At 42.0% G+C, this 121896-nt stretch overlaps 4 protein-coding genes across 16 annotated transcripts in view; 1 reads left to right on the forward strand and 3 right to left on the reverse strand.

Annotated features, from left to right (window-relative positions):
• Window positions 1-35632, reverse strand: part of ZNF407 (zinc finger protein 407) — a 449103-nt gene extending 413471 nt beyond the window's left edge. For 2 of the 4 annotated variants that reach the window (XM_065582014.1, XM_065582012.1), the window contains exons 1-2: window positions 34674-35632; window positions 1-140 (exon numbers count right to left, since the gene is read on the reverse strand). The exon at window positions 1-140 is cut by the window's left edge and continues 4747 nt beyond it. In XM_065582014.1, the coding sequence (XP_065438086.1) occupies window positions 1-81 (81 nt within the window). In that variant the 5' untranslated portion in view covers window positions 82-140; window positions 34674-35632. Of the gene's footprint in view, window positions 141-4162; window positions 4308-34673 lie in introns of all 4 variants that reach the window. The other 2 variants (XM_065582013.1, XM_065582015.1) reach the window with 2 other exon arrangements.
• A 1742-nt stretch (window positions 35633-37374) lies between these two features.
• On the reverse strand, window positions 37375-69822 carry LOC101946620 (beta-Ala-His dipeptidase-like). 6 transcript variants are annotated; one of them, XM_065582022.1, is made up of 13 exons: window positions 69777-69822; window positions 63765-63787; window positions 63203-63310; window positions 59995-60138; window positions 58945-59107; window positions 57422-57504; window positions 57132-57329; window positions 55644-55728; window positions 53009-53169; window positions 51465-51629; window positions 49562-49703; window positions 48367-48514; window positions 37375-46355 (listed from the first exon to the last, which is right to left on the reverse strand). In XM_065582022.1, exons 1-13 carry the CDS (start codon window positions 69805-69807, stop codon window positions 46292-46294), a joined length of 1515 nt encoding a protein of 504 aa, XP_065438094.1. In that variant the 5' UTR covers window positions 69808-69822; the 3' UTR covers window positions 37375-46291. The 6 variants fall into 6 exon arrangements, with proteins under 6 accessions (XP_065438094.1, XP_023957890.2, XP_065438092.1 ...); XM_065582020.1 differs by lacking the exon at window positions 37375-46355 and adding an exon at window positions 47163-47400; XM_065582021.1 differs by lacking the exons at window positions 37375-46355; window positions 69777-69822 and adding exons at window positions 47163-47400; window positions 64947-64986.
• A 4928-nt stretch (window positions 69823-74750) lies between these two features.
• Window positions 74751-85136, forward strand: LOC135981034 (uncharacterized). 2 transcript variants are annotated; one of them, XM_065582027.1, is made up of 3 exons: window positions 74751-77025; window positions 80381-80761; window positions 82886-85136. In XM_065582027.1, the coding sequence occupies exon 3, from the start codon at window positions 83009-83011 to the stop codon at window positions 84002-84004; it is 996 nt and encodes a 331-aa protein (XP_065438099.1). In that variant the 5' UTR covers window positions 74751-77025; window positions 80381-80761; window positions 82886-83008; the 3' UTR covers window positions 84005-85136. The 2 variants fall into 2 exon arrangements, with proteins under 2 accessions (XP_065438099.1, XP_065438098.1); XM_065582026.1 differs by having other exon boundaries at window positions 75319-80761.
• Window positions 82422-121445, reverse strand: CNDP1 (carnosine dipeptidase 1). 4 transcript variants are annotated; one of them, XM_065582017.1, is made up of 12 exons: window positions 121280-121445; window positions 102969-103085; window positions 101472-101615; window positions 96266-96428; window positions 94429-94517; window positions 92628-92828; window positions 90706-90790; window positions 89533-89693; window positions 87325-87489; window positions 86946-87087; window positions 85002-85149; window positions 82422-82640 (listed from the first exon to the last, which is right to left on the reverse strand). In XM_065582017.1, the coding sequence occupies exons 1-12, from the start codon at window positions 121280-121282 to the stop codon at window positions 82535-82537; spliced, it is 1524 nt and encodes a 507-aa protein (XP_065438089.1). In that variant the 5' UTR covers window positions 121283-121445; the 3' UTR covers window positions 82422-82534. The 4 variants fall into 4 exon arrangements, with proteins under 4 accessions (XP_065438089.1, XP_065438090.1, XP_065438088.1 ...); XM_065582018.1 differs by lacking the exon at window positions 121280-121445 and adding an exon at window positions 103671-103852; XM_065582016.1 differs by lacking the exon at window positions 121280-121445 and having other exon boundaries at window positions 102969-103166.
• Window positions 121446-121896: the final 451 nt, after the last annotated feature.

Genomic DNA, 121896 nt, shown 5'->3' on the forward strand with positions numbered 1-121896 from the left:
ATTTTTCATTGAATCTTCTGTCAGATCAGTTTGTAAACTCCCATCAACTTCATCACTCTTCTGATTTTCCTCTGCATCCATTTTTCATGAAGGCAGCACAGTTCTAGTATCAGGAGTAGCTCATTTGGCTGTACTAGTACCTATAAAATAAAAGAGTTTTGTTATTAGTCTTTTGTACACACATAAAACAAACATAATTTGCTAATACCCCAGGTATAGGCTAACAACAACAATCTGATCTAAAGTGTCATGGGGACAGCCATAATTAAAGGTATTGGCCAGCATTTTCAAAAGGACTGTCTAAAACTAGAGATAAGGTGGGTGAGGTAATATCTTTTACTGGATCACTTTCTTTTGGTGAGAGAGACAATCCTAAAGTTATGGCACTTAAATCAAATTCACATATAGGCATCTAAATAATGGCCATGCTTTAAAGCCAGACTGTGGAGCCATTACTCATTCTGGTGAGCACTTATTTGAGTAAAATCACTGGCTTCAATAGGACTATTTGTGTGAGCAAGTGCTCGAATGTGAGAAGGGGTTACACAATTTAGCCATAAGTCGTATTGTGCAATGAGAGCTGCAAGCTTCACCCCTGAAAATTAGGCTACTTTTACTTAGGTGTCTAAATAAAGATTTAGTTGTCCATACTTGGGCACTCAAGTTTGAAGTCTGACCTTTATTTCTGGCAGCCTTGACATAGCACTCTAAGTTACTATGGCCTTCAGCAAAGAGGACAACAGATAATCCATCTTTTCCAGAACTAGAGATTTCAGAATAAAAAAGCTGACTAACCCCAAATTAAAAAGCTCTAAAGACAGAATTGACCGTGATTAAGACCTGTTGGATAAACTGAAGAATCAAGAAGGATTTGGCTAAATATCATCTTTTAAGCTTTACCAGTATAAGCCCCTCCTTCCTTCCTCTGCCCACATCCCATGCCACAGCATGAGAGGAAGAGAATGTGACCACTACTGATGGAGGAAATGAAGCCATGTGATTGCCAAAATGCTACCACTAAAACCACCTGCCATTTCCAAGGGGAAAAGTTAACAATAGGACACACTTTCCAGTGGGAGAAAGACAAGTAACAGAAGTGCCAGAGAGTAAAGAAAGAAAAAACATGTGCTTTCTCTCAAAAAAACCCAAACCCCTCCACCACTACAGAAGCCGAAAACCTCCTTTCCACTAACAACTGTCAATACAACTCTTCCCCAACAGCCCAGTGTGATCCTCCTCTCCATGTCAAAAGAAGGCAGATCCATTCCAGATACAGAATCCTCCAACTGCCCCCTGAACAAATTCTGTGGAAATCTGTCATTTTTGTGTGTGTAATAAAAAGAAAAAACATTCCAAACCTAAAGTATATATTAAAATAAAAATTAAAGTAATAAAGTTAATATGATTTGATTGAATACTCCATTTTAAATATATAATTCGATACAAATCTATGTTTTTCTATTTACCTTATGCTACCATAGAAACATCAATTTGCCACTGAACCTAGAGTTAGTGAGCTGCCAAATTTTGGTTCCGTTTCCACTGAATGCATGAGCCCCTGACCATAACTGTATGTGCATTCTGATAGCAATAAATAATTCAAAAGCTGAACCAGACAATAGTGTACAGCAGTTTTCCCAAACTTGGGATGCCGCTTGTGTAGGGAAAGCCCCTGGCAGGCCGGGCCAGTTTGTTTACCTGCCACGTCTGCAGGTCCGGCCAATCGCAGCTGCCACTGGCCACAGTTCGCTGCTCCAGGCCAATGGAAGCTGCTGGAAGCGGCGCGGGCCAAGGGATATAATCTTCAAAAAGAGCTGCATCAATTTTTACCAGCTGAGAACTGAGCCCTTAAAGTGATGTTAACTCTGAAAAGTGACTCTGTACAGCACTCAGTGACTACATTTCAAATGTAATCAGATTGCAAGGTATATATATAAACTGTCACCAGAGCAAATTCAACCTGAGATTTGAAAGGCAAGCTGCACCCTCTCTGGCTCATGCCTCATCAACAGTAGCAAAGATTCTGGAACTTGATGATTAATCAAAGCATGTGCATAACTTAACAAGTAGTTCTGTTGAGGTCAATGAGATTTAAACACATACTTAAAATTAGGATATATTGAAGAGTTTGGACTGAATCAGGGTCTTAAAACATTTTTAATGTTCACTGTCCTATCGCAGCATTGGCTCTGTAGCACTGACAAAAGTAAACTTATTTTTATCAATAAAAATTAGCAAGTAATACTTGGAATATATGCAGGGTGCATATCTACAGAGCAACAAGGTCCCATTTTTAAAGAGCCATTTTTCTGACCATTTTCACATTGTAAGAAGGATCATTACTGTAGATCAGGAGAGGGCAAAATTTTTGCCCTGAGGGCCGCATTGGGTTTCGTAAATTGTATGGAGGGCTGGTTAGGGGAAAGGGGTCGTGGCCCGGCCTCCACCTCCTATCGGCCCCCCCTCCCCAGAACTCCTGCCCCATCCAACCCCCCCCATTCCTTAATGGCCCCTCTGGAACCCCTGCCCCTTCCACACACCCCTGCTCCCTGTCCCCTGATTGTTCCCGGAACCCCTGCCCCCCCATCCAACCCCCACTCCTTCCTGACTGCCTCCCCCCGGGATCCCTGCCCCCATTCAACCCCCTGTTACCCCCCTGACCCCTATCCACACCCCTACCCCCTGACCACCACTCGAACTCCCCTGCCCTCAATCCAACACCCCCACCCCCCACTCCCTTACGGCACTTCCTGGAGCACCGGTGGCTAGCGGTGCTACAGCCGCGCCACCCGCAGCACAGAGCACTGGGTCAGGCCAGTCTCTGCAGCTGCGCTGCCCCAGGAGCTGACAGCCCCGCCGCCCAGAGCATTGCGCTGGCGGCGGAGCGAGCGAGCTGAGGCTGCGGGGGAGAGGGACAGCAGGAGAGGAGCCAGGGGCTAGCTTCCCAGGTCAGGAGCTCGGGGGCCGGGCAGGACGGTCCCACGGGCCAGATGTGGCCCACGGGCCGCAGTTTGCCCATCCTTGCTGTAGGTAGAGGTCGCTGCGCAATATCATCAAAGTTCCAAGTTCTTCAGAGTGTATAGAAACTAACTGTATAATTCAGAGATCTGTAGGTCTAAAGGATGCCCAGTTCAAGCTTCGGTGGCTCTCACCCCACTCTCTTCACCTTCGTCTAAAGTCCTCTGGAATCACTTGAAGTTATGAGAATGAACAAATATCTAAAGTGCAACATTACAAAAGACCTTAATTTGGTGTTAAATTAGTAAGGAAACTATCCTATTCTGTTAGTATGCATACAAATCCTAATACTGCACCACGGTCGTCAATGAAAGCTTTGCCATGATTAAGCACATACTCAATACACGATTGTCAAACTTTCAACATTTGTTACTTTAAAACCAAATTCTATCAAACAGCAACTGCTCCTCATGTCATGTTTAATGTTCAAAATGAAGCTGTTCTAATCGAAGAAAGTTATTTTTTTAAAAACATACAACATACAACTTTTTAAATGCTCATATAACTCAAGAATGTTTGATTAGATTCTTAAGGAAATGTCCAAGAAATTAATCTACCACATTAACTTCAGATTAACAAATTCTTTTGTTTGGGAATTTCCTTTGATTAATTAAAAAGGCATGTTAAGGTTACTTGTGACACTTTGTTATCAATTATGGGATTCTAAAAGGAGTATGTACTGCTCTGAACATTGGTGCAGGGAATCAGTAAGCTCAGTAACTCTGGTAGTAATAATAACCTAGCTTTTACATAGTGATTTCATCCATAGAGCTCAACGTACTTTACAAAGGAGGCAAAGTACTTTTCTTGAATCTGCAAATGGCACACCTGCACATATCACATCATTATTGCACAGATACATATATACACACAAAAACCCAGGAAATATGTGTGTGTTTGTGTGTGTGTATACACATATATACATATTATATATACATTTTCCAATTGTATATTTCATATTTGTAATTTAATAAATTTGACTAGTGTACAATGGTGAATAACATTAGTCTTGCAAAAGTTCTGTAGGATCTTTAACAACAGATGATCAGGATCTTGGTTTAAAAGTCTCATTTGAAAGAGCTCATCCAGCAGCCATACTTAAGCACTGGCTCAGTACATACTCAGAAGAAAAAGAGCCACTTACTGAACCTCCATCACCACTTCCGACAGGCTAATCACACAAATTCTTGCACTCTTCCTGCAATACTTTTCATATATCTATTGCTATGGATGTTGTGTCTGCTGAAGTTCAGTAAACAGTCAGTTATTTGGGGTTAGGAAGTCTTGCCCTGATGAAAAAAGAGAAAATATTTCACCTCATAGTTCTCTTTTTTCAAATTTTTCTATGCCAGTCCAAATAGTAAGATATAGTTCCTCTCTGCCAGTAGATGGAGACAGTACAGCCGAGATTTCCAATAGTGTAATTAAAAGAGACATGCCATTTCCCAATCCTCAAATGAAATTTAGAAAGCAATAATTTTAAGTTAAGATCAAAGGGACAAGCAATTAACTTAATAATTAACTTTAAATCTGTAATAAACGACAAAGTTCCTTAATTCGATGCTCAATACATTTTTATTTACTTTTCGGGGAGGCATATGCCAACTTTTAAGGGAAGGAATCTGTACTTATACAGAAGAACCTGAAGAAAGTATAGTTACAGGTATTAAATTTCTCCTTGCCTTTTCATTTTTCTGTACTAAATCCCGATGCTCAGGTCTTTCAAAAACACCCAAGGAGCAAATTAGCGTCTCACAGTATCAGATGAGGCCTGAATGTTCAATGTATAGTATGTGGCAAAGGTGTGTATTGACATCCAGGAGATGCTTTGCATATTTCCAATAAAAATACATCAGTTCTTTCTAACCAATCATTCCTTTCCATGGAATCATGTATCCAACAGAATGGGATTCAAAGGAATCTGGAACCTCTTTGCCACTGAAATAAGATTCTCTTAACTAGCTCCTTAACCTGGACAAAGTTGATCTGGATGACATTTGTCTCAGCATAAAACCATCATGCCAAATGAGCACCCTCTAAACTCCTGAGGTACTTCATCCTAAGTAAATTTAGAGGTCTCTCCTGATGTCCCTACTGTAACATGACTTCCTTACTATTCCTTACAGTGATGAATAGTGAAGACGTGATTTCTTGGTTCAAATGGAATGAAGACAGGCATTGTTCTCAGCACATCTCGTATTATCTGACACACATATACATCTTTATTTGCAACACATCAACCCTTACAATGGAGCTTGTATTAGAAGAACCACATAAGGATCAGTCTCACCATCCATATTTGGGCAATATTTTGACAATTTTGTTTATGCCAGTGACCCTTATCACTGAGGCACTACCTCTCCAAGTAAACCACAAGCCTAGTATTAGTGATTAGACCCTACCACTCCGATGCATCAAAGGTGCAGTCCTTAGTGTTAAAAAACAATAACTTTACAAATAAGGAGGGAGGGATAGCTCAGTGGTTTGAGCATTGGCCTGCTAAACCCAGGGTTGTGAGTTCAATCCTTGGGGGGGCCACTTAGGGATCTGCAGCAAAATCAGTACTTGGTCCTGCTAGTGAAGGCAGGGGGCTGGACTCAATGACCTTTCAAGGTCCCTTCCAGTTCTAGGAGATGGGATATCTCCATTAATTATTATTATAATCATCATCTGAGAAACAATATGAGTCACACTGACAACTTTAGCAGTCTCTGTTTACCAATTCCACCTACCAGTAGGCAGCAGAAACAGCTATAGTGGCTTCATATGGAGTGCACTGAAGAGACCACTTATTTGCTCAATGCCTTTAATCCCAGCACCTGAAGGTACCTTCAAATAACAACAGTTGAGATGGGGTTCCTGAAGTATTCTTTTTATCCATAAACAAAAATACTCTCCCTTAATTTGAGATGAAGTGGGCCCCTGAGGAAACTAAACACTATGTGGGGTGGAGGAAAGTCTTCTTCCTGTTCATAATCAATCCATATTATATTAGGCAGATTCAAATGCTGATACATGTAGTACTAGCTACTGACTGATTTGACTTTGAAAAGACTGTTTTTGAAGTACAGATGAACATATAGTCCCTACTCCTCCAAGTGCTGCTCTGAGGATCATCGTTATGTTGGTAAAGGGCCTCAGGGCCCTATCTAAACTTAACAGAAGACTTTGGTATTGGAGGTGATGCTCCAAAATGGAGAATTGGAGAACATAGAGCTGGTCCCCATCCCAAAAGAGGAAAAGAATTGTTGAAAACATTTTACTCCAATCATTTTTTAATTTGGAAGTTTTCACTGGCTCAATAGCTGGCTGAAAAACAGCGAAAACATTTTAAGAAGATTTTTCCCTTTCTAAATTGTGAAATTTTGAAGAATTTTGACCAGCTCTAGGACATACTGATGAGCTGAAAATGGAAATGGGAGTGTGCAAGTATGCCTGTTGCAGATGCAAGAAACATAGTCTTACCTTCCTTCTAAAGTATTTTGAGATCTATGGATGAAAAGCACTATATAAGAACTAGGTATTATTATCACCTGAATTCAATGGTCTTACTGATTCCATGCAGAAGATTTTAACAGCTCAGGGAAGAAGTTTACACTTTTCAATTCTAGTAGTGAGCAAAGAGATATGTTCTTTTGTGAACTCTCTGAATACCATGCCTTCTTTGTTCTTGTGGCACTGCTCTAAAAATCTTGATTCATCCAATGGTCCAAAATTGTTCAAGGCTCTGACCATTTTGGCCTGATTAACAGAGGAGGAACAAAGAAATTGATTAAAGCATCTGGGATAAGTCTTAATGTCCCTTTCTGCTATAGTTTTTAGAATCCATTAATCTATATTGGTATTGGACCATGCACACTATGAAGTTCTCTCTTCATCCTATGCTTGTGATCTGAGCATGAGTGCACCATATATCAGGCTGACTGCTTGAAAAATATAGTGTGGCTCTAGACTATGTCCTGTTTTTTGACAGTGAAAAGTAAAAAGTATGTTAAAATTGCTGTTCCTGGCAAACTATCATTTAGATTATTTTTCTAGATGATCTGTCCTTGAGTCCCCAACTCTGTTCCTCTTTAATTGAGAGGAATATAACTTTCCTAGAAGACTGTCCTGAAGTTGTCATTCTTGCCAAGGATTCCTGGATTTTTTTCACTTTTTCCCAAAATGAAGCCTGAAAGGAAGAGTGAACAATCTTGTGTTGGTTTGGTTTGCAAACAGTTGGTTTAAAGCATAAGCAGCTCTTTGATGATACAGAAGTCATCAGGAACAAGAAGTCTCCTTGATGCTGTCCTAGGTTGCACCTGCCCATTAACACTTCTTAAACAGATACAGAAAGCTAACACCTCCAGCAGAGGGGGAAGGGCTAAAACATGTCTTCTCTGAGCTTAGTGCCCAGCTCCATCTTTGATGTAGACAACTATGCACTTACTTTCTGGATGAGCCAATCAAAGGTATACCAGGGGAGCAGCAGTTGGAACCACGTAAATTGCAAAGGGAAAAAAAGGCATAAACTTTTTTGCTTCTTTATGAAGTATAAAGATTTTCTTTGTTTAAAAAAATTTTCTGCTTGTAACATTACAAATATCAGGCTTAGTCTAGCCACTCATTGCTCAGTAAATATTGTAAAGAGAGCTATATATGTGCGCAGATAAGTTCCAAGTCAAAATTACACTAGGATGGAGTTAAGGTTGAGAATTACATTATAGTAATTTAGGGTAAAATGCATTATAGAAATGTTGTAATTATCCCAAATTATCCCAGGAAATTCAGAGATAAGGTTAAACGTAAAAAGAATCCAAGCTCGTAAAAGTTTGGAAATGTACAGTTAGGACACCCAAATAATCTTAACTCTGCCCTGTAGGGATGTCATAAAGGGGCAAAAATAAAATATCTCACATGTCTTTAAAAATCAGTTTTATCTAGTCTGGGAATACAAACACCAAAAGTGACATGATGACAATCGTATGTTTGTTATATGGAGTTACTACAAAGCAGCTTTTCTAATGTAGACTAGGCCTATATCACTTAACTCTCTATTTCCATCTTTTAAATAGACATTTGAGGAAAAGAATAACATTTAACATATGTATGAGTATACACCAACACGTAGTTTTATTATGTTTTCTGTATTTCTTTTGCCACTAACCTATTCAAATATTTCAGTTGAAAGAGAGCTGTATGAGATTTTCACTGAAGCAGGTAACACATTCCATTTAGAATACTTGTGTGGTAGCTTGAAAAAGTTTACAAGTAAAAAACCAAAATGTTCAAACACATTTAAAGAGCAATGGCAAATTAATAAAAATAAAAGCATTCTGATGACACCTGGTGGCCATTTTCACAGGAAGCCTAATACTCCATTGCACTTCATCTGTAAAGGAGCATTTCAAACAGTAATATATTGCAATTGTACATATTTATTGAGTAAATACTTTCACTAAAATAAAAGCTGATTAATTTCTTATACAGATCAACATATATATCAAAATATGTAAATACATATTTTATGCAACAATTGTGGCCATCTTATTCTAAATGGTCAAAATATTTTCAACAATGAATCCACTTGTATTTTATTGTTATTTAACATGTTTTAATTCAGCCCTATAAGTTATCTGAACCACAAAATTTGCTTTCATTCTTGATTTCTCAGTCCAACTCAAAAAATGGGAGGAACGTGATTGGAGGAAATGGCCACCTTACTTTTTAATTCACTTGGAAAATTTTAAATATGTGTTGCATCCTCTTTTATCCAATAGAAGAGATGCTGTTTCAAATCCTTGCCCAAAGAACACACATTAGTTCCTTAAAAGACTTCAGTAAAACAGAAGCAGCAGCCTTCAGTTCTCTGTCATCCTTATACTTCTTTCCAAACAGATCCTGCTTTAACGAACACAATTAGTACTACTCACTAGGATCCAGTAAAAAGAACAAGGATACACATTTGGGATACACATTTGATAGATCATTGGCATGTAGTGCAAGAGAAGCACACCAAGCCACAACATTTCTCATTGATGATTTCTCACAGTACATGCAAGAAGTCACTTTAATCCTCTCATCTCCCTTGCAGCAGAGAATTGCTTCCTTGTAATCTCAGACAATTGTGACCAAGATTTAAACTATTGATGGCTGTGTGCAAAGCTTGACTTGCGCCATAATGACCTGCTTACTTTCAAAGTTCCAGTGAACAAACCCTTGTTTCATTCCAAGTCACCAAACATCTGGTAAAGTTATCTGGTTTTGTACTGTAAAAAGTTCAAAATTTTACAATTGAAATCTGGTATGATCTTCACCAGGTTCTGTGTTGACAGGCAGGAAACAGTAACAGCCTTTCTTTCCCAGACAAAATTGTTTTCATGTGCCAATATTTGTGTCTTAGTCAGCCACTAAAACTTAGGTATTCCCCGTTTTTAGCAAAGTATTTCATACGCCTAAAGTTAAGCATGCTTGACTGCCTTGCTGAATCAGGGACTCAATCAGCAATTAAAACTCTCATTACCCCAGCGGGAAATATGCATGCAGTACAGTTGCAGGACCAGGTGTGTTAAGAACAAACACCATTCTTTATTAGCCAGAAAAAATATGAAATGAGGCGGCTTCATTTTGTTACCCAAAACCATCAATTTCTTTCTTACCACCTTTCTGTAAATAATTGGGAATTCAGTACTAAATCTTTTCATTATTTTTCAAGTGCACTAGGTAACAGCTACATAATATTACAGTATTTATATACCTCAACTAACAGCTTATCACCAAATTATCTCCTCAGTACATAACCAAAGAACCAAGCACAGATCAGGGCAAAAAGAATCCTCTGTCCCAAGTCACAGAGTGGCTATTTCAGCATAAGGATGGAGTGCCCACCACACAGGGAGAAAGAGCTGATGGATCCACGTATCTGTGAATCCACTAGCCTTGCCCCTGTCTCTCCCCTGATCTGTCCCTCACCCAGAATCCTCGCTATGCAGCAGTATGTAGGGAGTCCAGCGAACTGGGCACCCTGGAATATGAAAAATGCCCTCAGTAGTCATATATTAGTTTTTCTGTGTACAGAATCCTCGAAGGATGGGTCTGGATTTGCCTATTCCATGCATGGTGTATTTTTATTTCCACTACCTACCACTCTGTTTCTAGGGAAAATGTTACCAAAGCACTAATACTAAAAATGCTTCTTATACCATGGCAACCAATGGGTTAAAATGAACCCTGAACAATTCTACTTTCTTATTTACTTGGTGGGAGCAATATTTTCTGATGGGCAAGTAAAATATACAGTTTTTTCAATATCATCTCTAAAGTAATGGTGGTCAAGTAGATTGTATTCTGAGCAGGGTAGATAAAAATCAATGATTTTTTTAAAATAGAATAAAAAAATTGGATTTTTTTATTTAAATCGGATTTTTTGATAAAATTCTTTTTGAGGAAAAAACCTATCTAAAGATAGTTTTAATTAAGATACATTATAGCTAAAAGATATCTCATCATGGAATAGAGATTATGCATTCTAGTTATATAGCATAAGACAATATATTCATGTAACGTTTAAGAAAAGTTTTGTAAATGAGTTCCAATAGTTCATGGATTAGGGACCCAATCTTATGGTGTTCCAGGGGCTTCTGTGCAGATTATTAGGTTAATCTTTCTATCTACCCAATGGGACTCAGTGCTCAGTCTAGAAGATACCATCAGAGATGCATAGTTTTGTAGTTCTCAAACGGTGGATTTGTGTCTCCAGAGATAACATGCTTGTTAACAGCAAAAATGTTTTTATATAAATAAATAAATAATATATAGAGGTGAGAAATAACAGACCTCAACCCTATTGTCCCTTTGCAAATTTTAAGAGTCAATCTCTTACCTCTCTCTAAAAGTGCAAAGTTTCAAAAAGTTCAACGAATAGAAGTTTGTTGGGGGCAGAATAGATCTGGATAAGGAGAAGAAGTTGAGATAAATGTGAGACGGGAGGGACAGGCAGTAGAAAAAAAAGTGAAACGGTTTGAAAAGCATATTCCAGTCTTGAGGTCTTTCTGAGTGTAGCCTTCATTGATTTGAGATCTACCATACCATTCTCTCACTAGAAGGGCAAACCTATAATGGCAGCAGGCCGTAAAAGAGACCCAGTTTGGGAATAAGAACCATTCAAGAAATATATGTTTGCTGATGATGTTTTAAAGAAAGTCACACCAGTGAACTGGTGGAAGTCACTTAAGCACTTGGATTCAGAGACTGTTGAAATGATAATCTCAATTTTAACAGCAGTAGCTTCTTCTGCCAGTGTAGAAAGAATATTTTCTTCCTTTGGACTAATTAATTCCAAATTGAGAAATTGTTTTTGGACCTGAAAAAGCAGGAGAGCTTGTTTTTGTTTTCCAGATTATAAACAAACAGGAAAATGAAGGTGAAGACGACTGAGTTAGCTGCAGAAGCCAATATTTTAAGTTTCTCATGTTGACCTGGCTGACATAGTCAATTTAATTTTTGTTGTTTTTTTTTAAATATTTCATTTAACTATTTTAGTTAAAACCAATTTTAACAAAAACAAACCTATTTTAAAAAACTTGACTGTTTAACTACATTCAAAAATTCATATGTTTGTTTTGTTAAAATATTATATGTTTGCTGTTGAAAAAAAAATCCAGAATACATAACGTTGTTGTTTTAGTTAAATAAAGCAATTAAATGTCTGTCAGGTGATGTTCTCCTCCTAATACAGCATGGCAAGAAAATCCTCCAAATATTATAGGTTAACCTGTTGAATTGGAGATAATTTCCCTCCCAGTGACTTCATAAATATCTGCTTCAATTACCTTTGGTAAATGAAATAACCAATCATTCATTTTCTGATATAGCTGCAAAACTAATCTGAAAGGTTTTCAAAATAAATCATTTTAAAAATGTATAGTGTGTACCTTCTAAAAATAAAACCTACATCTATCTCTGAGTTGTGAAGAATATGTATTAAGGTTATAACAACCAACAAGAATGCACTTTTATGTAGAAATCCATGATTAAATTGAGTCTTCCTGACTAGTGATTTAAATCAATTTGATTTAAACCAAATCCACTCTGATTCTGAGCTACATAAGCGTAAGACGATATTTGCAAATCTGGATAAAATTGCTCCTACAGAAAACGAGTTGCATACATTACTGGTTAGATCACCACTAACCTCACACACCCATGCAAAGGGGCATAAACCCTCCTCCCCTTACTTTCTTGCATGCTACCCATATTACAAGTTGCAACATGGGAGAGCAAGCAAGTTCTGCAGAGTTCCTGCTTTCCTATCTGGCACAGGAAGGCAGGAAAGGATGGAGTCTTGGTTCTGCCCCCTTAGTATACCAGTCAGTATAGCTGCACCAGCACCCCAGATATAGAGCCAGAGCAGCTTCCTTCCTTCCTTGGAACACTGGGGAGACTGGGAGGCTGATTGTGACTCCGACTGTCACAACCTGCTTACTGAGGAAGAGCTATTACGCACTACCACTTGCTCAGCACACATCATAAAGTATCTAGCCTATGTTAGAGTCATTAACACAGGTATTTCCCTTCATTAAATTCTATGAAAATTACTGTACCACTGGGTAAAGTATCAAACTATAGACCACAAATTCTGGACTATCTTGGCTTCAAAAAGTTTTGTTTACAAAAGAGTTTAAAAGGGAAACCTAATATTGAGTTTAATGTGTGTATTTTCAAAGCCACTTAAATTTCCCCGTATCGTATATCTGTAAGTAGTATTTTCCTTAATACTATCACTCATATTTTCACTTTCTATTAAATCCAAATCTTCAACGGTTAATTCACTATTAAAATACTACCTCTGTTGTCATATCTACAGTGTTCTTCAATCTCAAATACCTAACAATCTCATTTTTAACCTATGTCAGAAAAGGAATATATTTTAAGTTAATGCACTGTACTTATATTGTACATTTTAAAATACAGTAAAATATTCTCTTGTAGCTTTTATACCAATTTTTCTAAGCATGATAACATCCGACACAAACATATATTTTCCTATCATACTAGAAAACATAAGATTACATCAGAGACTTTTGTAAAGCATTTGCTATCGTATAAATAGCTGACAATACAAATACGTACAGAATCTTATTAGATTAATCACTTCACTTTACTTGGCCAATTCACCAGTGAACTACTAGGTGCTCAAAATATTGTTAAAGGCATTTTTAAACTTAATTTAATAAAACAAGTTTAGCTATAAATACTGGCCATAATGTTTACAACTGGGTATCTAGCATTAGTGCCTAATTCCATATTTAGACAACCTAAACAAAAGTGGTCTGAATTTCAAAAGAGCTGAAAACCCACAAATCCCATTGAAGTCAATGGGTGCTGAATCTTTGAAAATCAGGCCACTTTTATTTAGGTCTTAAATATGGCTTCTGGAACCTAAATTGGAATATTTGGCCCCAGAATTTAGCATTCACAATTAACAAAATGATATAGGAAACAAAGGAGATATAGCCCTTTTTAATAAAAAATAAAAAAAAATCAAAAGTGAGCTGATTTAATTAGAAAAGCTCAACAACAAAGGCAATTAAAACTGGCCAGCTACATTAATAACTCTTTCTCCAAAGAAATGTATTATTTTTAAGAAAAAATTAATAGTTATAGTAGACTAACCATATTTTTAAATAACTTGCGGATTTAAAAAGTGTCCCATTGTAAAAGAAAAAAAAAAGGGTCCCTGAATAAAGGTAGCAAATGCACAAATTCAATGCCATTAAAAGGCAGACACATGAGATCCCATGTATCTTATGCCATTTGTAAAAAGGTTGTTTTATTATCAGTGTAACTAATCACAATGAAGCCATCTCTTACAACCAAAGACATTATAATGAATTTTCTTTACAGCTACAGAGAAATGGGATTTGCTGTTCCATATCAAACTAGAACAGGCTGTATAAATTCTGCTTCATATTTATTGTTAAATGTAATTTTTATCTATAAAATCAGCCATGAAATATTAAAAACTGAAACAACAGAATTTATATCCTTTACTTAATTTAGTTTAAACGGTCTATTCACTAAAAAGAGGGAAAAAAGGTTACATACGTATTATAGCACCACTGCCCCTTCTCCCCCCCCGGTATTTCCATTATAAACCCCCTAGTTTCAGGAATTTATAACTCAGCTGTAAAAATTCACTCCATACTGAGAGTTGGTATACTTTTCTTTTAACAAATTTTTAAAAAATAAATCTGTTTTAGAAGGAAGACAAGGAAGGAGTGCAGAGAGGGAGGGAAGAAGAAGGGCAATCAGAATAAAAACTTTAATGCTTATCCACTTAAGTCAGTAATTAAAGGCCATATACTGCCCTCACTCTGTTTGCACAACTGCTCTTGACATAAATGAGACTTGTACATGAGGACTGAAGAGAGCACAGTATTTTGCCCTAAATAACATAAAGGCAATAGAGAAGTCTAGTGTTAGTACCAATTATCTCTGGAGATTTAAGTCATCTGTTTATCCACAGAACAGATAAAATACAGGGAGCAGCAGTTCATAGTTCCCTACATAACTTCCCACCAACTGTGCCTCAGCCTTGTTCCCAGTGAGGTTTTACCTGTAGCGGTAAGGGGGTAATTCAGTTCCCATGTCCATTTAACCCTTGATCTCTATGCTAAGACTGTCAAGACAGGCACCATTACTATAAAACGGTTACTTACTTTTCATAACTGTTGTTCTTCAAGGTGTGTTGCTCATGTCCATTCCAATTAGGTGTGTGCGTGCCACGTGCACAGTAGCCGGAAGGTTTTTCCCCTAACAGTACCCATTGGGTACCCCATGACGCCGTACATAGGGCCCCGCCGCCACTTCAGTTCCTTTTTGCCACCTTTGTTCTGACAGGGGGTAGACAGATGAGTCTTGGAATGGACATGAGCAACACATCTCAAAGAACAACAGTTACGAAAGGTAGGTAACCGTTTTTTCTTCTTCGAGTGCTTGCTCATATCGATTCCAATTAGGTGATTACCAAGCAGGAACTTGGAGGTGGGGTCGGAGCTCTGCCAAAGGCTGCATCATCTCTAGCCTGCTGAGTTATGGCATAATGCGAGGTAAAGGTGTGGACTGAGGTCTACATCGCAGCCCTACAAACTTCCTGGGTCAGTACCTCGGCCAGGAACGCCACTGAAGACGCTTGTGCCCTCGTGGAGTGCGCCGTCAGTGCGGGGCAGGTATTTTCGCCAGATCGTAGTATGCCCAGATACATGATGTAATCCATGACAAAATTCTTTGAGACGAGACTGGGAGCCCCTTCATTCTGTTTGCTACTGCAATGAATAATTGAGTAGATTTCCAAACTAGCTTTGTATGTTTGATATAGAATGCTAGCATCCGGCGAACATCCAAAAAATAAAGTTTTTGTTCCCGGCTATTGGCGTGCAGCTTGGGGTAAAAAACTGGGAGAAAAATATTCTGATTAACATGAAACTGGGAGACAACTTTCAGGAGGAAGGTCTGATGTGGCCAAAGCTGAACCTTATCCTTACAGAACACTGTAAGGAGGCTCAGATGTTAGGACCTTAAGTTCGCATAACCTCTTGGCAGAGGTTATTGCTACCAGGAATGCCACTTTACATGAGAGTCAGAGCAGAGAGCATGTCGCAAGTGGTTCAAAGGGTGGTCACATTAGTTTGGAAAGGACCTGGTTAAAGTCCCAAGCCGGGATCGGCTGTCGTACCTAAGGGTATAACCTGTCAAGTCCCTTATGAAAGCATTGGACTATTGGGTTGGCGAAGACCGATCAGCCTCCCACACCTGGCTGAAAGGCAAAAATGGCAGCCAAGTGGACTTTTACTGATGACTTTAGGTGCAGGAAATAGTCCAACATAAAGGGTATAGCCGAATGGGTAGGAAGCTTGTGATTTTGCGATGACCGAATTGTGAATCTCTTCCATTTGGCTAGGTAGGTGGCGCTAGTTGATGATTTCCTACTGCTGAGGACCTCCCTAACTGGATCAGATCAAGCCAGCTCTGCTGGATTTAGCCATTGAGCTTCCAAGCCGTGAGGTGAAAAGATTTGAGGTTGGGGTGCTGAAGGTGGCTGTGATCTTGAGTTATCAGCTCCAGGAGCAGTAGTAAGGTGATCGGGATTTCCATTGACATCTCCAGAAGAGACGTGCATCAGTGCGGATGGGGCCAGGCTGGAGCTATCAATATCACCGAGGCTTTGTCCCTCAGAACCTTAAGTAGTACCTTGTGGATGAGTGGTACGGGTGGAAACGCGTAAGGAAGGTGGTCCTTAAGAAGAAATGCGTCCGCGATCAAGCCTGTGCTGTGATTCAGAAAGGAGCAGAACTGCGGGCACTTCCTGTTATGTCATATGGCAAACAAGTCTATCTGGGAAATTCCCCACTGTCAGAAGATGGTGTTCATGACATCCAGGCAGATGGACCGCTTGTGGTTGTGAAAAGACCTGCTGAGATAGTCCACCAATTTGTTCTGAACTCCAGGGAGATAAGACGCCTCCAGGGGTATTGAGCAAGTTATACAGAAGTCCCACATTTTGAAGGCTTCCTGGCTCAGGGGAGAGGAGCATGGTCACCCATCTGTTTATATAAAACATCCCTGTTTTATTGTCATGACAGATATACGCCTCCCCTCCAAGTGAACTTGGAAGATCTGGCATGCCAGATGGACTGCCCTCAGCTCTCTGATGTTGGTGTGAAGTGAGAGCTCCGCTTGGGACCACAGGCCCTGAGTCCCCCTAGGTGCACTCCCCAACCCATCGCTGATGCGTCCATAACCAGTGACAGGGATGGCTGAGGTCTGGAGAAGGGAACACCCGCACATACCACTTGCGGGTTGAGCCACCATAGGAGAGACTCGAGAACCGGCCAGGGAAGAATGACTACTTTGTCTAGACTGTCCCGGTTTGGTCGATACACCGAGGCTAGCCACACTTGAAGAGGTCAGAGTCTCAGTCTGGCATGCTGTACTACGCAATTACAAGCAGTCATGTGGCCAAGGAGCTTTAGGCAATTCCTGACTGTGGTGGTAGTGAATTGTCTGAGACCTTGTATGATGTCACAAGGGGTCTGAAAACACGACTGTGGCAGAAACGCTCTCTCCTATTTTGAGTCCAATACTGACCCTATGAACTCAATCCGCTGAACAGGGGACAGGGTTGACTTCTGCATATTCAATAGAAGGCCCAGGTCATCAAAAGTTGCTGTTATCAGGCTCACATGCCCGTCCACTTGCACTTTGGAGAGGCCCTTGATCAGCCAGTCATTGAGGCATGGGAACATCTGCATCTGGCACTTCCGCAAAGAAGTGGTCACGACTGCCATTCATTTGGTGAACACTCGAGGTGCCGCTGACAGGCCGAAAGGGAGGACTATGAACTGATAGTGATTGTGGTTCACTACGAAACTGAGGTACCTTCTGTGAGACACATGTTATCAAAATATTAAAATAAGCATCCTTCAAGTCGAGGGTGGCATACCAGTCCCCTGGATCCAGGGAAGGGATGATGGAGGCCAAAGAGACCATGCGGAACTCCAGTTTCTTCATGAACTTGTTGAGGTCTTGCAAGTCTAGGATGGGCCTGAGGCCGCCTTTGGCTTTCGGTATTAGGAAATACCAGGAATAAAAACCCCTGCCCTTCAATTCCTGAGGGAACTCTTCCACTGCCCCCACACTTAGGAGCATGTATCCCTCCTGCATTAGAAGCTACTCATGAGAGGGTCCCTGAAGAGGGATGGGGAAGGGGGCTGAAAGGGAGGGAGGGAAATAAATTGGAGAGAGTATCCCAGTTTTACCAGCCTGCTGACGTAATTTGGGCTCACGCAGGGTAGAAATGGGATAGCCCGAAAAGAAGGGAATGGTTGGATCCAGTGTTTGAACTGGTGTGTCACCCTCAGGCGCACCTTCAAAAGGTCTGCTTTTGACCTGAAACGATGAGGCAGGAGGCCACTTCCTATTGTTTCTATTGCACGTCCTAGAGTAGTTCTTCCTGTTCTGCGGGTAGTAAAATCGAGGCGGGGCTGGGGCTTAAAATGCCTCTGCTGCGTAGACAGAGTATGGAGACCCAGGGACTTGAGAGTGGCTCTAGAGTCCTTAAGGCTATGAAACTGAAAGTTTGTTTTTTCAGAGAAAAAGGTCAAGCCCTCGAACAGGAGGTCCTGGATGGTCAGTTGGACCTCATATGAGGGCCTTAATGCCTGCAGCCAGGAGCTCTTCCTCATGGCCACTACTGAAGCTGTGGTGTGTGCCACCGAATCAGAAATATCCAGGGCTGCCTGGAGTGACACCCTTGCCACAAGCCTGCCCTCCTCCAACAATGCATTAAATTCTGCCCTTGAGTCTTTTGGCAGAACCTCTGAATTTAGACATAGCCCCATAGGAATTAAAGATAATTTATATATTAGTGAGGATCGCCTGGTGGTTTGAAATTAGAAGCTGGAGCCTCCTGGTAGAGTAGATTTTCCTCCCAAAGAGGTCAAGCTTTTGTGCATCATGGGTTTTAGGCGACAGGCCTTGGTGCCCTTGGCGTTCCTGTTTGTTTGCCGCTGCCACCACTAGGAAGTCAGGCAGGGATGAGAATAAAAATGTTCAAACCCCTTAGAGGAAACAAAATATTTTCTTTCTGTCCTTTTCGCCATAGGTGGCAGGGAGGTGGGGGTCTGCCACAGCATTTTGGTGGTGTCTTGTATAGTTTTTATGAGCAGTAGGGAAACCTGAGAGGGACCTGAGGGGACCAGGATGTCCACCATGGAGTCCGATGTCTCAAAGACCTCCTCGACCTGGATCCTCAGGTTCTGGGCCCTGTTTAGGAGCTGCCGATGGACCCTATTGTCCTCTAGTCCAGGGGCTGTGGAGGTTCCAGCCACTGCCTCACCCGGTGAGGATGAAGATGAGGTTCTAACCGGGACCAGCCCTTGCTCTTGGGCCTCAGCACCGAGGGGATCACCCGGTGCTGGGTCTTCCGGTGCGGCGTGGGGCACCTGGTCCTGCACCGAGGGAGGTGGGGGAGGCACGTGGGATTCTGAGGCCACCAACACCAACCTCCTGGAATAGGACTCCTGGCTCTGGTGGAATGCCTAAGGGGTCCAAAATGGTCATTGGGCTGGAGCCTGCCATTGCGCGGGCCACAGCATCAGGGGGAATTGCTGCCTCTCCCTGCCAGACCTCGAGCATCTGCGCTCCAATCTGTGTTGGCTCCACTTGGATATGAAGGACTCTGCCTCCAACTCTGATTGGGAGGACTCGCTGTAGGAGGATCTTGGGGTACCAGTGCCGACCTGTGCCAGGAGCTTGGGGACCGGTGCAGCTCCCCTGCCTGTCCGCTGCCAGAAGGTATTGGTGACCAGTGCCAAGAGGATGGTGAACGGTGTGGTCCCATCACTGGCTTGCCTCAGGATGGCACCGAGGATTTCAGGGGTGCCGCTGCTTTCGAGCTCAGTGTCCTGTCACATCTAGGTTGAGAAGGTGGCTCCGTGAATGCGATGAGTTCTCTCGCCACCTCAAAGATGTCCGGCATGGACAGCAACTCCAACACCTCTGTGCAACCCTCCCAAGGGAGGGGAGTCTTGGGGAACTGGACTCGACTGACCCCTTGTCGGGGCAGGAGTCAACAGAGCCAGGCTAGGCATTGCCGCGCTTATGTGGCCCAACACAGATCTCACTGCGCCGGAATCTTTCCATGCCGATGAACGGCATAACCGGCTTCTTCTTCTTGCGGGGCACTGGAGACTGGGAACAGTGCCGCATGCTGCCTTGCATGGAGCCCCTGTGCAGGGAGTCCTGTTGGTGCTGAGGATCTCTGAGTGCTTTCTCAGCGATGAAGTTTCTCGTGTCGACGCCAGAACACTATGCACCATGCGAAGGTGCTCGGCGTCAGCTCAGCTGACCCCGTGTCTGAGTGGGAATGGAGGGCAGCCTCCATTTTGAACCGTTGATCCCTGTCTCTTTGAGTCCTGGGGCAAAATCCCCTACAGATCTTGCAATGGTCTTTTTGATGAGATTCCCCTGGACACTTTAAGCAGGAACTGTGGGGGTCACTCCTGGGCATAGGTTTGCCACAAGCTGTGCAGCGTTTAAACCCCAGGGACCGAGGCATGCCCCAGTAGGAGAGAGTAGGTGGGTACCCCAGAACAATTTCCTACTGGAATTCTAACTATATACTGACAAACTAACTACAACTACTAACTACTGATGTAACTATTTACAGGATAAAGTCTGAACACTACTAGGGCGAAAGGCTTGCCGAAGCAAGTGAGAACAAGCATTCCAGCTAACAGTCACAGGCGATAAGACGGATCTGAAGTGGCGGCGAGTCGGCAGGGCCCTATATACGGTGCCATGGAGGCACGACAGGTACTGCTAGGGGAAAAACCTTCCAGCTACTATGCACACGACACGCGCACACCTGATTGTAATCAACATGAGCAAGCACTTGAAGAAGAAAAAATATAATTGTGTTTTGTGTGATCTGAACACCAGCCGACTGAGAATTGGCCTGAGACCATCAACTCATTTCACACAGGTCACTGAACAGACAGATGTCAATTTTCAGTTACTGTTAACCTGGGCCAGATTCAGGCAAACTAGAGGTGAAAAGTTCTGTATCCCATTAGTCATCACCATAGCCATCTCCACCACTGAAAATTTAGAGGAATTAAACCTATTGAGTATATGGGAAGGAGATGAAGCATAAAAATCTGCAGGTATTGAAGACAATAGGGACTTTCTAAAATGCAAAAATAAGCAATAATCAAAATGGCTTCAAAGAGGGGAAAAATACGCTCCCAAATAGATGGTAAAAAGTAGGGCAAGATTCAGAGTCTGATAAAACTTACAAGAACAAGATAAAGGCAGACAAAAAGCCATATAAGTTAAAAGCAGCCAAAGAGTTAAAGGACATAAGGACTTTTATTTAATGTAGCAGGGTAAATAATCATAAATGAATAAATTAATACATATGAATGTAGATTCCAAAATGAACATTAGCATGCAAAGTAAGACAAAGACAGGCAAACAGTGGTAGACATTAAAGGCTAGGTGGTCAGAAATCCCACTCTCTGCACAGCCATGTGAGCTCTCCCCTGATTATAGATGTAAGTATGGAAGTGAGAGGGAGCAGGGGCTGCAAGCTCCGTACTCCCATCCGGAGCAATGTCTGCAGGGAGAGAGGTGAGCCTTGGTTCTACCCCATAATCCCAACATAGCTGACTACTAGCAGAATTGAGTTGGCAGGAGAAGGAAAGGAAACTGGACTCTGGAGCTGCACTAAGTCACTTATCTCCAGGAGCAAAAGGGAAGCAGGAATTGTGATTTAGAAAGGTTCAGGGCCAGGGGCGGCTCTATGTATTTTGCTGCCCCAAGCACGGCAGTGAGGCAGCCTTCGCAGCATGCCTGCGGGAGGTCCGCTGGTAACGCGGATTCGGCGGCATGCCTGCAGGAGGTCTGCCGGTCCCGTGCCTTCGGCGTACCCGCTGCCAAAGTGCTGCCGAAGCTGCGGGACCGGCAGACCTCCCGCAGGCATGCTGCCGAAGGCAGCCTGACTGCCGCCCTCATGGCGACCAGCAGGCCGCCCCCCGCAGCTTGCCGCTCCACGCACGCGCTTGGTGCGCTGGTGCCTGAAGCCGCCCCTGCTCAGGGCTCCTACTGGTGTGCTGTAGCTGCATACTGTCCTTTACATAAGGCTGCAGTTGACAAGACTTCTACTTTACAAGCATTTAAGACAATCATCTCATACAAATAGAAATGAGAAGGAGAAAATAAGGGTGGCATTTAATAACCAAAAGTCTATTTTATAAATTGAGTTTAGGCTGTCAGTCTTGACAACATTCCTTTAAATTATCATTAGGTGGAATGACCAGATAATTTTCTATATATTTCTTTGCCTTGCTTATTCAGTCTACTAAGTGATTTTTAAAAAATCCCAAACACATAGGACTCATCTTCAATTTGACCCTCAGTGACTCCCATATGTATTTTAAAAATTAACAGGACCACTGAACCCTACAACTTTTCAACCTGTAATAATTGATCAAATAATACCACACTGTAATTCACTATGAGCTGAAATCACAGAACTAAACAGTACACTTTCAAACAAATGGTTTATTGCTCTAGATTTAAAATGCAAAATTTCCATTATATTTAATAATTAAAATGCATGCTGTGTTATGGTTGCATTTGGTGACTGGATTAGTAATACCCCAACTGAGTTAAACAATACCTTTTTCCTATTAGGGCTCATATTACCATATCATCTATTTGTTTAAGTAAAGGAGGGGGGGTAGCACAGCAAGGAAGAAGGAATAAAAAAGAAATATGAACATCAAAACACACTGAAAGACAGTAAGAACCAAGACAGTGAAAAGACCTGGCCTCAGCAAAATGTAAGCTGGCGGAAAGTAGAACAGCTGAAGTATTTATGTATTTAAAGTTTTCATGTCTTAAGAAATAGAATATTCGCCATTTGTCAATGAGGAGTCTCTTCAAAGTAAATGGTTAGAATCTCGGTGTCTTTTAGATTCAGTCACCACAAGTTTAGGGAATATAGACATCATTGTCAAAGAATGGACTCTCACAGGCTGTCAACATCTTAATCAGGGTCTGACTTTATTGGAAAGTGTGAAATTATGTAATTACCTACGCTTGGCAATTCTGATGGTTTAGACAATTCCAACACTCAGAACATCTTCTTTCATAAAACAAAACTCCTAGTGCAGTTTTGTTCCAAAGAAGATACTTTATGTTCTTTCTTTTCCCTTTCCCTTCAGTTTTACTTATTAGAAACAGAATTGTAGTAGTATTATATAGGTACCACTTACTTAGGAAACAGAATTTATGAAGAGTGAAAAACAATTTTAAAAAAGGCGGAAAACATGGCCCCACTAAAGTCAACTACAATGGGGATAGTATTTCATCCAAAGCCTATAACTATACGTCTAATAAAATGTGATTAATCTATCTAGGTATTTATACCACACCATACCCATCATTATATTATCTGAGTCCCTAAGCAAATACAGATTCCTCACAAATAAGTTCTGCACCACTGTACAATATTTCAAACATACATTTTAGGGATTAATACTCTTTTATTTCCAGTATAACCTATCAAGACATGGTAGCACTAATTAACCCATTAATTAACCTTATATATGCACGATTTTCTATGTATATGTTTTGTAAGAGACCAGCTACATTTATACATTTCAAAAGGTACTCCAAAACGGAATGTATTTAGGGTAGCAACATCTAAGATAACAGTAACCTGAATGGAGGGGGATAAATAAACAAACAATTATTTTTCCCCCAACGGGGAAGTTCAGCATCTTTTTCACCTAGGAATGGGAAATTGTGAATAGCTGGCATTCCTATAATAGGTAGCTGCTGCTCTATGAGCTGTTTATTACTGAGGGGTAGAACAATGACTTCAGAGGTAAGTCAACCTACATTCCCCTTCTTCTCTCCTGCCTCTCCCTTCTCCTCTTTGTCATCCACCTACTCAATTGGTCATCCTATTGCAAGATTTGTTTTCACCCCACACTACCTAGCTAAATTCTTATAATGGTGACCATAGTCACAGTATGTCAAAGCCTACTTACTGTCCAAAATCAGAGAGAGAAGAGAGAAAAAAAGTAAGCTTTAGGCTTGTTAAGCAAATGCGCTCTGAGGAAGACTTAAGGAGACTATACTAGCTTCTAAAAAATGTTTATTCAGTAACCCAACACAATTTAGACATCAAGAGCACAACTTCATGGATTCCGGTACATAATGTGCTTGGGGCCAGAAGTGAAAACTCTATGTTGTACCTTCAAAATAGGTACAGTTGAATGGTTTGACATTAGGGCATTTATATTCCTATCACTGTAGATCAGCTGCAGGCTTTTTCTTCATTTCTTGTATTGTATTTCCATCTATACTATTACAAACTAACAACTGTAACCTGTTAAAAAGCACAGTTCTTTTAATTTAAACAAGAAAAATATCCGTTCACAGTTTAGGTAAAAGTTGTAAATAGGGCAACTCATAAATTTTAAAATAAGACATTCATTAGGGTTTGTGTTATGAATTCAAAACATGAAGCATAACATGCTTAAGGAAGGCCTTTATTTAAGCATTCATTCATGCATCCAACTTGTAAATAATTTAAAATTAAAATTTGAACAACAGAAAAAAAATAGAAACGCAATTCAAATTATCCCATTGTTATATTAATAACACTGAAAACAATAGAAAAGAAGCCTGGCAGATCTTGAAGACGACATCCATAAAACATTTTTATGTACCTTATCTTTGAACTAGGGCATTATGTTAGCACTGGATTCAATCCAAAAAAAATTAGCTCAGACTTGTAACAATCAGGCTGTGCACTGTAAAGAATATGTATGCTAGCCTAGCATTTTTAGTATTCAGTGCACTTTGCTTCTGACGGGGCTGAAACAACAAAGTATAAAAAACAATATGCTTCTTGGTGCCTTATCATTTTTTCCCATTTTGACTTCTCAGAAATATACAACCCATTTAACAATTTACCAGACATAGGGTGATATACTTTCTTTCCTTTCACACCTACAGAAAACCCAGATCTGGTGTATCTGGGATGGGGAATATGAAAAGAAAGAACTATCACCTCTGTGGCATCATCTTCCCCACATGGGTACACAACAAGAATTGGCCTCTGCAGGTGAAAAAGGCAGAGATGTAACAAAGTGGGGGAGGGAGGAGGGAAAGACAAACAGAGAGATTCACCTCTGCCTTCCTCTGCAAGTTCCCATCCCAATCCCCCCCATGCACACACAAACACACACACACAAAATAAGGAATTCATGGGAAGCAGCCAGTGAAGATATCCATGGGAGCATGACTCTTGTTAAGAATTTTTGGAGTTTCCTATCCCCTGACCAGGCTTTAACTTCACAGTGATCATCTGAACTAAGCTGTAATGCATCACTTCCAACCGAACAATAGGTGAAAGTGACACACACACAGTGTGCAACAGGTGCACACCAAACACCAAAATGCAGCTCATATTGTCACTGCAGAAAGTGTACAGTGTGCAGGTGTATGGTTATGTTATGAATGAGAGAAACATAGTTGGAAATACAGTTATTTTGAGAGGTATCTTACTTCTGCATTTCCATGTGTGTCAACTGCCTGCTATGAATCACCAAGAGAGAATAAATTGCTTGAGATAAAAGACTAAGCACCCTCATAGGTAGCGAGCAGTAGCTGGCTCATTAACGTCTTATGCAGATCAGCCACTAGAGAGGGACAAAGACCAACAATGTGGTAACATGCGTTACATCTGCTTTCAAAGGTTTGGACTAAAACATTAGGTTTTCCCTTAAGTCACAGATACAGATTTACAAGCTTAACTCCAATTTAACAGAGTTTAATGTACGGTAATTTCTTTTTACACTATTTTGTGAGAACTGATCAGAGATACTTGTACATTTCTGTAATAGAAATGTCAACTAGATGTGGGGACCTGAGGCTGCATTCCTTGCACACAACTGCAATGGGAGATTTGGGGGCACAAGGAAAGCCAGACCAGGCCTTTAGTATGTATCCTAAACCATGCCCACTTCAGATATCATAAATTCTGTATAATCTCCAAATTTAAGTGTGGACTTTAAAAGAGACCCAGGTGTGTGTTGTGCATCACATACTCATAGTCAATTTTATGAATTCTACCAAGTTACCCAAGATAAAAACAAAAAACAAAGACATTAAGGGTCTGATTCTACTCCCACTGACTTCAGTGGGAGCAGAAGCAGGCCACAAATACCTTCAAAATTAGCATCCTAAACTTCACAAATAGTAAAGGGCACGGATGCTCTATAAAAATAATATAACAACACAATTTGGGTGTTTCTAAGGCAAACCATTTGATATATGAAACGGTAAAAAAAAAAATTAGGAAATGTTTAAAGTGAAAACCTCCAAATTTTTCAAACTACAGTACAGACCCACTTAACGCGCGGTAGTGCCGTGCCCTGATGGTGCTACCTATTTAACACGCGAGACTCGTTAACATGCGGTACAGGAACTTGCTATGTAGTGCTACAGATTTGCTCACTAACATAGAAATCGACAGGAAGTGTGGGGCAGAAATGTGTTGTACATGTTTACCGCCGGTGGGGGGAGGGACAGCAACGTTAAAGCGCTGCCATGGCAGCGCTTTAAGGATGGTCCTTTGCTGCGGCAGCACTTTAAGGATCCTTGAAGTGCTTCCACGGCAAAGGGCCATCCTTAAAGTGCTGCCGCGACAGCGCTTTAACGTTGCTGCCCCTTTCCACACCGCCTTTGCCCCCCCGCCCCTCCCGATCAGCGGCCCTGCCAGTAGGGAACCTACCAGCAGGTCCGCCAAGGGGGGAGGCAAAAAGGGCAGGGACATTAAAGCGCTGCCGCGGCAAAGGACCCTGCAGCACTTTAAGGTCCCTGCCCCTTTTGCCCCCCCTTGGTTGCTGACTGGCGAGGGGGGGGGCAAAGGGAGCAGCTGCCAGGGGCGATTTAAAAGGGTCTGGGGCTCCGGACACCGCTACCGTAGCAGTGACAGCCGGAGCCCCACGGCCTTTAAATCGCCATGGGAACCCCTGGCGGCGCAGACCAGGCAGCCTGGAAGGGCTGGCTGGGGGATGCTGACTCCTAGCCCCCCTCCTTCCACCCGAGGCCCCGCCCTTTCCGGGGGCTAGAGCCACCCCTACCCGGTACCGGTAAGTATCCTGAGCTACTATCGCCCCTGTGTAGTAATAATAATGTTTTTATTAGATTACACATTTGAATTTATATTCTTGCAAAGCACCATAAACAGACAGGCCTGCAGTATTTGGGATGCTGTGAATACGTATGTAACCTTAGATAATTATACATGTATTTATAGGTATCTTAAGATATTTCAGCATGGCCCTCTTAACTCGCGGTCCGTTAACATGCAGTCATGATGGCTTGACTCCCGACATCTGCGCGTAAACGGGTCTGTACTGTATAACTTTTCATATATGCCTTGGCTGATTTTAGGAAACTTTCCTACAAAATGACAGGTTTCAGAGTAGCAGCCGTGTTAGTCTGTATCCGCAAAAAGAAGAACAGGAGTACTTGTGGCACCTTAGAGACTAACAAATTTATTAGAGCATAAGCCAAAGCTAATTTTTGTAGGAAAAAGAAGAACAGGAGTACTTGTGGCACCTTAGAGACTAACAAATTTATTAGAGCATAAGCCAAAGCTTATGCTCTAATAAATTTGTTAGTCTCTAAGGTGCCACAAGTACTCCTGTTCTTCTTTTTCCTACAAAAATTATCCTTTACCACAAGATCGTTCTTGAGAAATTGCAGAGGCATTTAGTATAAACTTTAGTAGGGTAGGAATAAAAAAAAAATCAGGCTTTACAAAAGAAAAGAAAAAAGTAATGACCTTTAAGGAGAGAGTAGTGTCTCGCCATTATGAAAGGCAGCTGTCAATCCATAAAAGAACTCGTCCTCCTCTTAGATACATGTCACACATCACTATCAAGCTTTTTTTTTAGTAAATCCTAAGTGTAAAAATGTCCTTAAGTTGCATGTATATCAAAATCTAAAGTATGTTAAAAAAAGTCTCATAAAACCTGAATATTGAAATTGATGTGAATGAATTATACCCTGGTTAAAATTTGATACAACTATTGCACAAAGCAAAAATATTATATTTATAGAGATTATAATGTTCTGATATTACAAAACCAAGAGTTATGGTAATAAAATCTTCCTTATTATTTATATTTTTAAAGATTCTTCTGCAAAACAGTCAAAGTGAAAGATCAGTGTAAAAACTACCATGAACCTGCCTCTTGAACATATTGAGGCAAGTGCATGTTAGACCTTGCAGTAGATATTTTTGGGATTAACAATAAGAAGTATCGTGATCTACATCCTTCAAACATGGAAACTAGGTTTACTTTACTACCCCCAAAAGGCAGAACATTCAGCAAACTATACCTCATGGGACCCAAGATACTGTGCATGATACATACACAAAATCAGGATAAGTACTTAAATTGTCTCAACAGCAGACATGTAATGAGGCTTTTCCTTTAACACCAAGAACCTGAGCAGTCCAAGAATGTTTGCAACCCTCCTTTGCTCTGTAAGGTCACAAATTCTAGCTAAGCAGTTAGACTAACTAGCCAGAGGAAAGGCTGGCTTCCTGTAGCACAAAACAAAAAGGTACTCAGCCCGGCAACCACACATGGCAGAGCTGTTGAAGAAAAGTCATACCTCTCCCAAAATAGTATTCCAAATTCTGAACTTCACTAATGCCCTTTTCAGGATTTCCCTAACCTTCGCGTCTATGTAAAAAGCAGGTGAGAGTAAAAATGAGCTCTCTGTTGCACTAGGGATTGGGGTTTAAATACCTACTAAGCATTGTGGAGGAGCTACATTTCTATAATTCAAGGGGCACTTTAGAAGGACTTCCCTCTAACCAAAAGCTACAGGAAAGTACATTTGTTTGTTTTTAAGTTTGGAACAAATATGACCCTGTTAGAAGACCTCACTGTTGGTGTTAAGATGTAGATAAGAACCTACATTAACATATAAGTATGTCCCAGACATCCTTGAGTATGCTCTGAATAATCTTCAATAATTTCAGAAGTTTAGTTGGCATTTGGAGAAACAGAGCTGGCCAGACTCAGAATCACTAGTCAATAATTCCACAGAAGAAAGAGGTAGGCCTTGTCTACACTGCCACTTTACAGCGCTGAAACTTTCTCACTCAGGGGTCTGAAAAAACATCCCCCTGAGCAATGCAAGTTTCAGTGCTGTAAAGTGGCAGTGTAGACAGTGCACCAGCTGGTAGCTACTCCCCTTGTGGAGGGTGGGGGTGGGAGTGCTGCGACTACACGGCCACGTTAAGAAGACATACCTGTAGTTTCCCACCTTAGCATTCTGATTTCTCTTTTGTGGAGCAAACGAGGCTTGTAGCGTTTTCATGGACAAGAGGTTACTGATGGCTATATCGGATCCTTAATGCTTTATAGTGCTGTGCTTCTCCACTGTTTTAATATGTAGGTAGCTAAATACTTTAAATCATATCTTAATTAAGACCAATTTTTTATTCCAATAACGTGTTCAATTTTTGTATTGGTAGTTTCATTTCTCCTTATCGGTAGAGGGAAAAAACACATTCACAGAAAATAGGGATCAGAGTAGCAGCCGTGTTAGTCTGTATCCGCAAAAAGAAGAACAGGAGGACTTGTGGCACCTTAGAGACTAACAAATTTATTAGAGCATAAGCTTTCGTGGACTACAGCCCACTTCTTCGGATGCATCCGAAGAAGTGGGCTGTAGTCCACGAAAGCTTATGCTCTAATAAATTTGTTAGTCTCTAAGGTGCCACAAGTCCTCCTGTTCTTCTTTTTTTAGAAAATAGGGAAAAGATCCAGAATGAGAAAAAAGGTAGGGCTTAGGGATTTATTTAAGATTTACAAAAACTTTGTGTAAAGCAACCACCTGTTGTTTCGTTGTCTTGGCAGAGATGCCAGAGTCTTAAAAAATGAACCACCTTTTTGCTGCTCCTGAAGAAATCCCACTAGCTCCAGTTACATTGGGCCAGACACACAAACAAATTTGTACTTCCACTGGCCATTCAGTACTTGTTCTATGGATAAATAAAGGACTTGATTTTCCAGGGCTGCCTATCCTAGGCTTTTCAGGATTAAACTTTATACAATGTAGATCTATATGTTGATCAAATATTTTTATACATGAAACATTGTCTTTTTTGTTCTGTTCATTTTCCTGTTTGCTTTGAGTCATTTCCTGTGGAAAGTGATATTATAAAATACGGTTCTGACAACAAAAATGTTTTTGATTTAGATGCAGCTTCTATCACACAGTAGCTCTCTCAGACTTTCCCTGGTCACACAGCAATAATGCCCTCAGCAACATATTAATGCTTTAGAACATTCCAAAACAAGTTAAAGTGCTTGTTTGGTTACCTGGTGACAAGAGAAAGGTATGTAAACTATCAAAATAATTATGTTCACCGCCCATCTCTTTACACAAATAATGTAAAGCCTAGAATTGATAGACACACAGCCCACCCCACCTTCCTTCTAAAGGTGGTACTGAAATGGGTCCAGTAGATCTAGTGGTCTAAATCTTGTTACAGTCTGTCTTTTCATACTGTGTGCGCGCTGCAGGATGCTCTGCACTCACTGATACACAATGTAATAGTGTACAAAATGTCATTTCATTTCTACATAAAATACGTATGTAAAAATGTATTTTTTAAATGAATAATGACTGGATCAAACACTGAGCTGTGGTATCTTTTATTAGACAAAAACTCCATTGAAACCAGAATGTGGGTTTTTTTCCTTCTTGTTCTCCAAAGGGTGACCACCCTGTGCAGACTCTTTTTTTTTTTTTTACAAAAGACGACAACAAACTTCAATGCTAGAAAATAAGTTTTTGCAACATAATAGCTCAGAATTTAAATACACAAATGCTAGAAAATGCAAAGTTATTGCCCCATAGCAACCACCATTCAACCACATTTCATATACTGTACCTATCTGGCCATAAATATGACAACATATACAGAAATACAAGACTGCCTACATGCAAAGGTTCACGTTATAATTATTAAGGAAAACAACTTTGTATTTCTGAATTTTTGGTGTTTATACTCTCAACCATAATATTTCATTAATGCGTTTTTATTTTTCAGTGAAGAGCTGCATTGACTATAAGACAATAAAGAAAGAGTCTAACTCATTCATTTCAGTCCATGTTGTATGCTGTTATAAAAATATGCAACTAAGCTTACATTTTAAAAGGTTTTAAACTAAGAAAACTTTAAGTAACTTAGAAGTGATTGAAGTTATTAATATACAGAAAAAACTCTGCAGGAGTGATAGTAAAGGTTTCTCTCAGCGTTTTACCTTAGGATTTCCCAAAATTCTAATAAAACTGACATGTTCGAACATACTGAAAAAGTCACAGTCCATCATTCTCATGTCATATCAGTGCATTTGACTTTTTTTTAAATGTATGGATTATACAATTACTGCTTGCCTCCATATATTATATGTAAGAGCTACAATCTGATTCTATGTCCATGTTGTAATAATTTATTAAATAAAGCTGGCATGACTATAATGTTACCTCTACAATGAACATAATTTGCTGTGAATAGTCTAGGGCAATAGTTCTCAACCTTTTTGGGCTCGGGACTCATTTGTAAATCTTGATGGCCTGTCCGACCCAGTAAATAGCTTTAGTGCAAAAAAAAATCTGGTTTAGTAAATATTTGTTATCCATAAGTAAGTATTAAATAAGTCCTAAATAACCACACTCTGGACCATAGCAGTGGCTACTGCCTAGGGTGATCAGATAGTAAATGTGAAAAATTAGGATGGAGGTAGGGAGTAATAGACCACTAAGACAAAGCCCTGAATATCAGGACTTTTCCTATAAAATTGGGACATCTGGTCATCCTACTCCTGCCCCACAGGACAGACTGGGCTGGTCGATGGGAACCAGCCAGGCCAAATTTGTGTAAGTACCATCATGACCCAATACATGGAGTTGCAGTGCCACTCATTTAAATTTAGTCCAGCCAGCCCCATCATCATGAGAGAGAGGCGGGTAGGCCAAACCCAAACAGTGGTGAGACCCCATGCACCAAGCAACACCATCCAGAGTGGGAAGCCAAGTCCAGCCAGCCCCTTCCTTGGTACTGGAGCTGCAGCTGTGGGGTCCTCAGGGCCTCCTACACAAACTCAGAGACAGAACCTAAACCTCCTCCTTGGGCCTCCCATGCAACCCTTTGACACATTCTGGGATCCTCGTTTTGGGTTACGACCCATATTAGGTTGAGAAACTCTGGTTTAGGGGACTGCAAAACAGACCAAACTGAAACTGGTAATTGTCTTCATCTTTCATACATCCGATGTTCCATCTTGATCCTAGTAGCCTTACCCCTTACATCATAATGGAGGATTGGGATGTTGGGATTCATATTGTCTTCAGGCCAAACCTCTATATTATTAGAATAAGAATAGCTGTAATTTGCTCTAATTATATACATTAGCTGAGCTGCTGGAGAGCTGCTAATGCAACCTTCAATGGGACAAAGTCCAGACAGCCCATGTCTAATGCTCTGCACCATCAGCAAATCATTCCTTCTACAAAAACTCCCAGCAATTTTGGATTCCAGTTATTATTATCCCATAGATACCACACATTTGCTTCATATATTACAGATAATAAAAAACGCTGATCTTGGCTCTTACAAACCTAAATTAAGACAAAACTCTAAGGTGGCATAAGGGAACAAGGGTTATAACAACCCTGTTTTAATGGGTTCACCAGGGCTGGTGCTAGACTTGCTGTGGCCCAGGGCCCCACCACCCAGGGCCAACGCCCAAGGGCTTTAGCTGGGGCAATGGGTCTTGGTCTTCGGCTCCCCACCCACCCAAGGGGATGGGGCTTTGGCTTTGCCTCCTTCCCAGGGCAACGGTGCTTGGGTAGGCTTGGGCTTCAGTCCCCCATCCTGAAGGGGGTTGCGGTGCAATGATGTTTGAGAATGCCTGGGTTAAAGCAACAAAATTATGGGGATGTTAAGACGCAGCATGGAAGTTCCACTTTGGAACTTTTCCCCCACGTTTTCTCCCCAACCAACCAACCCACCCGCCCCCACTTTGAACTGAAGATCAGGGTTTATAGGCCTCATGAAAAGTGTTTTAAGAGACTGAAGGAGTAGAGTGAAAGTATGTGAAGCTGGATCAGAAGGAGAACCTTAAAGGGCCGCTTAGAAGAAATTAGAGGTGAAGAGTGTTGCTAACTTGGGTCTTTACGCAGACTGTATATTTTTTCAATGTAATTTTATTGAAGTTCTTATAAAAATGAATTTCTTTTATGCACACTCACTCTCCCCTCTCCGCAAGTTAGGGATAAGTGACCCTTCGCATAGGGTTACCATACATCCTCTTTTTCCCGGACATGTCCGGCTTTTCGGCACTCAAACCCCCGTCCGGGGGGAATTGCCAAAAAACCGAACATGTCCGGGAAAATGGCAGCTCTGCTCCTCCCCTGACTCTTCAGCTCTGTTTAAGAGCCAGGCTGCCCGAGCACTACCGGCTTCGGGCAGCCCCCATGCCTCCAGACCCTGCGCCGCCAGAGCCCAGGAGGCGCAGGGTCCGGAGGCAAGGGGGCTGCCCGAAGCCCAAGCACTACCGACTTCCCGGTTTGCCGGGCAGCCTCCAGACCCTGTGCCCCAGCTGGGCGCTTCCCCTCCCAGGCTCCAGCTGCGCTGGGGAAGCGCCGGCCTGGGGCACAGGGTCTGGGGGCTGCCCGGCAAACCGGTAGCGCTCGGGCAGCCCTTTCCTCATTGCTGGGAGTGGGAGGGAGCAGAGTTAGGGCGGGGAAGGGGCGGAAATGGGCGAGGTCAGGGCCCGTGGAGGGTCCTCTTTTTTTATTTACTGGATATGGTAACCCCACCTTCGCACAATTCAAAACGTCCCCACACCAAGTGAGGTTGTTTGCATGACACAACTATCAGGCACAGGGCAGGAGGCAGCTTTTATTCAGGGCACAGACGCAGACAGGCTACAGCGCGGCACTGCGCTAACTGAGCATGGGGTTTGACTGAAACGAATTAAAACTGGAGCAATTTTGAAGGACGATCGCTACGTGGCGAGGTCACGAGTCACCCTGCGCAGCGCCAGGTCAGGAAGGGGCCAGGCTGCAACCACCGGGCAGCCATCTTATCGCGCCCAGGCCTCCAGCTCCCCTCGCCTGCCCTCACATCCCCCTGAGCACCGGGGCGCGGCAGTCGCCAGGCAGGGACCGGCCGGCCCGGGCGCCTGGTCGAGGTCGCGCCGCGCCCCAGCCCATTCAGGACACGGTCCAGGGTCGGGGCGGCTCGTGGGCCGCGGCCCTGGTGGAAGACTGGCTAGGCCTGCAAGCCGCAATGCACGCTGGGAAACAAAGCTGCCGGAGTCCGGCTCCAGACACGAGCCTGGGGCCGCGCATGCGCCGTTATCCCCGAAGCCAACATGGCAGCACAGCGCGCTGAGAATGCGCGCTCCTCTTTGAAATAGGGCGCTTCTCGCGCGTGCGTACTCCGCCGCCTTCGCCGTACGGCACAGAAAGCTCAGGGCATGGGCGCTTCCCTACTCCATCTTTCAACACGCTCCACGCATGTGCGGCCCCTTGTCACCACAACTCAAATCGCACGCGCAGTCCTAACGCGTAGGAACAGGGAGCCGCCCCGCATGCGCACTCCCTCGCTTCCTTGTTAAGTTTTTTTTTTTTTTTTCCATTTGACGGGGAGGGAGAAGCATCTCAGCCCCACGCGCGCCAGCCAATCACAGCTCGCTACGTTTTTCCAACCCTCAGCAGTCCCGCCATTCACACGCCCTTTCATGGCGTCGGAGGCGGGACATGCAAATAGATTGGCTAGTAAACGAGTTCCTGGCCACCCGCCCACAAAAGCAAGAAAACGACGGCAGCGCAGAGGCCCAAAAAGCCTGGGGGGAAGCGCAAGGCCGATTTCGGCCCAGCAGGTGCCCCATACACCCATAGGAGACGCCTACAACGGTTGCAAATGGCAACCTGCGGGACGGAGCCTCCCAAGAAGGCCAAACGGCCGCAGCCCGTTAGGTTTCACTTACCGCTCGGGGGAGCCGTCCGCCTCCGCTTGTGATGATCTTGGTCACAAGTGGCGCGCCGTAGATTCGCCGTTCTGCGTCACTCTCAGAACGAGGCCGCGTAGCGCTGGGGGGAGGGGAGGAGGAGAGAAAGAGAAAGGCGACGTGCGGTCACGTGACCCGCGGCCGGAACAGGAGCGCGAGGAGCTGGCGCGTGCAGGAGCTTGCAAGAGAACTCGCTCACCTCCCACCCCCCAAACTCCGCGCGGCCGGAGTTGCCGCCGCTTCGTGTTCCCTGAGATGCGCCGATGCAGAGGCTGGCCCCGAAGAGGCCTCGCGGGAGCGACGGGGATGCTGCAGTCTGGATGGACGGGGTGCGCAGACTCGGCGCCTACGGCCCATTGGAGCCCCCTGCGAGTCTTCGCTCACCATTGCTCAGTTGTTTCTAGGGCAAGTGGTTAGGGGAAAATAGCAAACAGGCAGAAAACAGACTCTGAAGTCCCAGCAGGACGCGGCTGGATGGAGGAGACGCTCCAACATTAGCATGTGCTGTCTACCTGGTCTCCACCTGAGTTGTTCTAAATCTGTGGTTCACAGCCCACTCAGCACACACCTGTGGTGCTCATGTGACATCCTCAGGGCCATACAGGCAGTATCTATATTGTGTGGATGTGGCCTAATAGAGAGCTGCATTTAGCCCAAAATGGTAAATCATTTGTGAACTAGTGGTCTAAATTACAGATTTTAAACCCTTTCTGGTAATGTTCAAATTGAAGGATAGCCAGTGGTTGATCCCTTAATTCTCACAAATGTCTCTGTACTAAAATGCAGTTGCTTTTGTTTTCAAGTTGAGAATATCGGTTGCTAGGTAAACCATATTAGGGCCTTGCAATCTGACCACACTGTAGTTTTTGAGTCAGTAATATTTAATTATCAGAGGGGTAGCCGTGTTAGTCTGAATCTGTAAAAAGCAACAGAGGGTCCTGTGGCACCTTTGAGACTAACAGAAGTATTGGGAGCATAAGCTTTTGTGGGTAAGAACCTCACTTCTTCACGAAAGCTTATGCTCCCAATACTTCTGTTAGTCTCAAAGGTGCCACAGGACCCTCTGTTGCTTTTTAATATTTAATTGTACAGCACTTCCCCGCCCCACGGCCCTTTGGAAAGGTAGGCTAGCGTTATCATCTTGCAAAACTGAGGTGTATGGCAATTAAGTGACTTGCTATAGTTGTGGCGCTCAGGAGCAGTACTTAAGCCTAAAGAAAGAACAGGAGTACTTGTGGCACCTTAGAGACTAACAAATTTATTAGAGCATAAGTTTTCGTGGACTACAGCCCACTTAAGCCTATTCACTCCCATTTCTACACTCTGTCCACTGGAGGATGCCAGAAGACTCATAAAAGTGTAGTAGTGGAAGGGACATTGAGAGGTCCTCTAGTCCAGTACCCTGCACTCAAGGCAAGAGTATGTAACAACTAGACCACTCCTAAAAGGTTTTTGTCTAACCTGTTCTTAAAAATTCCATGGAGAGTCCACAGTCTCCCTAGGCAGTGATTAACCACCCTGACAGGAAGTTTTTCCTAATGTCCAACCTAAACTGCCCTTGCTGCACTGTAAACTCTTTGCTTCTTGTCCTATTTTCTTTGTATCCTATTTTAAAACGTATCCTAATTATTTTCCATTCTTTTCAATTTCATCACATAGGTGGAGAGCCTGCAAACCCTTTTAAAAAACATACTTAGTTTTACTCTTTTAGTAAATAAAGTTGGGTATGTACTTAAGGGTTTGCAGAAGCAAGGCCTAATCCAGAAGTTCTTACGCAAGCAAAACATCAACTGAATTTTTTGGGAGTTTTATGTGCTTTAAGGACTTTAGGGTTGGGCGCTAAGTTTTCTTTAATATTCTGCAACTTGAAGAGGGAGACATTACTATTGTAGAAATGGCAATATTAACAAAAACAATATTTGTAAAGGAAGGGTGATATGTAACAAAAATCAGTTATTTTCTTTTTTTTATAAGCACATATAAAAACTCATTTTAAATTAACTGAAGTGTACTACACAAAGTGACCATTGAATTAAATTCTAACTTTATGTAAAGAATTTTAAAACAATTCTGAAAATTAAAATATGTTCATCAGTTGTTTTAAAACTGTCAGGATGTATTTGTTAAAATGTATCAAAATGAGACCTGCATGAACTTTTAATAGAATAAACAAAAGATTATAAAAATATTTGCTTTTATTTTTTTAAAAAGCTATTTAGAAAATACTATTATGAATTATTCTGCAATGCATATGCTTTCAAAACTGTCATTGATTTTACTGTGAATTTTGCTTACCTAAAGAATGTAAGATTACTTTTTTAAAATCCAGAGGAAGTGCTGTATTAATAATACTGTGCAGTTTAGCCAGCAGAGGGTATACTGTGCACAGAGAGTTTTAATATTCCCAATCCCATTTCTGTAAACCAAATGCCTGTAGCCAGAAGTTTCAAGTAAATTGCTTTCAGTACACCTATGCAGTGACTCTATTAAATGTCAGTCTATTTATTTTGAAATTATACCAATGTAACTGAAAGCAGAATTTGTCCCCATATCTGTATCTACATTTCAGTTTCATTTACAGATGGCCAAAGCTTACCTGCTCAAACAAACAAAACCCAAAACTTGTTAAATATTAGAAGTATGTAAAATTTTAAAATACACACATTACATTAGAAGTTACTGTCAGGCAGAAAGTGGAAAGATAATTTATTGGCTAATAAAGAAGGAAATTAGCAAACTTTTAAAATGCTAAAGGTAATTATTAAAAGACATTTAGAGAAAATAGAATTTAATGTTACAATGAATCACACTGATGGCTGGTTCAGCTCTTCTATAGCTGAATTTGGAGAATAGAATGGAGTGGTGTAAGGTCCATTGCCCTAAAGATTTCTTCTCCACTCCTACACAACAGACAAGAGCTTTGCTATGCAGTTACATTTGCTACTCTGATGTCTGCCAACGCAAATGAAAGAAAAGGAAACCAAGCACCTTTAATGTACAAAATTCACACTACTTTGTGCAATTTTGCTCATATGACGTTTCTGAAACAAATTCTCTAAATGTAATTTCTCCAGATGTCTACATCAGTTATAAAAGTAACAGTCTGAGCCTGAACAACAGCAAACAATCCAAAATATTCCCAGAATACTTGAACTAGAAAGTGTGATTAAATGGTTTGTGTGAACTTGGAAGCTTAATTATAGTGTCCTGCACTGCCATGCAAGAAAATGAGGTTTGACTCAAATCCTAGTCTCTTGCTTCTCCCTGTCAAAAAGGTCTGGGAGTGTTGTAGAGATGTAGTGTATTTTAACTCCTGGGATAGGAAGACTCATGCAGAACACGGATATGAACAATTCCCTGGAAATAGGCTCAATTGCCCATATTTATATATCAGTTTGTAGTGAGACCTACCATCTCCCCAACAGAAAATTCGGAGGACTAGTTCATAGGCTTGCTAATGGTTTAAGCAACTAGTGAGAAAGTATGTTCCATGTAGCTCTAACTCAAATGAGAAGCTGCATAAGGGAAAATTTGGTCCCATACCAGCCAAGTCTCTCAAAACTGGGTTACTGGGGAACAAAATGGCTGCTATAATTCAATGTTGATAAGTGCAAAGTAATGCACTTTGGAAAACATAATCCCAACTATACATATAAAATGACGGGGTCAAAATTTGCTGTTACCACTCAAGAAAGAGATCTTGGAGTCATAGTGGATAGTTCTCTGAAAACTCTGTGTGTAACGGCAGTCAAAAAAGCAAACAATATTGGGAATCATTAAGAAAGGGATAGATAAGACAAAAAATCATATTGCCTCTATATAAATCCATGGTACGCCCACATCTTGGAACACTGCATGCAGATGTGGTCGCCCCATCTCAGAAAAGATATTGGAATTGGAAAAGGTTCAGAAAATGGCAACAAAAATGATTATGGATATAGAACGGCTTCCCTATGAGGAGAGATTAATATGACTGACAATCCCCAGAATCTGTGTCGGCAGGGGCTTTTTGCTCCTGGTAGGTTGAACCATGCAGGATTGGTCTGTGGGGAAGGGGTCAGAGAAAACAGACACCCTGGTCCTCCGGTTTGGCACAGGGCTAACAATCCAGTCCCATAAAAAACAAAATATGTTACGGAAACAGTGATGGGGATAGACTAGAGGTCTGCAAAAGCAGGATTGGTTTGGAGAAATTAAATAAGGAAGTGTTATTTACTCCTCATAACACAAGAACTAGGGGTCACCAAATGAATTAATAGGCAGCAGGTTTAAAATAAACTAAAGGAAGTGTTTTTTCTCACAACGCAAAGTCAATTTGTGGGACTTTTTGCCAGAGGATGTTGTGGTTGTGAAGGCCAAGACTAACAGGATTCTAAAAAGAACTAGATAAGTTCATGGAGGATAGGTCCATCAATAGCTATTAGCCAGAATGGGTAGGGATGATATCCCTAGCCTCTGTTTGCCAAAAGCTGGGAATGGGTGACAGGGGATAGATCACTTCATGAATAGAACAGGTAATCATTCCCTCAGGAGCACCTGGCATTGGCCACTGTCAGAAGACACGATACTTAGATGGACCTTTGATCTGACCCGGTATGGCCATTCTGTCAGTCCTATCCGAATTGTCTCACAGGCAGGTGGTTTACAAAAGAAAATTGCATGTCTGTTCAAAATTTTGGCAAATACTAGTATCAGAAATCCAGTCACTTCTCCACTTAGTAACTCACTGCTGAACTGTCCCCAATTATACCCAGCACATAGGGTGGAAAACTGTGCAGGGATTCTCAAACTTCATTGCACCGTGACTCCCTTCTGACAACAAAAATTACTACGCAACCCCAGGAAGGGGGACCGAAGCCTGAGCCCCACCGCCCCCAGCTAAAGCCCTTGGGCTTTGGCCCTGGGTGGTGGGGCTCAGGCTTCAGTCCTGGGCGGTAGGGCTCGACCTTCAGCTTCAGCCCCAGGCCCCAGCAAATCTAACACTAGCCCTGGTGACCCCAATAAAACAGGGTCGTGACCCACTTTGGGGTCCTGACCTACTCTTTCAACTTCTGGCAACTAGCAGAAGTTGCTAGATCGCAGGGCCTGGTTCTCATGGGAGACTTTAATCACCCTGATATCTGCTGGGAGAGCAATACAGCGGTGCACAGACAATCCAGGAAATTTTTGGAAAGTGTAGGGGACAATTTCCTGGTTCAAGTGCTGGAGGAACCAACTAGGGGCAGAGCTTTTCTTGACCTGCTACTCACAAACAGGGAAGAATTAGTAGGGGAAGCAAAAGTGGATGGGAACCTGGGAGGCAGTGACCATGAGATGGTCGAGTTCAGGATCCTGACACAAGGAAGAAAGGAGAGCAGCAGAATACGGACCCTGGACTTCAGAAAAGCAGACTTTGACTCCCTCAGGGAACGAATGTGCAGGATCCCCTGGGAGAATAACATGAAGGGCAAAGGGGTCCAGGAGAGCTGGCTGTATTTTAAAGAATCCTTATTGAGGTTGCAGGAACAAACCATCCCGATGTGTAGAAAGAATAGTAAATATGGCAGGCGACCAGCTTGGCTAAACAGTGAAATCCTTGCTGATCTTAAACGCAAAAAAGAAGCTTACAAGAAGTGGAAGATTGGACAAATGACCAGGGAGGAGTATAAAAATATTGCTCAGGCACACAGGAGTGAAATCAGGAAGGCCAAATCACACTTGGAGTTGCAGTTAGCAAGAGATGTTAAGAGTAACAAGAAGGGTTTCTACAGGTATGTTAGCAAGAAGAAGAAAATCAAGGAAAATCAAGGCCCCTTACTGAATGAGGGAGGCAACCTAGTGACCGAGGATGTGGAAAAAGCTAATGCACTCAATGATTTTTTTGCCTCTGTCTTCACGCAAAAGGTCAGCTCCCAGATTGCTGCACTGGGCAGTACAGCATGGGGAGAAGGTGACCAGCCCTCTGTGGAGAAAGAAGTGGTTCGGGACTATTTAGAAAAACTGGACGTGCACAAGTCCATGGGGCCGGATGCGCTGCATCCGAGGGTGCTAAAGGAGTTGGCGGGTGAGATTGCAGAGCCATTAGCCATTATTTGTGAAAACTCATTGCGATCGGGGGAGGTCCCAGATGACAGGAAAAAGGCTAATGTAGTGCCCATCTTTAGAAAAGGGAAGAAGGAGGATCCGGGGAACTACAGGCCAGTCAGCCTCACCTTAGTCCCTGGAAAAGTCATGGAGCAGGTCCTCAAGGAATCAATTATGAAACATTTAGAGGAGAGGAAAGTGATCAGGAACAGTCAGCATGGATTCACGAAGGGAAGTCGTGCCTGACTAACCTAATTGCCTTCTATGATGAGATAACTGGCTCTGTGGATGAGGGGAAAGCAATGGATGTGTTATTCCTTGACTTTAGCAAAGCTTTTGATACGGTCTCCCACAGTATTCTTGCCGCCAAGTTAAAGAAATATGGGCTGGATGAATGGACTGTAAGGTGGATAGAAAGCTGGCTAGATCGTCGGGCTCAACGGGTAGTGATCAATGGCTCCATGTCTAGTTGGCAGCCGGTTTCAAGCGGAGTGCCCCAAGGGTCGGTCCTGGGGCCGGTTTTGTTTAATATCTTTATTAATGATCTGGAGGATGGTGTGGACTGCACTCTCAGCAAGTTTGCAGATGACACTAAACTAGGAGGCGTGGTAGATACACTAGAGGGTAGGGATCGGATACAGAGGGACTTAGACAAATTAGAGGATTGGGCCGAAAAAAACCTGATGGGGTTCAACAAGGACAAGTGCAGAGTCCTGCACTTAGGACGGAAGAATCCCATGCACTGCTACAGACTAGGGACTGAATGGCTAGGCAGCAGTTCTGCAGAAAAGGACCTAGGGGTCACAGTGGACGAGAAGCTGGATATGAGTCAACAGTGTGCTCTTGTTGCCAAGAAGGCTAACGGCATTTTGGGCTGTACAAGTAGGGGCATTGCCAGCAGATCGAGGAACGTGATCGTTCCCCTTTATTCGACATTGGTGAGGCCTCATCTGGAATACTGTGTCCAGTTTTGGTCCCCACACTACAAAAAGGATGTGGAAAAATTGGAAAGAGTCCAGCGGAGGGCAACAAAAATGATTAGGGGGTCTGGAGCACATGACTTATGAGGAGAGGCTGAGGGAACTGGGATTGTTTAGTCTCCAGAAGAGAAGAATGAGGGGGGGTTTGATAGCAGCCTTCAACTACCTGAAGGGGGGTTCCAAAGAGGATGGAGCTTGGCTGTTCTCAGTGGTGGCAGATGACAGAACAAGAGGCAATGGTCTCAAGTTGCAGTGGGGGAGGTCCAGGTTGGATATCAGGAAAAACTATTTCACTAGGAGGGTGGTGAAACACTGGAATGCATTACCTAGGGAGGTGGTGGAGTCTCCTTCCTTGGAGGTTTTTAGGGCCTGGCTTGACAAAGCCCTGGCTGGGAGGATTTAGCTGGGAATTGGTCCTGCTTTGAGCAGGGGGTTGGACTAGATGACCTCTTGAGGTCCCTTCCAACTCTGATATTCTATGATTCTATGATTCTTTGAGAACTGCTGGATTAGAGTGCTCCTTGTGTATTTCACATCTTGTACAATGCTTGCAGTATACTGTCCTCTGGTATCCGTTCTTTGTCATGGCGGGACAGCTTGTGTGCTCTAACAATCCCCAGAGTCTGTTTCGGCAGGGGCTTTTTGCTCCTGGTAGGTTGAACCATGCTGGATTGGTCTGTGGGGGAGAGGCCAGAGAAAACAGACACCCTGGTCCTCCAGTTTGGGGGTTTGGCACAGGGCTAACAACCCTGTCCCGTAAAAAACAAAATATGTTACGGAAACAGCGATGGAGAAATTGACCATTACTGTTTGTGATGGCCTTCAGGATTCAATGAGCCATATGATTGCCAGTGGCGAAAGCCAAAAGGAAGCCACTGGCATGAAGGCTGAAGTGCTCAACACCAAGACAAAAGCCAAACTTGGTTTTCGGGATGTACGGACAATGTACAAAACAGGGAAGCTAGCTCAGGTCACAGCAGAGATGAGACGCTACAGCTTACGCATCCTGGGTGTCAGCGAGAGCAGATGAATAGGATCAGGAAGATTAACAACAGCCTCGGGAGAAACTTTGCTGTATTCTGGACGGGATGATGGACAACACCATGAGGGTGTTGCCATCCTTTTGAAGAAGGGAGTGCTTTCCCATTCTTTGCTTGAATGGAAGTCCATCAGCAGCAGACTTATGAGAGCCAAACTAAAAGGGAAACATAATAATATCACTGATTCAGTGCTATGCTCCAACTTTCCACATTACTTTATAGTGCAGAATGCTTGGGAATGAGACAATATGACATGTCCAAACTGTCTTCATTCCATACAACCTGCCTCAGAAAAATCCTCCGTATTTTTTGGCCCAGAACAATCTCAAACGAAGATCTATTGACACAGTGCAGCCAAGAGGATATGAGCACCATCATTGCCAGGAAACTTTGGAAATGGATTGGTCATGTGCTTTAGATGGAAACTGATTCCATCACCAGAGGGGCAATAAGATGGGTACCTGAAAGCAACCAAAAACAACATGGCGAAGAGCTGTGGAAGCCGAGCTGAAAAACCTGGGGCACAGCTGGGGAAGTATTGAAAGACTTGCCAGAAACAGACAGGAGTGGAGGAGCTTCGTCAATGCCCTAAACGCCAGAGGCGTAATAGGAACATGATGATGATGATGACAATGCTTAGGTGTTTTGGTGATAGGCACTTAATAAACAGAAATAGATACCTGTGGGCCTGTTGGAGAAAGAGAAATGATATGGCAATTTAGGAGAGCCATTGTCATACCAAGAGAATGGGAGCCAAAGAAAAGAAAAACATGGTTTGTGCCATTTATGTTCTGAAGAATATAATTAAAAAAGGAGTCTCTGGAACTAGCCCAAGTAGTGCTTGCATGAGGTTCCTTTCAACATGAAGTGTTCCTTCAATAAAAGTATTTCTGAAGTTTTTCTTTATTGAAGTAAACTGAAACTCAAAATGCTACAGCAAGGAGAATTGGTCGTCGAAAGTTCTATAGAAATTCGTAGTGCTTCTCCCACCAACAACAAATATGAAAAATAAGCTTACTCATATTTATTTATATTATTATTTAAGGTAGGCAGATGGCATAACAAAGTCTGGCACAAGGACAAATCCATGTGTTGCCATCCACAAAGGGAGCTTTTCCCCACTAAAAAGAAGATTGAGGAAAATAATACAAAAACAAGGGTAGTAGACCTAAAAACAGTCAAAATAGTCTAAATGAAAAAATTGTCCTTTAGTATGCTCTGATGGGATATATAAAACCCACACTAAGAAGAAGCTAAGGAATAGTTCTGGGCCTAAATGGCACCACCTCATTGCACATGCCTGGCCTGCTCCAACTCGGAGAGGCGTCTGAAAGAAAGCCAGTCAGCTCAGAAGGGTGGGGGAGTAGAGACAGGCAAGGGGGATGGATCTGTCTGAGAGCCTGAGTAAGCGTACAGCGGGAGTCCTTACTGCAGGGAAGTGGGTGACCTGCAAGCTGCAGCTGCTCAAGGCCACCAGAAAAGGGACTAGCTTGTCTTTAGGGATTAAGGAATCCTTCACTCTATCTTTGCTTGGATCAGAACATAAGAATAATCATACTGCGTGAGACCAGTGGTCCATCTAGCCTTGTATTTTCTGTCTTCCAACAGTAGCCAATGCCAGGTGCTTCGAAGGGAATTAACAGGGCAATTATCAAGTAAACCCTCCCCTGTAATCCAGACCCAGTGTCTAGCATTCAAAGGCTTAGGGACACCCAGAGCATGCAGGGTTGCATCCCGGTCCATCTTTGCTAATAGCCATTGATGGTCCTATCCTCCATGAACTTATCAAAGTCTTTTTTGAACCCAGGTACAGTTTTAGTCTTCACAACATCCCCTGGCAATGAGTTCCACAGGTTGACTGTGCATTGCGTGAAGACGTACATCCTTTTGTTTATTTTAAATCTGCTACCTATTAATTTCATTGAGTGAACCATGGTTCTTGTGTTATGTGAAGGGGTAAATAACACTTCCTTGTTAACTTTCTCCACACCATTCCTGATTTTATAGACCTCTATCATGTCCCCCCCTTAATCATCTCCTTTCCAAGCTGAACAGTCAGTCTTTTTAATCTTTCCTCATATGGAAGCTGTTCTATACCTTTAATTATTGTTCTTGCCCTTCTCTGTACCTTTGTCATTTCTCTCTTTTTTTTAGATGTGGTGACCATGCCCTGGACTGGGAAAGTAGGTGGTAGGGAGTGGCCAGGGAGACACCATTGGAGCATTCCTAGATACTTGATATTGCTGCCACTTGGAGCCCTGGTTTATAGTCCCGCAGAGAGGATGGGCCCAGGCTCCCCTATCAGCCAGTTGTGAGATCTGCTTCTTCCCTTGAGATAAAGCAGATGAAGATATTGTAAGCCCTGAAGTAAGAGTGTGGGATCTTTGAGTCAAACCCACCCCACCATGGGGAGAGGTTGGACTTCCATTCCTTGTTGGACCCTTATTCTGTAAAAGTGTGGACTTCGGTGGTGACTTGGTGGAAAGCCAAGTTACTGTGTACTGGAAGAGAGTCTGCCTCTACACTGGAGCAATCACCAGCAGCAGATGCTAGAGATGAGAGGAGAGTTGTGACCCAGGGACCTAACCATTAGGCAGTCCGTCCAATTAATCCAGCCCCGTCACAGTGCCCTTAAGGCAAGATCCAACTTCACTGAAGTCAGTACTAGTCTTTTCATTGACTTCAATGGGAAATGGAGTGGGCCCCACAGCAATTGAGGAAGTGACACCAGTGAACATCATATGGGAGGACATTTCACAGCTGAGAAATCTCAACCAAAAAATGTTCTCCTTTGGTCCTTATTAAACAGAGAAAGTGATAGCAAACAAATTCATACTGACCAAAACTTCTGGGCAGATGTAGTACAGGATGAGAAGTTTTTTTGGCCTAGGTTTTCATGCTGAACATTATATACTAAATCAATAATCCCGAAGTGGATAGCTTGGTGTACTGCTGAATGAGTGTATATCCTTGAGGTCTGGCATAATCAACTCCCTTAATCCCATCCTAAGGTTATGTACGTAAATTTATCTTTTAGTCATGTTATAAAGTTAATGGTTTAAAATACATATTTGTTTAAGATACTTGGGCTAATCTCGTCAATCAAAGACAAATTCAGTAAGGGCTACCTTAAAAAAATCTCAGAAAACTGAAGGTTCTGTTCAGTTAGTAGATCAGCACCTGATATTAAGCATTCCATTTGAGTCCAATGCTATTTGTAAAAAAAAAAAAAATCATTGCTATTACTAAGAAAAGGTGAATTATTTTCTTATGTATAGTAATCTAATTTTGAAGCAATATAAAAGGGATAATAGTCATATCAGGTACTGTGTTCTTCATCAGATATTTTGTGTTTGTTTTTTCATGTTCAATTTCTTTTTTAAAACTAAGATTAAAATTTTGAAAAAAAAGAACTCAGGATAACTGTGAAATCCAATATGTTCTGTGATATGTGCTTATCAAACAAGCAAATACAGATAGTTATAAAGGTTTACTAAGCCGTATTCTTTTTTCTTTAGACAGTAGCAAGTTCTTGAAGAAAAGCTGCATATAGTTTTGTTCCCTCAATGAAATTGTACCTAAAAGAAAACAGAGCCAACAGTATAATTTCACTGTACACAACATAGGAGTTCTTCAGATATACTCACATACTGTCTCACATGGAAATAAATGATAATAAGAAACAAATTTTTAACAGTAAAGACAATCTTCGTACAAACTTATCAAGGAATATGTGATAGATTTTTCCATCACTTTTAATCAAGATTGAATGCTTTTCTAAAAGCTATGCTGAAGTTCAACAATGTGATTGGGCTTGTTGCAGGAATTACTATGTCCTGTGTTACACAGAAGGTCAGACGAGATGATCACTATCGTCCCTTCTGGCCTGAAAATCTATGAATCTTCATGCACACAATGTCATGACTCAGGTAGTCAGATAAATATATTGACGGCTTTGGCTTTAATTTTGATTGCTATTTAAGCTTGAATCATTAGCTGTCATGTCACACAAAATAACTAAGGACCAAGAGAAAATCAAAAATGCCTAAATGACTTAGAAGCCTTGGCCCACATTTTTAAAAGTATTTAGACATTGCTCTGCTCAGTGTTGCAAGGCCAAAGTGACTTAGATGTCTACGTCCTATTTTCAAAAATGACTTGGCACTATAAATCTCATTGAAAGTCAAGAAAATTAGAATTAGGCTCCTAAATCACTCAGGACCAGATGTTTAAAGGTATTTGGGCATCTAAAGACACCTATCTGCATCTATAGGTACCTAAAAAGCAACAAAGGGTCCTGTGGCACCTTATAGACTAACAGATGTATTGGAGCATTTTGTAAGTACCTTTTGAAAATTTTACCCTAAGAACCTCACCCTCTCTGATTGAACTAACCTCGTTATCTCCATACTGATTTATACCTGCCTCTGGAAATTTCCATTACTTGCATCTGAAGAAGTGAGGTTCTTACCCACAAAAGCTTATGCTCCCAATACTTCTGTTAGTCTTAAAGGTGCCACAGGACCCTCTGTTGCTTTTTACCCTAAGAACTTGATCCAAAGTCCTCTGAAGTCGATGGAAAGACTCTTATTGATTTCAGCTGGCTTTGGCTCACGCCCTATCCTGTGAAAATGTATACACGTTTAACTGAAATCATTGGTACTACTCACGTGAATACAATTATTCAAGTAATATGTTTGCAGAACTGAGCCCTAAATTATACCCTTGGCTATAGTCATGGAACTCCTAGGGAAGGTAATGGGAGTCACACACACACACAGTGATTTGAGGAAAGAATTTGGCCCTATATTTTACCTCAGCCACTTGAACAGAAGCTGCAGGTTGTGCTCAAATTCCAAATAAGATAGTTACATAAAAATGAAACACTTATTGTTCAGCATCAAGAATAAAACTTGCAGTAGATTCCTTTGAGGTAGATTTTTATTTAATTAAAGTGTGTTCCTCCTTTTTAGCTTCAAATTATTCACTATGTTTACCTTCCAGTAGCTGTATGTATGAAATTCAAGTATTAATTATAGTTTCACTAAAACAAAACATTCACAGGCTATCCCCTCGTGCATCTTTTATCAAACTGCTTCTCATTAGTTAATGCAAGAAATCATGCACAACCAAATGCACTGATATTGTGTTAAAAACTGTGCCAACTTCAGTTAATTTGACTACTGTCAGTCATTAGAACTGCAATACAAGTGTTGAAGTGAATCAAGGACATAGAAAAGTAGGAAAGAAAGCATCCGGGTGAAGGCACACACATTTTAACCAACTTGATTACTTTAAAGGAGCTCTTCAACTTGGATGTTTTCAAATGACTAATTCCTAAAAATCCAAATATGTTTTAGTTCATTATTTGACTACAGTTTTTTGAGAAGGGAAAATAGCAGCATTTGAGGTGAGGAGCCTGCATTTACATTACTTTTTCCAAATAACATCTAGGAGTTCTACATGTACATTTGAAAAAGTGATGTAAATTCAAGGTGGGGGGGCGTTATTTGTCACAGTATTGTATATTTTTTCTTCTGAAATTATATTAACACTTTAAAACTTTTTAAGAAAATGAGTAAAAAATACCTGCTGATCTTTTCATTTTGCCCATGTGGAGCATCGTCAGGTCCTCCTATTCCTAGTAACATTATACTCTTTCTAGTCACCTCCTGAAAATGTGTGGCAATTGGAATTGTTCCACCTGCACGGATCATGTCAGCCTCTTTTCCAAACACTAGGAGTGAAGATAACATAAGCTTTATAAAAAATTAATCTGAATTTCTACAAGCTTAATGAACTATCCTTCCCGCTTTTATATTTGAATAACTAAAGGCATTATTTGGATATAAACTTGTTTTCTACATTTTTTGTTGGAGGGGCTGGATTGGGAGACTTATGGGGACTTCTTAAAGATATTTCCTTTTTCCGCTAAAAAAGTTATGATCTGGTGTTGTTAAGCTTGGATTCAAAGTATTAGAATTCACCCACGCCCATACTTGTGTGTTCTGCCTGTGGGCAGTATTCATTAGCTAACTTAAGTTCCTGTTCCTACAAATGACTTTACAATGGAGCCAGGGGCGGCTCTATGTTTTTTGCCGCCCCAAGCACGGCAGTCGGGTGGCCTTCGGTGGCACACCTGCAGGTGGTCGGATTCGGCGGCGTTTCTGCAGGGGATCTGCTGGTCCCGCGGCTTCGGCGTACCTGCCGCCAAAACCGCAGGACTGGCGGACCTCCCGCAGGCACGTCACTGAAGGCCACCTGACTGCCGCCCTCCCAGCGACCGGCAGGCTGCCCCCCACAGCTTGCTGCCCCAGGCATGCGCTTGCTGCGCTGGTGTCTGGAGCCACCCCTGAATGGAGCCTTACACCCACTTGTAGTGCTGAAGCCAATGTTATTCTACACGGGCACAGGGATCTGTCCCCTAGCCACAAATAGTATTCATCTGAAGACAAGTTACAGCGGGAGCTGAAAAACGGTAAGAGCAATGAATGACACATCTGTGTGTAATATATGTGATCATCAGTGTAGTAAAATGTTAACAATGTACATTAATATTGCTTGCAAGTCAATATCAACAAACATATCAACAAACAATAAAAGCTGCTATGTATGAAAGTGCAATTCTATACAAATATGTCAAAATTAGAAAGCATTATGTGGACAATAAGAATATGTGCAGACAGAATAAGGGAAATACCCTGGTTTCATTTCTATGGATAATACTTTCAAAAGGTGACATAGTTGTGTACCAAATAATCCACATATTATAAAACAACCAAACCTCTTTTAATTGCTTTCCTTGCAGCAAAATACTGAGGTTCATTTATGTCAGATAGCCAGGGCTTTGTTCCTATGCTACTGGTTACTTTAATGCTGTTAGGACTGTTCAGTTCAGTGAATTTCTTGTTCAGATAGTCAGTCACCTAAAGAAAATAATTGTAGTGACATGAAAATATTTATTTAATTCAGTACATAGAGAAAAAAATCATCTGTGTGTGCATTTGTTTAAAACTCTGACTTGTCAGAGGCACAACTGCAATGTTCAAAATGTTACAGAAACAAGGTGGGTGAGGTAATATCTTCTACTGGACCAACAACAGAATTTGGTCCAATAAAAGATATTACCTCACCCACCTTGTCTCTCTAATACTCTGGGACCGACACAGCTACAACGACACTGCACATTCAAGATATGAAATAAGAATCCAGCTCAAGAATCTCACTGCTTGGACACATAATGAAAGTGAAATTTTGATAGCGTGGGAAGGGAGTTCCAGCTATGCTGGTTTTTTGTTGCTGTCAACCCTCTACTCCTATACCGGCTGATGCAGAGATCTTCATCTGTTGGTGCTGTCAATGGACCTATTCAGAAGTAAGTGGAGATTGATTAACCTAGGGTTACCATACGTCCGGTTTTTCCCGGACATGTCCGGCTTTTCGGCAATCAAACCCCCGTCCGGGGGGAATTGCCAAAAAGCCGAACATGTCCTGGAAAATGCCGGCCGGGCACTTCCCCTCCCGCAGCTGCTCTGCTCCTCCCCTGACTCTTCGGCTCTGTTTAAGAGCCAAGCTGCCCGAGCGCTATGGGCTTCAGGCAGCCCCCTTGCCTCCGGACCCCAGCCGCCGGCGGGCACTTCCCCTCCCGGGCTCCGGCGGCGCAGGGTCCGGAGGCATGGGGGCTGCCCGAAGCCGGTAGCACTCGGGCAGCCCGGCTCTTAAACAGAGCCGAAGAGTCAGGGGAGGAGCAGAGCCTCCGGCCGCGGCGGCTCTGCTCCTCCCCTGACTCTTCGGCTCTGTTTAAGAGCCGAGCGCTACGGGCTTTGGGCAGCCCCCATGCCTCCGGACTCTGCGCCGCCGGAGCCCGGGAGGGGAAGTGCCCGGCCAGGGGCGCAGGGTCCGGAGGCATGGGGGCTGCCCGAAGCCCGAGCGCTACTGGCTTCACAGTTTGCCGGGCAGCCTCCAGACCCTGCACCCCCGGCTGGGCGCTTCCCCTCCCGGGCTCCAGCTGCGCTGGGGAAGCGCCAGCTGGGGGCGCAGGGTCTGGGGGCTGCCCGGCAAACCGTGAAGCCGGTAGCGCTCGAGCAGCCCTTTTCGCGTGGCTGGGAGTGGGAGGGAGGAGGGGCGGAGTTAGGGCGGGGAAGGGGCGGAGTTGGGGCGGGCTGGGGTGGGAAACGGGCGGGGCCAGGGCCTCGTGGAGGGTCCACTTTTTTTATTTGTTAAATATGGTAACCCTAATTAACCCTGGGACCAAACCATAGTTTTGTCAGAATCTGATGGTTGTCATTTGTATTTGATCTTGGAAAATGATAGATGCTTTTGAATTTGCAGCCAAAGGGATATGGAGTGACCGCATATTATTTACATCTAGATTCTGTTGTTGGGATAGGTACATTATAGATAGTGAAACTGTAGTATGACATTTTTAACATGTTCTTTTTTATCATATTTCTTCTTGGAGACATACATGCCCCTATATTAGTTTCTTCTTATATAGCAGAAACTCAGATCCTCAGCTACAACCAAGCAGTACAAAGTGCAGCTCAGGAGGGGACAGAGTATCAAAAATGTAGCCAAGAAACAACTTGCTGCTAAGCTCACAGGTGCAGAACTCATTCATTTTGAAGTCGGTGAATGCAATAAACAGGTATAGGAGGAATTAAAAAAGGAAGGATCCACCATCCTACCTGTTTCTTTACTACAGAAGGCTCCATGTTCGGCACCACACGTATTGAAAACTTTCCAGTTACTTTTGCAGGGATTACAGTCTTAGTTCCAGGTGCAGAAAAAGCTCCTTCGATTCCATGGATGGAAAGAGATGGATAGCGTGATCTTTGCATTAATAATTCTTCCTGAAGATGTAAAAAATGTAAATATATTAAAGCAGAGGAGGCATTAAACAATAATCTGTAATTAGCTAGCACTTCATGTTACTTCACAATAACAGATTGCATGTATGATTCTTAGACAAGCAGTCTCAGTATTATTATTTCCACATAAAACCACTCTTTGTGTATGTAAGTGTGCTATATATAAATCTGCCTAGAGATTGACTGTGCCAAATCTTCCACGGCTTGTTTTTTCTTAAAGGTAACTCATTGTAACAAAATGAAAGAGATCCATTTATTACACCATAATATCTATTACATATAAAATATCCAGCTTTCAAACATTTATAGTATTGCCACTATAGAAGTGAATAGAATTCATCTTTCTCAAGCCCACAAAGCAAGTCAGTGAAAGTACAGTATCTCAAATATAAATATTAGGTTTGTAGGTATCTTAGCTTCAACATTTAAGGTGCTTTATATGATATCAGATCAGTCATGAGCATTCAGAACAAACCACACCACATGAAATACAGATTTTATACTAATTTTGCATCTTCAGAATGCCCAATCAGTGTATTTCCTTGTGATATGGGCCCACAACTTCCATGAATGATAATGGATGTTACATATGTCAACTGGAAGAAAAACATAAGTGGCATTAAAAATAGAACAGTGACCAATATTTTAGTTAATAAATGTATTTTTAAGGGGTCATATCCTTAGGTGAGTCACAGTCTTTAATAGTTTTATATATTAATTATTTTATATATAGTCCATAGTTTTATATATTGGGATACCCAAATCCTTACTCTATGTTAGTCACAGAGCATGACCATTTATCTCTTTGCTAACTAAGGTGTCACTTTTGCAGTGGGTACTATAAGGATTACGCAGGTTTTTCCAAGAGATAGGTGTATTAGCAAATAAAAGACTTATCGGTTGGGCCAAATTCTGCACTCAGTTATATGGGTGAAACCCCCACTGAAATAGCTGTTCAACCGAGAACAGAATTTTGTTGGTAGAATTCTGGCAATCTGTGATCCTATCACAAAGCAAAAGTTGTTCTTGACCACCGTCATTTAATATTTATATTGCCACGTTGTCCAAAGGGCCTAATCTTGATTGGGTCCCCTTGTGTTAGTGATACATATAGAAGTAGTTGTCCCTGCCCTGAAGAGCTTGCTAAAATCTAAGACAAGTAACACACATAGGGTCCCAGCACTGGTGAGATTGAGAGATTTGAGGGAACCCCTGATTTTAGGGCCTGATTCAAAGCCCATTGAAGTCAATGGAAAGAACCCCACTGACTTAGTAATGACTGATTTATTATTCCAACTGAGAAGCCTGAAACCAGTGAAGGAAAATTCTATTACCAATATAAAAATAAATGTGACATATACCTTAGTTTTGTTATGAAACTCTTCTATTCCATATTTGGCCATAATCTGGTCCAGGTCATATTCAATTCCTTCATAGAGTTTCTTTTCTTTTTCAGTGAGAGGAGCTACTGCTTCATAAATTCCAGGGATCAGGATATGACCAGAGGAATCTACCAGGGTGTCTAGAGAAAAATCCAAATGAATTTTAATTGGTCTAGAAAAAGAAGATTCATGTCTAATAAGCACTGCAGGGACAACAGAAATCTGCAACAAAAAATGTCTGTAAAAACTCTGCAGAGATGGTTTTCATGTTTAATATTGACCTTACTGTTATATTTTAATGTCACTTATAATTGCAGTTTTCAAGCTCTGTAGTTTTCTGAGCCTAATTTAAGTATATGTGTAACAATTAACCATTTATTTACAGCTGTGATTTAGTGGCAACTCAAGGCACTGTCATATGGGAGATATAAATTTGAGTCCTAAAATGAATTGTGGTCTTTGGGAGCAGCGGGGATTGGAAAGGCACCACACTTTTTCCTGAGACAGAAAGTAATTTGTGACCCCTCTTGTGATACATGGACTACACCTACACTGTGAGCCAGAGGTATGAATTCCCTGCTGTTGTACACATACTCACATTACCTCTCAGCGAGCACGCACAAGTATAAATAACAGTGGAGTCATGGAGGAACAGCTGAGTCGTCATGCTAAATATTTACTCACCTGAAACTACTGAGTAAGTACTCAGCACAGCTCAGCTATGCCTCCTCTGTGGCTACTTGTGCCTATGCTGCTGCTGCCACTACCCTGGCCACCACCTGTGCAACCCCAGGTACACTGCTATTTATACTCACGCTAGTTTAGAGCTTAGAGCTAGCGTGAGTATATATGCACACAAGCAGGGGAATAACACCCCTAGCTTGTAATGTAGACGCAGCCTATGAGCTGACAAGGTCCAGGTAAATCAAACTTCTGGAGGAAAAGTCCTCCTGAAGAGAGACTTATGCAGGAGAGGGAGTAGAAGAGGAGAAGGATCAGGGCAGTTAATCTCCATGAGGCTCTTAGAAACCCAATGGAGGAAAAAAAGATGCAAGGTGCTGTACATCAAACTTTGAAAACTTACATTGTATTGTTAATCAGTATTATAATTAAAATTTAATAACTACAGGTGGGTGTTTCTGTTTTGGCACAAATAAATTAACAGTGGGGACAATCTATGTATGTAGGAGAAAAACATGTAGATATGTAAATTTGCACACCTGGTGCACATATTGTTACCTTATATACTGTTGTGATAGACACATTAAAAACGTTCTACAGCTATCAGCCACAGAGATTAGATACATAAAATTAGGTGCTTTTACTCAGAATGAGCATTGCTCATCACCATTTTCTTACAACAAAATCCCTCCTTAACTTTTCAACTTTCACAGAACTTTAGAAAAAAACCTAAATAATGTACCCTGAGGTGAATAAATAATGGGAGTCAAAGTAGGTTGCAACTGAAAAAGCAGTGGCTGGATACATAAAGAGAAAGTCCATACCAATGCAAATAAACCTAATCTTCTTCCACATTTAAAGCTAACAGATTGCGGCCTGGTTAGTTCTTAGATGGGTGGATTCCCCACAATCTCTGGTGCAGTAGTCTTATTACTTTAATTGCTCAATGTCCTTTTACTGCACATTATCTCCTAGTCTGAGCGTCTCTTTGCTTTATTCATTTTCTACAAAATTCACCTAAAGCCTCTGTCTCTTTTTGTCTCCTCTCTTTGGAGATTAATGCTTTTATTTAAAAGCTATGACCTTTGGACTAAACCTAGGTTTACCTATTACTAAAAGGAGAGTTGCTTTCACACTTAGCTTGCGAGCTAGGCCTGCTGCTTTTGGATGGTGCAATTTCTTTCTGGGGTGAATTATTAACTGACAAAGATACTCTTCATCTGATTAAAATCTCAACCTTAAAACGGCATTAAAGTAGTTAAAACACCACATACTGTAAGAAACCTTGTAGCAACCCCCATGGGACTTGGAGGGAGGAGCTCAAGTTGCAGGAGGAAAGAGTTTGGAGGAGACACCAGGAAGTCTGTTTGTCTGCACACAGTTTGAATGCTAGCTGCAGTTGCAATACCTGTTTAAATAGTTGCTTTAACAATACAGAATCCTTTCATGTTATTATCCAATACATGGTACATGAAACAAACAGAATTGGGGTTGCAATGTTACAAACACATTAAAGTAAACACAGGTTGCTGGTGTTGCTTTAAAATAAATATGGGCCTAATTCTGCCATCCCTATTTCCACTGAGTTGTTCCTTTTTTTGTGAATTGCCCATTTAAATTAACTTGGTCCTATATAATTAAAGTAAATTATACCGTTGGATCAAATGCTGCAGCATTTGCAATTATGCATACTATGGATCGAAACCAGAAGTCTTCTTTACTTAGTCCTTACTAAGAAAAAGTCTTATGAGAATTAATAGGAGTTTTGTCTGAGTAACAATGTCAGTACCAGGCCCAGTACATGTAATTCATGTTTTTATATTCCTGTGCTTTTAGTTGGTGGGCATCAGAACAATACCTGATATGCTTTGAAATGGAACATGACAGACCTGGAACATGACATTTATTCATAGATAATTAAAGCAATACTTACTTAATAGAAATATTAAGTCATTCATTGCTTCATGTAATATTCCTCCAAAGCCCCCTGAGTGTAAGTCTCGTTTAGCACATTCTACCTGCAAAAATAGCATAGATGAACACACTTGATACTTCCTTTACAAGCCATGGAGAAGGCTGTGTAAGCTTTCAGTTTAATTCAACAGGAAAAGTCTATGGTCATTTTCATTTCAGGATTTCTAGGTATATTACCACAATTTATATGTTATTGTTTTTTGTTTTGCTTGCAGTTTTGTTCTCTTTTCCATCACTGTGGAAAAAAAACAAATGTGCTAATGCACCTTTCTTTAAATAATATTTATTTGACTTAATATTAAAGAATCTATTATCCATTTACTTCTTCTGATGCTGACAGACTAGTCTGACAATCTTGAGAGCCATATTTTTTAAAAACATGCTGGGCATTAAAAATGAGAACTGACATTTTCATTTTTTCTACTGTTCCACATGTACTGTAGAATAAATATTTTCTGGACAATCAGGATGAAACTTTCAGCACAAAAATGATGTGCCCAGTTCCATTTTTATTGTCCTGTCATTGGGGGCAGGCTTACTATGAAATGGCACAATATTTCTGGTTTTTTTAGTAAAACATTATGGTGTTTACATAGCTAGGAAGTGGACATGATGAGAGATGCCTGCACAACACTGGTGCCCTCGCTGCCTTTTGCAGAGGCAGAGGCAGGGAAGCAGTGCTGAAGAAGATAAAGCAGGAGCTATACTTCCAACTTCCTGCACTGCTGTTGAACCAAGAGGCACCAGAATAAGAGTTTTAAATCATTTTAAGCTAATAGATTATAGAGAATGAAGTAGTTTTTATAGAAAAAAAAATATATTTTGATTAAAATAGTGTGGCCTATTTTTTGTCATTTGTCATTATAAATTCATGACCTCTGCCTTTTTCTCTCTCCCTGCTATCAGACTATGACTTTCTGTTATAATTTATCAAGATAGACCACTAGCCCTACCAATGATAAATCTCTGCTTTATCCTTAACCTTAAATCCTATTTAACCTTAAATCCTATGTATTTCATGATTCCAGATAAATTCCTTGGAGACTGGCATGTACAGAAAATCCTTAATTCATTAGCTAATATTTTGTAAAGCCCTTTGAATATATAGAGGGACAAATTCTCCTCTTAGTTAATTTCAGTGAGGTTGCACTGGTACAACTGAAAGGATAATTTGACCCATAATGTGCTTATATGTGAACTTACTATTGTTATTTCTATATACCAGTACTAGAAAGTGGTGATTCCTTTAGTTCAGCCTTAAAATTACTACCATATATAACAGAGATGGAATCACTGTATAATCCTATATCTCCCTTTAACCCTGTGAGTTTATATATTCAGCAGGGCTATTAGTGTTTGGACCTGGATAAATATAAAGCCACTTGATAAATACTCAGGTAATATTCAGTTAATGAGAGTATAAGATCATGCTTCTTTTTGCACTAACCTCAACAAAGAAGTAGCAGTTTCCTCTTGTCCCATATGTAATACCAGGTTTGTTGCTGAGCCATGCGGAGTCAGTGACCACAATGTAATCAACGTCAGAAAAAAATGTACTATTTCTCTGTTCAACTAGCGTATTTAGCCCAATGGACCCTACTTCTTCCATACCTTCAAGCAGAATCTTTACATTAACAGGAAGTTCCTATAAGGAAATGTTTCAAAAAGTTTTATAAGCAATTGGTTACATAGTTGCAAATAGCAAACTGATTGATAAAGGAAGAAAAAGTCACATGCATGTTTTTGAAGTGCTTCAATTGCATTCAGCACAGCCAGAACTTGTCCTTTGTCATCAGATGCACCTCGTCCGTAGAGATTGCCTTCAAAACAAATAGAATGAGATTAGGATAACTAATAAAGTTAGTTCATTAGGCAAGTGCAGACATTGATGTTGCACAGGTGTAATAGAGGCATAGTTGATCTGTAGAAATTTTATTTCTCATCATTGTGCACTGAACAAGTAGGAAAGAAACCAGCTAGACTTTCAGAGCTCAGGATGAATTTGCGAGGATGGCCTTTAGAAAATTATCTTTTTACTTGTAAGCTGACCATATCTGATGTGGAAATCACTGGGACCCAATAAATATATAGCCCCAGGATGCAATATTTTACTGAATTCATTTTTAAAATAAAATTACTCTTTAAACTATTAATAAATATAAAATCTTTAAACTCCATAGTATTTCCTCCTTCTATTTATGATCTTGCATACAACTAAAATAGTGTTTTGACAGGTTGTATATGTAACACAGAGCTCTACGTGGTCTGTAGAAAAAGTAATCATATTTGAATAACAAGGTCTCCGGAAGCTAGGACTAGCTATCCCCCGATGTTCAAAATGTAGCTGGAGTACTCAACCTTTGCTATTCCAAATTCCATTATTGGATTTGTACTGTAATAAGTGCAACGTCCATATTTACTTGTAGTAAATGTTTATATTGGACACCCTTCCTTTTGTATGCTCATTTCTAATTAAAGTTCTTTGGTAGCTGATAGTTGAGTAGGAGAAATTTTAGAACAAGCTGAATGGAAGGGCTAAAGTGAGGTTGTCTTCAGCATTGCCTTCCAAAACTGGCAGAAAATAATAGTACAAAAGCAATATGATTTTGCACCCTTATTCTGATCAGACCAGGAATGCCCACAAATTCAGCACAGCCATCCATACAGAGTACTCAGCAGGAACATCAGCAGTCTGAATGGGGGAATATAATAGCTGATCAAGGGAGCTAAATGTCTCAACCATGCCTCCTGCCCCAGAATTCTCCTGCTTTTCTAGCCATGGAGGAACAGCAGAGCATGGATTCTGTGTGTTTGACAGGAACTGGTAGTGAGGCACAAAAGTTATACCCCATTTGGACACCTCAGGTGAAATCCTGGCTATACTGAAGTCAATAGCAAAACTCCTATGGCTTCTGTGGATTCAGAATTTCAGCTCAAATTTCTGCTGTCGGCATATGTGCAAGATACAATCTGAATTTGGCGCAAGATCTTCCATGCATCTGTATTTTTAAGACAAGTGCTTATTTTTGCATATAAGGGGGGAAAGTTCAAAGGATTTTAGTGGAACATCTATTCACAGACAAGGAAGGCATTTCCCAGAAGGTTTTCTATTTTACCTGAACAGAATTATTTGTTTCTATGTTATTTGAATGATCTTCCTCTTTTTCTTTCATGGTAGAGAAGCTGCTTTAGGATAAAGGGTCTGACTGTATACATGATAAGCCAGTTGCTGAAAGCTTTCAAGCAGCTCAAGCACTTACCATTTTTCTCTGTCAATATGTAAGGCTCTGTTGACCATCCATCCTCAATTTTTGCCGGCTGCACATCCATATGCCCATAAAAACAAACGGTAGGCTTTTTTGGATCTTTTACGATGTTTGCCAGAATAACTGGTGGCAAAGAGATTTTGTTTCCATTGGGTAGCTAAAATAAATCAGAGTTTCATTATATACATTGATAGAGGCTTCCAAAACATGCATTTATAGATGATGAAGTCACTGGAGTTTGCACCAGGGATGATTTTGATCCTACTTGTCTTGATTTTTGAATGTCTTCTGTTTAGTTCTGTCCTTGTAAAAATAATTTTAGAATGACTGCTATATAAAAGCAGACTAGAATCTACATCCTAAGGCTATTATGCAAGAATATATAATTTTCTGGAGCAGTGAATGGTTATATATGCAGCAAAAGAGTAACAATGCTAGCTGTAGCACAAAATAAGAAATGGTCTTTGGGACGTGCAAACCATTTTGTTGCAGGAGGTTGGTCCTAGTTCCAGTCACATAACATTAAAAACATCACTGGTGTGTGCAGTGCCTCGGATTTAAGAGGATAAGGAAAAGTTCTGGAAGCTGTAGTGCTAGGAGGCAGATGCTTCCACCGACACCCAGTTCTACTTCTTCTAAGCCTCGGGGGTCAGGAACAGAAATTATGTTTCCTGTTGTTTCCTGGCATCCCCTCTTCTGGGCCTCTGAAAAAGGGGAGGAAAGGATCTTCATAGCTCACTGGCTCCCCTGCCTCGTAAACGGGATTTTAAAGTTGATGATGGCCCTTTAAATTCTGGTCACTTAATACACCAGGATTACACTATTGGTCCTGTGTATATAAAATGAGGCCTTTTTTGTAGTCTGCATTTTATTTATTGATGCAAAAGCCAAAGAAAAACCATACTTACAGTTACAGTGGTAACCCATTTTATAGGTGTGCTTCTTAATTTGTACAGCACTTAGATAACACAGTTATATCACTAGACAAAAGCTGGTTATAGATATTTAGATTTGTATCCTGAAAACACAGTGAAAATGTATTACCTCTTGCATGTCCAGATCTACCATCTCAACTGTTCCACCTAACTTTCTTATCCTCTCTTCTGCCAAAAGCATCATGTTTATAACCAGATGTCTCTTTGCAGGGTCATTGGAGTCACTTTCTATGGCCACCCAATCTTTGAGTCTCTGCAGGATAAGAAAATTGAAGGTGATGGTCTACATGCAGTGTATCGCTCTAAACTGATGTTACAGCCCTCTGAAATGAAAGTTACCTGAAAACATCACTGTGACGCTGACAGACCAGGTGCCAGCTAATGCCAAGGCCCAGGGCCTCACTGAACACTGACAAATGCAGACCTGGAAACCAGTCTGGCTTACTGGTGTGTTAGTATAGATAAAGTAGATATTAGTGTTATAAGAATGTGTTTAGTGCTTAGACAAATTGTCTTAGACAATAGTGCTTAGACAATGCTTGGTATAAATTTATATTGAGTGTTTTCAGTGTAAACCTCTGTAATTATGTAACTCACCAAACAGGAAAAGAAGCATTAATTAGTGTAAAGTGCTGGTCCAGCAGACAAGAGGGCCTTTGAAACCGGATGAGCCATTGTAAGGCATCAAGAGGACAAAGACCTGGTTGATTGCCCTCCTCACCTACATGAAGAGGAGCCAGGCACCGACACTTGTTCTATCAGTTTGGATTCTGGGGTGAAGGGGATAAAAATCCTTGACAAGGAGATCTGGATCTTTATGCTGGTTAGACTCTGAGGGGCAAAGATTCCTAAACATAAGCAAGAGATCTCCATGCTGCCTTGCATGGGTCAGCCCTAAGGGACAAATAGAGCTGCTTATTATAGACGCTTATATTACCTTTTAAAATCTAAGACTGTAACTCATTTGTGTGTGTATGTTTCCTGTTTTAACCTCATAAATAACTCTCATTTCTTTTCTTACTTAATACATCTTTAGTTAGTTTATTACAGGACTGGCTACAGGCATTGTCCTTGGTTTGAGAGCTGAGTACAATTTACCTGGGGTAAGTGACTGGTCCTTTGGGACTAGGAGTAACCTGAATATTTTTTGATCTTTGATGTAAAACGGCCATCTATCACATACTCCAGCTTGCCTGGGTGTCAAGATAGACTGGAATGGCCAGGAGTCTGCCTGTGACTCCATGATATAACTGTTATAATGCTTTAGGAATTCACATTTGAGACTGGATTGGTTGAAATCAAATTGGAGGACATACAACTAATTTGGGGTTTCTGCCCTGCTTTCTGACAGTCTGCCCTGAGGCTGGCACTCATGGTCGTGAGCTACTCGAGACAGCTTCACAATCACATTCATTGTTCTATCCTCATTCACATAGCTTTTAAATATCAACTATGGCCTGAATCCTGCAATGAGCTCTTCATGGATACAGGATCCTCTCTCCTAGGCAGAACATTCCTGCATTGGGACCTAAGTGGGTTAAACAAATTAAGAAAGCTAAGAAATTGAAATGTGGTTCTACTCTGCAAATTGATTATGGATGAATGGCACATTCTTACTCCAGAAATCTGTTCCTTATGTGTATTTAGGGTCTTCTTTGTTGTTGTTAGTGGCAATAATAAGTTTCTATTGTTTTTCACTAATGATAGCACTGTAGAGCCAATGCAGTTGAGATAGAGCTGAATTCTACTGCTTCTTGTGCATCATCAGTAGAATTGTTTGTTTGTTAAATTCCAAACAGTTGCACCTATACAAATCCATTGAAGGAAATGGTTTTGCAAAGGTGTTCTTGGGGACATATTTCCTAAACAATGAGGTTGTATAGGGGTCAGTGATGGCCTAAATTTGTCATTAGAATCTTTATCACTGAAGATGATATGTTGAAGGAAAGAACTCAGTTTAAGTCATAGATTCCAGATAAAATTTGCAAAGCTGACATTTATTTAAAATGTATTAAGAATCTTTTTATTTGTAAACTGAACACATTTCATATGGAAATCAAGGAGGACCCAATTCTGGCCAATGTATTCATGTTGGGTTGTAACTCGCTCCACCAGTTGTCCTGTTGAAATAAATGCAAATTCCTATGTAGAAAGGTACTAACTCAGTGTGAATTAGGGTTTTAAAAGTGGGCTCTAAGAAGCTACAACCATGGAATCCTATGATGTCATATTTTAACATTTAGCCTGTAAATTTATGGCAGGTTCATTGAAATTTAGCTTTCTAATGCATTAAATATGAAAATGATTTATTAAATCAGTACAGTGTCCCTTGTGTTATTTATTTTGATGTTTAATTCCTTTATTTTAAACTGTCCCCACATTTCCAGTTACCAATATGGTATGCTTTTTTTGTATTCACAGTGCATAGCTGCATAGTAGAAGTTGTCAGGGGAGAAGCTAGAAGTTTTGGTAGCTGGGTAGGGACTAGATGAGGAACTTTAGCTGGATGTTTCTGCTAAAATAATGAGTAGCAGAATAGTTAATTTCAACATTTAAAATGTCATCTTTAGGCTTCCGTGTCAACAACTACTGGAAATGAACAGGTCAGTTCAGAGGTATTGTTTCAGGCTGGCTGCAGAGTGAGGAAGACAACATTGAATCATTTTACACAAAACTCAGGTTTTCAAGGTTATCTTCACAATCATGAGCACTACAGTATATAAACTTTATATTCCAGAACACAAACGTATAGTAACGGTTTGGCAAAGGGTGCATTCTGTGATAAATTCTGTTATTATAGATGCCCGGAACACTCTGGGTCCTAGGAAAAATGTTGCATATCTTACTTAGGTTAAAAACTCCAATGGTGAGGTTTTGGCCTTTTTTGATTCCTTATCCTATTTATTGTTAAAAAATACTTGCCCCGTATGTAGTACTTTTAGAAAGCTAAAGTTTATTAGCTGAAAGAAACAGAAAACTCATATAAGTCTGCTTACTCCTTTGTAAAACACTTTGAGATCTAAGGATGAAAAACTCTATACAAGAACTAGGTATTCATTATTATTGCTACTACTTTCTTATGAAAATCATATGAAATATTATCCAAAATAGTTCATTGCATATATACATATATCACTTTTCATCCAAAAAGAGCAAAGAATACGATGACCAGAAGTAAAATACCAAGTATGCTATGATCACTAATTGAACCATTTTAGGATTTATTTTTTATTTTTTAAAGTCTAACCTACTTTGAGAATTCATACGACTAGAAACTTACATTGCAAACATTTTTACTGTGCAGCAATGGTCTTTACCTGCACGTATTCATTTTGATGTTCTTCAATATACTGAAATATTTTATCTGAAGGCACAGATACTGCTGTAGTAAGTGACATGAACAATATGGCAAGCACCAGGGCAGTCTGTAAAATAAAATTGAAATGTTGTAAAACAAGTTTATTCTTTGATTCTCAGACTTTATACAATGCTCAGTCTGTGTGCTTCCAGGAAGATATATTGCCATTGCAAAGAATGACCTGGGTAACTTAGTTAATACCAGTGTCAGGTAGTGCTTAAAGACATTTATTTCATGTTATTCCAGTTCTAGCTACATTCTTGGTCCCTAATAATCAGAGCTCAGAGTGTGAAACAGGAGTGCTGAAGCCCCTGAAGGCAGAGTGGGACCCCTTGGAGGTCTGGCTACACTGAAGCTGTTCCTCCTGGAGACTGTTCAAAAGCTAGGAGTACAGCACCAATCCTGTGGATCCATGACACAGTGGTATCACCTGTTTTAGGTATTGAGTGTATTTCTTAGACTGGTGGGACAAAATGGGGAAACTTTTAAAGTGATCACTGTAGCATCACAGCTCCAGTCACCTGATGATAGCAGCTGACACATTCTGCAGAAAGAAGGAAAGATGTTGGGTTAATAGAGGGAGGGAATGGCCAGTATGACAACAATTAGTATCTCAGATTCCCACTCCACAATCTCAGATGCTGTATGTTTTTTTTTAAGTACATATTGTATTTATAGGTCTGTATTCAGCCTCAGAGGATAAAATATATTTATAGCACCTTTGTGGGGCTAATGTTCTGGGGATGCTTTAGAGGAGCACTGAGGACATTCTGAAAGCTGATGAATAAAGGTGCAGCCGGGTGTTTTACAAAGCCAGGGAGCTATGAATGGGGAGTGGTATAAGCACTACTATGGTAACCCTACCTCATTCAGGGATTTCCCCCATGCTCAAGGAATCCCTATACAATCAGACCTGCTATTTTTACAGATCCTTTGCACTGGCAGATTGGTAAAAGGGAGCCAGAGTATAGGCGAGAATCTGCCCCATAAAATCTACACACATTAGAGCCAGATTCTTCAGTAAGTGGCACAAAAGAGCCGTAATGCACCAGCGGTGGCCATCTGAGAATTCTCCTTGTGCCGGGGAAAACTCCACTTCCTTCTGTGCCTCCCATCTCCCACCTCCTCTCCCCAAACGCTCCCTTTATAAAGGAAAAGAGGGAGGCAGGGAGCATGTTGGGGGTGCACAACACAGGCCATAGAACTTCCCTGAAACAATTCCTGTGTAACCTAGAGCATATGTTTTAGAAAAATATCCAATTTTGATTTTAAAAAGGATGGGGAAGGGAGGGGGGATGGAAGAAGCCAGCTCTAGCTATGTCCTATCCCCCAATGAGGTGAGGTCCCTGAGGGAGCTCAGGAACAGCCCTGAGGGACCTTATGCCAGTTGCATAAATTAGGGCCACTCTTGTGCAGCCCTACCTTGCCCTGGTGCTGGGTGGCTGTGATGCAGGAAGGTACCATTATCGCCCTGTTGCCCCTTCCGCTCCACTCTACTTGAGTTCAGTTACTGACTTAGGCTCTCACCCAGTATTATTTATCTCATTAAGAAGCATTTCAGCTCAGCTCTAAGCATTTTGTTGCTGTTTTTAACTTTACAAAATGTGTAATTTGTGCCAAATCCCAAGAGTCAGCCTTTATTTATTGCAAAATGAAAAGCATAGAGAAGTATTGGACCTAAGCTATTGAGCTACCATTAGTACCTTGGAGTAAGTGGAAGGGACTCATTAGTTTGGCTTTTCTTTTCAAATGCTGTCTGCACACTTGGCGCTATTTACAAGATAAATAAGAGACAGAGAAGTTGAACGTCATTTGGCTTCTTCACTCTGTATCAAATTGTGTTCCCACTTCTCATGCGGGAAGGGCATAACGAGTGGAATCAGTTCTGGGTCCAGTTCTGTTCAATATCGTCAATGATTTAGATAATGGCATAGAGATTACACTTATAAAGTTTGCGGATGGTACCAAGATGGGAGGGGTTGCAAGTGCTTTGGAGGATAGGATTAAACTTCAAAATTATTTGGACAAACTGGAGAAATGGTCTCAAGTAAATAGGATGAAATTCAATAAGGACAAATGCAAAGTACTCCATATAAGAAGGAATAATCAGTTGCACACATACAAAATGGGAAATGACTGCCTGGGAAAGAGTACTGCAGAAAGGAATCTGGGGGTCATAGTGGACCATAAGCTAAATATTAGTCAACAGTGTAACATTGTTGCAAAAAAAACAAACATCATTCTTGGATGTATTAGCAGGAGTGTGGTAAGCAAGACACGAGAAGTAATTCTTCCGCTCTACCCCGCACTGATTAGGCCTCAACTGGAGTATTGTGTCCAGTTCTGAGTGCCACATTTCAGGAAAGATGTGGACGAATTGGAGAAAGTCCAGAGAAGAGCAACAAAAAATGATTAAAGGTCTAGAAAACATGATCTATGAGGGAAGATTGAAAAAAATTGGGTTTGTTTAGTCTGGAAAAGAGAAGACTGAGAGGGGACATGATAACTGTTTTCAAGTACATAAAAGGTTGTTACAAGGAGGAGGGAGAAGAATTGTTCTTCTTAACCTGTGAGGACAGGACAAGAAACAATGGTCTTAAATTGCAGCAAGGGAGGTTTGGGTTGGACATTCAGAAAAACTTCCTGTCAGGGTGGTTAAGCACTGGAATAAATTGCCTAGCGAGGTTGTTGAATCTCCATCATTTTTAAGAGCAGGTTAGACAAACACCTGTCTGGGATGGTCTAGATAATGCTTCATCCTGCCTTGAGTGCAGGGGACTGGATTAGATAACCTCTCAAGGTCCCTTCCAGTCCTATGATTCTGTGATTCAATAAGAGTTTTGCTAGTGACTTGGCTGGGATCAGGATTTGGCTTTTAAAAAAGTAAACAATCAAGACCTCTGAAAATTGTGAAGAGGGGGAATCAGAAGATATTCTTTAAGGTTAATACATGCTCAGCATGGTATGGCTTAGACTGGTCATTTACTTTCCTTTGTAAAGCACTTTGAAATCAATGGATGGAAAGTGTGATGTAAGCACTAGTATTATATAAATTACTATTACTTGTTAATTTTGTTTCAGTAGCTGCGCTCACGCTTTTTTTTCCTAGCAGAAAAAAAAGAGCTTTTCTTGTTGAAATTTCTATTACCGGTGCCAAATCCTGATGCCAGAAAATGACAAAATTTTCATTGATTCTTTAGTGGGAACAAGACTGGGTCCTTGAAGAGCTGAAGTTTCTCTAAGTTTATGATAAATTGCTTTTAACCTAGGAAGTCTGGAATTCTTTTAATTCTCTATAAAATTATTAAGTCAATTGAGCCTTTTAAAATTTGCTTTAATTCCTCCCTAAACTCCTTTGAAGTCATTTTGCTCTTTGCATGCTCAGTTCTCTCTTTTATTTTTCTCTGCTTTTAACGATAGTGCTTCTATGTTTGCCAAAACTGCAATGTTATCACACTCTTTACATATATTTATATAAGCACACATACCCACACAGGACATTTGTAACTAAATGCAAAATGTCTGACTCTCTCAAACATCCTCTTCCTGTGCCCTGGGGCTCCCCAAACAGAATACCCTCCTGGTGTCTAAATATTGTGATTTTTCAAAAATGCTCAAACTCTCTTTAGGCTGTAGCATAATTATCTCATGCAACATAACAACAACAAGAAAGTATAAAAATGAACCAGGAAATGTTTTACCATGGCTGTGAAATGGAGCAGCTTCCAAAATTGTCTCAATAGTGCATTGGTGGTAGGGGTGGTCGTAACAGGGTAACAGTCTGACCTGTGTTGACTTCCTTTTATCTCAGGTTCCAGCAGACTCTTGTCCAATAACCCATTCCCACCCCCTTTCTCTCTTGATTACCATTAGTTATTTAGTCTCTCCAAATATTTTGTTAACGATATCTGTAGAACAAACATCTGTCACATTTACTTAGTTTCAGAATACCTACGTTGCCATGATCAACTTGGAGATAACAGTATTAATTTTTTGCTTGACTAATACCAGTTTACCCAGGGAATAAATCTCTCCTCTAAACCCCAATTCTTATGGTTCATTTGAGACAGATTATGAAGAGGTATTTCCTTTCCTCAACTGTCTGGACTTACTATAAAGAGAACGTTTTTATTAAGATATGTAACCCTGTTATAATATTCTTACACAATTATTTCATGTGAGTCTTGTGGCAGGAGGTTCTTTCTCGCCACTAAGTTGGTCAAAAATAATCATGAGTAAATTCTCTCGTGTGAAATTATTGTTTAGGTTCTGGCCCTAGGTGGTTGCCAATGCAATTAGCCTAAACTCACAACAATGCAGCACAGAGCTCCCCAGATTGCAGAGGATGAAGAAAAACAAACAGCACAGGAAAAGTTGACATTGGAGAAATGCTGCAAACAGTGAATGCATCTCCAAGGGCTTTGCCAGTATAAACATATGAAATTAAAGGCTCTTTAACTGCTTTAAATTACTGATATGACAGAAACACATTGAAAAGCCTGAAAATGCCAGCTAAAGAGAAGAGCAGAAAACTCTGTTGCTCAAGGAGATTAAAGACTTGTAAAGATATGTAGAAGTTCTAATGAAATCAAAAGGGTTTGAGGAACCTAAGCTGCATTTTAGGCATGCACAGGGAGAGGAAAATATCAGCGGACTAAATGATTTTTACTGTCTTCTCCCAGCCCAAAATCCACTGGGTTAGAGAACTCAGTGATCTGCTAAATGGACTGGAGAGAGAATACACAGAGTTCCAAACTTCAGCAAGTCCTAAGGGAAAACTGAATGAGGAAGTGTGATTGGATGGTTAGAGCTCAGTACTAGTTAGAGTTCTATTCTTAGCTGTGCTACCAACTTACACTTGGGCATGTCACTTCACTAACAATTCTGTCCTTTCATTTACTCAGCTATGAAATGGGTATAATACTGTTGCCCCTCTGTTGAGCAGTAGCAGATGTTGGGGCCTTGCAGGTAAGTTTCCTGTTGGAAAAGAAAACAGTGACATAGTGTCTGCATATTTTCTTAGTGCAATTCTGTTTATTCACTCTGTACACTTCACTCCTAGACAGAGGGGGTCACAAACGGCATGCAAGCAAACACCTCTTTCAGGAATCTCAGCCCAAACATCAGTGCCTGGTTCCCAGGAAGCAACTCTGGCCTAAGAATTTATTCTAGATTGACAGGTTTCAGAGTAGCAGCCGCGTTAGTCTGTATCCGCAAAAAGAAGAACAGGAGTACTTGTGGCACCTTAGAGACTAACAAATTTATTAGAGCATAAGCTTTCGTGGACTACAGCCCACTTCTTCGGATGCATATAGAATGGAACATATATTGAGGAGATATATATACACACATACAGAGAGCATAAACAGGTGGGAGTTGTCTTACCAACTCTGAGAGGCCAATTAATTAAGAGAAAAAAAAACTTTTTTTAAAGTAAGCAACTAAAATCCAAACAAATTAAATAAAGTATTTAAACCAGTTATTTAGAAAAAGTCATCTACAGATCTGTCTTAAGCCAAAAATCTTAAATCCAGTTAAATCCCACTGTTTTTCTGTTTACTGATGTTTAGCCCCTGACTTCTCTCCAGGAATACATGATCTAACCCATTTATTCTAGATTGAAAGTTTAAGACAGAGAGCAAACGAGGGGAGGGGAGTGGGGAGGGAGGGAAAGGGAGAGGAATTGTTGAGTGCCAAGTAATTTTATCCCAAAAGTTACTAAAAATATTTAGTCTAGATAAACAAGAAATGGCAGGCCAGCTCTTACTAGTTATCTTTTACTGCCAAGACAGGCATGTGACTCTCACTATTTTAGGCAAAGGGTTTTTTTTACATACAGCACAATTTGTGAATTATTTAGGACAGCACAATTTGTGCTGAGCAAATGATCATAATTATTAACCTTGGCTATTTGATAGTTAAAGAAAGTAAAAGAAAACATTAATCAAAACACAAATGATAAACAAAGGTTACTTCTATTACCATCTCTTCTGGATGTCTCTCTGTGGAGAGTTTTTCTACAGAGATTACACTTTTGAGAGGAGACCTGGCTTGGGTGGGGCCCTTTTCTCTTGGTAAGTAGAGGCCAAGGTCTTATTTCCCAAAATGATTGAGGGTTCAATCTTAATATATCATTAGATAACTGAAAACTGTTTATAGATGGGCAAAATAATTTTGTTTAAGGTCAGGTGAGTCCTGCTTGGTTACCATTGATAAGCTAAAAGAGTTTTAAAATGGGAAAAGTAAGCAACTAAAATCCAAACAAATTAAATAAAGTATTTAAACCAGTTATTTAGAAAAAGTCATCTACAGATCTGTCTTAAGCCAAAAATCTTAAATCCAGTTAAATCCCACTGTTTTTCTGTTTACTGATGTTTAGCCCCTGACTTCTCTCCAGGAATACATGATCTAACCCATTTGGTAATTATCAGGAGAAACTGTTCAGTTACAATTGCATGTCAATATTCCAATAAAATCATTACAAGAGTTTTCAAATCTAATCCCGTGGTAATGGTTTAGTTATTTCATCTCACTACTCCATGTCGAAGTCTTGGTGATGTCCATTGGGGGTTGAAGGTTGCCTTTTCACTGCTGCTGCAAGGCTGTTCTCTTCTTAGCTGGCTGTGGCAGCTTGCTTGTATAGCTGGACAGGATTAATTGATGAGTGCTGTAAAGTTGTGGATGGAGGCACAGAGAGTGCAAATTCCAAATTAGCCGCTGTCATCTTTTCATTGGCTCAGTACCTTCCTGGATTGTTCTTAGGAGCCTCTTATACATCTTATAAATATGTAATTTGTTCATTCTTATATGTGTTAGAGTTGTAATTCTTTCTTGACAGTTATACTTCGTTTTTCTTTTTGCTGGGAGATTCTCCCACCATCTTTAAGTTTAGAGCTTTAACTCTTTTCACTCAGCCTATTTTCTGAGATATTTCTTCAGTTTCATTAGGGTTCAATAGGAATTGAAATTCTGTTCTGAAAGAGTCCAAACACTCCTGTTCTTTATAGAAAAGCTTTTTAGTTCTCAAAGCCTTTTAAAAATAAATAATTCTTAAAGAGAGTCTTCAAACTGGAATAGTTATTAAAGGATTGAGGAGAGATATGATTGCTCTCTATAAATACATCAGACGGATAAACACCAGGGAGGGACAGGAATTATTTAAGATCAGTACCAATGTGGACACAAGAACAAATGGATATAAACTGTTCTAACCATCAGAGGAGTGAAGTTCTGGAACAGTCAGCCAAGGGGAGTAGTGGAGGCAAAAGACATATCTGGCTTTAAGACTAAACTTGATAAGTTTATGGAAGGGATGGTATGATGGGATAGCCTAATTTTGGTAATTAATTGATCTTTGACTATTAGCGGTAAATATGCCCAATGGCTTGTGATGGGATGTTAGATGGGGTGGGATCTGAGTTCCTACAAAGAATTCTTTCCTGGGTGTCTGGCTGGTGAGTCTTGCCCACATGCTCAAGGTTTAGCTGATCACCATATCTGGGGTCGGGAAGGAATTTTCCCCCAGGGCAGATTGGCAGAGGCCCTGGGGTTTTTCGGCCTTCCTCTGTAGGGTGGGGCACGGGTCATTTGCTGGAGGAGTCTCTGCACCTTGAAGTCTATAAACCATGATTTGAGGACTTCAGTGGCTCAGACATAGGTTAGGAGGGTTGTTACAGGAGTGAGTGTGTGAGATTCTGTGATCTGCATTGTGCAGGCAGTTGGACTAGACGATCATAATGGTCCCTTCTGACCTTAAAGTCTATGATTGCTTTCTCTTCTCAACAAGTTTTGAAGAGGTGATCCTTGTTCTTCTGAGTTGGGTGAAGAGTTGCTTACATATTGCTAATTAATTCCCCATTAATAAATATTCTCTATCTAAATAGTTTCTCACATTATTAATTTAGTCAGCAAGATTTCAGGCTGGTACATAAAAGATTTTACCCTTCACATAGCAAGGATATGAGGAAATTACATTATAAGCTTTGCATTTTGACAAAATATTTCTGAACATACATCCTCAAAGCGTTTGCCATTTCAACATTTATGAAATAAACATTTTCTTCAAAACACTTCCCCATTATTAAAGTTTCAGAATAAAGATTTTAGAGTGTTAATAAAAGAATTATATTCCATAAGAATTTTGTGGGTTTTGAACTGTGGTTTCTCTTGGAAAAGAAGGGTTGACAAAGCCCATTTTTAGTGCTGTTTTTGGCTCTGATAACACATCCTTACATTCCAATTTGAGGTATCCTAAATAAGGATCATCCTTGCATTCCTTTACACAATGAGTGTTTTTTCCTAAAACAGGAATGTTTTTTACAAGGTTATTTTCTTGAGGTTAGATTTGCAGTTATACCAAAAAACTGGTATCTTAAACAAAGGGAGGTGTTCTGTTCTTTGAAAGATGCTCTTCTGGATTTGTTTGTCTTCTTAGAGTTATGACCTGTCTTTGTAGCATTTGTAGTTGGCAATTAAAACTTCTATTAAATATTTTGTGCAAAACACAAATCTCAATTAACATATTTTTAAAATATAGACTTAGAAAAATAGCAATTACAAAAGCAGCATTTAGAGTTTCTATTAACACTTTTTGGGGTAATAAACATGGTGTTATGGCTAAGGAGGTGTTATCTTGCTGACACTTGGCTTATCTCTAGGTGACAGAAAGCTTCCTGCAATTTCTTTTATTAGCCTGAAAAGCTTATTTAATAAACTAAGCAACGAAAAACATAAGCATGTGAGATATTTTTTTCTAAGGTTCATAAGAACATAAGAATGACCATACTGGGTCAGACCAAAGGTCCATCCAGCCCAGTATCCTGTCTACAGATAGTGGCCAATGTCAGGTGCCCCAGAGGGAGTGAACCTAACAGGTAATGATCAAGTGATCTCTCTCCTGCCATCCATCTCCACCCTCTGACAGACAGAGGCTAGGGACACCATTCTTTACCCATCCTGGCTAATAGCCATTAATGGACTTAACCTCCATGAATTTATCTAGTTCTCTTTTAAACCCTGTTATAGTCCTAGCCTTCACAACCGCCTCAAGCAAGGAGTTCCACAAGTTGATTGTGCGCTGTGTGAAGAACTTCCTTTTATTTGTTTTAAACCTGCTGCCCATTAATTTCATTTGGTGGCCCCCAGTTCTTATATTATGGGAACAATAAATAACTTTTCCTTATTCACTTTCTCCAAACCACTCATGATTTTATATACCTCTATCATATCCCCCCTTAGTCTCCTCTTGTCCAAGCTGAAAAGTCCTAGCCTCTTTAATCTCTCCTCATATGGGACTCGTTCCAAACCCCTAATCACTTTAGTTGCCCTTCTCTGAACCTTTTCTAATGCCAGTATATCTTTTTTGAGATAAGAAGACCATGTCCGTACGTAGTATTCACGATGTGGGCGTACCATGGATTCATATAAGGGCAATAAGATATTCTCCGTCTTATTCTCTATCCCCTTTTTAATGATTCCTAACATTCTGTTCACTTGTTGACTGCCACTGCACCCTGCATGGACATCTTCAGAGAACTATCCACGATGACTCCAAGATCTTTTTCCTGATTAGTTGTAGCTAAATTAGCCCCCATCATATTGTATGTATAGTTGGGGTTATTTTTTCCAATGTGCATTACTTTACATTTATCCAAATTTCATTTGCCATTTTGTTGCCCAATCACTTAGTTTTGTGAGATCTTTTTGAAGTTCTTTGCAGTCTGTTTTGGTCTTAACTATCTTGAGCAGTTTAGTATCATCTGCAAACTTTGCCATCTCACTTTTTACCCCTTTCTCCAGATCATTTATGAATAAGTTGAATAGGATTAGTCCTAGGACTGACCCTTGGGGAACACCACTAGTTACCTCTGAAAATTTACCATTTATTCCTACCCTTTGTTCCCTGTCTTTTAACCAGTTCTCAGTCCATGAAAGGATCTTCCCTCTTATCCCATGACAACTTAATTTACGTAAGAGCCTTTGCTGAGGGACCTTGTCAAACGCTTTCTGGAAATCTAAGTACAAGTCTCAAAGGTGCCACAGGACCCTCTGTTGCTTTTTACAGATTCAGACTAACACGGCTACCCCTCTGATACTATGTCCACTGGATCCCCCTTGTCCACATGTTTGTTGACCCCTTCAAAGAACTCTAATAGATTAGTAAGACATGATTTCCCTTTACAGAAACATGTTGACTTTTGCCCAACAATTTATGTTCTTCTATGTGTCTGACAATTTTATTCTTTACTATTGTTTCAACTAATTTGCCCGGTACTGATGTTAGACTTACCGGTCTGTAATTGCCGGGATCACCTCTAGAGCCCTTTTTAAATATTGGCGTTACATTAGCTATCTTCCAGTCATTGGGTACAGAAGCTGATTTAAAGGATAGGTTACAAACCATAATTAATAGTTCCGCAATTTCACATTTAAGTTCTTTCAGAACTCTTGGGTGAATGCCATCTGGTCCTGGTGACTTGTTACTGTTAAGTTTATCAATTAATTCCAAAACCTCCTCTAGTGACACCTCAATCTGTGACAATTCCTCAGATTTGTCACCTACAAAAGCCGGCTCAGGTTTGGGAATCTCCCTAACATCCTCAGCTGTGAAGACTGAAACAAAGAATTCATTTAGTTTCTCCACAATGACTTTATCGTCTTTAAGTGCTCCTTTTGTATCTCTTTTGTCCAGGGGCCCCACTGGTTGTTTAGCAGGCTTCCTGCTTCTGATGTACTTAAAAAACATTTTGTTATTACGTTTAGAGTTTTTGGCTAGTTGTTCTTCAAACTCCTTTTTGGCTTTTCTTATTAAATTTTTACACTTAATTTGGCAGTGTTTATGCTCCTTTCTATTTACCTCACTAGGATTTGACTTCCACTTTTTAAAAGGATAAAGTAACTGAAGGTATGTCTAATAGCTCCTTAAAGGCACAGGCAAGTTTGTAATGACCTAATATTATGAGACTAATGTATGATAAATTTTTTGTTGCCATTATTACATCAATATTGAAATCTCTTCCCCACAAAACCTTCTTGCTGTTAGTTTTGTTTTGGGGAAGCTATCACAATCACAAAACTAACAACACACCATTTCTTCAAAGATTGTGCCCACTGCAACCTTCATGCAGAGGGGTCTTTGGTTAGCTGGAAGAAAAGGGGTGCTGGCCCCTTTGAGGACTCCCTTGCAACAGGTTTTGATCTGGGGGAAAGTTTACACAGATAGACAGGAAGGGCAGGGAGCAGTAGGGGGCCAAGTCTGGAGAAGATCACTGCACGGCCCTTCTTGCTGGTCATAAGAGTGGAGGATATTTATATAGCCCATGCATCCCCGGAGAGGCCTTCTTTTACCAGTATTGAGCTGGGAGATACACTGCTCACAGGCTTAAAAAAAAAAAAAAAAAGAACGTAAACCTCTATGTGTAGCAGTGCTATATTGTGCCCCAACAACACTATTTATTAGATCTTATCCGGTATTTTCCATCCGAATATTTTTGGAGGTGGTAACACTTCTGCATTGCAGGTGGAGAACTTGCACAAAGTGTTCCCAGAAGCAGAGAGAAGTCTCTGGCATAACTACAAATGAGACTGATGGTTAGAAATTAGTTCAGCTTTTTAAAAAGTCCGCTGTAGCATTTATCCTGATGTACTCTTGCAGCAGCTGATTCCACAGGTTAACTATTACAAAAAATTTCCATTTATTGGCTCCAAACTTTCCCTTTCCTTGTTCTCTTTATTATGCAGGGTAAAAAAAAGAAGAGGTCAGTTTCCATTATTTATTAAATATTTAATCTTTTTAACAATAGGGATAATGTCACCAAGAATAACATCGTTGCAAAAAATAAAGTTCTTTTCTCTCACTATTTTTCAGTTGTTTCACACTGGATTGATCATTCTGTTTCTGTGTAAACTAACTATGTGGCCAAAATCATTCCCATTTTGATTTGACACAGATACAGATTTGTATTAGACACACAATCTTGTCTGTCTTCCTCATGTAAGTTGTTCCAGAGGTTTAACCAAAAAAAAAAAAAAATCAACAACAACAAAAGTAACTCTCTCATATATGTGTGTTGAAACTACATTTACATCACTTGTCATTTTTAATTTGTTCTTAACCTAAAATTCATGCTTTAAAAGTGATGACAATTTAGAGCCAGTTGATTGGGGAGTAAAACACCTATTAGGTGATATACTATCAGTCTGAAAAGATATTCATGAATGACTTTATGTTTGGTGCATAAAAAAAAAAGTCACATTAAGGAGGAGAATAATACACAGCAATCTTTAATGCCAAACAGCAAAATGGGAAGAGAATAGGATTAAACAGAGAAAGAGGCAGGATCCAAACCTGCAAATCTTTTTTCACCTGAGAGGCTCCATTGACTTCAGAGGGACTGTTCATGAGAATGAGAGATTGCAGGACTGGGCTATTCTTTGCAATGAGTTTGACAAACTGATCCTGATGGCATATTCATCTTATTTCCAGTTTTTTGCATAGGAAAAGTGACCAGGCAAGAGGTTAATATGATGAAATATATTTCAGCAAATCATCTGATAGAAATTCATACATATCCAACAGGAAAGAAGTGGTACTGCGAAGGAGCTTATGTCAGGAATTGGAATGTGAACAAAGCAATATGATCTTTGCCAAACTGCAAATAAGCAGCAGTAATATGGGGTGGGGGGGCAGGCGAGGTCACATGCTCCCCCACCCCCAGATTTGCTGCTTGGCTTGTACTGAGCATGCTTGCATGGACTGAGCGTGCTCAGTAACACTGCTGAAGCTAGCTGCCCTCACTCTACCCCCCAACTATCGGGTGACCTGGCTCATGTCTGGAAATAAGTAAACTTTAATAACAAACTGTGTTTCCTGCTCCCACACCCCCCTAGGCTAAAGTTACAAACTGAAACATTCCAGTCAATGAGCATGTTGGTGTCACTAGGCATAGCTACCAGGTAACTCGGGAGAGTGGAAGGCCAAAAGTGCCGATGAAGCTCTTCTGCTCTGGGCCTATCTGAGCCACAGTGACTCCATCTTGAGAACTTTCACCTACTTCTGTGCTAACTACTTACATGCTGAAGCAGAAATGTAAGGGTCAACTTTTCTAGCAGACAGCTGTAGTTCTGTTCACACTAGCAAAACTTGTAGTGATAATGCAGGGGAAAAGGGAGAGGGAAAGACGGGGGAAAACTGCTGTAAACAGACCTTGCAAGGCCAAGAGATAAGCAGGCGAAGGGAAAGTTTCTAACATGCACACTGTGTACCTTCTGTAACTGTTGTCTGGAAGGGAGGGGTAAGGGTGAAATAGACAAAGGCTTGCACAGAAACTGATTGGAATATAAAAGGGAAAATTTGTTTGTATTTGTTGCACTGGATTTGAGACATGCTGGTCCCCTAGTGCCATTTCAGAGCTCTGAAATAAACTTGGCTTGCTTTCTCCCCTCGGTGTCTTTATTGGTGCCAAGCACACCAGGCAATGAACCCCTGTTTGCCATCTCGGGGCCCAGTTCTGGGCAGGCAACAGTTTTGGCGCCCAACATGGGGCTCGAGGCTGAAATTTAGCCTTGCCCGGATCCCTCCTGGTGGCCGACGGCTTACAGCGACGACCAACGCCCAGCGCGCACCGGTGACTTTATCGGGGGCCTTGGCGGAGACGTGGTTTGCTCGACCCCAGAGGGCACAACGGTGCAACGCACACAGACAGTGGAGAAGCAGCTGCGGGCGACGGTGGGGAACCGGTCCCATGGATAGGGTGACGGTTCAGAACTAGACCCTTGGATAAGGTAGGAACAGTCCAGTGGGGACTTTATCTGTTGTGACCTGGGGACGCCCAGCATCTGCCTGTTTTGACCTGGGGACGCCCAGAGTCTCCCTGTGGAGCAGGAACAGAGTACAGCCGGCAGGGTACAGTGTACACCCTTCGAATGCATTCAGGGGAACTGGAAAGTGTCTGGATCTGACCAGTTGATTAAAAGTAAATTGAAAAGGTTCTGTACAGTTGATTGGCTTCAGTATCAGCTAGGGTGCCGAGAAAGGTGGCCACCGGAAGGATCACTCAATTACAACATGATCCTTCATTTGCTTTTGTTTTGTCAGAGAACAGGTAAATGGAGTGAACCTCTCTATGCGTATACATTTATGGTGTTAAGAAATAGGACTGATCTTTTGCATAAGTGCCATTTGACTCCGACAGGCTCGGTAGTAACGGCTGCTAAACCCCAGAACCCTCCACAGTTGTAATGGCAGAATCGGTGTCCCCTTCGGCTCCTCCACCCCCACAGAGAGTACCCTCCTCCACCCCACTCCAGAGAGTACCCCCTCGGTGGGATTGTATCCGTTGATTACTGAGAATGTGGTAGTCTGTCCAGGAACACAGGATCGTGCAGCCCAGATTGTGTCAGTGTATTCTCATGTTGCTTTTAATCCAGTACATCTAGCTGCTTTCAAGGCAGAGGCAGGGGAGTTCTCGACGAATCCAAGCAGGTTCATTTCAATCTTTGAAGGGTGTCTGGCTAGCCATGAGCCTGACTGGGATGATTGCAATATACTTATGAGAACCTTGTTGTCTGAAGTGGAGCGGAATCAGGTTAGAGCCAAGGCTAGGGAGGAGGCACAGAAGAGGTATAATGAAGACAGAGAAGGCATTTAAAGTTAAAAGGGAAAGCTATTGGATACCAGAGGTTGTACAGAGTGGAATCCTCAGAAGTGAGTGTGCTCGTCCTGGTTTGTTGCTTCAAAGCTCTGTACAGAAGTTATGTTACTGAAAGGATGTATAATGGCAATGTGTATGTGTTAATGGTTGGAGAAAAGGTGTATGAGTGAAGAGTGGAAGGTCGTTTTGGAAGTTAGAAGAAGCCGAGAAAGGGAGAAGTAAGAGAACAGAATGAATTAACTGAGAGGAAAATACCGCTAGCAGGCTCAGTCCAAGGACATTGTTCACAGCCAAGACTTGGCTGACAACCAAGAGAAAGGGGGGCCTGAATGTGTCCAAGCAACTATGAGATCTGCAAAATACTGCAAGGCATAAGGAGGACAACAGAAGGGTTAACAAGCAGCTTTGCTGGACAGTATTGGCCCAGGGATTTAAAATTCCCCCACTCTGTTCCGACAGGCTCTGGCCAGAGACTTGGAGGAGTGGGACAATGAGGACAAAGCCCTCCTTCTGCAATAGGTAGATGACTTGTTAATTGCTGCTGTGGGTCTAATCCCTTGTCTTAAAGCTACTGTGAGTCTCCTGAATTTTATCGGACTCCGAGGATACAGGGTAGTGGACTGTGGGCTAAACCTCTGTATGAATGTGTTAAGGAAGCGGATCATGACCCCTTTCACTGGTCCCTAGAAGCGGACAGGGCATTTCAGCTACTAGGTGCCTGGAAACTTCCCGTGGCATACTTCTCTAAGCAACTGGATCAAGTTTCAAAGGGTTGGCCAGCCTGTTTGAGGGCGGTCGCAGCCACTGCCCTAGTGCTTGGGGAAGCTGAAAAACTGACACTGGGAGGAACTGTGTAAGTGTATGTTCCCCATATGGTCCGAGACTTGCTGGATACTAAGGGTGGTCTTTGGCTCACACAGGCTCGGGTTGCTCGGTACCAGGCGAAGCTATTAGAGAATCCTGAAGTTACCCTACAAACCTGTTCCTCCCTTAATCCAGCTACCCTGCTACCAGAGACAGAAAAGCAGGAACATGACTGTCTGGAAATCATAGATGCCCACTACTCTAGCAGCCCAGATTTAAAGGATCAGCCACTCCCAAATGCTGACTTGGAATGGTATATGGATGGCAGTAGTACTGTTGTGGATGGGCAAAGGAGGGCGGGTTATGCTATTGTGACCCTTCATGATACCGTGGAAGCTGAAAGTTTACCGGCTGGGACATCTGCCCAGCTTGCTGAACTAGTGGCCCTGACTTGTGCACTCGAGCTGGCAAAAGACAAACGGGTTAATATCTTTACTGACTCAAAGTATGCTTTTGGGGTATTGCATGCTCACGCTGTTCTGTGGAAGCAAAGGGGAATGCTAACAGCCCAAGGTTCTCCGGTTAAGCATGGGTCTCAAATTCTCCAGCTGTTAGAAGCGGTACAACTCCCCTCAGTAGTAGCAGTGGTACATTGCAAAGCTCATCAAGGGGGAAGATCAAGATGTAACCAAGGGCAATGCCAGAGCAGACAGGGAAGCTAAGCGAGCTGCTACCCTGAAGTCACCAACAGAGGAGAATGCCCAAATGCATGCCCTTATCCCATCAGTGAGTGAGCTTGCAGCCCCTCAGTACTCCCATGATGACAGAAACCTGGCTGACAAGCTCGGTCTCCAGGAGAAGGAGGGATGGCTTTATTCCATAGAGGGAAAAATCCTCCTGCCCAAGGGCCTAATCTGACCAGTGTTGCAGAAACTGCATCAAACCACCCACACAGGCAGAGAGGCTCTTACCCAGCTTATGAATAAATATTTTCTAACCTCTGAACTTAAACCCCTAGCATCACAGGTACAGGCTGAATGTTTAATCTGCCAAAAGAATAATCCTCGACCAGGAGTAGCAGTGTTGCCAGCCACTTGGGAACCTACCCCAGGCCCAGGATTGGTGTGGCAAATAGACTTTACTGAGTTTCCCAGGACCCAAGGGTACAGGTATCTTCTCGTCTTAGTGGATCGATTCAGCGGATGGCCTGAAGCCTTCCCATGTCGCAACAACACTGCCAAGACTGTGGCTCTTAAGTTTGTCAAGGAGATCATTCCTCGCTTTGGCCTTCCCCAGTGGATGGAATCTGATAATGGAACACACTTCACATCTCAAGTGGTTCAAAAGATATCAAGTGCTCTGCAAATTCCCTGGAAGCTCCACACCCCATGGCGACCACAAGCCAGTGGAGTAGTGGAACGCACAAATCAGACACTCAAGTGACACCTCTCAAAGGTTTGTCAGGAGGCCTCTCTTAGGTGGCCTGATGCTTTGCCTCTTGTGTTACTCCGCATTCGTGCTCTCCCCAAGGGTAGGTTAGGGCTTAGTCCCGTCGAGATTATGTTTGGAAGGGCATGGCCTTTGAATGGTACACCGGTTCTGGCAGGGGAGTGGGAGATGGGGTATGGTTTCTTGTCTCAGTACATGTGCTCTCTGTCTGCTGTTCTTTCTTTTCTTCACAGATACACTAAAGATTCACAGCCTTTTCTGCTGGATACCCCGGTCCACTCCCTGCAGCCAGATGACTCCGTTCTCGTGCGGACCTGGAAGGATGAGCCTCTCCAAGAGAAGTGGAAGGGCTTGTTTCCCACACAGCGGCAAAGGTCAAAGGACACAAGAACTGGATTCATCACTCTCGACTGAAAGCAGTGCCCATTCCTAAACAGTGGACTGTCCAGCCTGCGGAGAAGACTGCTAACGACGATTTGTTAGCAGAATAAGCTGTTATTCAAAAGACAGTAAGGGTCACTGGAAATGCCTGGTGATCTCTCTGAACAGCCACAGCGCACTCCCCGCGAGAACCCTGAGCATTGGTTTTATCTATACCTGGTTTGCAGGCATTAGTAAGTGTAGATTTTATATTGGTCCTGGTATAAGTTTCACTGTTCCTTTACTAAATGCCACCGGTTGGCAAACTGGCGCTGCATTCTTTGCCCTTTCCCACAAGCCACCTTACGGGAACTTACAAGGTAACAATGGAAAGGCTAGTTATGGTGAAGCATTCTGGGTATGTGGTAATAGTGCCTATAAATGGCTCCCTCATGGTTGGCATGGTAGCTGTTACCAAGGCTATCTCGCTCCTCCCCTCTGTGTTTTCACCAAGGCTCCCTCAGGTCGCCCTAGGTACTATTGGTCCCTGAGAGCTACCATTGAACCCATCAGTGAAGGAGACAGGTTTGGGATGATATCCCTCCCTTCCTATGGAGTGGGACGGCTAACCCAAATCTACAGAAGACTGTCTAAATTTCTCACTCAGTTTGCCAATGATACCCTGGCCATAGAGAAACGCATAAGTTCTGAGCTGTACCAGCTTCGACTGCTGGCTTTGCAAAACTGCCAGGCCCTAGATTATGTGTTAGCTTCACGGGGCAGGGTATGTGCCCTTATTGGAGAAGAATGTTGTACCTATGTCCCAGAGTTTTCACAGGATATTAACAAGCATATCTTGTTGGCCGAACAAGCCTTGAATCAGTGGAAGGCCCAGGAAGGGGAACCCACTATTTTGGATTCCCTTTGGGGTTGGATACCTGGTTTAGGGGAACTGGGGGTATAGGGGGAAGCATTGTTCGCATCTTGCTCACAGGTGTTGTGATATGTTTTGTCCTTTTCCTTTTGCTCATTTGCTGTAAAGTGCTCATATGTAAGATTTGTACCTCCCCCTTCCCAGAAGTTCCCTTATACCCTCTCATTGATAATCCTGATTACATGGAGTTTAATCGCATTTTGTCTTTAGAGTATGAGAAAACTCTGACAAAGGTTTGTTGAGTGTTCTCAAAGGAGGGATTGTTGGTGTCACTAGGCATAGCTACCAGGTAACTCAGGAGAGTGGAAGGCCAAAAGTGCCGATGAAGCTCTTCTGCTCTGGGCCTACCTGAGCCACAGTGACTCCATCTTGAGAACTTTCACCTACTTCTGTGCTAACTACTTACATGCTGAAGCAGAAATGTAAGGGTCAGCTTTTCTAGCAGACAGCTGTAGTTTTGTTCACACTAGCAAAACTTGTAGTGATAATGCGGGGAAAAAGGGGAAGGGAAAGACGGGGGAAAACTGCTGTAAACAGGCCTTGCAAGGCCAAGAGATAAGCAGGTGAAGGGAAAGTTTCTAACATGCACACTGTGTACCTGCTGTAACTGTTGTCTGGAAGGGAGGGGTAAGGGTGAAATAGACAAAGGCTTGCACAGAAACTGCTTGGAATATAAAAGGGAAAATTTGTTTGTATTTGTTGCACTGGATTTGAGACATGCTGGTCTCCTAGTGCCATTTCAGAGCTCTGAAATAAACTTGGCTTGCTTTCTCCCCTCGGTGTCTTTATTGGTGCCAAGCACACCGAGCAACGAATCCCTGTTTGCCATCTCGGGGCCCAGTTCTGGGCAGGCAACAAGCATGAGGCACCTCTGATCCAATTGTATTGCGCAAGGAATCACTTGATTTGGTTAAACATTAGTTAGTGCGGGTTGTAAGCAGTAGCAGGCATTTAATTTTTCAACAGTTTCAGACATGCGGTGTACATCTAACTATTTTATTGTTTGTACATGTTTCTCCAGAGTAATAAAGAAGGAGGTTAGAATATTTAAGACAATAGGCAGGAGTCTAGCTTATTGTTTTGCCAGGATCCATCAGTTTGTAGTCGTCGTGTTGGACGTTTCCTGTAACTTTCCAGGCAGTTTTGCAATCTCCAAGAAAAGGGTTGCAAACAGTTTTGTTCCTTGAATGTAATTGTGCCTATGCAAAAAAAGAAAGAAAGACCAATTTTGCTAAACAGATTATGCAAAACAAGGGCCTGACCCTGTGAGGTGCTTGACACCAGCAACTCCTATGGGATTCAATTAGACTTGAGAGTACTCAACACTTGCAAGATCAAGCCCTACATTTAGTGGGGAGGGAGAGAGAAGGGAAGAATTAAATTATTGGGTTTCAAGGTGCCAGATTAAGAACCCTTAAATTGTAAATCTCTAAATTATCCACAGGACACACACAATGGATGGATCGTTTCCACCATGATTTCAACAGCTTCCACCCCACCATCAACCTCAGCCTGGACCAATCTACACGGGAGGTCCACTTCCTAGACACCACTGTACAAATAAGCGATGGCCACATTAACACCACCCTATACCGAAAACCCACCGACCGCTACGCCTACCTTCATGCCTCCAGTTTCCCCCTCCCTCCCCCCCGGTCACACCACACGATCCATCATCTACAGCCAAGTACTGAGGTACAATCGCATCTGCTCCAACCCCTCAAACAGAGACCAACACCTACAAGATCTTCACCAAGCATTCTCAAAACTACGATACCCACAAAAGGAAACAAAGAAACAAATCAACAGAGCCAGACGTGTACCCAGAAGCCTCCTGCTACAAGACAGGCCCAAAAAAGAAACCAACAGAACTCCACTGGCCATCACCTACAGTCCTCAGCTTAAACCTGTCCAACGCATCATCAGTGATCTACAACCCATCCTGGACAATGATCCCTCACTTTCACAGACCTTGGGAGGCAGGCCAGTCCTCGCCCACAGACAACCTGCCAACCTTAAGCATATTCTCACCAGCAACCACGCACCGCACCATAACAACTCTCACTCAGGAACCAACCCATGCAGCAAACCTCGATGCCAACTCTGCCCACATATCTACACCAGCAACACCATCACAGGACCTAACCAGATCAGCTACAACATCACCGGCTCATTCACCTGCACGTCCACCAATGTTATATATGCCATCATGTGCCAGCAATGCCTCTCTGCTATGTACATTGGCCAAACTGGACAGTCACTATGCAAGAGGATAAATGGACACAAGTCAGATATCAGGAATGGCAATATACAAAAACCTGTAGGAGAACACTTCAACCTCCCTGGCCACACAATAGCAGATGTAAAGGTAGCCATCTTACAACAAAAAAACTTCAGGACCAGACTCCAAAGAGAAACTGCTGAACTCCAGTTCATTTGCAAATTTGACACCATCAGATCAGGATTAAACAAAGACTGTGAATGGCTATCCAACTACAGAAGCAGTTTCTCCTCCCTTGGTGTTCACACCTCAACTGCTAGCAGAGCACCTCACCCTCCCTGATTGAACTAACCTCGTTATCTCCATATTGATTTATACCTGCCTCTGGAGATTTCCATAACTTGCATCTGAAGAAGTGAGGTTCTTACCCACGAAAGCTTATGCTCCCAATACTTCTGTTAGTCTTAAAGGTGCCACAGGACCCTCTGTTAGATCAAATGTGGTCAGTTTACAAGAAAAAGGTATTTTCTTCTAACTGCCAGCCCTGCAAATATAAACCTGAGTTCTAAGGATCAAGCTGCGTTCTTCCATATCACGATCTGTTATAATGGGTCTGCAGCCTTCCTCAGTCACACTATTTGCTTCAAATTATGTCCTCAGTGAAAACCTAACTGTCTGAAAGTGTAACTCATTGGAACTTGGTAGACAATTCCAGTATTGGCGACCCCATGCATTCCAAAGTCATGCATCAGACTCCAAACAATCAGAAAATAATCTTAAAATTCATGTGATTTTTTAAAAAAAATAAATGTTGGGTTATTTTTATTTGCCTTCAGTTGTCGGAGACTTTAGGACACACTTCCTTCACATTCTTAAGTTTTTCTCCACAATCACAAGGGCTGGAAACATAGGTTGTTTTTTTTTAAATGACAGCTGAGATTATCATGCAATCCCTTGATTCCAGCAGCTGGCTGGGACTTCAAGAAAAAAACCCCAATTATTATGAGACTTGCAATAAACTCATGCAAGTTGGCAACAATGCACTTCTGTCAATAGGGAAGAAGGAATAGAGTACATCTTATTCCTTTTTAGCCTTGTTTGGCGCTGCAGGAGCAACACAAATAAAAAAGCAGCAAAACCTTATTTTTTGTCATTAGGATAAGCATATACAACTCTGAATACCCCAAAATAGTTTCTATCTGTTGGATAAAAAAAATAGAGACAGGATTGTCAATTAGAATCAGGTGGGCACAGCCTAGTATGCTGGGATTGCTGTGGGTGAGTATTAGTACTTCAGTTCCTCCTCTCGTCTCTTAGGGTGCCTTTTTTTTATTTTAACCTGCTTATTTTCTCTTTTTGGGAATGCTCCCCATCATCAGCTGCTCCAACTGGAAGCATCATCACACTCTTCCTTGTTATATTCTGGAACGTTTGGGCAATAGGAATTGTTGAGCCATCCCGGATCATTTCTGGATCTTGTCCAAAAACTGAAACACATGGAAAGAACGAAATTCTGCAGAAGTAAAATGAAGACACACTGGTCTCTTCACTGGAGCTAGTGAGCTTTGGCATTCTGCCCAGCACAAACTTTTCTTGGTAGTATTTCTTTTGGCGGAGACTGTATAGCCAGCTGATGTAATAATGCAATTATACACACATATCCTCGAAAACTTTTGATACTATCCTGATTTTGCATCTCAGTACACAGAAAAGTGAGACAGTATCTTCCGTCTGGCTCTTACCTTGCAATATAGGCCCCAATTCAAGAAGGTGCTTAAGCATATACCTAACTTTAAGACCAAGTAGTCCTATTGAAATCAATGACTCAACTCATATGATTAATATTAAGCACATGGTTAAATACCTTGCTAAATCAGAACCTCAAAAATCAGCTGTTTGCACTGGGTTTTAGGTTTTCTCCTCTTTTTAAAGTGGTGTAAGTGAGTCTTCTGCTTTTGAAAAGTAATGTAACCCTCTAATGGGCTTCCATTTTTCTATTGTAGAAGCTACCAGAATCTAACATTGCAGCAGTGTATATATGTAGCTAGGCCTTGTGGGTTTATATATCGAGGGTCGGCAACCTCTGGCACATGGCTTGCCAGGGTAAGCACCCTGGCGGGCCAAGCCAGTTTGTTTACCTGCTGCGTCGGCTGGTTCAGCCGATCGCGGCTCCCACTGGCTGCGGTTCGCTGTCCCAGGCCAATGGGGGCTGCAGGAAGCGGCGCGGGCGAGGGATGTGCTGGCCGCGGTTTTCCACCACCCCCATTGGCATGGGATGGCGAACTGCGGCCAGTGGGAGCCGCGATCGGCCGAACCTGCCAACGCGGCAGGTAAACAAACTGGCCCGGCCTGCCAGGGTGCTTACCCTGGCGAGCTGCATGCCAGAGGTTGCCAACCCTTGTTATATACAGTTAGTAAACACAATTATTTGGAGTCCTGCTGTGTCACATATGTTTAATGTTGTGTAGAAAACAAAGATACATGAAGTGAGAAAGAGACAGCATTGCTCACTCCTTCCTAGGGGAAGAGGAAATACCGTCTCTATTGCCCCAAGCCCCCTTTGAATAACCTAAGCAAAAGTGTTGCAGAGTGGCAGAAGCAATCAGGTTCTTAATATTTTTACCATGTTGCTTGGGAATGGAGAGAAGAAAAGAGGACAGGCTGGGGAGGAGGGCAATTCCTGCAGGTTCCAGGAGAAGCTTACAGTGTCCCAGGGAAAGAGAAACTTTAACTCAGATCTAGCAGTGAAAGACCTGCTTACATTACCTTTCCTGAGGTAGCGAGACAACCATATTTCATATTTCTGAGGGGGAACATTAAAAAGATCTTTTATCAACAAGAGGGAGCATTTACAAGGGTAATGCCTATCTGCATAGCTGCCCCCCTCCCCATTTACCTGCTGTGCAGCATTTATTTATTTGAGTACGTATTACACTCCACTGAAATCATATTCTATCAGGTACATCACGATGTCAATGGGCAGCACTGAGGTCAGTTTTCCTCAGTGTACCTGATACATAAGGCAGCAATAAGCGGTTACCTGCATCTAAACGCACTGATGGGAGACTAGAACCATAAAACCAAACTGCAAGCATGTCACCAAACAGGCACAGTTCATTCACTGAATAAGTACTGCACCCCGCCTTCCCAAATTATCTGGATCTAAATAATGTTCCAAACAAGAAATTAATTAATTTTAGGAAAGTTCCTTTTCCTTTGTGCAAGTCACTGTTAGTGTGACTTTGTTTGGTGGATGTTAAAAATAATAAAAGAAAGAACAAACCTGTTTTGATTGCCTTTCTTGCTGCTGTATAAAGAGGATCATTTATGTTAGCAAGCCATGGCATTGCACTTATTGGCACAGACACCTTCAGTTTGTTTGGGCTGTTTCTCTTAGAGAATACATCCTCTAAATATTTTATCACCTAAAAGGAAAGCATCTTTTCATTAACAGTGTTTATACATTACATCCTTGAACAATAATATATCCAGAAATTGTGCATTCACAGACACACACTTTCATTCCCAAGCCCATACACAGCCACATAGTGGAAAGATGCCATTCATTATTCTGTAAATATTAAGTGTTGACAGGATCTCTGAAATTAACAGGAATTTAACATGCTGAGAACTGACCAAAAGTTGAAGTTTGCCAGTATTACCTGATGTTCTCCGATTGAAATGTCCATGTGAGGGACTTGCCGGATTGAAAATTTTCCTATTACTCTTGCGGGTATAACTGTTTTTATTCCTGGTTCGTGAAAAGCTCCTTCAATCCCATGAATAGAGAGAGAGGGGTAACGCCACAGGTGCATAAGTATTTCCTCCTTTATGATGTAACAAACAAAACAAAAGTGACAATGACACAGCCATTCAAAATTCACACAATCTACTGAAAAGCTAACTATCTTGCATGTAAAGTTTGTGCTTGATTACTTCTGCAATTTAGAACTGATTGATTTGTGATTAAAACCCCTAGCAGGTAAAGGTCTTTCTAAGTAAACACTGCTACTTCTTTTAGACAACATTTACCTACAGCATGAGAATATATGGAAGAGGAAAGTTATTCATATACAACTCTGGTGACAGTAAGAGCAGACAGGTGAAAAAATGGCATGGCGAGAGTGTCTTGGAGGTAAAAGTGTATAATAAAAATAATGAACTAAAAAGAAAAATACCATTAGGAGTTCATTTTAGTTTTTCAAATTCTAACAACCAACTGGCTTATGCAGTGATTATTTAATTACTTTCAGTTGTCATTACTTCTAATTTTATAAAAGGATCATGAATTGTGATAATCTCTCCATAAACTGTATGTTATTTGTTTATAAATGTTTCAATGATAACTTGAGTGTGCTTCTAGTTTGCAAAGTAGTAGTTGTATCCTGGGCTAATAAATTCTAATGCCAATGGCAAAGGCGTGTATTAGCCTGGAATATGATCATTACCAAGTTAACAGGGATCATTATTATGTAGTCTCCAATCAGCTACTAAAACCATTCACCTTAGAACTGCTGGTCTACTCAGTTTACAGGGTTTTACACCATCTTGCTATACCCTATTTATGCACTGGTTCAAATGATACTAAGCAGAATGGACAAGCTCTGATGGCGAAGAAGGGAAGAAAAGCTTTTAATAATGGGCAACTCATATCTAAATAACTGGACAGTGATCAGCGAACAATCCCATCCATTCTCTGGAGTGGATGCAAAAGACAATTTGTATGGCGTTAACTATACTGATATAGTTAAAGTGGTAAAAACTCCCTAGTGTGGACAGTTATATCAATATAAGAATGCTTAAAATGGTATAGTTTTATTCCGGTTCAGGAAATGGAATAAGCTATATCAGGGCATGTCTACACTACCCGCCTGAATCGGCGGGTAGAAATCGATCTCTTGGGGATCGAATTATCGCGTCTCGTCGGGATGCGACAATCGATCCCCGAATCGACGTTTCTACTCCACCAGCAGAGGTAGGAGTAAGCGCCGTCGATGGGGGAGCTGCGGAGGTCAATTTGCCGCCGTCCTCACAGCAGGGTAAGTTGGCTCCGATACGTTGAATTCAGCTACGCTATTCACGTAGCTGAATTTGCATATCTTAAATAGACCCCCCCTCTCCCCGTAGTGAGGACGTAGCCTCAGTATAAGGCACTTATATACCGGAATAACTGCATACATACTAGGGTTTTACACCAACATAAATATAGAGGTAATTAAAAAAAAAAATCACATCCCTAACTGACATAGGAATACTGGTACAACTTGGGTAGACCAGTTCTTAGCTGCTGGGTTTTATTGGTAGTGTTAATTTTGGGATTGTCATTTTAAAATTCTGTCAAAAGCTTCAGACATAAAATCTAAAATAAATAAATAAAACGAGCCCCAAATTATACCAACTTTTCTGCTGCCATCCACTTTCCAAGTCTGAATTCAATTTACTCTCTAGTCTATGGTCTTACATAAGTGGTTTTTTGTATACAGTGTTATTGTAGCTGTGTTGGTCCCAGGATATTGGAGACACAAAGTGGGATACAAATAAAAGTATGTCATCCACCTTGGCTCTCTAATAAGTGTTTTTTGTTTGTTTTGGGGGGTTGTTGGGTTTTGGACGGTTTTTTGGTATTACTATTTTTTATTGACTATCTGCATTTTCTATTATTTTCCCCCAGATGTTTGCATTTGACCAGGCCAAATCTTTTTTTTTTTTTTTAATTTCCTACCCAAGCTTTTAACTCTTTAGATTCCTTTGTTTTGTTTGCCTGTGTTCACTGTTGCTTGAAAAACCTTGAAGTTTGGAGTAATCGGTGAAAGTAATTAATGGGTCATTTCAATTCTTTCTGCAGACCATTAATAAAGATGTTACTGTACCTTAGTGTCATATAGGAATTTTTTCACACCACTATTATTTTTATGTTCCTCTATATCAAATTCAATTGCTTCATACAACTTCTTCTCCTCTTCCAATAGGGAAGCAACATCATCATAGACTCCAGGGATCAAAATACGACCTGATGTATCCACAAGGCTATCTACAGAACAGATACCAACAGGCACAATCTTCCCTTTAATTTAGGGCAGTGGTTCTCAACCATTTCCATACTGGGACCCCTCTTTTTCATATCAAGACTCAGTCGCATCTAGTCAAGTCACTCATTCCCATTTAACAATATGAAAAGGGAGATAACTGTATAATGGTTAGGAGGTCCTCTGGCCTGGGGTATTTTCTAATTTACTAAGGGTACGTCTATACTTACCTCCAGGTTTGGCGGTAAGCAATCGATCTTCTGGGATCGATTTATCGCATCTTGTCTAGACGCGATAAATCGATCCCAGAAGTGCTCGCCGTCGATGTCGGTACTCCTGCTCTGCGAGAGGAGTACGCGGAGTCGACGGGGGAGCCTGCCTGCCGCGTGTGGACCCGTGGTAAGTACTTTGTAGTTCGAACTAAGGTACTTCGACTTCAGCTACATTATTCATGTAGCTGAAGTTGCGTATCTTAGTTCGAACTGGGGGGTTAGTGTGGACCAGCCCTAAGAAACACACTGAGTTGCTCTTTGCTGTTCAGTCTTTCATGGAGCTAGTGGCTAACATGGAAACATCAGTCAGTTTATATAAGAATTAGCATAAAATATATTCAATTTCAGAAACCTTCTCTAATAGCACATGTCAACAAGACTTGTCTGGAGCAGGTCTAATAAACATGGTGCTGAAAATAGTGTCAGCAACTAGTGGGCCATCTACTCTAGGGCTCCTAACACTGATAGCCCGGGTGGAAATAGTAGGAAGTATTTGTATTTTAGACAGGCACTGAGGGGCCACATTTAACTCCAGAATAGGCCTGGAGTCAGCAAGGCACTTTAACATTTAACCTGAGCTGTTCCACTGAAGTTAATGGGCCAACTTCACACAAAAAATCCCCCACACATGATCATCCAAATGTCAGGATGCTTACACAAGCCAAACTGAACCACTGAATTTCTGAGGTTCACCCTCACCCATTACTAACTAGTTATCGTCTAGTAATACGATATGCAGTATTACCAAGCAGAGCTATTAGGTCAGTCATTGGTTCATGAATGATGCCTCCAAAAGTTCCTGAATGAAGATCTCTCTCCCCACACCGTACCTGTGGTGAAATAAAGGTAACATGTTGACATGCACAGAACATTGTTTTAATGCTTTCAAATCACTGGCTTTCCATAGGGACTCTGAAATGGTCTCAGGTCTGCTTCTGGCAAGTGAAAGATGGCCTAGTGGCTTTGTGGCAGAGTATGAGACAGACAGGTTGAGCTCCAAGTATCATTCTGTGCAGCCATCTAGTAGCAGATATGGATCATTTTTGCTATTTTGATGGAGTCATTCTGTTTCAGCATGGCTTGAAAGAATTGTATTCAGGATCTTGAGAGATTTGCTTTTAGTCAAAATATTCATCTACTAATTTTATTCTTTTTCCAGTACTGGGATTGTTGTAGATTTTGATTTGGTTCTCTAGGGATTAGATTGAAGAATGGGGCCAAGCAGGACCGGCTCTAGGCACCAGCAAAGCAAGCAAGTGCTTGGGGTGGAACATTTCCAGGGGCGGCATTCCGGCCATCCTTTTTTTCCCCCCCCCCGGAAAAATCCACCAATGGGCAGATCGGGCAGTGCTAGGACCTGGCAGCAGCCAGGCTGGTTCTGCACAATGTGTTTTGGTCGCAGAGCAACTCCCAGCCCAGCAAAGCCGGGGGAGCGGGTGTGAGGCAAAGTCCCCAGCTTCTGCTCGCAGGGGGGTGGAGAGGAACCGCTTTGACAGACGCGGCCAATTGCTGACACCCGATCCCCCGGGCCAGCGGGCCAGGGAGCACAGACCAGCCAGGCTGCTTAAAGCGCAACAGAGGGGGGGGAAGCGGCTCAGAGCAAGGCGCACCCTGGGGGGAACTAGCCCAAACCCAAACGGAACCGAAGGTAACGGGGGGCAAAGGTGTCCTGGGGCAGGGGCGGCTGGCGGGGCTGCAGCTGGGTGGAGAGGGGGGAAGTCCTGCTTAGGGGGGCAGCCACTGAATTATTAAAAGACTACACAAGTATAAAACCAGAACAATTCAGTTCATATAAATTCTTTTAATTTCTGAGAAACTGGGCACACCAGAAGACACTAACGTTTTTCATTATAGTGTATAGTTGAACCCAAATTGTTTGTAATTGTCATTTTGTTAAAATTAAATGAGAACACTAGTAGGAAATTGTTTTATTTCACTAACTACAAATTCTCTTTTTCGTTATTTTTTTAAATTTTACAGTCAAAACGCAAAAACTTCCAGACAGGGAATTTATTTCCCTGTCCTCCCTATATTTCCCAGTGGCTCATGCAAGTTGCTAAATCACTTACAGTGTACTACTTACTCTGGTCAGTGGCTTCAGAACCTTAGTGTGGCTTCTCAGCCAACAGTCCCCACTAAGTTGTGCACTCTGCTGGCAGACACCATGCATTGAGCAGTGCCTGCCACACAGGGGTGGGGCAGCAGTGAGGCTGGGGTTGTACTTGGGCAGCTAGCCAGTGCCACTGCCTGTGCCACAAAGGCAACAACTTCTATTTTTAGTGTGCCAACTTGATCAAAGCTTGTGCGTGTATGTCTACCCGAGCTGGAAACTGCACCTCTAGGTGCAGCGTAGATGTACCCTTGGGGGTGGAGGGGAGGTTGGAGGAGGGAGAGGGGAGAGAAGGAGAGAATGAAAGTGAATGTGAAATTGTGAATGAGGAGAAGGTGAGGGAGAGTCGGAGAGGGATTGGGAGAAGAGAGAGAGTGAATGGAGCTGAAGAAATTAGGGCGGGGAGGTGTGGAAGTGGGAGAGAATGTGGATGAAGGGTCTGTACTCGCAGTCAGTCAATCTGTCCCTCTGCTCACAAACACGTATTTACAGAGCACATTGTCATCCTCTGCCCCAGGACCCAACCCCAAATAAATCAATGCCATTTTCTCTTGTACCTCCACAGAGAAGCAGATGTTTCCCCGAGTCCCATACGTGAGGGCTGGTTTCCTGTTGCTAAGCCAAAGGTTATCCGAAATCACAATAAAGTCAACATCAGAGAAAAAACGCTGATTTTCTTTCTTAATTATTTCCTCTAGTCCAAGAGATCCTGCTTCTTCCATACCTTCAATAATGAACTTGAGGTTTACTGGTATGTCCTAAGTAAAAAAATCAACAAAGCGTAGGTAAGAAACGCATTTTTAATAATTAAGAGGGCTAATAAACTGGGCTATGGGGGAGGGGGGCTAAGTGGGCTGTCTAATTAAATTGTCATCTCTTTGGGGCAGGGAGCCCCTTTTTGTGCCATGTTTGCCTAGCAAAATGGGATCCTGGTCACAACTAGGGTTCTTGGTAGTACAAGTAATAAATAATTAACAACAACACATCCCTGTAGAAAGGGCAATCCTGGAACATAAAGCCTAGGGACAACATTTCCTTTCCCTTATAAACTTTCTCTCTCTCGCTTCCTTATTTTCCTTTTTGTTTTCTTGCTCCCTAACATACAGGCTGCATCTTCACTGAAGTTTTCCTCTATATCTCCCACTGTTGCAGCTCTACCAATGCTAGCCATGGAAGGGCTGTCTGTGTAGGCCCTTTGCTGGCATTTTTATCACTGTGTTCTCTAAACCTGCAGGATTAGGCGATATGGTGGTAAAAATGCGGATGGGCAGTCTACAGCGGTACTTCCAGTGCCCTTAGCACCAACGAAGTTGCACAGCTACTGCAGCATAGGGAGAATTTGAGAAAATCTTCAGTGCAGGCAAGGTCATATGACAACTTTCATCAAGGGCCAGTGGGAGTTAGAAATGCTCATGTGTCCCAAACAAGAAAGAAAAACTAAGCTCAGCATTCCACTGTGGTTCATTTTCAGACTATGAAGATGGTCTTTTAAGTTAAACAGAAAGCATCACATTGCATTTCTCCAGGTTTCAGATTTACACCAGTACAAAACCCTGGACTTTAACGGATTTATGTCCGGGACGAGTTTAGCCTCAGTGATCGGATAAACCAGAATGCTTCGCCAAACATCCACAAAAAAATTAAGAATAAACTGTGCACATACATTGTCTAATGAACTTTGCCGTTTGCTAGAGAGAGGATTCAGGAGGATAAGCCTTATCTGATTCACTTGTTAAAATGCCAACCTGGACATTACTGATTTGAAAGATTAACACATCGTAGAAAAACAGCCATAAACCAAATCAATTTACAACAGCAGAGTTGGACAGCAAATAACTTAAGATATAATTTATATATTTGCAGACTAGCTGTTTTCTTTGCTGAATCTCATATGCTGTTGAAAGAATATACTGTTCTGAATGAGCATTTTCCAGGTGCTTTTTTATCCTGATTCTGGCCATGGATACACACATACTGATGATAACTTGCAGCCAAGAGCAGAATAGAAAGGTGCAAAACTAAGCATGACCAATACTTACTTTAAAGTCAGTTCTTTTACAATTTTAAAAAGCTTTCAAGCAAATGATCTTCCTGGGTATCAAATCAGTTTAATGCTTGCCTTTTTCCTCAGTACCTTCTATAAGACAGGACAAGGAGATAGCACCCTCTGCATTACATTGAGCCTGGTCAATACATAAAATACCCAAGCACAAAATGATCTTGGGGCGGGCTTGGAAACAGCATTAAAAATATACTAATGTTTGCAAATATATGAAACCAATTTGTGGGGATGAGGTTACTTCTGAAATTCACTCCTGCAGTGCCACTGGAATACAAATGTTTCTCTTTGCTACCTACTAATTTTAGTGCTCTGAATGATTCCACTGCATTTATCCAGGCCAAGACAGGTCCTTTGTTATCTGTTGCTCCACGCCCATAAAGATTTCCTTAAAAAAAATAAAAATAAAAAGCTTATATCAAACTTTGGAGACTTTGATGCTGCTTCAGATATAAATGGGTGAAATCCTGGCTCTACTGATGTCAATGGCAAAACTCCCATTGAAGTTAATGGAACCAGGAGTTCACAGAATAGTTTTAAGTAAAGGTGTTAGATGTTTCCCAATAGGGTTAGTGCACTAGACCTCTGAGACTCCAAGTTCAAATGTTGATTTGTGGCACAAGTCTGCTTGCTGGTTTTATTCTAGTTCTTAACAGAAGTATGTCCAGACCACAACATTTCAATACAGTTTGGCGCAACATGCAGTTGCTATGCAGATGAAGCCCATAAAAAGAACTGTAGGGATGGTATCACTCAGCAGTGATGTGTGTAGGAATTGCATACTACCTAGAAGTCCTGTAAATGCATCCAGGGATACCGGCCATGGTATTACTACAAAACTTTTCAGACTGATAAATTTGTATACGTTTATAAAGGTCCAGATTCTGCTATCATTCACATTGGTGTAAATCCAGAGTAACTGCCATTGAAGTCAATGGAGCCACACTGGTAAGTTTGACAGGAATCGGTCCCAAAGAGTGGGAAGGAGTGGTCTAGTGGTTAGAGCACAGGAGTGGGAGTTGGGATTTCTGAGTTCTCTACTTTACTCTTCTACTGACTCATTGTGACCTTGGCTCCACAGTTTTCTCTTCTACATTGCCTTAGATCCATCTGATTTCTCGTGGGAGCTTGAAATTAAGGGAGGGAATATGACTGAGTTCCATGCATCACTGTTGGCATGGGTGGTGGGTATAATAGGCCAGGAGGGGCTAAGCCCCCCTGGCCCCACACGCGCTCTGCCAAGCCTGCGGGAGCTCAGCTCTGGCTAGAGGCAGCAGGCAGCTGGGACCAGATGGTGGCCCAGAGCTGGGGTCGAAGGCCCGCGGCGGTTCGGCTGCGGCTCCTCCGACTGGGGAGGGGATGGGGGGCGGCTCGGGGCTCTGGCGGATGGGGGTGGGGTGGAGGCAGGGCTTCGGACAGAAGGGGTGGGGCCGCATGGCTAGCCTCCCCAAATGGGGGGGGCTCACAGCCGCCCATGACTTTTGGACCCTGTGGGAGGTCTTTTGGCAGAGCTCTGTGGAGCTGCAGTATCATAGAACTGGGTAGACAGCAGAATGGGAGGAGGCGCTGTTCATTCTGCATCATCCTCTTCTGACCCAGAGGATTTCAGAGCAAAAACATGCCCTGTTCTGTTTTGTTGACTAAGGCAGAAAATGTTTTCAGCCCACCAGTGTCTAAGCAAACCCACCAAACAAATAAAAAACCAACAAAACCCCATCACGTGCAGCCCGCAGCCAACAAATCAGCAGAGCCAAAACAAAAACAAAACCAGCCAGCCAATCAAAGCAGAGCAAAAACAAAACACCCCCCAAAACTGAAAACCCACAAGCAGCACAGCAGTACAGTGCCCACTGGAAGTTTGCAACCAGGGCGACTGCCCTGCTTGCCTGCTCCTACAACCAACCCTGATTAACTCCTGCTGGCTCTTTCCCAGCTGATTCTGTGGAGTCACAAGCAGGATTCAACTAATGACAGCATGGCTCCTGAAGGCCCGTTTCCCCTGAATTTGTCCCAGAGATTTCCACACAAGTAGCACCTTCTTACACCAGGCCTGAGTTTAGAGGGAACCTCCTCCCACTCCCTAAGTTAGTGTCATGCATACAAATACTTGTGCCAGAATAATGACCATGTACAGACCATCAATTTCAGTCAGTGTGTAGGGGTCAGTTTTCCATCCATCTTCTTTTTTGGCAGGTTGTACATCCACATGTCCATAGAAACATACAGTGGGTTTTTGTGGATCTTTACCAAGTTCTGCTAGAATTAGAGGAGGCAACAGAAGGCTCTGGCCATCAGACAGCTGTGGAGGAACATTAACACGGTAACAAAGAAAAGCCAAAACTTTGTGGAACAGGCTAGTAGCTACACGGGGAATTGGAATTGTCAGTATTCAAATGACCCTTTACTGGTGCAGGTTGTCAAAACTGATTTCCACCCTATCTCTAAAGCTTATACAGAAACTAAGATTCTTTCCCCAGCCATTGAGCTTCTGTGGTGAAACTGAAGAGCCCATCTAATGTTTAACTGTAATACAATGATAGCACACGCTCTTTGCTAGGCCCTTCCATTACCTCCCAAACTCAGCCTGCAATGGAGATGATAGAAAACTGTCCATATGTAGGGTGACCAGATGTCCCAATTTAATAGGGACAGTCCCAATATTTGGGGCTTTTTTTAATATGGCTCCTATTACCCCCGACCCCCTGTCCTGATTTTTCACACTTGCTATCTGGTCACCTATCCACATGTGACTTGAGAATTAATCAAAGGCTGCACAGAAGCCACTTTTGAGTTTGGTTTTGCAACAGATCGAAGTTCCAGGCTCTTGGAATCTATTAAAAAATGAAATATAAAGCTGTGTTGGTAGGCAGCACTGGGAGCTGTTGCACACCGTTCTGAAGACAGGCTAAGGTCTCAAGCTAATACGGCAGTTTACTACCACACAAGACAGATTTCTGCACAGGTTAGAGAAAACTGGATGGCTCACAAAAGGAGCAGCTCTCTGTTTCAAAGGAGGAGGAGAAGAATTTGCAGACTGCATTGCATTAACAGGTGCTTTTGATTCTGCATGTAAGGAAGGTAGCTACTGCATTACATTAGTAGGAGAGGGAATTTGTAAGAAGTCTAGTGCTTTCTCCTTCCTACAGAATGAAAGAAAACTGATGCCCCGTCCCTTTAAATGTTTGAGCACTCTCCCCTGACCCAGTGCAAAGCCTCACTTTCGGGTTGGTTTCAGTTTTGCTGCAAGAATAATAAAGGTTTCCACGGCAGCTATATGTGCTTAAGTGAGCTTCTCTGTGTCTGTATTTCATTCTCTGCTGGGTCCAGATACAACATTTGGCAATGAAGGATTTCTATCCTTGCATGTCCAGTGCTCCTACGGCCTGAATGAAAAGAAGAAAAAGGAAGGAAATAATACTGTAAAAAAGGGGGAAGTTCACCCAGAGGCACAAGGTGACAGACTGCTGCTTTTGCTACTGGGAGAGTGTGAACCACTCAGCTAGAGAGGGGGAATTGGCAACTAAAAACTGAACGAAGAATAGGCTGCTGCTCAGAGCTACTGAAAAAAAAGCAGTGAGGGGGAAGTAAGCAACCATGTTGACAGTGAGGGGGAAGTAAGCAACCATGTGCAAGCAGGTGGCCTGAGCAGCAGCTTAGCCTGGCCAGAGGGTCTACAGACAGTAGAGGGAGCCCAAATACAGCCAAAGGGAGAATTCTACAGTCTGCAGTGTTGGCATGCAGCCAAAAGAGGCAGATTGAGTGTAGACGCACAGTAACAAAAAAAGAATTTCCTTGTGGCAGAGAAGATGTCCAGGAGGTTTGAAGTCCAACAGGAGAACGGAGGAATGACAATTTGTGTGGGCAATGTTGGTGAATTTGACAACAACTGGTTTCAGAGTAGCAGCCGTGTTAGTCTGTATCCGCAAAAAGAAGAACAGACTTCTTTTGACAACAACTGCAACTCATTGGTGGTGTACCTCAAACATTTTGAGTAATTTGTAACGTGCAACTCTATTCCAGTCAGATAACGAGTTAGACCCTTGTTGACAGTGATGGGTCTGAAGGCATACGGACTGCTGCATGACCTATTGTCTCCAACTGTGCCCGGAACTGCCACGTACGCTGCAATTCATGCAACAATACAGGAACATTTTTCTCCTACCCATCGATGGTAGCAGAATTATATCAGTTTAATCAGCGACATCAGGGAAGTGGAGAGTCGGTAGCACAGTTCACTGCTGCTCTAAGGAAGCTGTCAGTTCAGACAATATTAAGTGATCCCCGCCATGACCAGTTAGTCTCTGGATTATGCAATGAGCAGGTCCTGAAAAAATTATTTACTGCATTAGTGCTTACATTCAAGAAGGCTGTTGAAGTGGCTGGACTTCCAGGATTCTCTGGACTTTAGCATGAACTGACAAGTTCATCTCGTGAACTGATGAGACAGAAAACCATGAGAATGTAAGGAATTTCTGTGTGGCCACTGTGCACAAACTATGCATGCTGAGAAGACTTGCTGGACACACCAGGTCATTTGTAGGAAGTATCAGAAGAAAGGACACATTGCTGTGATCTGTCACAGTTCAACGACCTCCAGCACAGGTTAATTGTCCATACAAGAAGTCAGGAATAATAATGTGGAGAAAGACAAGAGCTCTAGTGACACTGGCCAAGACTTAGCACTACATTATCACAAGCTGGAGTCAGAAATGGCATCTGGGTCACACCCTTGATTGAAGACTTTCTACAAGAATGGAGCTTGATACTGGAGCTGCCATTTCATTGATTTCTGCATCTATCACCAGACTTTGTTACAAGTTGCTCTGGAAGAAACCTGTATGGTTTTGAAGATTTATACTGGAGACAAATTAGTCCCAAAAGGGATATTCCAGGTGAAATTCAACTAGATGGACAATACCTTTTATGTGATTGAAGGAAAATATCCACTACTATTTGTCAGATCATGGCTTGTCCACTCACAAATTTTAGTTAGGTTATTTAGTCTTTTATGGCACTAAATTGGGGAGGTCTCGATAATCTCCATCCAAGAATATTACAGAAATTGGCATATGAAATTGCAAGCCCAGTAGCAAGGATTTTTACTGAATCTGTAAACTTCGGGGTTGTTCCCTATGACTGGAGAATTGCTAATATAGTACCTATGTTTAAGAAAGGGGGAAAATGTGATCTGGGAAACTATAGGCCTCAATTGTATGCAAGGTATCAGAACAAATTTTGAAAGAGAACATAGTTAAGGACATAGAGGTAAATGGTAATTGGGATAAAACACAACATAGTTTTACAAAAGGTAGATCATGCCAGACCATCCTGATCTTCTTTGAGAAGATAACTGATTTTTTAGACAAAGGAAATGCAGTAGATCTAATCTACCTGGATGTCAATAAGGCATTTGATATAGTTCCACATGGGAAATTGGAGAAGATGGGAATTAATATGAGAAATAAAAGTTGGATAAGGAACTGGTAAAAGGGGAGACTACAACAGATCAGACTGAAAGGTGAACCTTTCAGTCAGGCTGGAAGGAGGTTACTAGTGGGTTCCAGAGGGATCAGTCTTGGGTCCTATCTTATTTAACATTTTTATTAATGACCTTGGCGCAAAAAGGGGGAATGTGTTAATAAAAATTGCAGATGTCACAAACTTAGGAGGTATTGCCAATATGGAGTAGGACCAGAATATCATATAAGAAGATCTGGATGACCTTCAAAATCGGAGTAATAAAAATAGGTGAAATTTAATAGTGCAAAGTGCAAAGCTATGCACTTAGGGACTAACATGAATTTTTGCTATAAGCTGGGGACTTATCAATTGGAAGTGACAGAGGAGGAGAAAGACCTGGGTGTATTGGTTGATTACAGGATTTCTATGAGCCGCCAACATGATGCGGGTGTGAAAAAGGTTAATACAGTCCTAGAATGCATCAGGCGACTTATTTCTAGTAGAGACAAGGAAGTGTTAATAGCATTATACAAAGCACTGGTGAAACCTCATCTGGAATACTGGAATACAGTTTTGGTCTCCCATGTTTAAGAAAGATTAATTCAAACTGAACAGGTGCAGAGAAGAGCCACTAGGATGATCAAAGGAATGGAAAGTCTACCTTATGAAAGGAGACTCAAAGAGCTTGGCTTGTTTAGCCTAACCAAACAAAGGTTGAGGGGAGATATATTTATAGAGCACAATTATATCAGAGGGATAAATACCAGGGAGGGGAAAGAGTTATTTAAGTTAAGCATCAATGCTGGCACAAGAACAAATGGATATAAACTGGCCATCAACAAGTTTAGGCTTGAAATTAGGCAAAGGTTACTAACCAACAGAGAAGTGAAGTTCTGGAACAGCCTTCCAAGAGGAGCAGTAGGGGCAAAAAACCTATCTGGCTTCAAGAATGGGCTTGATAAGTTTATGGAGGGGATGGTATGATGGGACTACCTACAATGGCAGTAGCCAATCTGCGACTGCTAGTAGCAAATGTCTCCAATGGACGGAGATGGGATACTAGATGGGGAGGGCTCTTGAGTTATTACAGAGAATTCGTTCCCAGGTGTCTGGCTGCTGGGTCTTGCCCAGGGTCACATGCTCAGGGTCTAACTGATCACCTATTTGGGGTAGGGAAGGACTTTTCCCTGGGTCAGATTGGCAAACATCCTGGGGGGAGAGGAGGGGTCTCGTATTCCTCTACTGCCTGGGGCATGGGCCACTTGCAGGTTTAAAGTAGTGTAAATGGTGGTCTCTGTAACTTGAAGTCTTTAAATCATGTTTTGAGGACTTCAGTAACTCAGCCAGAGGTGAGGGGTCTATTACAGGAGTAGGTGGCTGAGATTTTGTGGCCTGCAATGTGCAGAAGGTCAGACTAAATGATCCCTGATGATCCCATCTGGCCTTAAAGTCTTTGGGTCTATGTAAATGATAAGGTACATATATGTTTGGGAAGTTTTTTTAATGTAAGGTGTAGGAATGTGTTGTCCTGTCCCTTTAAATGTTTGAGCACTCTCCTCTCCCCAGAGTAAAGTCTCACTTTTGAGTTGGTTTCAGTTTTGTTGCAAGAACAATAAAGGTTTCCAAGGCAGCTAGAGATGTGCTTAAATGAGCTCTTCTCTGTCTGTATCTCCTTCTCTGCTGGGTCCAAATATAAGAAACCACCTTACTTCCTGGGCTAATGTTTTGATCCTATGCTTAGAAGTGAGAATGCCTCTGTATCCATGTGACAATGGGTGTCTCACTCCTTCCTACCAATGAGAATTATCCATACGTTACATTAGAACACACCGTTAAAGTACAGATCAGAGTATTTTAAAATATGGCAATGATAAATAGGTACCTTGTGGGAGCCCAACTTCACTAACTCAACAGTGGCTCCCAAAGCTCGAAGCCTGTCTGCTGTTAATTCCACCATTCGTATTACTTCTTGTCTTAGCCCCGGTTGAATAGAATCACTCTCCACTGCTACCCATTCCTTAAGGGTCTGCAAAGGAAGCCAGGAATATAATTAAATGAACCAGTGGGGTACTGAAAACCAGATCTGCACTGTTGTTTGCGCTTTGAACTCAAAACACATCAGATTTGAAGCTGTTTTAATTTCAGCTCTGTCATGGCCATGCTGTTGCTGTAGCCTCTTTGCCTGTTCTATCTGGCAAAGAATTGTCAGGACACTGGATCACTCTCTCTCTTGTTAAAGTGTCAGCTCTGCTGCTAAAGTCAGAGTGATCTAAATCTGATTCCCTCATCCATTTTTACAGAGCTTCATTGAAACAACCTTCTTGATTCCATCAGGGGACCCCAACAGTTCTGATTACCTTTCTACTTGTCCTTCAGGCAGCACCCTTTTCACACGTATAGTACACCTTGCGGGGGGGAGGGGGTATAGTATCAGAGCAAACAAAATGAGCCTCAATGGATTCCTTAAAGATAGGGTGCTCTAGAGACATTTTTCATGGGAGGAATGGTCTATCTTTTGGTCTTCTATCCATCTGAGGTAATTCTCAGCTAACTGTCATCATGGGATCTAAATCCCTGTCTAGGAGAATGTAGAGAGACCGGAGTAGTATTAAGGCTGTCCATCTAAATTCACTTTGAACTGGGTAATTGTATTTTGCATGAATTGTGTACAGTCTAGACAATCCTCATCTAGTTTCTGACATGCCCACTGTTACAATGAGTACATGCTATTGAGTAATTCTAACAACATGAAGTGTTCATAATTTGACATTAACTAATCATGTCTGACCCATTCCTCTGTTCTTCCTTTTTCCCCAAAGCAAATTGATCCCACTTTTTTTTTTTTAATCGCTTGAAAGGCTAAATCCTGGCAAACGAACAAGCTTTGCACTCACAAAAATGCACAGAAACATCACAGGACTGAGGAAAAGAATCCGGAGCCCATCCCCAATCCAGTAATCGGTGCAGAACTGGCATGTCTGCATGGCAAAGTGAGGGAAGCAGCAGCATACGTAGCCTGCTTCTCCCCTTTATGCAAGGTTTTGACTTAGTATGGATTTGCATAATCTGCATGGAGCTAGTGGTGATGACCACAGTCCATCCATATTCCCATCTTGCCTGGTACACTGTGCGCAAAGCTACCAACGATCTCTGCTACATGGAACACAAGAAGAGTGCAGCGTCGCCACCATAGACTTTCCCTTGCCTACCCCTGCCGCATAGTGAAATGTGGCATTTCCACTGCATCTGAGGCCTTGTGGAAGCCTGCTCACTATTTTCCTCTTAGAAGAGAAAAGAAATGGTCTCATGAACACACATTGTTGGTCTTTATTACTTCACTTCTGCATTGTAGCTATTTGACAATATGTGTAGCTCTTACCTGAATAAATTCATTTTGATGAAGATCAATGTATTGGAAGATCTGATTCTCCAAGCCTGAGGAGGATGAGGACACTCCTGCCTCAAAGAGCAGCATGATAACAGAGAGAGCCAATATCTGCAAGTTCAAGACAAAATTTGCTATATTGAAGAGAAAACATCCACAAGCATTTGTCAGGTACATTTCACTGCTGGACAGGCAGACATAAATAACTGCTGAACAATGGACAGGTCAGTCTGCTTTAAAGTCCCACTGCACTAGGCAAAGGCATTTAGTACAAACAGCATGCAGAGTTTATTGGTCAATCTGTTATGGGGGGGAAACAGTATATGGGTTTTGCACTATCTGGACTACAAGTAACTTCTGGGAATGATTTTGATGCACAAACATTTTCTAAAGAGACTGTATTTCTTCATGACAAAACTGTGAAACAACCTCAAACTGTAGGTTCTGCCAAACACAACAAACGTGGCGGGGAAATGCAAACGGAAATACCAATTGCCCAAGGAGCTCAGCTTTCTCTTCCGACATTTCCAAAAGGAAAAAGAACTAATTCAATAATGTACATTCCACATATTACATGCAGTTTGTTTAAAGGGATAACAATCCTGATGGAGATGTATACGAGGCAATAAATGCCTTTTGTGGATGATTAAACACGAGGGCAAAGCTGAAACATTAGATAATGCAGAAGTCACTTACTGCCTTGTGTAGTCCCACTGCCACGAACGTTAGACAAAACAAGATTTAACAAGCCACTGTAGTTAAAATATTGTTCTTGCTTCACAAGGGTTTGAAAATTCTTCTCTTCCTGTGTTCCCGGAGTTTCTGCAGATGGTTCTCTGAACTGGGAGCTAGATAACTGACATTTGAAGGGTGGGGCTAAAAACTAAATCGTTTTGTAGGGAGTGATCTCTTTGGAAAAAGGAATTCTGGGATTTAAAACAATGAGCTATCTGTCCAAAAAGTTGTACTTTAAATTGAGTTCACAAAACATGCTGCTACATGCACAACCCGTAATGTTAGCCTCTAGTTTTAATTGCAGTTTCAGTGATGTTTGTGAGAGAACAAGATATAAAAAGTGAGACTGATAAACGAGGAGAAAAAGGAATGAGAGTGAACAAGGGTAGTGAAAATAAGATCATGTGGGACATAGGTATTGCACAGATTCATGGTTCGCTCTCTTTTTTTAAATGTACCTACAATCATCTAAACCCACCTGACACAAAACCAAACTTTTACTAGTTGGATGATTTCTTGTAGGCACCACAGCAGAAGTGGTTCTTGAGGCGGGATTTGAAGAAGGAGAAGGAAGTATGGTAACAAGCACAGTGACAAACTGACAGCCAAGGCATTGGCATAGTGGAGGAGGCAGGGGGCTATGAGACAGAAAAGGAAAAGCAAAGAGGGGCAAAGTTGTGAAGGGTCTTGTAGGTGACCAAAAGAAGCTTAAAACTTGATGAATTCACAGGGAATCCAGTGAAAGTGGATGGTGCAGTCTCACCATCGGGCAGGGAAGACAGCCATCTCTACTATTTTGTCATTAGAACAGGCAGGCAAAGTAACAAAAACTCACTTTTTTCTAATATTTCCAGACCGTTAGGCCTGCTCTCAGTTTTCATATGGGCAATACTTCTAGAGTTTAATTAATCTGCAGAGATTGGAGGCTTGAGCCTTAAAGTAAAACTATGGCCTGCAAGTCTCCATGAGCTAGAAGCCATCATGGGCAAACTACCCTCATGGTTCCATCACATGGAAGCTTGGAGGGTCTGTTATTAGGTCCTCCCTGGAAATAGTTGCTACCATTTTTCATATCTCTCAAACTCCAGTTTGATATTGAAATGGAATGCTAGTCTGTTGGATGGTGGTGACAAATGGAATATAATGGTCCAGGTAGACAGCAAACTCCTCATCAACTATCTGAAACTCATGACTAGATTCTTTGTCCACACAAGTTTAGTGAAGAGCAGATCTTTGACAAAATGTCAGAGGTCATGCATATGAGGAAGTTAAAGGATTTATTATGGTGATCTAGAATGCTGCCCACTTCAGCTTGGGAATTCTGGGACCAAGCATTGGCCCAATTCTGTGACCCTTATTCATGGGTGAAGTCAACATGTTTATTGTACACAAGCAGAGACTATTACTAGAAGTAAAATTTGCAGGATAAGGCCTTTTGTCACCAAATGTAATATTCAAATGGAAAATATTCCTGACATATACAGTTCTGCGGCATATCAGCACTTGAAACATTGGCATTTGAAAGATCTGAATGATACAAGCAACTGGAGCCCAAAAAACAAGAGCATTCCACAAATAGATTTAGGCAGAGTAGCCCAATCAGAATGTATTTTGTTTAAAATTAGCGTGGGTCATATTGTATGTACCCGATATTTGAATGTTACTGGAAAGTAGAGTAATGGAAAGTGTGAAGTGGGTTAGGGGGAATCCTTTACTCATTTAAAAGAGAGGCAAATATATATGACATCATAAGAAAAAATGTTTAGATATTTTGAAGTGTAAAGATTAAATATGGGGATACTGTAGAAATACTAAGAGTGATTAGAGAGAAAAAAAACAATCGAGCAATGATCAAAATAACAATTTCCTTCCATTAGTGAGGGTTTTTTCTCCAGATAAAGAAAAGGCAAAAATTTCACCCAGCAGATGGAGCTAATAAACCACTCATAGTTTAAGCTAATAAACATTCCATAGTTTAACGATTCCATTAAACAGATACGGCAATAGAAGTGTGGGGTAAAACCAAATGGAAATAATAAAGGGACTTTTGAAGCAAGCATGAAAAAAAGCCAGGAAATTTTGAGTGGGGAAAAAATATCTCAGAGTGGTTAATGAGAAATAGGTGACGCTTGTTGGTGCTTTTGTTTTTAATTGTTCAGAGTATCTTAAAGTTTAGGACTGAGCAGCAGCAGAGAGGATTTAACAATAGGAGGCTTACAATAGAGTCCAAAATCCCAGATCTGAACCTCTCCCTAATGTTTCAGTGTGAAAGCTGCTACAAACATTTGTGGCTTGGGGCTCATTTTAGAGTGAGAGCCTTTAGCACTGAGACAAAAGGGCTTGTGAGACTGGAAATACCATGCAAGATTTGAGGGACACAAGTTTCTTAAGAAGGGAGGAATTAAATCAGACCCAGAGAAAACCCTAAGAAGAGGGATGGCTCCTTGTTGAAAGGCTCTGGCTGCACAAGGAAATGCTCATCATCATTAATTCAGAAGGTGCTAGAAAATACCTTTAACTGTAGATAGAAATTAATGAGGCTTTCTGTAAGATCACAAAACCAATATGATCAGTGTAGCAAGAAGTCAAAAGCCAGTGCTTGCCATTACATAAAAGGAAAAACAAAAATGGGGCTTGTCTCATTTTTTATGATGTATAAAGGGAACCTGAAACTTTGCTTTTTAAAGATTAATTTTTCTGCCTTTTTTTTTTTAAATGTTGGAAATTAAGTCTTGTCTGTGGTGGAAAGCCTATAATCACAGGCGAACTAGTGAAATAACACCACAGAAGTGTGAAAACTAAGAGTAAAGCATTTTTAATGTGGCCATTTAAAACTCTGGTTTTGTTCAGACCCGTATCTTCTATGACGAATTAACAATTCAGAGAAAAGACACCTTTGTTAAAATTCAGGTGGCCATTCCATTACAGTTTGAGAGCTCACAGTGCATAACCTCCAAGATACCCAGGAGAGACTCCACAGCAAAGCCAGCGAAGGGCAGTCTTGACAGTCCCAGTATATCTAAGTTAAAGCAATTTTTGAACACCTCTTTGTATTATATATATATATCACCTTTTCAGTCCTGTGTCACAGAATATTTATGTCAGTCCATTTTCAATAAAGTTTAGGTGAGCAATTTCTTGTTTCTGGTTCTTGGGTGTGGTTTTTGAGCAGCTGCTCTGCCTCAGACACATTACTTTTGGGACAGGGATCATCTTTCTCATAGATTCCAAGACCAGAAGGAACCATTGTTTTCATCCAGTCTGATCTCCTGTATAACACAGGCCATAGAACTTCCCCAAATAACTCCTAGAAGAAGTCTTTTAAAAAAACATCCAATCTTAATTTTAAAATTGTCAGCGATGTAGAATCCACCATAACCCTTGGTAAGTTGTTCTATTGATTAATAAGGCTCCATGTTTGTCAAAGAGGTCACAGAAGTCACAGATTCTGTGACTTCCTTGACTTCTGCAGCGGCTGGTGTTCCTGGCCTGGGGCCCCTGGGCCAGTCGCACCACCTGCTGCTGGGGGAGTCTCACTCTCCCCCCGTCCCTCAGCAGCAGGAGTTTGGGTGGGGCGGGCGCTCAGGTCTGGGGATTAGGATGCAGGGCAGTGCTTACCTGGGGGGATCCCCAGAAGGGCCTCAGGAACTCCCCTCCCTCAGCTCCTAGCTCCACGTGCTGCCTCTGCTGGCAGGCACCCCCCGCTACCATTGGCCGGAGTTCCCAGCCAATGGGAGCTGCAGAACCAGGGCTTGGGGCGGAGTGGAGGCAGCACCTGGAGCTCAGGAGCTGGGTAGGGAGCTTGCCCCAGCCCCGCTAACCCTCCCCTGCAACACCCACAGGCCACCCCCGCCCCTCCCCCCCGGCTACCCTGCTACCAACTTTTAGTCAGGGGTATATACTAAAAGTTATGGACAGGTCACGGGCTGTGAATTTTTGTTTACTGCCCCTGACCTGTCCGTGACTTTTACTAAAAATACCCATGACTAAAATGTAGCCTTATTGATTAATTACTCTCACCTTTAAAAATGTATGCTTTATTTCCGGTCTGAATTTATCTAGTTTCAACTTCCAGCCCCTGAATGGTGTTATACCTTTCTCTGCTAGACTGAAGAGCCCATTGTTAAATATTTGTTCCCCAAAGATTTAGGTACATACAGATTGCAATCAAATAACCCCTTAACCTTCTCTTTGTTAAGCTAAATAGACTGAGCTACTGGAGTCTGTTACTTTAAGGCATGTTTTCTAATCCTTTAATCCTTTTATTTTGTATTTATACTGTGCCTTGCACACTGGGTCCATAACCAGGGCTCCTAGGCACTTCTACAATACAAATAAATATTTTTTTACATAGCATCTTCCATTCAACAATATCAAACTGCTTCTCTAGAGGTTGACTGATTAAGTCCCACAACACCCATGTCTGGGAGGTATAGTGAGTGGTAGGCTTTTACAGATGGGGAAAGAGAGATACAGCAGTTGTGTTACTTGTATAAAATCATTCTGAGAGTCTGTCAGAGTTGGGATTAGAACCAATTTATCCTGATACCTAATTTTGTGCTATTACACAACACTACCTTTGTTAAATCTTCTGCCACTGGTTCTATACAAGTTTAAATTGAGCTCTCCTGCCATTGGCCGAGCCGAAGTACTATTACTTTCATTTTCCATTTGTTTCATTTCAGTGTGTCCAGTTTAAATTTTCTACCACAATACTTTTTCCGGTTTAGCCCTCAATCTTATTCCCAGTTATATGTTACAGACTATACCAGCAAACCCTCCCAGTGTAGATGCAACTTATACTGTCAAAAAAGTTTTTTTGCTGGTATAGCTTATACTAATGCCCAAGCAAAATAAGCTATACTGGCAAAAACACATACATTAGTATAACTGCGTCTACATCAGTAGAGTTCGCCACTATAGAAATGTTGTTTAAAAAAAAAATCACACCACTAGCAAAAATCACACCACTAGCAAACACCAAAAGCTTCTACTGCACTTCTAGCCAGAGCACTGGGTGATCTCTCATGTAAGAACCATAAGGAATTTTCTCCTAAGTGTCCATTCAGCACCCCTGAGTTCTAAGATGCTCACTCACTCTCTCTATATTTAGTTCTTTAATTTCTACCAACCTTATGTTCTTTTTTCCACTTTGATAGCAAGTGCCAGTTTTTAATTTGACCACTTAGGTGTATATCTGCACCCATTATATTTCACATTGTAATAACAAATCAGCAGTACTTAGTGGTTTGCAGCAGAGCACTTTACAAATATTAGCTAATTACCACGGTACTGAGAAATACCAATTATTAAATAGGAACCATTACGATGCCATTGTTATTCATAGCAAAACTCAGCTTTAATTCAGGCATGCTCTGGCATTCAGATAATCAGTTATTTCCAATCAGTGCCTCCACCCCACTTGGAACATTTTGTGTTTACCGTTAACTATTTTAATCAAGTGACAGGATTATTTACTCAGGGGCGGCTCTATGGTTTTTGCCGCCCCAAGCGTAGCAGTCAGGCGGTTTTTGGCGGCATGCCTGCGGGTGGTCCGCTGGCCACGCAGATACGGCGGTATGCCAGCGGGAGGTCCATCGGTGCCGTGCCTTCAGCGACCCCGCTGCTGAATTACCGCTGAAGCCACAGGACCGGCGGACCTCCTGCAGGCATGCCGCCGAAGGCAGCCTGATGGCCGCCCTCACAGCAACTGGCAGGCTGCTCCCCACGGCTTGCCATCCCAGACACGCGCTTGCTGCGCTGATGCCTGGAACCACCCCTGTATTTACTGCGTGTACAACGCTTTAAAATTATAAAGCAACTCTGAGTGCTAAGTACTATTTAGAGTGAGAAGTATTTCTAAATTTGTAATACAAAGTTTAAAGATTTATACTGCTGAAAAAAAATATTTATTCTAATTAATTTGCAAATTTATCTTCTGTGTCTTTACACAGAGCTTAAGACCCTGGAGGAAAGTAGTCGTCCATCAGTTTATTGCAGCAATATTGTTCTCTGTGGTTAGGACCAAATCCCTTGCTTTGTCTCTTCTTTGATCAGGGACTAACAAATGATTTGGGGCGGGAGGGAGGGGTTGAAAATGGTCTTTTATTGAAAGTGAAAATGTTTCACAATTTTTTTATTTTGCTTTCGATGAAATCTGAAGATGGAAATACTTTCAGGTTTTGGTTTTTGCCCAAAGAAATACAGCACTTTTAATATGAAGAATGCAACTACAGAAAATGCTTATTTTTATTTTGTTGTTTCTGATATGGCCATCATGACCTCTCTTTTTTTGTCTGTAGGCCTGACTTGACATGAGTAATTGGTGAGGTCTTATTTCTTGGGAGACAGGATTAGGGAGGTAAATGGATCAGCCTTATTTCTGGAAACAGAATGTCTGCACTAGCCAAGATAAGGGGAAAAAATGCAGGGAACCATTTACAATGGACAAGATAACAATGGATAAAATAAGCCTGGAATGTAAGATGAGATAAAAAGTAAGGGCTAGTCTACACTGGCAATGTTAAAGCGCTGCCCCGGCAGTGTTTTTTAACGTGGCTTGTGTAGTCGCAGCAGAGCACTGGGAGAGAGCTCTCACAGTGTTCTCAAAAAAAAACAAAACACCTCCACGCTGGTGCACTGTCTACACTGGCTTTACAGGGCTGAAACTTGCTTCACTCAGGGAGGTGTTTTTTCACACCCCTGAGCAAGAAAGTTGCAGCGCTGTAAAGTGCCAGTGTAGACAAGCTCTTAGGCTATGTCTACAGTGGCAAGTGAAGGACAAAACTTTTGTCGTTCAGAGGCATTAAGAAAACACCCACCTCTGAAAGACAAAAGTTTTGCCGACAACAAGTGAGAACAGCACTTTGTTGGCAGGAGAGCGCTCCTGCCAACAACGCAAATGCTGCTCATTGGGGGTAGAAGATTTTTGTCAGCAGCAGAGCCAACACTGGCTACACTGTGTGCCTTTTAGCGGCACGGCTGTTGCAGCACAGCCATGTCACTAAAAGCCGCGTAGTGTAGACATAGCCTAAGTAATGCACAGACAGAGCATGCTGTACACGGACAGGTTCCTACAAAGTGACCAAGCCAGCCTCAGAACATAGAATCATAGAATATCAGGGTTGGAAGGGACCTCAGGAGGTCATCTAGTCCAACCCCCTGCTCAAAGCAGGACCAATTCCCAACTAAATCATCCCAGCCAGGACTTTGTCAAGTCGGGCCTTAAAAACCTCCAAGGAAGGAGATTCCACCACCTCCCTAGGTAACGCATTCCAGTGCTTCACCACCCTCCTAGTGAAATAGTGTTTCCTAATATCCAACCTAGACCTCCTCCACTGCAACTTGAGACCATTGCTCCTTGTTCTGTCATCTGCCACCACTGAGAACAGCCAAGCTCCATCCTCTTTGGAACCCCCCTTCAGGTAGTTGAAAGCAGCTATCAAATCCCCCCTCATTCTTCTCTTCTGCAGTCTAAACAATCCCAGTTCCCTCAGCCTCTCCTCATAAGTCATGTGCTCCAGACCCCTAATGATTTTTGTTGCCCTCCGCTGGACTCTTTCCAATTTTTCCACATCCTTCTTGTAGTGTGGGGCCCAAAACTGGACACAGTACTCCAGATGAGGCCTCACCAATGTCTAATAAAGGGGAACGATCACGTTCCTCGATCTGCTGGCAATGCCCCTACTTATACAGCCCAAAATGCCGTTAGCCTTCTTGACAACAGTAGCACACTGTTGACTCATATCCAGCTTCTCATCCACTGTGACCCCTAGGTCCTTTTTTGCAGAACTGCTACCTAGCCATTCGGTCCCTAGTCTGTAGCAGTGCATGGGATTCTTCTGTCCTAAGTGCAGGACTCTGCACTTGTCCTTGTTGAACCTCATCAGGTTTTTTTTGGCCCAATCATCTAATTTGTCTAGGTCCCTCTGTATCCGATCCCTACCCTCCAGTGTATCTACCACGCCTCCCAGTTTAGTGTCATCTGCAAACTTGCTGAGAGCGCAGTCCACACCATCCTCCAGATCATTAATAAAGATATTAAACAAAACCGGCCCCAGGACCCTTGGGGCACTCCGTTTGATACCAGCTGCCAACTAGACATGGAGCCATTGATCACTACCCATTGAGCCTGACGATCTAGCCAGCTTTCTATACACCTTACAGTCCATTCATCCAGCCCATACTTCTTTAACTTGGTGGCAAGAATACTGTGGGAGACCGTATCAAAAGCTTTGCTAAAGTCAAGGAATAACACATCCACTGCTTTCCCCTCAGACCCAGTTATCTCATCATAGAAGGCAATTAGGTTAGTCAGGCACGACTTCCCCTTGGTGAATCCATGCTGACTGTTCCTGATCACTTTTCTCTCCTCTAAGTGTTTCATAATTCATTCCTTCAGGACCTGCTCCATGTGATGCAATGTATAATAAATGCAATGTAATGTGTAAATGTATATAAAGGTAGAGATTTGCTTTTTTATCTTCAGAAGTGTGGTATGCGCTGAACCTATGTCCTGTGCCAGTGGTTCTCAAACAGGGGTACGTGTACCCCTGAGGGTACGCGGAGGTCTTCCAGGGGGTATATCAACTCATCTAGATATTTGCTTAGTTTCATTACCAACTACATAAAAAAACACTAATGAAGTCAGTACCAACTAAAATTTCATAGAGACAATGACTTGTTCATACTGCTCTATATACTGAAATGTAAGTAGAGTCTTTATATTCCAATTGATTTATTTTGTGGTAATTATGTGGTAAAAATGAGAAAGTCAGCAATTTTTCAGTAATAGTGTATTGTGACACTTTTGTATTTTTATGTCTGATTTTGTAAGCAAATACTTTTTAAGTGAGGTATAACTTGGGGGTACACAAGACAAATCAGACTCCTGAAAGGGGCACAGTAGTCTGGAAAGGTTGAGAGCCACTATGCTTAAACCTGATCACCTAAAGTGCAGTTTAATTGTATGCCAATAAAGACATCTCAGTGACAATTTGGAGTTGAGCTAAGTTCTTGGGAACTAAGTGGATAAGGTCTCAGAAGCCACCCCAACAGTCTGCCCAATACACTAGGGTTGCCAACTTTCTAATGCAGGGGTGGGCAAACATTTTGGCCCCAGGGCCACATTGGGTTTGCAAAACTGTATGGAAGGCCAGGTAGGGAAGGCTGTGCCTCCCCAAACAACCTGGCCCCCGACCCCTCCCACTTCCCACCCCCAACTGCTCCCTTCAGAACCTCTGACCCATCCTACTCCCCCTGCTCCTTATCCCCTAACCGCCCCCTCACAGGACCCCCCCCAACCGCCTCCTGGGACCCCACCCCTTATCCAACCCCCCTGTTCCCGTCCCCGACCTTAGTTCAGGGCTTTGGATCCGGCCCACAGGATCTCAGAAGTGGATGGCACCATGTCCCTGTGGCCCCCGGGCGGGAGGGCAGAGGGCTCAATGCATTGCCCTTGCCTCCAGGCCCCACCTCCCGCAGCTCCCATTGGCTGGGAACAGGGAACCGCGGCCAATGGGAGCTTCGGGGGAGATACCTGGAGGTGCGGCAAGGGCAGCGCACGGGGAGCCCTCTGCTCCCCACCCCCAGGAGCGGCGCGGGGCCGGGGACAGAGCAGGCAGGCAGGGAGGGAGGGAGCCTGCCCTGGCCCCGGTGCGGGCCACTCCTCTGGGTTTGCCACCCCGGAGCCCGCCAGAGCCCGGACCCCTCCTGCACCCCGCCCCCCAACTCCCTGCCTTAAGCCCCCTGCCTGCACCTCACACCCACCCTGCACCCCAACTCCCTGCCCTGAGCCCCCTCCCGCAGTCCACACCCCTCCTGTACCCCTGCCCTGAACCCCCTCCTGCACTCTGCACACCAACCCCTTTCCCTGAGCCCCCCATACACCCCGCACCTCTCCTGCACCCCAAGCTGCACACCGCACCCCCTCCGACACTCCACACTCCCTCCCATACCCCAACCCCCTGCCCTGCATACAATTTTCCCACCCAGATGTGGCCCTTGGCCCAAAAAGTTTGCTCACTCCTGCCTTAGTTGTTGCTTGAAGTGACTCTCTGGTTTATGGCATCACAGCCAGGTGCTGTGGATCTGGGTATGATGCTTTGAAGTCAACAAGCAAGTCGTCCATAGAATGAAATATTTTGAGGACCAAGCAGAGTCAGGGGTGGAGGTGGGGTTTGTTGATGGGAAGTGGAACCTATGAAAGAATTTCTTCATAAAATTAAAAGGCTGGAGAATACCTGGGTTTGCATCATGTTAATAGTAAACTGAACATTTGAAATGAGACGAGTCTTCAGTTACAGGAAGGGTTAGTCTGGCAAACAAATGGTGGGTTTTTTCTTGATGCTAGGGTGACCAGACAGCAAGTATGAAAAATCGGGATGGGGTGGGGGGATAATAGGAGTCTATATAAGAAAAAGACCCAAAAATCGTGACTGTCCCTATAAAATCGGGACATCTGGTCACCCTACTTGAAGGTACGATCTTCCTAACGGAACTACTTTCAAGGAAGGTAGTTTAAAAATAAACACAAATGCTTAGTGTGTTCTCCAAAGAGCTACCTACCTAGTGCACAAAAAGGTAACCATTTGTTTGAATACAATTCTGACTGAAGCAGCGGGACCCCTTGTGGTCACATGGCTGGTTCTAATATTTACACTTTTCTCATTCAGCAAATTCTCCAGAAAAAAGACTCAGCCATCCAAAGCAGCTTCCATTGTACTCCACAGGAGCAGGAGGCATTCAGCAATGCCTCCTGCAGGAAGATCTCAGCCTCTCACCAAATCTGGCAGTAATTTAAGTTGGGCAAAGAAACGGTGTTTCATCTTGCAAGCCTTATAACTACAATGGAAGTTCTCCATGTGAAGTGCTGGCAGGATCTGACATTTGGTTAGTAGATAGAAAGCACTTTCACACTATAGCAACTGTTTGAAATACTGTTTTTGTAAGACTTTGTAAAGCCTTTTTCCAAGACAGATAATAGTGCCACGACTAGAGCTGATGGGAAACCAAGAATTCTGTTTTATGAAAAAAATGTGAGGTTGTGATTTTTTTTGTTCCATATTAGAATAAGGTGAAAACCTCTTAAAAAAGTTTTGCAAAAAAAAACCAAGAGTGAGAGCCATCCAGCCCCGAATAGTCAATAGCCCCGGGGTGAGGGCGCTTACTTGCGACCGCTCTTTCAATCTCAGCTTTTGGAGCTGTTCCACTTTGACCTAGTAAATATTTAATTATTTGTATAGCGAGACTGATTCTATAGTCCAGTTGGGTGTGGGACCCAGATTCATGTCTCTGCTCTGCCTGATTCTCTCTCTGGCCCAATGAATATTTAATTTATACAAAACGGAACAGCTCCAACAGGAGAGAGGGAGAGGCATCCACACAAGAAGAGCCAAAGTGCCTGGTGGTTAGTGCACTCCTCTGGGATGCAGAATAGCCAGGTTAAAATTCCCACCCAGCTCTACTACTGAAGGTTTGGGCCTACATTCCTAACTCATGAAAGTCTTCTATTCAGGAAAAGTCAGGATATTTATTTAGCACTATTTTCTATATTACATATTAAAAGAAAACCCTTACCTATTTATGTTCTTCTTTTTGCCGCTTTCTTGATAGTGGGGGAGGAACTAGAGACACTGAACTACAAGCTGTGCTTTTTATTTTGGACAAAGAATTTATCCAAGTTGATTAAAAGGTTTGTAACTAACTAAGAAAGGTTACCGAGTGGCTAAAAATTAACTTTTAGTTCAGAATTTTATGACAGCTTTTTAGTTAACCTGTCAACTAATAATGCAGTCTACAAAAGCCAAGTCACACACACACCAATACATGTGAAATGTCCCCCACCGTTTCTTTCTGGAGAGTGGACTCTGACAGTGAGCTAAGCATCAGAATGTACTTGACCTTGGCTGATAAGTACCAGGTGTTCGGGACTAAAATGCTGTTTTGGAGCATGTAGGGAAGTTTGGTTTTTTAAAATATTATTAAAGTCACACCAGAAAGCATTTTTTGGCCAGGATTAAAAATGGTTCATTTAATTGCTTTATCTGAATAAATATTCCAGGCCTCATACTCCATTGTTCTGCACTGTGTGCAGGCATGTATACCAGTGGGTGTAAAATAATACCAAACTGCAATGGCAGTTGTGGTGTTTTTTTCTCTTTACACAACACAAAAATCACATGGTCACACCGGTGGCCCAAATAACCATATTTACTATATATACACACACTTAAAAATTCAAGGTCTATCTATCTACATACTGCTGTTCTGGCTGGTTTCTGGAGACTTAAAAACACTGAGTGCCAATAGAGGACTCAAGCTATTTAAAGTGCTACTACTCTATTCTTATAACGTTACTGTTATATTCATAGCATACACACAGAGAAATTAGATAACAATATAAATACTCTTGCTGGCAAGTTGCAATATAAAACTACTTTATTATTTAGCATTCAGAATGATAACACACAAAAACCAAAAAACAGAGAGAGAGAAAACAGGTTGCCCCCTAAAGCAGTGAGGCACAACTCACCCCACCTTTCCAGACTGACTCTGATCATACACTTTGCTACAAAGCCTCCTGGCTTATCACCAGGAATAGGAACCCCCACCACTCTTCAAGTGACAGCTTGCAGTTCCAACACAGCCCTCAATACACCACAACTACAGCAGTATTTTACATCCACTTTGCCCTCACTTAACTCTGGTGTAAGTGATTGCTCAAGGTGCAAGGCAAAGGAGAATCAGGCCCTGGGTCTCATTGTGTTGCTATTTTTTCCCCTTACCAAGGGACTTTCATATTGGAACAAGTTTGAAAGAGGAACTTGCTATTGTTTCAGATATTTAGGGTTGAATAAGAGTTTCCCTCCTTATAGAAGACTGAATGGCTCAAGGGTTATGAAAAGGGAAATAGCATTTTGTATTTATGGACCCAATGCTGCAGTCCTTTGTCAGGCAAAACTACCATTGCCTAGTCACCTCTCATCTGCTAGATGCAGACAAGTTGGTAGTCACCAAGAGATAAGAGCCATCTGATGGCTCTCAGATGACTTATATGAAATAAGATGGTCTCAGTTCAGTTCACGGAGAGTGGCCATCCACATGACCAAATCCACTCCCGACACTAATAATGACCCTGCTCCCCAGTTTTAGCAGAAAGGCCAAGATCCTTTGTAATAGGCTTAAAAAAACTTCCCCTTCTTCTAAGCATTCACATTGGGTTAAATTCACATAAAAACTAACTGGGATTTATACAGATGAAACACAAAGGTGAGGAAGGTGAAATTTGTATATTTATATTTAAATGTGCCTATCCCCTAACCCCAAGGCACAGTTCTAAAACTACCTAATTCTCATCTCAACTACCTTGATTTTAAATCAAACTCCACTGTCTTCAACGGAGGTAATCCTGAAGTACAACGGAGTCAGTGAGATCAGAAGTAGGTCTATTATATTATTGTAGCTCAACAGCTTGCTGGAAAATGCAATATTGTGCTAAGAAAAAAGGAATTCTTCTATTGCTTAATATTTCACTGTAAATAAGTCCGCATCTAATAATCTATAACTTGGAACAAAGTTTAGAGTTCATGATGTATCAGGTTTATGATTTTGTGGTTATTATTCCATTTATTGGCCATCATAAACATTACAAACATTGTCTGAAGGCCTGGTTAAATGCAAGCAGCTTTTTCTCCTTAAATAAAAGTCTCTCTGGTGGTAGCTTATTAACTAATGGAAGGGTTGGCTTATGAGGAAAGACTAAAGAACTCAATATGAATAGTTTGGTTAAATGCTGACAATGTTCAGGAGAACAGCTGAGTGTTTAAACACTCAGGAGGGAGAAGAATTATTTACAGGAGTGGAATTAGTAATAAAAGGATAAGATAAAGAAAAGGAAGCTGTCTTAATATGGTTGTCTGTTTTGAATTTGAGCTTTCCCAGGCAGGGATTGTCTCCAATTATGTGTTTGTACAGTGCCTAGTACATTAGGGCCTTGAACTCAGTTGAGGTCACTAGGTGCTAATGTAATAGAAAGACACAAGGAGGAAAAAAAAAACAACTTACTATAGTGAGACTATAGAGGATATTGGGAGAAGCTACGTTTCTTGAGCCAATTAATATTTGACTGAGTAAAAGACTGGAAAATACTGGAGCAATCCCTCACTGGCAAGGAAACAGTCTAGATAATGGAATAAAGATTTTCATCTCTACCTATCATTTTGTGATTAGTTACCCTCCACCTCATAACAGCCACTTGTCAATACCTTGCACTATATTTCAGCTGAGATGGCAATGTTTTTACACAGTATTTATATAGCCACAAGTGATCCCAAGTTACCAGCCATGCTTGTCTTCATTGTGCTAAATCTAAATGCCACCTTTAGAAAAAAGTAGTTTTAAAATTTTTCTCTCAGAGCTGCAAATGCTGACTGGAAGGCCCCTTCCCCAAATTCCCAATACTCCCCATATCTCCTAGGGGCACAGCCCCATTCCCTTGCTGAGAGAGTTGCAGCAGCTGACTGGATCCTTATTGCGCTGCATTCCAGAGAGAACTTCTCATCCAGCCCCCTTTGGAGTTCCCTCAGAACTAGCCCCATTACCTGTGCTGGATTCTAGGAACAAGATTTTGTTCAGTGACCTAACATTATTATGCTGCAAAAACTTGACAGACAATACAATTATATCTACACAGGTAAGGAGAAGCCCTTTGAGGTCCTGAGGTGGCAGGTGTTATATAAGTGCTGATTAATATTAGTGTATCATTATTGGGCAAAGGCCAAATCAGAAAAGGCTTGGTCACATTGTCAAAAGAAAGTCACTCAAAATGATACATGGAGCTTGGCAGCTATAGATTATCTTCAGTGGGAACTGGGGGTGCTCAGCACCTTTTAGGATCAGGCCCACAAACACCTACAAGGCTCCACATAAGCTGTCACAAGGAGTACACCCTTATTATCACACCTCTGCTTCCTACCTCGTGGCTTACCTTGCAAGTCCTCCATACACAGAACTCCCCCTGAAGCCAATAGGACTTCCACGCACAGAGCTTAAATGATCAGGCCCCAGAGAACAGAAAAGACTTATTTTTCTAATGCCCTTCTCCTCTGGACTCTGCTGTGTCCCAAGATAGGATGCCCTTCTTTTGTTTTTCTAACAGTTTGGAAACTCATAGTTTTTAAATTCAAAAAGTATTTCAGATATTAGTCTCATGTAAGTGATGATGAAAAGTTGTTCTAATCTTGATACCCTTTAGACTGCTTTACCGAGCAGAGCAAAGCAACATCAGTGTTAGACTCAGGGTGATTAATGCTGTACGTGCAATTGAGATGAACACTCATACAGCAGCAAGTGAATGGCTAGGATCTGGGATTATGTTTATTAGAGCTACAGGTATCAGTTTAAAAGCTTATGCACCACTCCCCCACTGTCTGGGAGAGTACAGATAGAGGCAGTGGAAGTGTGTTTATTTTCCCCCTTTTTCCACCTTAAGACACGTTTAATTGGCTGAGAAGTTGATACAACTTGTCGCTGCCCTGCCCCTGACTGCTGCATAATGCCCTCTCTCTGCTGGAAACCTCCATTTCGAGAGGAGGTTCCAACAGCAGCCACCCCCGGGGAAAGGTCTGGAAGCACATCTCCATTGGAGCTGTGCTGTTATGGCTTGAAGGGGAGGCAGGCAGTCAAAGCCAGGAGAGAGGCTATTCTTAGTAAATACATACAGTTATTGCTTCTACAACTTGAAAACAGACAGAGCTCACACCTCAGACCACTCCTGCATCTTGCCAGAAGCCTGAGCAGGCTCAGACTTAGGGCTTTGTCTATATGAACACTTAGCTTGCAGCAGGCTAAGGTGTAAATCTACCTCCCATTAGCTTGCCGTGCAGTAGCTCTCCATGTGGACCCTGCTGCTGTACACTAGAAGTTCCCTAGTGCACTTTGATCTGCCCTCCTTTGAAACCGGAGTAGATTAAAGTACACTAGGAACTTTTAGTACATGGCAGCAGGGTCAAACACGGACAGTTAGTGCATGGCAGACAAGTGTGAGACGGATTTACACTCCAGCCTGCCACAAACTGAGTGTTCATATAGACAAGCCCTAGGCGGAGCACCTTCATAGTTAATGAAAGTGTTGTCCAGTCTCTAACAAAATTGACCGTTGACAGCACATGAAACATGATACTGCCACACCAAAAGCAAAGAGGCAAACATTTAGATTTGGGTGCCTAAAGTTTAATCTATATTTAGACACCTAAAAAAGTGCCAGTATTTAGGCTCAGATCCTGCTGCTACTGAAGTGAATGGCAAAAAGTCCCATTGACTTCAATGGTGCTGGACCAGGTCCTTAAATATGGATTTAAGAGCCTAACTTTAGGCACAAAAGTTTGAAATTTCAGCCAGACTGTTCAGGAGAAACCTGGGAGGTGAGCAAAAGTTCCTATCCTTTTACTTACTGTATTTCAAAAGGGATTAGGTTTCAGGGTGTTATGGATTCAAGACCATGCTGAGGGGAAAGTGTTCCAAAGGAAACCCCAATATCACCTAAAAGGAGTTTACTGGTCTAATCCTAATTTTTATTAGATATCCATCTCACTGTGCCATCATATAAATAGCAACTTCTAGCAAGAAAAGCCCATCATTAGAGAAGTAGAGATGGTAGGTTAGGGCTAAAGCGCTGTGGCAGGGGTGTTTTTTGAGAAGCTGACATGATGATTAGAACACCATGTTTGGCTCTGACCAGTAGCATTGGGTCCCAATCCACCAAATTACTTAAGAACACACTTAAATTAAGTACTTAGTAGTTTTATTGAAGTTAATAGAACTGCTCATATGCTTAAAAAGTTAAGGACTGCTTTGCTGTACCCAGGCTTTGGTCTCTTTCTTCCAAGAGCAACAAATGCACTCCAGATTTTAGAAAGGATGAGAAACAGAACAAAAAATTATATATCAACGTATGTACATGTGTGTGTTTTTATTAGAGAAGAGAAGACAGGAGACATGCAGAAAAGAGATAAGGAAAACCACAGCTACTCCCATTGGCAAAACAAATAAGGAATAAGAGGGATTTATGATGTGCATACCTTTTTAGTGGTAAAAACTGGAACAGTTACATCTTGGTTAACTAAGTCATGCCTATTTATATAAAAGGTAAATTCAACCAAAACAGGCTCCAGGAGACAGACCATAGTTGCTAATGTGGTAAAAGTCATTACGTGATTATTATTTTTTTTTTAAATATCCCCAATTAAGGGAAATGGAGAGGGTACAAGAATTTACTTTCACATGCCCCCTTTAATAGAGCTGTGCATGGAATGCTATTTAATATTGTGGCTAAACACAACCCCTTCAGTTATGCCATCCATGGTTTTTTAACTTTCACAACATGGACCTGACTGCAGAGCCCGGCTGCCGGCTTCAGATTTCATTTTGCATTTATTTGCATGCCCACATCTTGTTGGTTTTTTGGGGTTTTTTTTGTTTTGGTTCTCTCACATTTGAAAATGGACATTCAAATTTTGCAGTTGGAGTTCTTTATCTAAATCCAAGGCACACAGTTAATTAAAAGGACTTACCATGATGTAGTATCGAAGCTAAAAGATTTAGCAATTCTTTCCCACTTCTTCTCTTCCTAAATGGAAAGCCACATCTGGTTGGTCTTTTTCTTTGTTATCCCTTTTTATAATATATATATATATATATATATATGTTTTGCTCATCAGTATTAACATTTCTCATACCACAGGTTAATATCCAAGGTTACAGAAAAGGACTTAGAACATGTCAACAAAAGCTTATGTGCACAAGAAAGATTAGATAGATAACATAACTGAACTGAGAAACCCTCTCTCTCTCTAGGCCAGGGGTGACCAACCTGAGCGTGAGAAGGAGCCAGAATTTACCAATGTTAGGGTTACCATACATCCGTTTTTTCCCGGACATGTCCGGCTTTTCGGCAATCAAACCCCCGTCCGGGGGGAATTGCCAAAAAGCCGAACATGTCCAGGAAAAATACCGGCCGGGCACTTCCCCTCCCGTGGCTGCTCTGCTCCTCCCCGGACTCAGACTTCAGCTCTGTTTAAGAGCCAAGGTGCCTGAGCCAGCGCTACCGGCTTCGGGCAGCCCCCGTGCCTCCGGACCCCAGCCGCCGGAGCAGAGCAGCTGGAGCCCTGGAAGGGAAGTGCCCAGCCGG

Source organism: Chrysemys picta, chromosome 2 (genome assembly GCF_011386835.1).
Source record: "Chrysemys picta bellii isolate R12L10 chromosome 2, ASM1138683v2, whole genome shotgun sequence".
Lineage (NCBI taxonomy): Eukaryota > Metazoa > Chordata > Testudines > Emydidae > Chrysemys > Chrysemys picta.

Excerpts from the sequence above, each read along its gene's own strand:
- LOC135981034 (XM_065582027.1), top strand. The coding sequence starts at position 83,009 with ATGGCCACATTAACACCACCCTATACCGAAAACCCACCGACCGCTACG.
- LOC101946620 (XM_065582020.1), bottom strand. The coding sequence starts at position 69,807 with ATGGACATCACCAAGACTTCGACATGGAGTA. Across the intron at positions 49,704-51,464 it reads CTTCTGTAGTAAAGAAACAG|GTGACTGACTATCTGAACAA; the intron begins GTAGGATGGTGG and ends TATTTTCTTTAG. Across the intron at positions 47,401-48,366 it reads CAAAATGAAAAGATCAGCAG|GATAGGGCGTGAGCCAAAGC; the intron begins GTATTTTTTACT and ends ACATTTTCACAG.
- CNDP1 (XM_065582016.1), bottom strand. The coding sequence starts at position 103,151 with ATGTACCTGACAAATGCTTGTGGATGTTTTCTCTTCAATATAGCAAAT. Across the intron at positions 96,429-101,471 it reads TGAAGTTGGGCTCCCACAAG|CTGTCTGATGGCCAGAGCCT; the intron begins GTACCTATTTAT and ends GTTCCTCCACAG. Across the intron at positions 94,518-96,265 it reads CACACTGACTGAAATTGATG|GAAATCTTTATGGGCGTGGA; the intron begins GTCTGTACATGG and ends ATTTTTTTTAAG.